A 135,000-nucleotide genomic window follows, 5' to 3' on the forward strand; every position below is an offset into this window, starting at 1 on the left:
TTTTATTTTAAAAGCTGTTTTTCTCAGAATAATATTTTTCAAAAATTTTTAAATTAGAATATTAATATCTTAGAAACTGTTTACTCTTCTTCTTTGAAAAAGAGTAAACATATATTAAGATATTAATCAATAAACAAACTTTCGCAGTTTGTTCATTGATGTTGTAGAAAGGGCTGGTAGTAAAACAATCAAAAAATATTTTTTATTTTGACCAGATTTTAAAATTTTACATACCCCATGGACCATTTTTTAAAATTTTTACAGGTTAATATCTGCCATTTTACTTTGGCTCAGTATTTTTAAAAAATTTTACTAAGGGCCCTCCACCAACCATTTAGCTATATGTTTGTAAAATTTAAAGCTTGTATCTTAAATATTACTGACGTTATTTATGTTCTGGTAACTGCATGTTTTTCGCTTTTTTTTTTGCTGACTCAGCATTTTATATGTGTTTTTTATATTCAGTTTTTTACCTACTATCGAAAAATGTTTATCATTTTAAGAAAAAGACCTTATTTTGGAAAATAAAATTTGCAGGGTAGTATCACCTTAATAAGAAAAAACAAAGAACGCGGACACTCGAGTCCGCGTTCTTTGTTTTAATAGGTCTTGTCACCAAGAACCGCTAAAAAAAAAATTACAATACTTACCCTACAAAAATAAATACAGTGCGTTAAAGTAAATGCAAATAAAATAAAGTCAACTTATAAATATGATCAAAAAACAGTAAAATTCATATACCAACATTTATGTAAATATGTATTTACATAAAGCTTATGTAACATATTACAATAAGCTTCTCGTAAAGAAATAAAAATATGCACATTAGGGTACATCATACTTTTAAAATTTTTGATTTTTAATTCGGCGGATAATTTTTATAATGCCATTATATGTAAATATTAACGTTCAAAATAAAAATTGAAAAAAATTTATTTTTACCAAGGCGGGATTGCAGTTTTCGAAAAGGTAATATTGTTCATTTATGCATAAATGCAAGGAAAATTTTTAAATTATTGAAATATTAAACTACTAAGATTTTTTTTATATATATGACCATATGTTGTGAAACGTGAATAATTTTTTTTTCTAAAAAAAATAAATTTTCCAGGGGAAAAGAGCCTTTTGAGATTGAAAAAAAAAAGTTAAAATATAACAAATGATAAATTTTTTAAATAATTAGGACTTTCATTGGAATTTTTTCATTAGAAATTTTCAGAATTTATTTTTGTCAGTGCCAACTTTAAGAGATATTTTGAGAAAAAGTCTGCTTATCCAAGAAGCTTTACTCCGAGAAGAAGATGTTAACAGGTAATAATCAAGAAACTCAAAATTTATGAAACAAATTATACATTTAGTGTTATATTTAATATTTTTATTTTTAGAAGGAATATTTCAGTGAGAGATCTTTCTCGACTACTAGCTGATATTGTTCTTGAGCAGAGGATGAAAACAAATGCTCTTTTTAAATCTCCAATGGTTATTGGAAAGAAAACTTTAATGGAGAAAATTGAATATTCCTGGAACAAGATCAAAGATATAGCACATAGGAAAGCTTCTAAGACACACGTGTCTTCTTGGGAATCAAAACTGGATCAATTGCTATATATAACATGTTGCAAGTGTGAAGTTATGTTTTTTAACGAGTTTTTGTTTAAGAAATTATTCTTGCGTTGATCAAATACATATTAAGTGTATTTGTGTAAAAGAGAAAAAAATTCCCAAGGTTTATCTGGTATTTCAAAATACCAGATGGGTTTCAATGACAATGACAAAGAGGCCGTCAGACAGATTTCGCGAGAGGAGAAAAAAATGAAGAGGAAGTCTGGAGTAGAGAAATAATTAGAAAATGACGACGTTGTTGAATGTTTAATTGAGGATAATTTAGATTTTAGAAAAGAAAAGATTTCAGAAGATCCGCTTCAAAACAAGATTTGGAATAAAAACTATATGTCAATGAGTCATACTGCATAAGTTTCAATAAGATATGATATTTCACCAGCAACAACATCACCTATTGTGACATCCTTTCTTCTAGACCTTTTTGAAGCGAAGTATTTGACGCCTGATATGTCTTATTTAGCTGTTGATCCAATGAAAGTAAGAAGAGCAAGGGAAGCAATAATGGAAAGAGTAAAAATGTCTGAAGAAATATTAACTGACGAAGAACCGAACGAAGAATGTTAGACGTTTGTTTATTGATGGAAGGAAGGACTCAACTTTAGTCTTGGAACAGAATCCTCTTACAAATAAATTTCACTTGAGGACTATAAAAGAAGAACATATAACTGTGACCTGTGAGCCTGATGGAAGATACCTTACTCATTACACACTACCTGAAGCTATACCACCAAGCAAACCAGCCAAAGAAGCCACATTTGCTCTTTATATTTGGATGGTTCCAAGGGCAATCCATGAGTTCTTAGAGGTTGTAGGTGGAGATTCCACAAACTTTATGACAGGTTCAGAAAAAAATGGAGATTTGCTGTCAAATCTTTAATTGAAATTCCTGAAAAATTTCTCAAAACAATGTCATCAGATGCAGCTCTCTGTTATAAGATGGTACAATGTTTGTCCACTGGCAAGATGGACACAAATCTTTCTAAAGAAAAGTTTGGAAATATTTGCCTCAGCAAATGACTTACCACAGCAGAAGCTTTCATTTTCCTCTATATGAGTAATGAGACTTTTACTGGTGACGTTTTTCGAAAGTTTCATTTAATCGTTAAATGGGTAGCACAAGTATATTTCCACATGTGGTATGAAATCAAAGTAAAAAACAGTATTGTAGATGGCCCAGGTCACTTAGTAACACTGTTGTGACTGCTGAAAAAAAAAGATAATGAAGTTCAAAATATTGCCACACAATACATTCAAAATGGAGCCAATTTTGCCCTCTCGTAATACCTTATTTTAACGCTTTTGTCAAGCTCAGATTAAGAATCGAGGAAGTTTGAAAACAATTAAAGATATAAGGAAAACCTCGCAGTTTGGAGACAGCTGTAAGATCACGAAAAAAGGTTTTTCTTAATACAGAAGCTTTGTCTATGAAAGAGCTAATAGATTGGGAGAAAGAAAAAATATCAGAATCAGTGTTTACATGCCAAATCTCTACTTACGATTTTGACGAATATCTGGTAACTCGTTTTGAAGCTCCGCACCTTCCTCTTTACACGCAATTTTGTGAAAGGGCAGTAAAAGAAGTTACAGAAGCAGCACTTTCCGTTTGTGGTTTTAAAAAAAGAGACGAGTTTGTGAGAGCACGAATGAATAACAGAAAAACTTTGCCCGAGCTAAATTCAAAAGAAAAATTTTGTAACATTTTTTTAATAAAATTGTAAACATAAATATTTTTATGATTATATTATAACATAACATTGTTTTGTTTTTAATGTTATTAGGCTAAACGATGTTGTTAAGCTGAACTATAAAGGTGTCATTCAAACAAATAAATTCTGAAAATTTCTAATGAAAAAATTCCAATGAAAGTCCTAATTATTTAAAAAATTTATCATTTGTTATATTTTAACTTTTTTTATTTCAATCTTACAAGGCCCTTTTCCCCAGGAAAATTCATTTTTTTTAGGAAAAAAATCTATTCACGTTTCACAACATATGGTAATATATATATAAAAAATCTAAATAGATTCATATTTCAATAATTTAAAAATTTTTTCCTGCATTTATGAGTATATGAGCAATTTTACCTTTTCGAAAATTGCAATCCCGCCTAGGTAAAAATAATTTTTTTTTTTTTTGGAGTTAATATTTACATATAATGGCACCATAAAAATTATCCGACGAATTGAAAATCAAAAATTTTAAAAGTATGATGTACCCTACACACACAAAAACACACATGCACATACACACAAAAATTAAGATTCGTCCAAGTTTTAAAAGTATATAAGTATAAATTCAGTGGAAAAAATGAGTATTTTAAGATTTTTTTTAAAAGAATCAAACTTAGGTTCTTGAAAAATGTCTTTTGTAATATTTAAAACTATATTATTCCATCAAAATAGTCCGCGATATGAAATTAAAAAACTTCCAAAATTAGTTTGAGAAAATGGTTGTCTAATGAAATTTTAATTCCTTAAAATATATTTATTTATATCTCTTTGCAAATATAAGTCGCGGAAAGAAACGGGCGATAAATTGTTTTTATATTTATATATAAAACAAAGAATATTAAGAACATTTAGCTCCTATATATTGAGAGCTTTCATTCCATATAAAAGAGACGTTGCCTGAGCAAAACGGTCCCTGAAAATTATAAGGCGTGCAACATGCTAATGTTGCCGATAGAGAGGTTCAAGTTTACCTTAGTTTGTACTACCCCGTGCAATGTTTGTATAAATAATATGACAATGAATTAAAGAGTCATATATTTGAATTAAGGTACATTTGTATTATCCGTATAAAGAAAAGGCAAGTTACTTGGCAGCAGGTGTTTTTTACGGCTTGGATGGAAAAGAATCCATTTAGTTTTATCAATGTTTAATGAAAATTTATTTAATTTAAATTATTCGGAAACTTTTGCTAGTTCAATGTTCATGTTGTTAAAAAGTGTTATAATGTTATTATGAGAAAGAAATAAGTTGAAATCATCAGCAAACATAATTGTTGTTAGGTTAGAAGCTTTAGATAGATCATTATTTAGATAGATCAATAATTATATCTTTTTTCGTTAAGCTATTTCAAGCATGAATCAAAAGTTTTATAATTTTCAAACAAGTTTTCAAGAAGTTCGACGCGAACTAGACGATATAAAGTCAGGATTGAATTTTGTTGGTGGCGAATGCGAAGATAAAGTTAAAGCAGTAGGAGAAAAAATAAATAAGATTTATGAAGATTTAACAAATGTCAGAAAAATGCAGAGCAAAATATATTCGGACAATACCGAACTAAAACTAAAGAGTGTAGGTAATGAAGATAGAAACAGGCGAAATAACTTACGAATCGATTGGGTAGTTGAAACAAACGAAGAAAAAGATTGGGATATAACAAAATAAAAAACAAATAAACTTTTTAAAGTACAACTTGGAATAGAGAATGATATTAAGATTGAACGAGCCCATCGAGTGGGACTAGCTAAAGTAGAACGAGCTCAAACAATTGTTCTAAAGCTTCGTGGTTATGAAGATAAAAAGGTAGTCTTAGAAAAAGCAATGAAATTAAAAGGGAGCAATATCTTTATAAATGAAGGTTATAGTTTTACGACTCGAAAAATACGAAAAGAACTTTTTGAGCAGGCCAAGCTTTATTGACGAAATGGTCTTTACGCTAAGGTCGTGTACAATAAACTTATTGTTCATGAATTTAAAGAAAACATCCACAAAGTAATAATTAATTCAACGTACAGAAATGATGAAATTGACCACAGCGCAGCTGGTTGTTTGACGCACAGAAACGACTAAGATTTTTTTAAAGTTTTGATTTAATTCATTGTTTTTAATCCATGGATATTTTATTTGATCTTTTTAATTATTCGTTAAAAATGGCTACGCATTTTGAAAATTTAAAATCTTTTGAGGGTAACTTTTGAAATAACCTGTCTGAAGAAAATATAAATATTTTTCAAGAAACTCAAATGAACTTAATTGACACACCATATATTGATCCTTTTAAGTTTAAAATAATAAACGATCGTTGTTCTCTTTCAGTTTTGCATATAAACATTAGAAGCATGCAGCAAAATTTTGAGAAACTTAATATAAAATATAATTGGTATGGTGTAACGAGTTCGCTCATGTATTAATAAATAAAGTCTCAAACTAATATATTTTGGACTAAATCAATGCTTCATCAGCTGTGCAAACATAACATGGGTGAGTACGCAACCATCAAACCTTGAAAAAATTTATAGTCTACAAAAACATGCTAGCAGAATCATTTACTCTAAAAATAAGCGTGAACACGCCAAACCTATAATGAAAGATATGAAAATGATGGATGTTTATTATATAAATATCTATCAGGATTTAATTTTTATGTATCGATTCAATAATAATCTCTCTCCTGAAAACGTTAATAACAAGTTTGAAATAAACATAAATGAAAACTATTATCCAAGAGCAAATATTAGAAACTCATATAAAATGCCTCAAAACTTTAATAAATATGCTGAATATAGCATTGCATATCGAGGACCAAATATATGGAATAGTTATCAAAAATAATTCAAATGTATAGCAAAGTCATTAAGTTCATTTAAGTTTCAAATAAAAAAGGAATTTTTTAAAATTTGAGAACCATTTGTGCAAAGGGATCTCCAAGTAATTTTAATTATTTTAGTATTTATTTTATTTGATCTTTTTTTGATTTACTGATTAGCGCAGCAGTTTTATGCAAATTAGGGTTTTTAATTCAATATCTATATTCTATTAAAGGGGCTATATGAAAAGATTGCGATGACGTATTGTCATTTTCATCTTCTTTGAGCCCCTGTCTGTTTAACTCTTTATTTTATAAAGATCATTGTAAAAAAGAAAAGTTTATACTTTTTATTGTATATACAAAAACGGTGCTTGTTGACAAGATTTTACTGTCTTCTCTGTTTCTACGGACATATTTTTATTTTTTTCTTGTATATATATATATATATTGATTATTTATTGTTAAACAGCAAAATAAATGTAAACAAAACAAAAAAAAAATAAAAATAAAAATAGGGGATGCCCTAAAATGGATCTTTGAGAAACTCCACACTCCACATTCAACAAATTAGATGATATATTCTCGTTCGCATAAACAAATTGCTTTCTATTATTTAGGTAGCTTTTAAGCCAAATTAAAATATTTCCAGTAATTCCGAACCATTGTAACTTTTTAAAAAGAATTTCGAGATCAATAGTATCAAAAGCTTTAGTCAAATCAATAAAAATACCCAATGTAAATTGATTTTTTTTAAATCAATCAGAAATATTTCTAGTAAATTAAAGAATTGTATGTTTAGTAGAGTTGTTTTTTCGGAATCCATATTGATTACTGTATAATAAATTTTGTTGTACAAAATTCTTTCTAAAACTTTAGAGAATACTGAAAGTATTGAAGTCGGACAATAGTTACTAATGTTTTCATTGTCAACACCTTTTATTACCATAACCACCATAATTTGCGTCCAAATTTTACAGGATTTAGTTAGGTATGTAACGCACTCTTGTGATGTCAAATTCATGTTAAGATTTTGATACAAGATGATATTAAACAATGTTTAATAATCCTATCTATGATAGTTTTTTGCATCACTTGCTCAGTATAGATGAGAGACACCGGCTTGTAGATATAAGTTATTATTATTATTTTTTTTTATTATTATTATTTTATTTTATTTAGCCGTTTAACAAATTTGACAGTTTCCATAAGTTTATAATTAAGTTAATGGCCGGAGGAAGAAGAAGGCATAATTTGCCTTATCGCCAAGCACCGTGTTACAATTTATAGTTTTTACAAAGTTGCTTCAAAAATATATAACATAAAAGAAAAATTAAATGAATGTTTACAAAAGATATATAATAAATAAAGTAAAATATCGTTTAATACATAAAATCATAAATAGATTGAGTAAAAGTAAGAGTTAATATATAAAACTTTATATATATATTTTAAGTAATATATATAAAAGATAAAGTAAAATATCATAACTAGATTAGGTAAAAGTAAAAGTGAAAAGTATAATAACTTTATATAAATAAATACGCACAAAAAATAAAATAAAAAGCGAGAAAATGTGATTTTTGATAATGATTATTTTTAAAAAATCTAAGTCTTGACTTTGTTTTCCTTTCCACTTCAATAAAAGAGTTATAATATAGTTTGAGTGAGAATGTAGCCGTCGCACAGTAGTTTGAGTTCTGGCTCAGAACCTGGAAGTCTGAGGTTCGACGTCGACTCTAGCGAATAAGTGACATTTGAAAGGAAGAAGGTGTGAACTTCCTTGTTAAATTATTTGTGGTGCTATGTGATAAGACCGTAAAGATTTCTGATAGCACCTTAATAACTGCAAAAAAAAAAAAAGAAAGGTAAATCGGAGTAAAAAATTTTTTCAAGGAAACGTTATAGCAGTAGCGTAATTTTTAATTAAATATTGCGTAACTATGATAATCTAAAGTTATCCAATTACATTCTACTTAAAAAAAAACAACTATCTAATTATACAGGGTTAGTCAAAAGTTTTGTCTCCCCTTAGTGGCACTTTTTTTGAAGTACATTTTATCTCTTGTCAGCGTTGTAATTTATAGATCATTATTTTCAGTATCTAACCTTGACCTTAATACTGTTGTTTACTGATGTTATTTTTAAAAATATGTTTTTGGCATAAAAATTATTTAATTTAATATACGAAGATTTTATTATAAAGCAGGAAGGTAAGAATATTTAATAAGGTGCTGTTATTAAATAAACGTAGTTATTTTATAATGAGCATGATTAATAGATAGTATTTTGTCTATATTATTATAAAATGAAAACACGGATTGTTCGGGTTTAGTTTAGTGTTCAAAGTTTTAAAGGTGAAATTTTCATCATGCATGTCAAAAGTTTTGTCTCCCCCCACCCTAAAATTAAATTTCAATTACAAGCGAAGTATTCTGGAAAACTTATGTTTTGTATTATTATTTTAGATGGGAAAAATAGCTGGTGTCACAAATACAGCTCCTGCTTTAAGAAAAAGAATGGCGGAACTGCAAATAGCCGGCATGACGAAGACAAAAATTGCCAAAGTGTTGGGGTGTCATCCACGAACGGTTCAGCGGTACTGGACAAAATCACCATCGTCAAAGTTTAACGACAAGTTTCGTTCTGGTCGTCCGAAGGCTTTGTCACCAGCGTCAAAAAAAATCATCACCGAAACTATAAAAAATAAGTGGGGTTCATCTCCAGGTGCTTGCGCAAGAAAGCTGAACATGTCGCATCGATATCGGGAAAAAAATAAAATCGTATCAAAGTCAACTGTACGAAGATTCGTTCGCGAACAACCGTGGGGTAAAATTGCTTATAAACAGCCAATAAAACCCCTACTAACTGCAAAAAATAAAGACGATCGCTTAAAGCTGTGCCAGTGGTTAGACGAAAACGGGTATCTGGACGATAACCATTTGGGGCGTATCAAGAGGAGTCACATTCTTTGGACGGATGAGTCGCCCATCGAACTTTTCCCGACTCCGAACCGACAAAATGTCCGCATTCGCACTGACGACAAAACTAAAATTATCCCGGCGCAGAAGCCAAAAAATGGACTTAAAATTATGGTTGCCGGTGGAATGTCAGGGTATGGTTTGACGAAATTAATAATTGTCCCAGAAAAAGTTACGATCAATGCTGATTATTACATAAATAATATTCTTCCAGTTTATAAAGAAGCTTGTGTAGGAAAACAAGCCGGTAATGATGCTGACTGTCGCCAACTTGTGTTTAACCCTCAACATGTGTTATTTCAGCAAGATGGTGCTCCAGCACATTCTGCGAAGAAGACCCAGGAATTTTGTTGTAAAAATTTTGCCGCCTTTATCCCAAAAGGTCGGTGGCCAGGTAACAGCTCTGACATGACCTGTATCGAACACTTGTGGGCAAAACTCCAAGACAGTGTAATGCTTGAACCACGGCCAAAAAATAGGGAAGAACTGGTACGCCGTGTTCAAAAAACTTGGAAATCGATGGATGGTGATTATCTGAAGGCTCTGGCGGAATCTCTGCCGAGTCGTGTTGCGGCTGTTCGAGCTGCAAATGGAGGACATACTAAGTACTAAGCATGAATTATATTTTTATTTTATTGGTTTATGTATTGTTGTGTTTAATAAATATGTATTTCTTGCAAATCATTACTTGTTTTTGTATTAAAGGTGAAATTGTTAGACCAGTGGGGGAGACAAAACTTTTAACTAACCCTGTATTCTTTTAAAAAATTACAGGGAATCAATGCGTTGCAAATAAAAGATGAAGGCTTAGAAAACTTGTAATGCGTTTAGAATTATTTTATTGTTATTTTATTATGTTTTGTTTTTAAAACGACTTTAGGGATTTGGTAATTTTTAGATAAGAATTGAATTAATAAATGTCTAGATATGAATTGGTTATATTTTTGCTGGATTTACAAAAATGTATATTATATCCTTTAAGCGGCTTAAAATAATTTTATTTTTTCGTTTGTTGTGCTCTCGTCAGTGAAGATTTCTTAAACATAAGTAATATTTATTAGAATAATAATAAAAAAAAAATTGCTGCACCATGCCAAACTCTCAGTCGATGTAGCAGCACACTCCCTTGCAGCAGTTGGCAATAAGATAGTCGATGTATAAACTAAAGCCAATAAATATTCGTTATGTTTAAATAGTTTCTACTGAGAAGAGCGCATCAAGTAAAAAAATAAAATTATTTTAGGCCGCAGGTTTGTTTTTAAATCCAGCAAAAATACTACAGCACAAAACAAAATCCTGGAAAGATATAATAAGTTCATTGCCTACAAGCTTAAAAATAGTGTTAAGCCGTAGGCTACATTATGTCGCATAGAATACAACATTGAGTGTCGACGCCGGCTACACCAACACTATGTGGCTCTAAAAGCCACACTCAGTGTTGCATTTGTAAGGCCACATAAAATGTAGACTTGAAAGCCACACTTTGTGTCCTTCAATGCGACACTTTAGTAGAAATTTTTGCGACATAATTGTTGCATTTAATCAATGGCTATATATTTACGCTCTTTTTGCGCGACAAAACTGATATAAAAAAACCTCAACATTAGTGTTGCGCTAAATGCAACACTATAGATTATACACTAATCTGTGTTTTTCTAGGCGTTATAAATAATTTGATTTTTTTTTTAAGTATATTTATGCGTGATTTATTCCGTCCATTCAAGTCTTCACGTAGTATGAATATAACCGGGCGCAATTAAATAATTCAAATAAATTAAGTTATTTATATTGAAAAATAAGTCATATACTAAATTACAAGTGTATATCAATTTGGCTTACAAGAAAAACGGAATAATATCACAATAAAATAATAAAAACTAAAATATAAATTTTATTTTAATTCCGAGTATTTCTTTAAAAAAAACTCAGTTCAAACTCAAACTCAATACAGTGAATATTAATGTAAGAAGAAGTTGCAAAACCTTTATATGCAAAAACGAAGTTTAAACTTTGAAAAAAAGATATCGCCGTCAGAGAAGAACCAAGAAGCCGTATTTCAACATTTTATGTTTTTTTTGTCTATTATCAATAAATATTCAGGAGTGTGTGTTCCATAAATAAATCACAAAAAATAAAATTTTAGGAAATATTTAAATAATTAGTCTAACTTTCTGGCAGAAAGTCTTTGCGAATTAAAATTTAAAAATTTATTTTCTTGGAAACACAAAAATTGGACATACGGCCCCTTGGTTCTCGGCTGACAATATAACAAAAATAAATGAGAAAGTGTTAAAAATACTTTAAAAAAACATTGTTTAATTTAATGTTAAACTTTTGGTAATACTTTCTTTAAAAAAGAATTGACAATAATTCCTTTGCTGCTTATTCCAAGCAAGCTTCCCAGAAATCCATATACACAAATAAGTTCATGAGGAAAATTGACATTAAATACATAATAAGAGGCTAGCAGCAACTCAAAAGCAAAACTTGTACTCGGTATGGCTTCCAACCGTATAGCTGTGTTATCGACTTTAATAAATAGACTGCCGCAACACTTGAATAAAATTGGTTGAAAAACTTTCTCTTTCTTCAATAACTCAAGGGAGCTTTCAAGACTGAAGTGCACCTAAATGTTTAAGAAAAATTTTAAAAATGCAGAAAATACAAAGCTCAAAAAATTAATACTTTTTGATTATAAACCAAATTTAATTAAAAACAAAATGTATAGAAAAAACCTACATCCATTTCTCTATAAAATAAAGCCAAAATTGCATCAGGATCCATTCTTGGATGCTTCTTGCCCTTCTGTGGAGGTGCTTTCAGAAGAAAAGGGAGCGCCTTAAAGGCAAGCAAAGTTGTATCTTCTAAATAAAAATATAAATAATTCAGGGAACAACTCGTATATACCTGTAAATTTTTATAGGTAGACAGATTTTAAAAAAAGCTTTTTTTGGATTAGATAGACATATTAAACTAGGAAATAATAAATGAAACAGGAAGAGAAAAGAAAACTCCACACTTTTGCAGATTGACACAGAGTCATGTTGCAGCAGCTTAGTACTTATGCAGATTGAAAATTATGCTGTAAAAATTCGCATTTAAACTATGAAGTTCTTATTGATTCATTCTCCCCACTTAGAGTAGTAGACATATATATACCTTCATTATATTCGTCTTCTGATAAAGTATATTTGAACATATTTGTCATCGTCAAGTCTCTTGCTAGTAACAAAATGTTTTGTTTGCACGTGTTAAAGCTATCATGCAATGTAATATTACTTGATGCCTCTTCAATGGAATGAAACTCTTGTATAATCTATGAAATGCAAAAAAAAAAAAAAAATTATTCTTATTAACTAATCTAGCTTAATTTATAAAGTAAACAAGATTTACAAATGAACTGCAAAAAGTTAAAAATAACACTCACAGCATCATTCATATCAATGAATCTTGGAAACCGTCTTATAATTGAGGTTATTGATAAGTTGCTTGTTTCCTGAATCCATGCTCTTCTTACCACTCTTGTATCAGCCATCATTTTTAGTAAACTCTCTTTGTTTGAAGTTGTTGGTTGAAGTTCTCGCAACGTTTGTTCAACTTTCTCTGACGAATTTAATAGAACATCATCTCTGACAAAAAGTACATTGATTATATAAAAAAAAAACTTTTGCTTTATGCATAAATAGAATAATTTAATTAATAAAAGTTATTTGGTAAATAATAACAATATTAAAAAATTTTAACAAATGAAATATATATAATTAATAAACAGTTTTTATTATTTATAATATACAAAAATGACGTATGATAGTAAACTATTTTATAGGTGACAGGAACAATATTGCAAAATTTTGATTGTCGCAAAGTTTTTCTGTCGTAAATTTGTTTGTCGAAAATATAAAAAAGGAATAGTGTCGCAAATTGTTGCATTATTGATTGTCGAATAACAGAATAAGGAATAATCTCGCAAACAAAATTTAATGAATAGTTTTGAAAATAAAAAAAGGAATGTTGCCAAGGAGTTTAATGAATAGTGTCGAAAACAAAAAAAGGTATAGTGTTGCAAATGAATTTAATGAATAGTGTTTTGAAAACAAAAAAAAGGAATAGTGTCGCAAACAAATTTAATGAATTGTGTTGAAAATAAAACAAAAATAAAAAAATTATAATAACTATAAATGTGTGTTTAGATAACATGTTTGATGTCATACTGAAATAGCCTGCTGCCGGGGACTTCAGTACATACACCAACTATCTTATAGCCTGCTGCCGCGAAGGAGTGCCGCTACAAGACTGAGGGTTTGTAGTTTGGTAGCAATCTTTTCTTTCAAAATTCTTTGTTTTTTCTTTTTTTTCCTGTAAAAGACGTATGCTATAAAGATAAGCAAAACGAGTAAGCACTTGCTGAAATTAACTATTCGCAACACTATTCCATTTTTATAATTTGCCACACTATTTCCTTTTGTTTTGTTTTCGACATTATTCATTAAATTCATTTGCAACACCATTCCTTTTTTTTTTCTCGACACTATTCATTAAATTCTTTTGCGACACTATTCCTTTTTTTTTTTGCAACATTAGGCTTTTTTAATATATTGGACACTATTCTGAAGTTCATTTTTCAACACTATTCCTGTCACCCTATTTTATTATTAATGAATTAATTTATTTTGTAACTACTGTTATATTAACTAACTCACTGAAATAAGTAAATACTTTTAGAATTAAATTGCAATATTGCTTTGAATTTTAAAAACTTTAATCAATTTAACATTTTTATCAACTGGCAAAATAAAAAAAAAAACTTTAATCAATTCAACATTTTTATCAACTGGCAAAATAAAAAAAAAATGTATAGGCGTACAAGTAGTAACTGAAATATATAAAAATTGCTTTTTCTTATATATAAAAAAATACCTTTTCCTTGAATGACTCCACAATGTTTCTATATTGTCGCTACGGGATCTTCTTTGTCTAATGAACATTTCCAAAAAACCTGTATGTGCTTTAGCATCATAAAAATGTTCCTATGGAATCAAATAAAAACATATTATTCTAATATGTTTGTTGATTTTGCAAAACATTTGGTTGAGTAAGTGATGATATAAAATAATATTTTATTTAAAAATGACAAAAAAATTTCAACTTACAAAACCAGATGATGTTGCATTGTCACGAAGTATAGGGAAAGCAGTGATAAGTGCTTGACACAGTTGCAGTTTTTCTTCTTTAGATGGTCTGTCAGTTCTAAAGTATATAGTATACAGTAATACTATAAAAAAATTCAGATCATAGTTTTTTAAAAATAGTCTTAGGAAATGCTTTTATTTTTTGTTTGGGTTATGTAATATATAACAAGAATATATACTTAAATTTGTATGTAAGGAATATTTTAGATATCCTAAAAAACACAGTTCAAAAAAGTATTTGGAATTCTAAAAATATCCAGAAAAAAAAACAAAACAAACAAACTGAAACTTACACTTTGCAATTGCTCATAAGATATCTGCCGAGAATCTTAATTAAAAAAATTCTTTCTTTATTGTTTATTTCCTCCATTCTTTTTAGCTTATCAACTAATTCTGATCTTTTTATTTTTGTCTTGGTCATTTTATTAAGTATTGCTTCAATAGGCCAGCCCTACATTATTTGATATATATATATATATATATATATATATATATATATATATATATATATATATATATATATATATATATATATATATATATATTATATAAAAACAAATTTTCAGCAATAATTTAACATTATCTACATAAAATTTTTAACAAAGTAAAATAGAGTTACAGAAATTAAAGTATTAGCTTGTTGTGGTTGTTCTGCTATGATCTTCGTTGTAGCATTTATTGGTATTTCAATATCTTTGTTTGTTAACATTACTTTAGATGTTACAATGTTTTCATAATTAGCAGATATTGATGATTGAGCACGGATCCATTGAATTAGTAACCTTCTTGAAGCCATATTGAAACCAATTTCTTTTAAATCATTATCATCAAGTAAATTTAATATTTCTAGTGTTATACCTTCATCTATATATGCATATATAAACATATATATATATATATATATATATATATACATATATATATATATATATATATATATATATATATATATATATATATATATATATATATATATATATATATATATATATATATATAATAGTTAAAATTTTAAAGTGTGCAAAACTTTCCATGAAGCTTTTGACGAACTTCAGATGTTATACTTATTTTGGTAACGCATGAAATAACTTTGCACAACTCTTCCATACTTGAATTACTGTAGAATAAACAAATGAATAAACTAATTTAGATAAATTTTTTAATGCTGCTAAGTTATGCTGCTAACTATTCTAAGGATTGGTTAGATAACAAAGATAAAAAACAATTGCAAAATAAATAGAGCCTAACAATGAAAGGATGAAAAATTTTAACTTAACAAAAAAATTCAATAACTATAGTGGCTAAAAACAAAAAAATAACTGTGAAAATAATCAACAACAAAATCAACTTGACATTGCAATAATTATTATTCAAATAATCAAATATGGATCAAAACAATCAACATGACAATGTAATAATATTTTTTTCATTAATGCTAATTATGGTATTAATAAAAATGTATACAAAAGTTTAAACACTTCTTTAAATTATTCCTTAAACACATGATATTGTTGCCTTATATAATATGCATTTCCTTTTTGATATGATAAAACAGGGTGATCATCAACAAGTTTGTCCAACTTTATAACAAGATATGTATCTGGTTTGACATTTTCAACCAAAAAGCAGTGGCAATGCTCCACAAATTTAAGTGTGTTAAGCTTAGACACTACAACAAACCATGAGGACTTATCCCTGATACTAACAAAGCTGATAACTTTTCCAAAAACTGGATAATCTTCATCTTCACTAATAGTAAGATGGTGGTTTGTTTTGTATTGAAGAGATCCCCTTTTAATTTTGAATGTAATGAAAATATCATCAGTAGGTTTACAATGAAGATTGTCCAAAAGTACGTGTGAATAATGAAGACTATGAATTGGTACCACATCATGGCTTTCAGAAATTAATAAATTACGCATATAAGCACTTGATAGTCTATAATGCAAGGCATTGTGTTGATGTCTTTTGGCAAGAGTGAGGCATATATTTTTAAAATTGCTTACAATATGTGCAGATCTTTTGAAAAATGAATTTTTTAGTTCATATTTTAGACAGTTCATTCCAATAAGAGGTCCAGAATTGTTGGTAAATGAACCAAAAAATGATGTTTAGGACGAAGACGAGTGTGGTTCCCAAAAAGAAATTTAAAATTTTCCAAATGGCTGGCTATGATATATTTAAGGTATGTTACCATACCTATTGTATATTTTGGAGCAAAAATAAAATCAGCTAAAGTAGACAATTCTAGTAAAAACTTCCAATGTTCATCCTCCTCTGGAACCAAGTCACATATAATAAGCGGCAAATACAAAAGTAAGGACCAGATCTGCATGGCTTTCATACTTGGTGATAACCCATGTCCTGGAACTTCCAATTTGTTGAGTTCTGGCGATTTATTTTTTTTGTCAACATTAACCATTGACCAAAAGTGAGATAGGCGATTGTTCAACTCACCAAGGGTAAAAAAACATTTTTCGACAGACAAACAATACAGGACAGCACCTAACTCTAAAACAACAACGCCTTCAAGTACAGTGTGCATGATATCTAAGCTAAAGTTTGTTGTGACATGAAACCCTTTTATTGAATTTAAAACACAAGCTTTCTTAACTCCTTTGCAGTGATTTTTATTCCCTACATCGCCACTTTGAACATTTCCAACATCTATTTCATATTTAAGAATTGTTCTCATTTCAAATTTATCTTCAGTAAAGTAGATTTGAATGTCATTACTAGTTGCATAGCATAAGGTACAAAAGTGGCTGCCAGAAAACGATTCAATAAAACCAAATATAGAGTTTAAAGCCAAATTGTCACAGGCAACCTGAGCAAGACTGGCGTAAACTACATTCCTACCAATTATTGGAAATTCACCTGAAATGCCAATTTCACTTAACTTGTTTATTTCAAATGAAAATTTCTCAAGAATAGCATCAAATCCATATACTTTAATATCATGAGAATAGCACAAAGCCACCAAATGAACATTTGTAAAACAGGAGTTATACTTTATAGGTAAATTTAAAACAGAAAAGTAAAAGACTCCAATACTACACAGTGAAGGCTGTCCACGAAGTGGATTAGATGTCCCCATTCCATCATAAAACAACTGTAATTTTAAAGAAATCTTGCTGTAATCACTAAAAAGCTCATGGTTTTTACATGCTTGGCCATCAGAAAAGTTTTTTATAACTCCTTTTTTTTGTTTATTAAAATTTAAAGCATCCATATATTGGGCGTTATGAAGAAGTGATTTTAGCGTTTGTTCTACTGATATATATTGAAAAGTGTCATAAACAATCTTTGAAATTCCTTCAATAGTATCATATCTAGGAGGGCCCATGTTGCATGTTTCAGGAGTTACAAAAAGAGAATTTTTTTCAAAGTGTTTATCTTGTTTATATAGTGTGTCAAGAAACTTGAGTGGCTCATTGCAATGTATAACACTACTTTTTAACTTACTCTTAAACAATGTTAAAGTGAAATCATCTGCTCCAATGTCATCTAAAACTGATAAAGCAGCATTACCTATATAGGAAACTAATGATTGTGAAATATCGTTAACAGAAGCAATTACTTCAGGTATAATATAATACGGAACACTGCTGTTTGCTCGCAATGAAGAAACTAATGAAGAACCAATACATTCTAATGTTTTTTCATAAGTGTCAACTTGATAGGTAGAATTCTCTGGGAAAATAGGCAATGAATATTCTGCAAAACTAGGCAATAAATTGTTATGATTATCATTTAATGGATTACATAAGGTAGATTTTAACTCAGGATTTACATCAATATAATCATTATCAATATTATGGTAACATTTTATATGTCTAACTAGCGACATGAAAGCTGTAAAGGTGCATTTACGGCTATTCTGTAAACATTTAATTGGATAAACAATTTCACCAATACTATTATGACGTTGCAGATGATTTTGAAAAAAACTCAACAGCTTCAAAGAAGCACCACATATATAGCAAATAAACATTTTTATAACTTTTTTCAGAAAGAAAAAACTATATATATATATCTATATATATATATCTATATATATATATATATATATATATATATATACATATATATATATATATATATATATATATATATATATATATATATATATATATATATATATATATATATATATATCTGTGTGTGTGTGTGTGTGTGTGTGCAATATATACATATGATAGCACTATAATTTATAGATTTATAGTATAAATCATAGTTGCCATTGTGCATTTATTACATATATTAATATAATTTTATTAGAGTGCTTTCATAGGTATGATGAAACTATTTAATACATTATTACAATATACAACATGACTAAAAATCATTATTGAATGATATATCATGCAATAGTGATTTTTATTAGTTATTTCAGCAATAAAAAAGATAAGTACATCATGTAAAATATACCTTTATGTTGTACATATATTTTTAGTTGTTAATATACCATAACTAAAATAGTTGTTGTTAATATAACTAAAATGCTGCTATTGTAACTAAAATGACACCAGTATCATATTTATTTAATAATATTTATGTAATATTTTCTGTTATGTTATAACATAACAAAATTAAGTTTAACATTAATTAACATTTAAAAGAAGTGAAAACAAGGAAGATATTAAAAATTAAAAATAGAAGAAAAACATTAAAAAAACAAAACAACTAAAAGTTAAAAAAAACAATGTTCATGAGAAATTTGGGGAGTGAAAAATTTTAAAAAGTTATTGAAAGAAAATCAAAAATTTTTAAGTTTTACTAATTTTATGTTGTTTGCATAGATTATACTGTTGTGTATTTTTGTGCATCGTTTATATTAGTGTGTACTTTTGTGTATTGTTTATATTGCAGTGTATTTTTTTAGTGTGATGTTACAAATTATATATATTTTTTAATATTTACTTCTATTATTCAAGTGGCTTTTTGTCTCATAATTTTTATATATATACTTTACTTTTCTCTTTTTATTTTATATCATCTTTTTGTTCGTTAAATGCTGTGTAATCTCATTCATTTATTATCTCATCAGTTCATTATCTCTTATGTCACTTCATTCACACTTTCCTTTTTTGTGTGTTATTTGTCTTTTTTTTTTATAAATAATATTGTTTTTCTTTTTATTAATTTTTTTTTTAGTTTACTATCTATATTGCTACTTTTTTGTTTGTTTGTTTAATTTAACGTTATGTTTATACAATTAACATTAATTGTATAAAATAATACCATTCGTCTAAATAAACAAAGTCACATAAGTTAAACTAACTTATATAGTACATTACCGAAGGTCTTACCTAACTTTTGACAACTGAAAATCGATATTTTCCTCGCTTAACATATTCAATACGACAGTGCTAAAGTATTACAAATTAAATATTTCTTTATGAAAAAGTTAACTATGTATGTGTTTAAAATTAACATGCAACAAAAAAAGTTACACTTAAATTTTCAGTAAAATTCTAAAAGGCTCATGAAAAAAAACATGTCGCTAAAAACATGATTCTAACCTCTTTTCCGAATAGTTCAATATGAGAATCCAAGAAAGTGCAACATACGCTTAAAAAGCGTGTACATCATCCTAAACATTATTTTTTGGTTCATTTACCAACAATTATTATAAATTCTGGACCTCTTATTGGAATGAACTGTCTAAAATATAAACTAAAAAATTCATTTTTCAAAAGATCTGCACATATTGTAAGCAATTTTAAAAATATATGCCTCACTCTTGCCAAAAGACATCAACACAATGCCTTGCATTATAGACTATCAAGTGCTTATATGCGTAATTTATTAATTTCTGAAAGCCATGATGTGGTACCAATTCATAGTCTTCATTATTCACACGTACTTTTGGACAGTCTTCATTGTAAACCTACTGATGATATTTTCATTACATTCAAAATTAAAAGGGGATCTCTTCAATACAAAACAAACCACCATCTTACTATTAGTGAAGATGAAGATTATCCAGTTTTTGGAAAAGTTATCAGCTTTGTTAGTATCAGGGATAAGTCCTCATGGTTTGTTGTAGTGTCTAAGCTTAACACACTTAAATTTGTGGAGCATTGCCACTGCTTTTTGGTTGAAAATGTCAAACCAGATACATATCTTGTTATAAAGTTGGACAAACTTGTTGATGATCACCCTGTTTTATCATATCAAAAAGGAAATGCATATTATATAAGGCAACAATATCATGTGTTTAAGGAATAATTTAAAGAAGTGTTTAAACTTTTGTATACATTTTTATTAATACCATAATTAGCATTAATGAAAAAAATATTATTACATTGTCATGTTGATTGTTTTGATCCATATTTGATTATTTGAATAATAATTATTGCAATGTCAAGTTGATTTTGTTGTTGATTATTTTCACAGTTATTTTTTTGTTTTTAGCCACTATAGTTATTGAATTTTTTTGTTAAGTTAAAATTTTTCATCCTTTCATTGTTAGGCTCTATTTATTTTGCAATTGTTTTTTATCTTTGTTATCTAACCAATCCTTAGAATAGTTAGCAGCATAACTTAGCAGCATTAAAAAATTTATCTAAATTAGTTTATTCATTTGTTTATTCTACAGTAATTCAAGTATGGAAGAGTTGTGCAAAGTTATTTCATGCGTTACCAAAATAAGTATAACATCTGAAGTTCGTCAAAAGCTTCATGGAAAGTTTTGCACACTTTAAAATTTTAACTATTATATATATATATATATATATATATATATATATATATATATATATATATATATATATATATATATATATATATATATATATATATGTATATATATATATATATATATATATATATGTTTATATATGCATATATAGATGAAGGTATAACACTAGAAATATTAAATTTACTTGATGATAATGATTTAAAAGAAATTGGTTTCAATATGGCTTCAAGAAGGTTACTAATTCAATGGATCCGTGCTCAATCATCAATATCTGCTAATTATGAAAACATTGTAACATCTAAAGTAATGTTAACAAACAAAGATATTGAAATACCAATAAATGCTACAACGAAGATCATAGCAGAACAACCACAACAAGCTAATACTTTAATTTCTGTAACTCTATTTTACTTTGTTAAAAATTTTATGTAGATAATGTTAAATTATTGCTGAAAATTTGTTTTTATATAATATATATATATATATATATATATATATATATATATATATATATATATATATATATATATATATTATATATATATATATATATCAAATAATGTAGGGCTGGCCTATTGAAGCAATACTTAATAAAATGACCAAGACAAAAATAAAAAGATCAGAATTAGTTGATAAGCTAAAAAGAATGGAGGAAATAAACAATAAAGAAAGAATTTTTTTAATTAAGATTCTCGGCAGATATCTTATGAGCAATTGCAAAGTGTAAGTTTCAGTTTGTTTGTTTTGTTTTTTTTTCTGGATATTTTTAGAATTCCAAATACTTTTTTGAACTGTGTTTTTTAGGATATCTAAAATATTCCTTACATACAAATTTAAGTATATATTCTTGTTATATATTACATAACCCAAACAAAAAATAAAAGCATTTCCTAAGACTATTTTTAAAAAACTATGATCTGAATTTTTTTATAGTATTACTGTATACTATATACTTTAGAACTGACAGACCATCTAAAGAAGAAAAACTGCAACTGTGTCAAGCACTTATCACTGCTTTCCCTATACTTCGTGACAATGCAACATCATCTGGTTTTGTAAGTTGAAATTTTTTTGTCATTTTTAAATAAAATATTATTTTATATCATCACTTACTCAACCAAATGTTTTGCAAAATCAACAAACATATTAGAATAATATGTTTTTATTTGATTCCATAGGAACATTTTTATGATGCTAAAGCACATACAGGTTTTTTGGAAATGTTCATTAGACAAAGAAGATCCCGTAGCGACAATATAGAAACATTGTGGAGTCATTCAAAGAAAAGGTATTTTTTTATATATAAGAAAAAGCAATTTTTATATATTTCAGTTACTACTTGTACGCCTATACATTTTTTTTTTATTTTGCCAGTTGATAAAAATGTTGAATTGATTAAAGTTTTTTTTTTTATTTTGCCAGTTGATAAAAATGTTAAATTGATTAAAGTTTTTAAAATTCAAAGCAATATTGCAATTTAATTCTAAAAGTATTTACTTATTTCAGTGAGTTAGTTAATATAACAGTAGTTACAAAATAAATTAATTCATTAATAATAAAATAGGGTGACAGGAATAGTGTTGAAAAATGAACTTCAGAATAGTGTCCAATATATTAAAAAAGCCTAATGTTGCAAAAAAAAAAAGGAATAGTGTCGCAAAAGAATTTAATGAATAGTGTCGAGAAAAAAAAAAGGAATGGTGTTGCAAATGAATTTAATGAATAATGTCGAAAACAAAACAAAAGGAAATAGTGTGGCAAATTATAAAAATGGAATAGTGTTGCGAATAGTTAATTTCAGCAAGTGCTTACTCGTTTTGCTTATCTTTATAGCATACGTCTTTTACAGGAAAAAAAAGAAAAAACAAAGAATTTTGAAAGAAAAGATTGCTACCAAACTACAAACCCTCAGTCTTGTAGCGGCACTCCTTCGCGGCAGCAGGCTATAAGATAGTTGGTGTATGTACTGAAGTCCCCGGCAGCAGGCTATTTCAGTATGACATCAAACATGTTATCTAAACACACATTTATAGTTATTATAATTTTTTTATTTTTGTTTTATTTTCAACACAATTCATTAAATTTGTTTGCGACACTATTCCTTTTTTTTGTTTTCAAAACACTATTCATTAAATTCATTTGCAACACTATACCTTTTTTTGTTTTCGACACTATTCATTAAACTCCTTGGCAACATTCCTTTTTTTATTTTCAAAACTATTCATTAAATTTTGTTTGCGAGATTATTCCTTATTCTGTTATTCGACAATCAATAATGCAACATTTTGCGACACTATTCCTTTTTTATATTTTCGACAAACAAATTTACGACAGAAAAACTTTGCGACAATCAAAATTTTGCAATATTGTTCCTGTCACCTATAAAATAGTTTACTATCATACGTCATTTTTGTATATTATAAATAATAAAAACTGTTTATTAATTATATATATTTCATTTGTTAAAATTTTTTAATATTGTTATTATTTACCAAACAACTTTTATTAATTAAATTATTCTATTTATGCATAAAGCAAAAGTTTTTTTTTTATATAATCAATGTACTTTTTGTCAGAGATGATGTTCTATTAAATTCGTCAGAGAAAGTTGAACAAACGTTGCGAGAACTTCAACCAACAACTTCAAACAAAGAGAGTTTACTAAAAATGATGGCTGATACAAGAGTGGTAAGAAGAGCATGGATTCAGGAAACAAGCAACTTATCAATAACCTCAATTATAAGACGGTTTCCAAGATTCATTGATATGAATGATGCTGTGAGTGTTATTTTTAACTTTTTGCAGTTCATTTGTAAATCTTGTTTACTTTATAAATTAAGCTAGATTAGTTAATAAGAATAATTTTTTTTTTTTTTTTGCATTTCATAGATTATACAAGAGTTTCATTCCATTGAAGAGGCATCAAGTAATATTACATTGCATGATAGCTTTAACACGTGCAAACAAAACATTTTGTTACTAGCAAGAGACTTGACGATGACAAATATGTTCAAATATACTTTATCAGAAGACGAATATAATGAAGGTATATATATGTCTACTACTCTAAGTGGGGAGAATGAATCAATAAGAACTTCATAGTTTAAATGCGAATTTTTACAGCATAATTTTCAATCTGCATAAGTACTAAGCTGCTGCAACATGACTCTGTGTCAATCTGCAAAAGTGTGGAGTTTCCTTTTCTCTTCCTGTTTCATTTATTATTTCCTAGTTTAATATGTCTATCTAATCCAAAAAAAGCTTTTTTTAAAATCTGTCTACCTATAAAAATTTACAGGTATATACGAGTTGTTCCCTGAATTATTTATATTTTTATTTAGAAGATACAACTTTGCTTGCCTTTAAGGCGCTCCCTTTTCTTCTGAAAGCACCTCCACAGAAGGGCAAGAAGCATCCAAGAATGGATCCTGATGCAATTTTGGCTTTATTTTATAGAGAAATGGATGTAGGTTTTTTCTATACATTTTGTTTTTAATTAAATTTGGTTTATAATCAAAAAGTATTAATTTTTTGAGCTTTGTATTTTCTGCATTTTTAAAATTTTTCTTAAACATTTAGGTGCACTTCAGTCTTGAAAGCTCCCTTGAGTTATTGAAGAAAGAGAAAGTTTTTCAACCAATTTTATTCAAGTGTTGCGGCAGTCTATTTATTAAAGTCGATAACACAGCTATACGGTTGGAAGCCATACCGAGTACAAGTTTTGCTTTTGAGTTGCTGCTAGCCTCTTATTATGTATTTAATGTCAATTTTCCTCATGAACTTATTTGTGTATATGGATTTCTGGGAAGCTTGCTTGGAATAAGCAGCAAAGGAATTATTGTCAATTCTTTTTTAAAGAAAGTATTACCAAAAGTTTAACATTAAATTAAACAATGTTTTTTTAAAGTATTTTTAACACTTTCTCATTTATTTTTGTTATATTGTCAGCCGAGAACCAAGGGGCCGTATGTCCAATTTTTGTGTTTCCAAGAAAATAAATTTTTAAATTTTAATTCGCAAAGACTTTCTGCCAGAAAGTTAGACTAATTATTTAAATATTTCCTAAAATTTTATTTTTTGTGATTTATTTATGGAACACACACTCCTGAATATTTATTGATAATAGACAAAAAAAACATAAAATGTTGAAATACGGCTTCTTGGTTCTTCTCTGACGGCGATATCTTTTTTTCAAAGTTTAAACTTCGTTTTTGCATATAAAGGTTTTGCAACTTCTTCTTACATTAATATTCACTGTATTGAGTTTGAGTTTGAACTGAGTTTTTTTTAAAGAAATACTCGGAATTAAAATAAAATTTATATTTTAGTTTTTATTATTTTATTGTGATATTATTCCGTTTTTCTTGTAAGCCAAATTGATATACACTTGTAATTTAGTATATGACTTATTTTTCAATATAAATAACTTAATTTATTTGAATTATTTAATTGCGCCCGGTTATATTCATACTACGTGAAGACTTGAATGGACGGAATAAATCACGCATAAATATACTTAAAAAAAAAATCAAATTATTTATAACGCCTAGAAAAACACAGATTAGTGTATAATCTATAGTGTTGCATTTAGCGCAACACTAATGTTGAGGTTTTTTTATATCAGTTTTGTCGCGCAAAAAGAGCGTAAATATATAGCCATTGATTAAATGCAACAATTATGTCGCAAAAATTTCTACTAAAGTGTCGCATTAAAGGACACAAAGTGTGGCTTTCAAGTCTACATTTTATGTGGCCTTACAAATGCAACACTGAGTGTGGCTTTTAGAGCCACATAGTGTTGGTGTAGCCGGCGTCGACACTCAATGTTGTATTCTATGCGACATAATGTAGCCTACGGCTCAACACTATTTTTAAGCTTCAACTCTATTGTCCCATATACAAAAAAAGCATTAATACTAAGTGCATCCCCCTTGCAAACCTAAGCAAGAAACAAGATTCTTGAAATAACCACAAACATCCCAATTGATTTCAGAATAATTAAATTTGTCAATAAGTTCTTTTGACATTATCATATTCTTCTTTTTCTGAACTGAATGTATCTGAGTCAAGATGGATATTTATTTTTATTTTTGGAGTAACACTGCTTTGAGACAATTTTTAAATAGTTACCATTGTGCATTATCATGCTCGAGTTGAAGAAAAGTATACAAACCAGTCACATTTTTACAATAACATAAATCGTTACACAAGTTATAGTAAATTTCATTTTTTTATAGTAAACTCTTTATGTTTTATTTCGTACCTATATGTCCTGCAGTCTGATGAAAGTAATCTGATTAAGTCTCTAATTAAATTTTCTACCTCACTCTGGTTGGTAAAAAAGCATGTCTATGCTACTGTTACTTGCTGACTCTTGAGATGATATGAATGAAAAAACAAACATATAGTATTTTTATCATAGACAAATAAATAACAAATATGCGTTCAAAACTTCATTAAAAAATAAATCCATAGTAAATACTTAATTTTTATTTTTTTTGGTTCATTTACCAACAATTCTGGACCTCTTATTGGAATGAACTGTCTAAAATATGAACTAAAAAATTCATTTTTCAAAAGATCTGCACATATTGTAAGCAATTTTAAAAATATATGCCTCACTCTTGCCAAAAGACATCAACACAATGCCTTGCATTATAGACTATCAAGTGCTTATATGCGTAATTTATTAATTTCTGAAAGCCATGATGTGGTACCAATTCATAGTCTTCATTATTCACACGTACTTTTGGACAATCTTCATTGTAAACCTACTGATGATATTTTCATTACATTCAAAATTAAAAGGGGATCTCTTCAATACAAAACAAACCACCATCTTACTATTAGTGAAGATGAAGATTATCCAGTTTTTGGAAAAGTTATCAGCTTTGTTAGTATCAGGGATAAGTCCTCATGGTTTGTTGTAGTGTCTAAGCTTAACACACTTAAATTTGTGGAGCATTGCCACTGCTTTTTGGTTGAAAATGTCAAACCAGATACATATCTTGTTATAAAGTTGGACAAACTTGTTGATGATCACCCTGTTTTATCATATCAAAAAGGAAATGCATATTATATAAGGCAACAATATCATGTGTTTAAGGAATAATTTAAAGAAGTGTTTAAACTTTTGTATACATTTTTATTAATACCATAATTAGCATTAATGAAAAAAATATTATTACATTGTCATGTTGATTGTTTTGATCCATATTTGATTATTTGAATAATAATTATTGCAATGTCAAGTTGATTTTGTTGTTGATTATTTTCACAGTTATTTTTTTGTTTTTAGCCACTATAGTTATTGAATTTTTTTGTTAAGTTAAAATTTTTCATCCTTTCATTGTTAGGCTCTATTTATTTTGCAATTGTTTTTTATCTTTGTTATCTAACCAATCCTTAGAATAGTTAGCAGCATAACTTAGCAGCATTAAAAAATTTATCTAAATTAGTTTATTCATTTGTTTATTCTACAGTAATTCAAGTATGGAAGAGTTGTGCAAAGTTATTTCATGCGTTACCAAAATAAGTATAACATCTGAAGTTCGTCAAAAGCTTCATGGAAAGTTTTGCACACTTTAAAATTTTAACTATTATATATATATATATATATATATATATATATATATATATATATATATATATATATATATATATATATATATATATATATATATATGTATATATATATATATATATATATATATATGTTTATATATGAATATATATCTGAAGGTATAACACTATAAATATGAAATTTACTTGATGATAATGATTTAAAAGAAATTGGTTTCAATATGGCTTCAAGAAGGTTACTAATTCAATGGATCCGTGCTCAATCATCAATATCTGCTAATTATGAAAACATTGTAACATCTAAAGTAATGTTAACAAACAAAGATATTGAAATACCAATAAATGCTACAACGAAGATCATAGCAGAACAACCCCAACAAGCTAATACATTAATTTCTGTAACTCTATTTTACTTTGTTAAAAATTTTATGTAGATAATGTTAAATTATTGCTGAAAATTTGTTTTTATATAATATATATATATATATATATATATATATATATATATATATATATATATATATATATATATATATATATATATATATATATATCAAATAATGTAGGGCTGGCCTATTGAAGCAATACTTAATAAAATGACCAAGACAAAAATAAAAAGATCAGAATTAGTTGATAAGCTAAAAAGAATGGAGGAAATAAACAATAAAGAAAGAATTTTTTTAATTAAGATTCTCGGCAGATATCTTATGAGCAATTGCAAAGTGTAAGTTTCAGTTTGTTTGTTTTGTTTTTTTTTCTGGATATTTTTAGAATTCCAAATACTTTTTTGAACTGTGTTTTTTAGGATATCTAAAATATTCCTTACATACAAATTTAAGTATATATTCTTGTTATATATTACATAACCCAAACAAAAAATAAAAGCATTTCCTAAGACTATTTTTAAAAAACTATGATCTGAATTTTTTTATAGTATTACTGTATACTATATACTTTAGAACTGACAGACCATCTAAAGAAGAAAAACTGCAACTGTGTCAAGCACTTATCACTGCTTTCCCTATACTTCGTGACAATGCAACATCATCTGGTTTTGTAAGTTGAAATTTTTTTGTCATTTTTAAATAAAATATTATTTTATATCATCACTTACTCAACCAAATGTTTTGCAAAATCAACAAACATATTAGAATAATATGTTTTTATTTGATTCCATAGGAACATTTTTATGATGCTAAAGCACATACAGGTTTTTTGGAAATGTTCATTAGACAAAGAAGATCCCGTAGCGACAATATAGAAACATTGTGGAGTCATTCAAGGAAAAGGTATTTTTTTATATATAAGAAAAAGCAATTTTTATATATTTCAGTTACTACTTGTACGCCTATACATTTTTTTTTTATTTTGCCAGTTGATAAAAATGTTGAATTGATTAAAGTTTTTTTTTTTATTTTGCCAGTTGATAAAAATGTTAAATTGATTAAAGTTTTTAAAATTCAAAGCAATATTGCAATTTAATTCTAAAAGTATTTACTTATTTCAGTGAGTTAGTTAATATAACAGTAGTTACAAAATAAATTAATTCATTAATAATAAAATAGGGTGACAGGAATAGTGTTGAAAAATGAACTTCAGAATAGTGTCCAATATATTAAAAAAGCCTAATGTTGCAAAAAAAAAAAGGAATAGTGTCGCAAAAGAATTTAATGAATAGTGTCGAGAAAAAAAAAAGGAATGGTGTTGCAAATGAATTTAATGAATAATGTCGAAAACAAAACAAAAGGAAATAGTGTGGCAAATTATAAAAATGGAATAGTGTTGCGAATAGTTAATTTCAGCAAGTGCTTACTCGTTTTGCTTATCTTTATAGCATACGTCTTTTACAGGAAAAAAAAGAAAAAACAAAGAATTTTGAAAGAAAAGATTGCTACCAAACTACAAACCCTCAGTCTTGTAGCGGCACTCCTTCGCGGCAGCAGGCTATAAGATAGTTGGTGTATGTACTGAAGTCCCCGGCAGCAGGCTATTTCAGTATGACATCAAACATGTTATCTAAACACACATTTATAGTTATTATAATTTTTTTATTTTTGTTTTATTTTCAACACAATTCATTAAATTTGTTTGCGACACTATTCCTTTTTTTTGTTTTCAAAACACTATTCATTAAATTCATTTGCAACACTATACCTTTTTTTGTTTTCGACACTATTCATTAAACTCCTTGGCAACATTCCTTTTTTTATTTTCAAAACTATTCATTAAATTTTGTTTGCGAGATTATTCCTTATTCTGTTATTCGACAATCAATAATGCAACAATTTGCGACACTATTCCTTTTTTATATTTTCGACAAACAAATTTACGACAGAAAAACTTTGCGACAATCAAAATTTTGCAATATTGTTCCTGTCACCTATAAAATAGTTTACTATCATACGTCATTTTTGTATATTATAAATAATAAAAACTGTTTATTAATTATATATATTTCATTTGTTAAAATTTTTTAATATTGTTATTATTTACCAAATAACTTTTATTAATTAAATTATTCTATTTATGCATAAAGCAAAAGTTTTTTTTTTATATAATCAATGTACTTTTTGTCAGAGATGATGTTCTATTAAATTCGTCAGAGAAAGTTGAACAAACGTTGCGAGAACTTCAACCAACAACTTCAAACAAAGAGAGTTTACTAAAAATGATGGCTGATACAAGAGTGGTAAGAAGAGCATGGATTCAGGAAACAAGCAACTTATCAATAACCTCAATTATAAGACGGTTTCCAAGATTCATTGATATGAATGATGCTGTGAGTGTTATTTTTAACTTTTTGCAGTTCATTTGTAAATCTTGTTTACTTTATAAATTAAGCTAGATTAGTTAATAAGAATAATTTTTTTTTTTTTTTTGCATTTCATAGATTATACAAGAGTTTCATTCCATTGAAGAGGCATCAAGTAATATTACATTGCATGATAGCTTTAACACGTGCAAACAAAACATTTTGTTACTAGCAAGAGACTTGACGATGACAAATATGTTCAAATATACTTTATCAGAAGACGAATATAATGAAGGTATATATATGTCTACTACTCTAAGTGGGGAGAATGAATCAATAAGAACTTCATAGTTTAAATGCGAATTTTTACAGCATAATTTTCAATCTGCATAAGTACTAAGCTGCTGCAACATGACTCTGTGTCAATCTGCAAAAGTGTGGAGTTTTCTTTTCTCTTCCTGTTTCATTTATTATTTCCTAGTTTAATATGTCTATCTAATCCAAAAAAAGCTTTTTTTAAAATCTGTCTACCTATAAAAATTTACAGGTATATACGAGTTGTTCCCTGAATTATTTATATTTTTATTTAGAAGATACAACTTTGCTTGCCTTTAAGGCGCTCCCTTTTCTTCTGAAAGCACCTCCACAGAAGGGCAAGAAGCATCCAAGAATGGATCCTGATGCAATTTTGGCTTTATTTTATAGAGAAATGGATGTAGGTTTTTTCTATACATTTTGTTTTTAATTAAATTTGGTTTATAATCAAAAAGTATTAATTTTTTGAGCTTTGTATTTTCTGCATTTTTAAAATTTTTCTTAAACATTTAGGTGCACTTCAGTCTTGAAAGCTCCCTTGAGTTATTGAAGAAAGAGAAAGTTTTTCAACCAATTTTATTCAAGTGTTGCGGCAGTCTATTTATTAAAGTCGATAACACAGCTATACGGTTGGAAGCCATACCGAGTACAAGTTTTGCTTTTGAGTTGCTGCTAGCCTCTTATTATGTATTTAATGTCAATTTTCCTCATGAACTTATTTGTGTATATGGATTTCTGGGAAGCTTGCTTGGAATAAGCAGCAAAGGAATTATTGTCAATTCTTTTTTAAAGAAAGTATTACCAAAAGTTTAACATTAAATTAAACAATGTTTTTTTAAAGTATTTTTAACACTTTCTCATTTATTTTTGTTATATTGTCAGCCGAGAACCAAGGGGCCGTATGTCCAATTTTTGTGTTTCCAAGAAAATAAATTTTTAAATTTTAATTCGCAAAGACTTTCTGCCAGAAAGTTAGACTAATTATTTAAATATTTCCTAAAATTTTATTTTTTGTGATTTATTTATGGAACACACACTCCTGAATATTTATTGATAATAGACAAAAAAAACATAAAATGTTGAAATACGGCTTCTTGGTTCTTCTCTGACGGCGATATCTTTTTTTCAAAGTTTAAACTTCGTTTTTGCATATAAAGGTTTTGCAACTTCTTCTTACATTAATATTCACTGTATTGAGTTTGAGTTTGAACTGAGTTTTTTTTAAAGAAATACTCGGAATTAAAATAAAATTTATATTTTAGTTTTTATTATTTTATTGTGATATTATTCCGTTTTTCTTGTAAGCCAAATTGATATACACTTGTAATTTAGTATATGACTTATTTTTCAATATAAATAACTTAATTTATTTGAATTATTTAATTGCGCCCGGTTATATTCATACTACGTGAAGACTTGAATGGACGGAATAAATCACGCATAAATATACTTAAAAAAAAAATCAAATTATTTATAACGCCTAGAAAAACACAGATTAGTGTATAATCTATAGTGTTGCATTTAGCGCAACACTAATGTTGAGGTTTTTTTATATCAGTTTTGTCGCGCAAAAAGAGCGTAAATATATAGCCATTGATTAAATGCAACAATTATGTCGCAAAAATTTCTACTAAAGTGTCGCATTGAAGGACACAAAGTGTGGCTTTCAAGTCTACATTTTATGTGGCCTTACAAATGCAACACTGAGTGTGGCTTTTAGAGCCACATAGTGTTGGTGTAGCCGGCGTCGACACTCAATGTTGTATTCTATGCGACATAATGTAGCCTACGGCTTAACACTATTTTTAAGCTTGTAGGCAATGAACTTATTATATCTTTCCAGGATTTTGTTTTGTGCTGTAGTATTTTTGCTGGATTTAAAAACAAACCTGCGGCCTAAAATAATTTTATTTTTTTACTTGATGCGCTCTTCTCAGTAGAAACTATTTAAACATAACGAATATTTATTGGCTTTAGTTTATACATCGACTATCTTATTGCCAACTGCTGCAAGGGAGTGTGCTGCTACATCGACTGAGAGTTTGGCATGGTGCAGCAATTTTTTTTTTATTATTATTCTAATAAATATTACTTATGTTTAAGAAATCTTCACTGACGAGAGCACAACAAACGAAAAAATAAAATTATTTTAAGCCGCTTAAAGGATATAATATACATTTTTGTAAATCCAGCAAAAATATAACCAATTCATATCTAGACATTTATTAATTCAATTCTTATCTAAAAATTACCAAATCCCTAAAGTCGTTTTAAAAACAAAACATAATAAAATAACAATAAAATAATTCTAAACGCATTACAAGTTTTCTAAGCCTTCATCTTTTATTTGCAACGCATTGATTCCCTGTAATTTTTTAAAAGAATACAGGGTTAGTTAAAAGTTTTGTCTCCCCCACTGGTCTAACAATTTCACCTTTAATACAAAAACAAGTAATGATTTGCAAGAAATACATATTTATTAAACACAACAATACATAAACCAATAAAATAAAAATATAATTCATGCTTAGTACTTAGTATGTCCTCCATTTGCAGCTCGAACAGCCGCAACACGACTCGGCAGAGATTCCGCCAGAGCCTTCAGATAATCACCATCCATCGATTTCCAAGTTTTTTGAACACGGCGTACCAGTTCTTCCCTATTTTTTGGCCGTGGTTCAAGCATTACACTGTCTTGGAGTTTTGCCCACAAGTGTTCGATACAGGTCATGTCAGAGCTGTTACCTGGCCACCGACCTTTTGGGATAAAGGCGGCAAAATTTTTACAACAAAATTCCTGGGTCTTCTTCGCAGAATGTGCTGGAGCACCATCTTGCTGAAATAACACATGTTGAGGGTTAAACACAAGTTGGCGACAGTCAGCATCATTACCGGCTTGTTTTCCTACACAAGCTTCTTTATAAACTGGAAGAATATTATTTATGTAATAATCAGCATTGATCGTAACTTTTTCTGGGACAATTATTAATTTCGTCAAACCATACCCTGACATTCCACCGGCAACCATAATTTTAAGTCCATTTTTTGGCTTCTGCGCCGGGATAATTTTAGTTTTGTCGTCAGTGCGAATGCGGACATTTTGTCGGTTCGGAGTCGGGAAAAGTTCGATGGGCGACTCATCCGTCCAAAGAATGTGACTCCTCTTGATACGCCCCAAATGGTTATCGTCCAGATACCCGTTTTCGTCTAACCACTGGCACAGCTTTAAGCGATCGTCTTTATTTTTTGCAGTTAGTAGGGGTTTTATTGGCTGTTTATAAGCAATTTTACCCCACGGTTGTTCGCGAACGAATCTTCGTACAGTTGACTTTGATACGATTTTATTTTTTTCCCGATATCGATGCGACATGTTCAGCTTTCTTGCGCAAGCACCTGGAGATGAACCCCACTTATTTTTTATAGTTTCGGTGATGATTTTTTTTGACGCTGGTGACAAAGCCTTCGGACGACCAGAACGAAACTTGTCGTTAAACTTTGACGATGGTGATTTTGTCCAGTACCGCTGAACCGTTCGTGGATGACACCCCAACACTTTGGCAATTTTTGTCTTCGTCATGCCGGCTATTTGCAGTTCCGCCATTCTTTTTCTTAAAGCAGGAGCTGTATTTGTGACACCAGCTATTTTTCCCATCTAAAATAATAATACAAAACATAAGTTTTCCAGAATACTTCGCTTGTAATTGAAATTTAATTTTAGGGTGGGGGGAGACAAAACTTTTGACATGCATGATGAAAATTTCACCTTTAAAACTTTGAACACTAAACTAAACCCGAACAATCCGTGTTTTCATTTTATAATAATATAGACAAAATACTATCTATTAATCATGCTCATTATAAAATAACTACGTTTATTTAATAACAGCACCTTATTAAATATTCTTACCTTCCTGCTTTATAATAAAATCTTCGTATATTAAATTAAATAATTTTTATGCCAAAAACATATTTTTAAAAATAACATCAGTAAACAACAGTATTAAGGTCAAGGTTAGATACTGAAAATAATGATCTATAAATTACAACGCTGACAAGAGATAAAATGTACTTCAAAAAAAGTGCCACTAAGGGGAGACAAAACTTTTGACTAACCCTGTATAATTAGATAGTTGTTTTTTTTTAAGTAGAATGTAATTGGATAACTTTAGATTATCATAGTTACGCAATATTTAATTAAAAATTACGCTACTGCTATAACGTTTCCTTGAAAAAATTTTTTACTCCGATTTACCTTTCTTTTTTTTTTTTTGCAGTTATTAAGGTGCTATCAGAAATCTTTACGGTCTTATCACATAGCACCACAAATAATTTAACAAGGAAGTTCACACCTTCTTCCTTTCAAATGTCACTTATTCGCTAGAGTCGACGTCGAACCTCAGACTTCCAGGTTCTGAGCCAGAACTCAAACTACTGTGCGACGGCTACATTCTCACTCAAACTATATTATAACTCTTTTATTGAAGTGGAAAGGAAAACAAAGTCAAGACTTAGATTTTTTAAAAATAATCATTATCAAAAATCACATTTTCTCGCTTTTTATTTTATTTTTTGTGCGTATTTATTTATATAAAGTTATTATACTTTTCACTTTTACTTTTACCTAATCTAGTTATGATATTTTACTTTATCTTTTATATATATTACTTAAAATATATATATAAAGTTTTATATATTAACTCTTACTTTTACTCAATCTATTTATGATTTTATGTATTAAACGATATTTTACTTTATTTATTATATATCTTTTGTAAACATTCATTTAATTTTTCTTTTATGTTATATATTTTTGAAGCAACTTTGTAAAAACTATAAATTGTAACACGGTGCTTGGCGATAAGGCAAATTATGCCTTCTTCTTCCTCCGGCCATTAACTTAATTATAAACTTATGGAAACTGTCAAATTTGTTAAACGGCTAAATAAAATAAAATAATAATAATAAAAAAAAATAATAATAATAACTTATATCTACAAGCCGGTGTCTCTCATCTATACTGAGCAAGTGATGCAAAAAACTATCATAGATAGGATTATTAAACATTGTTTAATATCATCTTGTATCAAAATCTTAACATGAATTTGACATCACAAGAGTGCGTTACATACCTAACTAAATCCTGTAAAATTTGGACGCAAATTATGGTGGTTATGGTAATAAAAGGTGTTGACAATGAAAACATTAGTAACTATTGTCCGACTTCAATACTTTCAGTATTCTCTAAAGTTTTAGAAAGAATTTTGTACAACAAAATTTATTATACAGTAATCAATATGGATTCCGAAAAAACAACTCTACTAAACATACAATTCTTTAATTTACTAGAAATATTTCTGATTGATTTAAAAAAAATCAATTTACATTGGGTATTTTTATTGATTTGACTAAAGCTTTTGATACTATTGATCTCGAAATTCTTTTTAAAAAGTTACAATGGTTCGGAATTACTGGAAATATTTTAATTTGGCTTAAAAGCTACCTAAATAATAGAAAGCAATTTGTTTATGCGAACGAGAATATATCATCTAATTTGTTGAATGTGGAGTGTGGAGTTTCTCAAAGATCCATTTTAGGGCATCCCCTATTTTTATTTTTATTTTTTTTTTGTTTTGTTTACATTTATTTTGCTGTTTAACAATAAATAATCAATATATATATATATATACAAGAAAAAAATAAAAATATGTCCGTAGAAACAGAGAAGACAGTAAAATCTTGTCAACAAGCACCGTTTTTGTATATACAATAAAAAGTATAAACTTTTCTTTTTTACAATGATCTTTATAAAATAAAGAGTTAAACAGACAGGGGCTCAAAGAAGATGAAAATGACAATACGTCATCGCAATCTTTTCATATAGCCCCTTTAATAGAATATAGATATTGAATTAAAAACCCTAATTTGCATAAAACTGCTGCGCTAATCAGTAAATCAAAAAAAGATCAAATAAAATAAATACTAAAATAATTAAAATTACTTGGAGATCCCTTTGCACAAATGGTTCTCAAATTTTAAAAAATTCCTTTTTTATTTGAAACTTAAATGAACTTAATGACTTTGCTATACATTTGAATTATTTTTGATAACTATTCCATATATTTGGTCCTCGATATGCAATGCTATATTCAGCATATTTATTAAAGTTTTGAGGCATTTTATATGAGTTTCTAATATTTGCTCTTGGATAATAGTTTTCATTTATGTTTATTTCAAACTTGTTATTAACGTTTTCAGGAGAGAGATTATTATTGAATCGATACATAAAAATTAAATCCTGATAGATATTTATATAATAAACATCCATCATTTTCATATCTTTCATTATAGGTTTGGCGTGTTCACGCTTATTTTTAGAGTAAATGATTCTGCTAGCATGTTTTTGTAGACTATAAATTTTTTCAAGGTTTGATGGTTGCGTACTCACCCATGTTATGTTTGCACAGCTGATGAAGCATTGATTTAGTCCAAAATATATTAGTTTGAGACTTTATTTATTAATACATGAGCGAACTCGTTACACCATACCAATTATATTTTATATTAAGTTTCTCAAAATTTTGCTGCATGCTTCTAATGTTTATATGCAAAACTGAAAGAGAACAACGATCGTTTATTATTTTAAACTTAAAAGGATCAATATATGGTGTGTCAATTAAGTTCATTTGAGTTTCTTGAAAAATATTTATATTTTCTTCAGACAGGTTATTTCAAAAGTTACCCTCAAAAGATTTTAAATTTTCAAAATGCGTAGCCATTTTTAACGAATAATTAAAAAGATCAAATAAAATATCCATGGATTAAAAACAATGAATTAAATCAAAACTTTAAAAAAATCTTAGTCGTTTCTGTGCGTCAAACAACCAGCTGCGCTGTGGTCAATTTCATCATTTCTGTACGTTGAATTAATTATTACTTTGTGGATGTTTTCTTTAAATTCATGAACAATAAGTTTATTGTACACGACCTTAGCGTAAAGACCATTTCGTCAATAAAGCTTGGCCTGCTCAAAAAGTTCTTTTCGTATTTTTCGAGTCGTAAAACTATAACCTTCATTTATAAAGATATTGCTCCCTTTTAATTTCATTGCTTTTTCTAAGACTACCTTTTTATCTTCATAACCACGAAGCTTTAGAACAATTGTTTGAGCTCGTTCTACTTTAGCTAGTCCCACTCGATGGGCTCGTTCAATCTTAATATCATTCTCTATTCCAAGTTGTACTTTAAAAAGTTTATTTGTTTTTTATTTTGTTATATCCCAATCTTTTTCTTCGTTTGTTTCAACTACCCAATCGATTCGTAAGTTATTTCGCCTGTTTCTATCTTCATTACCTACACTCTTTAGTTTTAGTTCGGTATTGTCCGAATATATTTTGCTCTGCATTTTTCTGACATTTGTTAAATCTTCATAAATCTTATTTATTTTTTCTCCTACTGCTTTAACTTTATCTTCGCATTCGCCACCAACAAAATTCAATCCTGACTTTATATCGTCTAGTTCGCGTCGAACTTCTTGAAAACTTGTTTGAAAATTATAAAACTTTTGATTCATGCTTGAAATAGCTTAACGAAAAAAGATATAATTATTGATCTATCTAAATAATGATCTATCTAAAGCTTCTAACCTAACAACAATTATGTTTGCTGATGATTTCAACTTATTTCTTTCTCATAATAACATTATAACACTTTTTAACAACATGAACATTGAACTAGCAAAAGTTTCCGAATAATTTAAATTAAATAAATTTTCATTAAACATTGATAAAACTAAATGGATTCTTTTCCATCCAAGCCGTAAAAAACACCTGCTGCCAAGTAACTTGCCTTTTCTTTATACGGATAATACAAATGTACCTTAATTCAAATATATGACTCTTTAATTCATTGTCATATTATTTATACAAACATTGCACGGGGTAGTACAAACTAAGGTAAACTTGAACCTCTCTATCGGCAACATTAGCATGTTGCACGCCTTATAATTTTCAGGGACCGTTTTGCTCAGGCAACGTCTCTTTTATATGGAATGAAAGCTCTCAATATATAGGAGCTAAATGTTCTTAATATTCTTTGTTTTATATATAAATATAAAAACAATTTATCGCCCGTTTCTTTCCGCGACTTATATTTGCAAAGAGATATAAATAAATATATTTTAAGGAATTAAAATTTCATTAGACAACCATTTTCTCAAACTAATTTTGGAAGTTTTTTAATTTCATATCGCGGACTATTTTGATGGAATAATATAGTTTTAAATATTACAAAAGACATTTTTCAAGAACCTAAGTTTGATTCTTTTAAAAAAAATCTTAAAATACTCATTTTTTCCACTGAATTTATACTTATATACTTTTAAAACTTGGACGAATCTTAATTTTTGTGTGTATGTGCATGTGTGTTTTTGTGTGTGTAGGGTACATCATACTTTTAAAATTTTTGATTTTCAATTCGTCGGATAATTTTTATGGTGCCATTATATGTAAATATTAACTCCAAAAAAAAAAAAAATTATTTTTACCTAGGCGGGATTGCAATTTTCGAAAAGGTAAAATTGCTCATATACTCATAAATGCAGGAAAAAATTTTTAAATTATTGAAATATGAATCTATTTAGATTTTTTATATATATATTACCATATGTTGTGAAACGTGAATAGATTTTTTTCCTAAAAAAAATGAATTTTCCTGGGGAAAAGGGCCTTGTAAGATTGAAATAAAAAAAGTTAAAATATAACAAATGATAAATTTTTTAAATAATTAGGACTTTCATTGGAATTTTTTCATTAGAAATTTTCAGAATTTATTTGTTTGAATGACACCTTTATAGTTCAGCTTAACAACATCGTTTAGCCTAATAACATTAAAAACAAAACAATGTTATGTTATAATATAATCATAAAAATATTTATGTTTACAATTTTATTAAAAAAATGTTACAAAATTTTTCTTTTGAATTTAGCTCGGGCAAAGTTTTTCTGTTATTCATTCGTGCTCTCACAAACTCGTCTCTTTTTTTAAAACCACAAACGGAAAGTGCTGCTTCTGTAACTTCTTTTACTGCCCTTTCACAAAATTGCGTGTAAAGAGGAAGGTGCGGAGCTTCAAAACGAGTTACCAGATATTCGTCAAAATCGTAAGTAGAGATTTGGCATGTAAACACTGATTCTGATATTTTTTCTTTCTCCCAATCTATTAGCTCTTTCATAGACAAAGCTTCTGTATTAAGAAAAACCTTTTTTCGTGATCTTACAGCTGTCTCCAAACTGCGAGGTTTTCCTTATATCTTTAATTGTTTTCAAACTTCCTCGATTCTTAATCTGAGCTTGACAAAAGCGTTAAAATAAGGTATTACGAGAGGGCAAAATTGGCTCCATTTTGAATGTATTGTGTGGCAATATTTTGAACTTCATTATCTTTTTTTTTCAGCAGTCACAACAGTGTTACTAAGTGACCTGGGCCATCTACAATACTGTTTTTTACTTTGATTTCATACCACATGTGGAAATATACTTGTGCTACCCATTTAACGATTAAATGAAACTTTCGAAAAACGTCACCAGTAAAAGTCTCATTACTCATATAGAGGAAAATGAAAGCTTCTGCTGTGGTAAGTCATTTGCTGAGGCAAATATTTCCAAACTTTTCTTTAGAAAGATTTGTGTCCATCTTGCCAGTGGACAAACATTGTACCATCTTATAACAGAGAGCTGCATCTGATGACATTGTTTTGAGAAATTTTTCAGGAATTTCAATTAAAGATTTGACAGCAAATCTCCATTTTTTTCTGAACCTGTCATAAAGTTTGTGGAATCTCCACCTACAACCTCTAAGAACTCATGGATTGCCCTTGGAACCATCCAAATATAAAGAGCAAATGTGGCTTCTTTGGCTGGTTTGCTTGGTGGTATAGCTTCAGGTAGTGTGTAATGAGTAAGGTATCTTCCATCAGGCTCACAGGTCACAGTTATATGTTCTTCTTTTATAGTCCTCAAGTGAAATTTATTTGTAAGAGGATTCTGTTCCAAGACTAAAGTTGAGTCCTTCCTTCCATCAATAAACAAACGTCTAACATTCTTCGTTCGGTTCTTCGTCAGTTAATATTTCTTCAGACATTTTTACTCTTTCCATTATTGCTTCCCTTGCTCTTCTTACTTTCATTGGATCAACAGCTAAATAAGACATATCAGGCGTCAAATACTTCGCTTCAAAAAGGTCTAGAAGAAAGGATGTCACAATAGGTGATGTTGTTGCTGGTGAAATATCATATCTTATTGAAACTTATGCAGTATGACTCATTGACATATAGTTTTTATTCCAAATCTTGTTTTGAAGCGGATCTTCTGAAATCTTTTCTTTTCTAAAATCTAAATTATCCTCAATTAAACATTCAACAACGTCGTCATTTTCTAATTATTTCTCTACTCCAGACTTCCTCTTCATTTTTTTCTCCTCTCGCGAAATCTGTCTGACGGCCTCTTTGTCATTGTCATTGAAACCCATCTGGTATTTTGAAATACCAGATAAACCTTGGGAATTTTTTTCTCTTTTACACAAATACACTTAATATGTATTTGATCAACGCAAGAATAATTTCTTAAACAAAAACTCGTTAAAAAACATAACTTCACACTTGCAACATGTTATATATAGCAATTGATCCAGTTTTGATTCCCAAGAAGACACGTGTGTCTTAGAAGCTTTCCTATGTGCTATATCTTTGATCTTGTTCCAGGAATATTCAATTTTCTCCATTAAAGTTTTCTTTCCAATAACCATTGGAGATTTAAAAAGAGCATTTGTTTTCATCCTCTGCTCAAGAACAATATCAGCTAGTAGTCGAGAAAGATCTCTCACTGAAATATTCCTTCTAAAAATAAAAATATTAAATATAACACTAAATGTATAATTTGTTTCATAAATTTTGAGTTTCTTGATTATTACCTGTTAACATCTTCTTCTCGGAGTAAAGCTTCTTGGATAAGCAGACTTTTTCTCAAAATATCTCTTAAAGTTGGCACTGACAAAAATAAATTCTGAAAATTTCTAATGAAAAAATTCCAATGAAAGTCCTAATTATTTAAAAAATTTATAATTTGTTATATTTTAAATTTTTTTTTTCAATCACAAAAGGCTCTTTTCCCCTGGAAAATTTATTTTTTTTAGAAAAAAAAATTATTCACGTTTCACAACATATGGTCATATATATAAAAAAAATCTTAGTAGTTTAATATTTCAATAATTTAAAAATTTTCCTTGCATTTATGCATAAATGAACAATATTACCTTTTCGAAAACTGCAATCCCGCCTTGGTAAAAATAAATTTTTTTCAATTTTTATTTTGAACGTTAATATTTACATATAATGGCATTATAAAAATTATCCGCCGAATTAAAAATCAAAAATTTTAAAAGTATGATGTACCCTAATGTGCATATTTTTATTTCTTTACGAGAAGCTTATTGTAATATGTTACATAAGCTTTATGTAAATACATATTTACATAAATGTTGGTATATGAATTTTACTGTTTTTTGATCATATTTATAAGTTGACTTTATTTTATTTGCATTTACTTTAACGCACTGTATTTATTTTTGTAGGGTAAGTATTGTAATTTTTTTTTTAGCGGTTCTTGGTGACAAGACCTATTAAAACAAAGAACGCGGACTCGAGTGTCCGCGTTCTTTGTTTTTTCTTATTAAGGTGATACTACCCTGCAAATTTTATTTTCCAAAATAAGGTCTTTTTCTTAAAATGATAAACATTTTTCGATAGTAGGTAAAAAACTGAATATAAAAAACACATATAAAATGCTGAGTCAGCAAAAAAAAAAGCGAAAAACATGCAGTTACCAGAACATAAATAACGTCAGTAATATTTAAGATACAAGCTTTAAATTTTACAAACATATAGCTAAATGGTTGGTGGAGGGCCCTTAGTAAAATTTTTTAAAAATACTGAGCCAAAGTAAAATGGCAGATATTAACCTGTAAAAATTTTAAAAAATGGTCCATGGGGTATGTAAAATTTTAAAATCTGGTCAAAATAAAAAATATTTTTTGATTGTTTTACTACCAGCCCTTTCTACAACATCAATGAACAAACTGCGAAAGTTTGTTTATTGATTAATATCTTAATATATGTTTACTCTTTTTCAAAGAAGAAGAGTAAACAGTTTCTAAGATATTAATATTCTAATTTAAAAATATTTGAAAAATATTATTCTGAGAAAAACAGCTTTTAAAATAAAAAATGTCATACACTAAAAAAATCTCTAACTAAAAAACATCGAAACTGGCCAGAAAAACATGATTAACCGCTTTTAATATTTTGTTCTGTGTCAAAATAAGCTAATATAATACCAATGAAAAAATTGTGAAAATAGGGCAAACACATAAACAAACATGGTTGCAAAGGCTTGATTTCGAACCCCTAGCCGTTGCAAGGGGTTCGAAAATAACCTTGTTGCCTTTGAATACAAATTTTAGGACTTTCTGTTATATTTTGAAGGAAAGTAAAGTGGTACTTGTGATTTAGGATGTTCAAACTGTTAGAATTTAAAGTAAGAAAAAATTTTTTTTGCTGATTTTAACAGGGTAGTACCACCTTAAATATTGTTAAAGTTTTACTTATTTTAACGAACATTTACCTGTAGTTTCATTTTTTGTATATGTTTGAATAAATATTGTAATAAGAACAAAAAAAAATAATTGCAAAATGACCATAAGGAATTACTGCTGCCCTAAAGCCTTTACTTTAGCTTAAACTAAAATATCGACCAATGTTGAGCGGATAACTCATCTTGGGTACAAAACAAAACAAAATTTGTAAATGCGAATCGGTAAAGCGAATGATAGTAGCGAAATCTCGATGAACCTGGAAATACAGCTTTTTTGCCAAAAGTTCCCCGAACATTGCTTAAAATAAACATTTTTTTATCGTTACTAAGGGATTGCGGTAGTGAGAAAAATCGATATTATATTCTGGTTAATATTAATAACCAGTATCTAGTAATGAACGATATCTTTTGAAAGTATTTGATAGTGTAAACTTAAATTATTGTCACTATCAAAAGAACCAAACACCTCTATTGGTTAGCCCGTCTATAAGACAAAATATACTATCTTAAATGATTATTCATACTTTTTACAACACTCCACCATTTTGAAATTTTTCAACAAAAAAATTATTATTTTTAAATTGGTTTTTATTTCCCTAAAGAAAAAATATGTATCAAGGCTTGAATCAAAATTACATTGTTTTTTTTTAATAAAAATAAATATAGTCTCCAACACTTGTGAGAAATACAAATTTAATTTTAATAAAATGTCAAATGTTTAGGTAAAATTATTATGCTCTGAAGTTTTTTAATTTAGGGCAAATAGCTTTAATTAAATTTATTTCAAATAATTCGTATTATTATAACCAATTTTTTTTTTGTTGATATTGAGTTCGGTAGTAGCAAAAGTGACTTCGGTAGTGATGTGAACAATTTTTATTATTGGAAAAAATGTTTTCACTTTTTGTACACTCGATATTGAAATTGAGTTTTTTGATATCGCATTTTCAGTATCAATACTACAGATAGTGTTTTTTGAAACTTCATTAGTTCGGAAGTGATATCGGAATACCCTTATCATTACGCTTTATCATTTGATTTAACAAGTTTAATTTAAAATTGGAATTATGAAAACTGTTTCTTTAACGCTCTTATTTACCTGGTTAAAAAATCAAGATAAAAGTTAAATCTTGTGAAATAGAAGACAACTTTATAATAGATATGTTGCATCCTAATAGTTTGAAGGAGTCTTCATTTTTCAATTCTGGAAACACTTTAGGTTTTCTCAACCAAATATACTCAAAGAGTCTAAACCAATTTTCCCATCTATATGCATTGTAAATTGAAGTTTTTAACCTAAAACGACCCCTGTTGCTGAAGTCAACCAATCTTTAAGTAAACTAAATTTGGTTTAAAAAAATGATAAAGGACCACTATAGAACAAGAGCATCTATTGGACATACATGTAAAAAATGAACTGGATACAACTCTGTCGTAAAAACATACTAGTAAGGTCTAGACTAGAGAAAACATAATTCACCTTAAATTTTAATGTAAATGAATTTTAATTATGAAATACTACAAGACATAATTTTTTTTGAAATGTACCTATGGTGGAAAATGTTTGTGTTGCTATTTTGACGGATTAATGTAAGAGAAAGAGGTTTCAGATCAGTATTAGATAAATTTGAAAGAGTCTGATGAAAATTAAAATCAAGAACGATATTTATATATAAAAATATTTGTATATTTTTTTTTTTTTTTTTTTTTAATAAACCTTCACTATTCTATATAAATATTTCAGCATTTGCTCCAAAACTATATATAATGCAACAGACTAACTTTCAGCACTTAAAAACTTTATTTGAAACTGTATTTATATTGTAAAATATTAAAAATTGCATACTTTTTAAAAGCTATTGCTATTGAAACAGTCAAGTGCTTTTAGATTTGTTATAAAATCTATACAAAAATATAAAACAAAAATAAAGCCTGAAATAGTTAAACAAAAGGATTATAAATAATTTTCTAGAATATTTCGTTCAAATTATTTACAAAAGCGTTTTGCAGCTCTATGTATGCGTCCGCGACTACTAGCGGCTACAGGAGATTTTTATGAGCTTTCTTCAGAGTCTTCGTTACTTTCAGTAAATGATTTATCATCATTTAAATCAGTTCTTGTTTCTTTATCTGATATTTGATCAAATACATCAAACTCTTCTTCACAGTAATTAACAGCAGATTTAGATCTGCACGAAGAACGTTTTTGTAATATAATATTTTGTTTTAACTTGAGTTTTTTGTTTGGCTTTTTATCTACTTTGGCTACATTACGACGTTTTAATGAAGGTTTAAGAGAAGTTTTTTTAGTAAGGTATTCCAAATTTTCGTCTGAGTCATAGCCATAACATTTTCTAACGCGAGACCTACGTTTAGAATTACGTGTTCGTTTTAATATATTAGGTATAACGTTTTCTTCTGAGCTTAAATTACGGTCATTTGAGTCTTTATTTATATAACTATTCATAGATCTTGTAACATGCAACACTCCATTTTGTGTTGTTGCTGCACTTTTTAATAACGATTTACCAGTACACTCGACAGGTGAAATGTGAATATTCCTTTTCGGAGATATATTCTTTTTATAGTTTTTTATAGGTCTTGTAGAGGAATGTAATTCATCTTCTGATGAATCAGATATTTTTATACAATTAGCTTTTTTTTTTGATTTTTCACGCGTCGAGTGAATATTTTCATGAGAACGTGTGCAAGCGTCAATAACAGCATGACATCGAGCGTCAAACAAAGCCGATAGCCTTAGTGTCATTTTAAAAATCTAGCAATAAAAAACATTTTTCAAAAACATGCTTTACATCAAAATTTTTACCTGTAGTATGACAAAGTGCTTGAAAAATAAACTAACGTTTAAAATAACTTGCAGCGGAACATCAAGCTGTACTATAATGAAATGTTAAAAATGTACCAAAATTGAAAACAACTTACAGCAGAACGTCGATTAACGGTGTACGTTTTCGCGTTTTTAAAGATAAGTTGAAAATCACGAATAAAAGATTCGGCATCATCATACTGATTGGAATCTAATCTTTGTCGTATAGTAGATAGATCAATCGGATCATGTATGACACTTAGATAATCCTAAAATCCATTTATAAATGAAACAACCATAGATATTAATTTGTTCAAATGCAAACTGATTATAAAAATATTTACAAATTAACAGAAAAAATGATATAAATGACCCATTGACATTAATTAACAAACTTAAAAAATTAAAAGCATATTACAATGTACCCATGGATAATATTACAATGTATCCATGGATATCTATGGATAATATTGAAAAAACTTTGAGTTCATTAAACTATGTAAAATGTGCAGTTACCATTTTTCTACGCATTTATGATTAAATGATTTAATCTGACAATGCATCATTGTAAATCAATTGGTTAATTAGATAAGTAAGTATTGCAACATAAAGTACCGCAAGGAATATATATTTCTAGATTTCAGCTAATTCTCCAAATTTTAAAATTATTTTCAAAAAAACTGTGAGCAACTTTCATAGCTCGCTAGCTTTCAGCCGTTTGACATTCACCTCTGTTTTGAAAATAAATACTTCAAGAAAGTATCTTGTCACTGATAAAAAAAGTTTTTAAACTGTTGTGTACAATCCAATTTTTTCTCTTTTATGTTTTTTCTGAATAAATCAGAATTATAAACATAATTTACATTTTGAGATAATCTTTTTGGGTCTACAAAGCCAATAACGATAAACCACCTAAATGTTTGAAAACTTTTATTTTAGCTTTGTTTTTTAAATGTAGTCTGCTTACTTTAATTTAATGTATTCTTACTTCATAAACTGGTGTCTATTTAAACCAAAATATTGGTTTCTATTTAAACTAAAATAGTTTTTGTAAGCTTTAGTGAAACTGCACACCATTTTGAAGATAACCAAATAACATTTGTTAAGCAAAAAATAACTCAAAATTTATTAACATTTCGCTTGTAAAAAAATTCCTTTATTTTTTATAAATACATGCACTTATCTAAACTGCGTTAAACTGCATGTTAAAAAACTTTATTAAATCAACAGTTTTGCTTTTTCTAAAATTAAAACTACGGAAATTTGATTATAATTAACAATTTTTATTATTTGAAAGTATTTTTAAGTAAAAACTATCAACTTAATAAAATACATAATAATCCTTATAGCAAAAATGTTTCACATTTATTTTTGGAACAAAAATATTTAAATATTTTTTTTAGAAGACTTTGAAGTAAAAAAAAAATTTATATATATATATATATATATATATATATATTTATGGTTTTGTTTGGTCAATAAATTTGTAACCAGTTTTCTGATGTTTCAGCATAAATTAAATGAACTATATATATATATATATATATATATATATATATATATATATATATATATATATATATATATATATATATATATATATATATATATATATATATATATATATATGTATATATATATATATTATATATATAATTCATTTAATTTATGCTGAAACATCAGAAAACTGGATACAAATTTATTGACCAAACAAAACCATAAATTAAGAAAAATCCGTTTCACATCCTGGTCTCTAACAACCAAAAATGTTTAAATAATGACATTTCAGAGAAACATTTATTACCTTAGAAAAGATGCATTTTGCTGCTGCAAAATAATTAAGTTTTTATGAAAGCAGATTAAAAAATATATATATATAATAACAAGTATTTGCATTTATACTTATTTAATTATATTTCTTTGAATATTACCTATTGTATTTTGAAACTTGCTTCACTGCACAATGAACATGTTTCACTGCACAGAGGCATTTGAAGCTCTTGTTACAGACTTGAAAAGTTGAGAGAGTTTTTATAGCAATTTTTAGTCCAATAAAGTAAAGGTGAAACCGAAAAACATTATTACAGTCTTTATTTCGGAATAGCAAAACATTGTAAAACTAACAAGATAGTCATTATCTAATAGCACATTATGTGACTTCTTTTAAATTACAAATTCCACATTCAAGTAAACCAATTTTAAAAGGTGACTAATTAACTTCAGAGTTTATTTTTCAATTGAATGATGACTTATGTTTACATTCTATTTTGTAAAAAATTTACATCTAAAAAATTATTTACAAAAATTATTAAATGTTTCATAAAACTGATTTTATTATTATTATTAAATAAAATAATATTATTAAATAAAAAAATGTTAAAAGATAGAAAAAGTATAAAAATAAAAATAGCTAACCGGAAATTGCTCTGTATCAACAGGTTCTCTAAATGGAGCTGCGTCATCCTTTAAAGCAATAAATTCCAGTAATGACTTTGCCTCACGTTTCCAGTCCTAGGACCAAAAAATGTTATACTTTATTTTAAACAAGATCAAACAAGGTTTTATTTTAAAAATGTGTTCATTAAAACATTAGATTTTATATTCCTTTTTCAAAACAATTCACTCCCATCAAAGGTGCAAGCAACCACTATTAAGTTGAGAGTTACTAGAAAACAAAGAATAGTGTTAAAGTGCATAGAAATGGTTGACAGAAAATTTGAAAAGTTATAAGTTAAATAAGTCAGGAAAAAATGTTTGGTTAAATAAGTCAGGAAAAAATTGAGATGTTAGAGAGTTCCAAAACTTTTTGAGCATGAAGGGACAGATACAGTAAAATAGTATTAGTAGAAAAAAGAGATGCAACCTTACAACAATGGAAGAGCTTTGCAGATTGAGCAGATCCAACTAAGACAGGAATATAAAATTGATTTGTCAGCAAATTTAGACACTTTAGATGAAAGATCGTCAGAACGATCATTAATGTAGATAAAAAACAATACAGGACCAAGGATAGAACCTTGTGGAACCCCAGAGTTTACTAGAAGTGAAAAAGAGTGTTGGCCTTTGAGAATGACTTTAATATTGTTGTTGGAAAGCAATTGCCCTATTAGAATTTTTCAGTTACAACAGTCAAACATAAAACGAGAAAATTGAAAACCAACTGCTATTGATTGTCAGAGAGTATGTTAATTAGGCTCAAGATGAGATGTTAGAAATTTAATGCCATTTTCCAGCAAGCAGGAAATCAAGATTCAGTCAAGCACTTATTAAATAGTTTAGGGAGAATTAAAGTTCAGGAGAATACTTTTGTAAGACTATGACAGGAATGTTGTCTGGATCACAAACCATTGAAGATTTTAATTGAGAAATGACTTTAGCATTGGAAGCCAGAGTGGTGTGGATGTCTAACAATATGTCAGCCTGTTTAACTGGAATGGCAGGATCTGTATAGAGATTAGATTCAAGAGTTAAATTAGATGGAATTAGTTTGCAAATAATTCTGCCTTACCCTTAATAAAGATAATAAAATCAGACTCATAAATTAAAGATGGAATGTTCAACTACTTATTATATAACAATGATCTAAAAAAATATAACTAAAAAATCTGAAATAAAGCACCTCATCTGCATGTGTAGAAACTCCTGATGAGCATTGTTCAGATGACGCACACTAAAAAAAATTTATTGTTTCAATCATTCATTTATAAAAATGTAAGGGCTGAATAACTAAATTTTTACGATTAGAGAACTCCCGCCATAACAGAAAATATCAGCAAACTAGAAAATTGTGATTAAACAATGACCTACAGTTTTCTAGTTAGTTTCTGAGTATGCAACTTAAAATCTTATCTAAGTCAACTAAATTTCTGTCAATCTTGATTGCAAGCAATAAGATCTGATTACAGTAGGCATAATTCTGCTACAACAGGTAACCTAAATTACAAAATATTTATTTTTGTAACTATATTTTTTAATGATGACACTTTTTGCAACTTCAGTTAAACTATTTTTAATGTAAACATTTTGTGCTTGAAATTAAATATAGCTTAAATAAAACCATTGAAACCAGTCGTTTTTTTATTCTTTTTTTGTTTTTTTATTTATTTAATTTTTTTGTTATTCTGTTGTTTAATTTTTTTTTACTTATTTTGCTCTTTTTTTTGTGGTCAAATTTAACTTCTATTATTGTCTTTCTAAATTTTCTTTTTGATTATATTTTGTCTTAATTCTATTATTATTATTTTTATTTAGCATGACATTAGCGAGACACAAAATTTTTTATTAAATATATGAAAGGAATCAACTTACTTCAATGTTTTTTCATTAATTTTTTATTAACATTTTTTCCCTAATTTTTTTATTTTTTCATTTCAAAGTTTTTTTCATTAATTTTTAAATAAAACTTTAAAATTATTATTAATATTTTAACTTTCCGCTATTTCTAAACTTTTTTTTAAAATTTTCTCAAAATTAACTTTTATCTCAAATTATAAACCATCTCTTAAAAATTACTAACATTAATTTGCAGAACCACCCTAAGAATTATAAAAACTATTTTTTACAAATCACTAACAGGAACATCACTTTCATATGCATCATCTTCATCATTTTCATCTTCTGATTCTTCAAAATTTTGTTCCTAAATAAAAAATTATGCAATAATTATACTTATCAGCTTTATTAAAACAATAAATATTTGAATAAAAATATACCTTAGTCTCATAAACATGTGGAATACTTTTACATAAAGAGCGTATATTAGTTATGATTGGGTCTCTGAAACAAATGTTAAACAGTATTTTTCTTTTATATTAACATTTCAACAATGCAAAATTTAAATTTATTACTAAAATATAGTTTAGATTATTAATATAAAATATTAAAAAATTTTATGACATTGAATTTATAAAAATTTATTAAAAAGTTATTGATAGTGTTGATATTTGTTAGAAAAACGAAATAACTTATATATTAACAACACAAAAGTTAGATAAAAAAAAAGTTGTGTACAAAGGATGATTATGTATGCGTGTGTGCATGTAATATTGTAAGGATTAACCTATACTATATTAAATATTTAGAACATAAGATATTTTAAACATTTAATATAAAATACTTGGTAATTTAAAGTTGTTACTTGATTTAAAAAATGTGAAATAAAGTATACTTGCAAAACTTGCAAAGCAGTTTAACCAAGTAAGCAGCATCAATAATAATAGCACTGTCTTGTTCATTAAATTTAACAGCATTAGTTTTTATTTGGCGTATCTCCCACAAGAGTGCATCTATTCGCCTAATTTGACAAAACACTTTAATAATAAAATTAAATTGACATGTTTTAAATTTACTGCTATTTAAGCAAACAGGTAAAAAGTTTAAAAAAATATCTTTTACTGCTAATAAGAAGCAGAGGCTTCAGTTCACACATCAATTAAGAAATAGGGTTAAAAAATAATTCTTTTTTGTTACAGATAACAATCATACAATTAGGATCTATATCAGAAAAATAAGAATGTACAGAGCCCTCAGAGCACAATTTTTAAGTGTTGAAGGTTCTTAATCTAAATTTAATGTAAAGAATTGTTTTTTAATAACACTTATGAGTTTCTTTTGCAAATGTTATTTTAATTAGTTTTAACTAAATTTAAACAAGAAAAAGTTAGATACTTCAATGCATTTTCAAAATACAAATCTGTGCGTCTAAATATTACTATATTGCATAAAATAAATTATCTATATAATAATATGACCCCTTATTTATATATAGGGACCCTTATATGATAATATGATTCCTCATTTATATATAAAGGGGTCATATTATCTATATGATAATATGACCCCTTAATTATATATATATATATATATATATATATATATATATATATATATATATATATATATATATATATATATATATATATATATATATATATACTTAGATATATTATTTAGGATAAGCATCGAAACAGTTGCCAAAAAAGCTGTTAAATCTCATTTTATCTTTAATAAAATAAAAATTCAATAACAATGCAATTAAAAGACAGATTAGTTTCTCTAAAAAATATAGAAGAATTTAATTTTCTGACTGACAGAGTGTTTTAACTTTATTGAATAGAGGAATTATAATTTAAACTAGTCTTTTATCAGTGAAATGTCATGAAATAAATAAAGAGCAAATTATAGTTAAAATATAATGCTCTAAAACACGAAATGATTGAACTATTGTAAAACAAACAACCTAATGACATATTATGTTAAGACCTTTTAAATGTTCTCACAATGTTCATAGGAATTGCAACAAATTCAAACAATCTCAACTCTAGTAACCAACACTGGAAGGTTTTTCAGTGTTGGTTATCAAAGTTGGCTGACTTAGACTAATAGTGTATAGGTGTAGTGCAACTAAAATGGTTGTTCTTAAAAAACGAAAAAAAGAATTAATATATCAAACTATTAAAAAAGTCACAAAGATAAAGTTTTTTAATTTGTCAAGAGCATAAGGCAATGCCAACCTAGAAGTGCTTGAGGTTGGCAAAATATTGCCTTGTTTCTATGTTTTATCGAACCTTTGTTTCGCATTTTTTCTGCCGACCTGAAGCCGACTTCACATAGATTAGGACAGCAAGTTATTGCCGACCTCATTTATTTTAATACCGAGGATATGTTATATATATATATATATATATAATTCTAAATTCTGATATATATATATATATATATATATATATATATATATATATATATATAAATTAGTAATTTATTATTGCTCTGTTCTTTAAGAACATTGAGCACTCTGTCTGTAGAATACATTAACATTGTATATATACATATACACATACATATATTATATATATTTATTATATATATTGTATATTTATATGTATAATATATATTTTATATATATATATATATATATATATATATATATATATATATATATATATATATATATATATATATATATATATGTATATATATATATATATATATATATATATATATATATATATATATATTTGATCAAGTATGCGAATAATAAAAAATGAATTGCATTTATATAACATATATTAATCTAATAATTTATGTTGAGTTATGCTGATAAGTAGAACTTATGTTATGTTAATAAATAACTTATTTTTACCTATAAAACCTATTTTCTAATCTTGATTTTATTGTTTGAAGATCAGTGGGAAATGCTACAATACTCCAGTAAGTCGGATACTGAAGTGTATTAATAGTACAAAAAAATGGCAAAGCAAAATCCATCATCATTAAATCATTAATACCTGAAATATAAATATAACAAGTTTGTATAAGATAAGTGACAATTTTCTTATAAGTTTTCACAACTTTTCATGCAACCCTATGTTGGTTTTTACACCATTAATAAATTTGATTTAAATCTAAAATTTGACATTTAAATTCATGTATATTATAGTGTATACATATATCAAACTTTGTTATGTTTTGCACTTTTAACCTGTTGTATATAAAATATGGATTAAACCTATAAATTTCTTTAACACAAAGGAGCATTGAAACTTATTATGATTTCTGTACACACATAATGGCAATTACTACTACAATTAATCCATTTCATTTCTTATAATATTGTCATGAAATAACATTAAACTAGCATTAAAAAAATAAAACCTTTTCTAACCCTAGATAACAGATCTTCAAAGCTTTCATAAGGCCAGTCTGTTTTGTTAGGTTTATACATGTACAAAACTTTATCTTTTTCTGTTAATGGATCATCATTTACGATATCACAGTCTGCATTAAAATCATTAAAAAAATAAAACAAAATTAAAACCTTTGCTTCTCTTTTAATTGGAGTCCGAAGTCCAATAAACATGTTCTTTTATTTTAAAGAACATAAATATAATTTAGATTATAACTGTAGTGAAAATTTGTATTCAACAATAAACTTCAATTACCTAAATGTGTCTCACTTGAAGTTCATTTACTCAACCATCTCATAATATAGATAATATTTGTTTATATATACAAGTAGATAAATTATAATTATTGCAAACTTCATTGAAATGTCATAAAAAGATATATGGTACCTTCATAGCTAAACTTTAATTTATATTTGTACTATACTTTAAATGTTATGCTTGTGGTGATGTTTTAAAGACATTTTTTTTACATTTAAAAAAGCGCTTTTATTAATAACAACATTAAAAGTGGCTCTGTATTATAAGCTATCTTAAAACAACACTTCTAAAAATGTCAATCAAATTGACAATTATGAAATTTTTTTAGTTCTAATTAAATTATTCAACATTGAAAACTGAATTACTTTACTTTTTAACAAGCCGGCTAACCGAATTTTTGGAACAGTTTTAATTTTATTTAATTAAAGTTAAAACTGCTAGATTAAATTTTACTTATTAATCACAAAATCTTAGTATGTAAAATTATGAGGAAAAATTATTGTAAACATTAATAATGTGACGTTTCTTTCACTTTTAAATTTGTAACCAAATATTGAGTTTCTGTGCTATGCTTTCTCCAAAATAAAGAAAATAGTTTGTGAAGACTAGTGAAGGATGAAGACTTCGTGAAGAATAAAGACTTTGTAAAGAATGAAGGCTTGTGAAGCATAAAGACTTGTGAAGGATGAAGACTTGTGAAGGATGATAAATTGTGAAGAATGAAGACTTGTGAAGGATAAAAACTTTGTAAAGAATGAAGACGTTTATTACAATGTGGCAGGAATAATATACACTAAAAAAAAATTTAATGTGCTTTTTAAAAGATTAACATGTTTATAATACTTAGGAATCTCTTTAATCACAGACAATTATTTAATAGAATAATCTTACCTAAAAAATTTTAAGAATACTATTCCTACCAACAAATATATATAGAAAATAGATTTTTTAAATGTTTTTAGTACCTTCAGGAATTTTTTCTAGATCCCAGGGGCTTACCCTCTCGCTTTCACCTGAATCCCATCTAATTCAACAAAAATAAAAATCAATAATAAGAAATAAATTAGTTAAAAAAGAAATAAAAAAAAAATGAAAAGTTTTATAAAATAAAAATGTTAAAACGCATACTCGACTGTTAAACTTAGAAAACTGCTGTTAGGAAAATCTTCTTCAAAAGGACTATTATTTGTGATGCTTCCAAAGTACCATTTATCATCAATAATACATCGGAACCTGACTCCTTAAAAAAAAATCACTGTAATATGTAAAATAAAAACTTTTTTCTTCATATTTTTACAAGAACAAACAAAAAACCTTCTTTCCAGTAATGCATCAAAGACTCTTCATATATATGTTTTAACACCAAAAAGTCTACAACGTTTGGCATATCATGAAACCTTTAAAAATATATATGCCAATTGAAATTTAACACTTTTAAAAAAAATTATTTTTCAATACTTGCTTATTTGGTGAATTACCTCACATGTATGGTTTGTTTTCTGCCTGATAATTTTTTCTTTCCAATAAGTTCTAGAGAAAACAATAACAACAATTAAGTTAAATTTAACTTCAAAAAAAAATATATATATGTATATGCTTTTTCTGAAAAAGCTGTATATAGAGATAAGCATAACTAGTAAGCATATGCTCATTTAACATACATCCTTTTTTTAATGGGAAATTTTTTTGTTTTCGGGAAAAAATGCCTACATTTAGCAATATTTCCTCCAATGTTTTCGGACACGAGGGGTACTGCCGTCCAAATTATTTTCCTAGATAAGCTCCTGCTATATATGTATATATATATATATATATATATATATATATATATATATATATATATATATATCAAGGAATAAGGGTCGGCATTCGACCTAACTGCCGACCTGAAAGTGTTTGAGGTCAGCAAAAAATTGCCAACCTCGTTTCTATGTTTTATGGCAAGACCGTTGTATCAAATAATTTTAGCCGACCTGATGCCGACCTCTAAAAGATTGAGGTGGGCAAATTATTGCCGACCTCATTTTTCCTAATTCTGAGGTTTGATATATATACAGCAGGGGCTAGTCTAGGAAAATAATTTGGACAGCAGTACCCCTCATGTCAGTGAACATTAGAGGAAATATTGCTAAATGTAGGCATTTTTTCCTGATATATAATATATATAAATATATATATTTATATATATATATATATATATATATATATATATATATATATATATATATATATATATATGTATATATATATATATATATGTATATATATATATATATATATATATATATATATATATATATATATATATATATATATATATATATATATATATATATATATATATACACCCACAAACAATGATGATGTACTGATTAAACATTTTTAGCCAATACCAATAGATAAAAAAAGCCCTTTACCGATGGCAATACTGATTAATTAACCAATTATAAGAATAATCAATAACATAATTCTTAGTAATATAAAACTTAAACTGGGTGATCATTATGATCTTAAGGATTAAGATCATAATGATCACCCAGCTACTGTTAAAATATAATAGAGTATAACCTGATAGATGTCTTTCTGCCTTAATTCTGACTTAAAATACACCCTGTCTTAAGGTTCTTGGTTGTTATACTCAACCAAGAACCTTAAAGATGATGTCTTTATAAAAATATTCGGCTTAAGCAAATGTTAAAATGGACTGCTCTCTTGAAGAAAATTTCTTGGGCAAAAACTTTAGGGGTAGGCAAAAATATTTTTGAAATTTTTTTAGATTAAACCTTTGTTACATTGTTTCCTGCCTTGGATGTTGCATGATCATCTTCACTCCTGTGCTGTTTCTCATTTATACTAATGTTCTCTCCAATTATGTACCATTAAAGTGGCTCTATTTGCTAGATAGGATAACCATATACTTTAGTAAAAAAAAAAGCTGAGACTTCAATTGCTTAGAAAAGGCCGACAATCTTGAGTGTGATCTATCTGAAGGCAGCATTATGCTAGCGCTTTCTTTCTCCTCATTTCATTTTAAAGCTCTATAAATATTTTTTTCAATGATTTTTAAAGGAAAAAAAATTCTATAATATTTTTAAAACAAAAAGTTAAAAAGCTTATAAGTTTTCTGCAAGGCCTCTAGTTTCCCTGTTGTTGACCCTGCTAGTGATAAGGGAAAATGCTTAATTTTATTTTTTATTGGTTGGACTATAAAAAAACATTTCAGTAGATATAGTTCTAATAAAAATTAACAGTGTTTTGTGGTCTATGACCACAGAACAACCTATTTTTTAATTCTGTACTAATACTTTTTTAAATAAAAAAAATTATTAAAAGTACCAATTAAAAAAAATATATAGTATGAAAGCATAAGTTCAAAATATCTAAATTTTGGTAAATGTTGTTCTCAATTAACTTCTTAAAATAAATGTATATTTTTCTGGCATTTAACCCTCTCAAGGAACATAAAAAAAACATAACAATCAGAAATAAAAATTTATTTACAGTATTTTTCTAAGAATGCATCATAAGATCATATACCAAAACACAAAATGTGACTATCTCTCAGATCTCTAAAATTCTTTTTTCACTGACTGAAATTGTTACAAAATATTGAAATTTAGAAATAACATTTCATTCAGGCTCTTATAGTGTTATCATGTCCTTTACCATTGATATAATCATTGCATAAACATAATAGCATTATAAAAACTACAATGACAAACAAAAGTTATATTCATTTATAACTAAGCAAACTAACTTTAATTTTACCTAGTTTTAAAGAACACAACTTTGTTGGATGAACATCATATGAAATACCAACTAACTTGCACAGTTCTGCTGGCTAGAATTTAAAGTATATTTCTTAGTATATAACTAATATATCAACAAAGTTAAAAAAAAAATTAGAAAACACTAACAGCTAAACTATATTTACAATAAGCTTGACGCGAATCTTGTATTTCATACTCATTTAGTTCGATAACTTGCTTAACATATAATTTATGACCTTGCCAAAGATAATATACCTAAATATTACAAACAATAAAATATCATAAAATACCTATTTTAAAGTCTATATGTGTTACATCTTTTAATTTCAAATATATAGAATTAAAAGATGTATTCTGTTGTGAAAAAAGGGATTATCATCAAGGTCATATTTATAAATCTGAAAAATATTTTGCAACAAATATCTGGAAAAATCTGGAAAATATTTTAAAGAAATATTTTAAATCTGGAAAAAATCCGGAAATATAATTGCATTTTGTGTAACTAAGAATATCTCATGTGTTTGAAAAGAAATTCATTATTTGTATTTATTATATTTATGATAATTATATTTACATTATATTTACATTATTTGTACGTGTGTACAAACACACGTACAAATATTGTAAATATAATATAAACATCATTTGCATGCTAAAAAATGTTTTAATACTTTAATTTTTCAAACAGGTAAGGTTTTTTTTTTAAAGTTTCATTTGAAGTAGTTTTAAGTTTTTAAATATTGTTGTTTACTTTTTATTTTTTTTAAAGTTTTATGTGTATATGTGCATTATGTGCATATGTGCATATTTTATATGCGCACTATTGCGTATATAAATCGACTGTTATAGCCATAGTCACAAAGGAGTGTACATACATCGACTGACTTAAATAGGGATAAGCGCAGTGGAGTGTACATACATCGACTGAAGGTTTAGGACTGAAGGCATTCTTTTTTATAAAAGAAGTATTTAAATATTTAGTTAAATATGGTTTATGAATTGATTCAATTTATAATAAAAATATTGTTAAATTAAATTACGCTAGATTTTTAGATGAAATTGTAAGAATAATAATTAATAAATATGCAAATAAGGAAAAAAAAATAGTTCGACACACGTACAAATAATGTCTAAACTAAATATAGCGTAGAGTAATTGATGAATAATACCTTTACTGTTTTAATCATTTGATTACTAAGTTAAAAAATATATTTTACTTAATATTTGAGGAACAACTTTATTTAAAATTTTATTGCAAATGCAAAGTTTTGAAGCAATCAAAATAAATTTCTAGGTTATCTTAAACCAAGTATGAATGGGTTGGTAGCTAATAGCATAGCATGACTAATTTAGTTACAGTGTTTTTTTACTTTTCTATTTAATTTTTTTTAATTTTTTAAAGCTACCACATAAATAAATTTAATTTATATTAAAAAAAAAATTAAATTAAAATATACTAGGTTTTTAGCTGAAATTGTCAAATTAATAAAAAACTTAAAATTAATAAGTATTAACAAATATATCCATACAAATAAGAAAAAAATGGATGAACGATACCTTGACTTTTTTAATTATTTGATGACAAAGTTGAAAAAAAATATTATTGACTTGTATTTTAAAAAAACTATTGGAATATTCAGAAAAAATGATTTTTTAAAGAAACATACCAAATTCCAGAAATATCCGGAAAAGGATAATCCCTGGATAAAGGTTATAAAAATTTTTTTATTATTATATATGTTTATAAATGAAAAATAGGATTCAATCCATATGTGGATCAAGTGTGGATCCATAGACAAACACTTGGAAAAAATCTTAAAATCTTTAGAAACATTATCTTTTATTTTAAAGAGCATAAAAATAAATCAAATTGATATTCATAGCAAATCTTTTTTTATCTTTTTAGTTATGAAATTATATTCAATTAATAACTTGTTTTGATTTAATATACTGTTTATCATGCCATGTAATTTTTATTGCTGCATTTTGTTAGCATATTTACATATTTATTTCACAGCATATTTTTACCATAAAAAGGTAAGAGTAAAACCCAAAATATTTTTCAGTTAATTAATCATTCATTTTCAGGACCATAAATTTTAGGACTGGAACCATAAGTTACAAAATAATAAAACTTTAACCATTTGCAAAGAATTATTAAATATTAAAAAAAAAAAAATGAATAAGGAAAGGTCATACATGTTTTCAAATATTTAAATATTTTAAATATATATTTTTTAATGAAGGAACTAGTGTTCCACTATTTGCATTATGTGAATTTTTTAGTATCTATCTTTTCGGTACAGGTACCATTTATAATAACATTTAAACATGTAAAAACTTTAACAAGAAAAAATTCAACAAAATAAAAGCATAAACCGGTAATTATGGTAAATAGAAAAAGCGTTAGTGCTAAATTAAAGAGAAAAACCATTTCGACCCCTGCTAACTATAATTATTAATGACTGTGAGTAGTATCAACAAGTAGTATCGAAAAGGCCACATGCAACAAAAAAAATTGCACTTTAAAAATAAATTAAGTACCTCATCACCTATTTGAGGAAAGTATGGAAACTTTTTACTATGGGTACTCAAAATCCACTCAGTTGGCTGATGAAACTGCAAATATTCTTCAATATTTTCTTGCAGAGGATTGGCTTTGTGGGTGCATATCTTTTAAAAAGTTAAAATAATTTAATGTAATAAGTAAAAAAATAATAGTAAAATATAGTTTTTTAGTTACAATATTTAAAAAAAAAATAACTGACTTCTTTTTTAGACTTTTTATGAAAAACTTTTTCAGGAAGACAGGTCCGTGATGCTTTCTGTTTTCCCCTATTCACACGTTTGCTTATTTTAACAACAACAGTTTCAGTTTTATCGTTAACATTCTCTTCACTTTCAGAAGACTCAGAAGTGTGTGTATCCGAAGAACTTTCTATACTTATAACATCAAGCTCTAGTTTATCATTATCTTCAACATCTGAAGAAAATATCTCCTTTTTACGCCTATAATTATATAAGATTTTTGACTTAATTTTTTACAATCAAGAGACTCAATGCTCAAATCTACTCTACATCTCTAGAAGTACTGTTTATAATCTGTGCAGCGGCCTCGTTTAACGAAGTTCGTGTTTAGAGTTAAAAAAGAGTTGCAAATTATATATAAAAATACATAAAATTTAGAAGCATCCTTGACTGTAGTAATTCTCTGGAGCCCTGGGAAGGTGAAAATAATAAAATATTAATAATAAAAAGAGCAACAACAAATAAGCAACAATGCTAACTATGACTTGTTTAGAAATATGTAACCATGCTAATACTTTTTAGCACTGGTCTTTAAGGTCTAGCAATACTTAAAATCAAAATCAATTTTCAACAAATTCTGATTATTTTGGATGTTTATGATAAATTAATGACTAACTTAAATTAAATATTTTAAATTTCAAATTTATTTTTAATTGTTTTCAAATTAATTTGAAAAAGTAAAACTTTTTGTGTGCACGTTTTATAAGGTACACTTTTATTAAGAAGCTGTTACATTTGAAACATCTTCTAATAAAATCAATCAAGATCATCATGATCAACCTTTTATTAGCAACATGTAACCCAGTACAAGTTGTCACACTACTAAAGAGTTAAAGAAATTATCTTTAGCAAGACAAACCAGTTAAATTTCTACACTAAAAATTTGCTTAATTCTGCCAATGATACTGTTGTAAGAATAAATAAAAATTGCAAATAATGAAAATAAAAAATACTATAAACGTTAATTAATTAACATTTATAGTATAATCATAAATTATTTTTTTATACTATAATCTTTAACTATTTATTCAATTTATTAAGTAAAAAAAGCAAGTGTAATCCAAAAAAAAAAAATTTACTAAGCCCTAAATTTTTGATCAAATTGACCAACCCTTTTCTCTTTATCTATTTCCAAATATTGATATTATTAGTGACTTTAATGCTCATATCTGATCCGGCAGCCTCTAAAGCTCAAAACTAGTCTTTCCTTATCTCTTACTCAGATAGTAACTTATTTACCTGATAATCTTAATATAAACTCTTATCTTTACTCCTTGATTTGTATTTTGTCTCTGCCCCTAGTTTGTGCTCAGTTTCTTCTTGTTCTTTCTTTTTGGTTCAGATCATGCTATGATCTCACTACTTTTATCTTTAGTACTTAATTGTCATTAGACTCACCCTAACATTTGCTTCTTACTACTGCCTTATAGCTGGCTGAGATTCTTTTCATGATTTTCTTAAAGATAGTTCTTAGGCACTCAACTGAAAATTGCCTTCTACATAATCTCCTGGACTCAGACATGCATGGAACCATTTCTTCTTGTTGGTTTCAAGTTGAGTCACAATCTCAATCATCCATCTTAAGAACAAATGCTATTTTTAATCGTAATCATTTTGTTCATTCACAAAAATAATCTTAAGATTTTGTACTTGACATTTTTTTAATTGCTAGTATGTCCTGACAATAAGGTCCATTATCCTCATATAAACAGACTAAATTTTAGAAGCTAGGTTCTATATACTATTGGAATTTTTTACCAGTGTAATTAACAAAGACATGTCTATCATTCCATCTCTCATACACAAAAATGATTGTATTATCTCTCCTAAAGATAAGGCAGAACTATTTGCAAAAAACTCTCTCATTTATCTCTTGAATCTAACTACCACAGTTTTCTTGTCTTCCTAGAGAAACAGGTTAATAAATTAAAAAAAATACATTTAAATTATATTGCATTCAGTTGTCCAAGGTTTGTTTCATCTTTGGTCCTGTGTTGTTTCTCATCAATATTAATAATCTTTTTAGTAATCTAACTTCTTTATTTGCTGATGAGACAATTCTAAGCTCCAAACACTTTTACTGAGTCCTGTACTTAATTTTTTTCTTTGACTAACTTTCACTAATGACCTTTCTTGGTCAAAAAGGTTGAAACTATATACCTGATTCATTGCTAAGTTAGTGTTTGCTAAGCTTGCCTCTCTTTATCATGCTTGTAATTTTTTTACTCCTAATTTTATTCTCTGCCTCTACTAATCTATTATTCATACTTGTATTGAACGCTATTGTCATAGCTACCTAATTCCAAGGGTTGGGTAGAGTATGGCATTCATAAACTAATTAATTCATTAGTCATTCATATTAAAGAAATCCTACACAGTGTCGAAGCATTAAAAAAAAAGGTTATGGTAGTGTTGCATTTTTAAATAATTTGGAAATGATTGAATACGCATAAATAACTGATATTCACTAAAACTAAAGGTTTTAAATAAGTATTTACTAAAAGTATTTAAATAAGTATTTATTAAAAATATTTAAATAAGTGTTTACTAAAACTAAAGGTTTTAAATAAGTAATTTAAATAAGTATTTAACAAATTCAAAAATTTCTGGAAAAAAAACAACTATTATTTAAAATCATATTTAAAAAGTTATAAATATAGATTGTAATTATTTAATAAACATTTATTATTCCTAAACTGTTTCTATGCAATAAATTTATTTATATCAAAGATTTATGTTGCAGTTGGAAAATATGCATGTAAAAAACTGAATAACATTAAATGTACCTTTTGTGAGGTGCAAGCTCATTCTGTTCTTTGCTTATTAACCTTTCATCTATCCAATCTGAATCAACAGTTAAATCACTGTAAAAGGGAAAAAAAAAATTGATTACGACTATTTTATATAAAAGTCATATAAAAAAAATAACTGATTTTATGATTATTGTTATGCATATTTTAATTATCAAAATTATTCATCAGAAAAGAAGATTTAACCTGCTCTCTCCCTGCCAATCTTCTGGCTCGCTTTCACTAACAACAGATACATCCTCATTAATATTCATCACTTTTCTGCCACTGGATGATATAACATGGTCAAAAGTACCCATTGCAGATGCCCTAACATAAGAAACAGGAACTCTTACTTTTGATAAACGAGTACGACCACAACCACGTCCACTAACTGATCTTAAATTACGGTTATCATCGGGTATCTCTTCTGAAAACTTCATTTTTAAAATATTATATTTATAAAAAATTATTTTGTATTCCTAATAAATAAAAATTTTTTAATATAACTTTGTTTAATATAATCCATAATACTACAGTTATTTAATGTTTTAGTCTGAATAAACTAGAAAGGTTGTTTATAAGAATTGATACACATTACACAGGTTAGTCTCTAAAGAGTGTCTTATATTAACATTAAACAAGTTTACTTGCAAAACACAGATGATAAACAATTTTTTTTTGAACTATTTAAATTTACTAATAAAGAAATTTTAACTGCTCTTACCCAAGAGCAACTGCAGTGTGAAAAAGCGAAAAAAGCTAATTATCATAAAGATACCCTAGGAACAGTAGCTTTATGCATAAAATTAGTTAAAAAACATAAAAAAACATTATTTCCTATCTTATTAACTTATTTACCCTAGTAAAAAAAAAATATCACTGCAAAACTTAATGTATGAGTAATTTTATATGGGTAATACAGAACCTCATGTCACTATATATAATGTATGGCTTTTTTAACTTATGTGATACTTAACAGTTGGAAAAAAAATTCACATGTTCAACATTATTTTCCATTCAATATACCCTCAGCTGCTGCAATTTCTGCCATTAGAGGTGGAAGATTTCCATCAACTTGAGGAGTACGCATATGTGGATGATTAGCAGCTGTTCTTCCAGGTATTAGCAGCTGATAAGTTTCAATACGAGGATTACCATCGACATCAACAAGAGCAGGTGGATACATTAAATGTGGTGCTGCTTGAGTTCGCTCATCTATGACAGTTATTTGCATCTTTTATGATAGGTCTATAGTCAGTACGAAAAAATTGTTCATAAAGAATATTAAGAAATTGTTTATCAGATCCAAATCCAACCAAAAGTTAGTGACCATGGCTGTCTGTTGCACTAATTGAAAATCCATCCGGAGAAAATTTGCAGTCAAATATTGCACCATGTCCTTGACCCTGAAGCATGTTGAAAAATAATTTTAACTTTTTAAACTTGTAAATATCCCATAGAATAATATTCCCATAATTGCCTGAAAATATAAAAAAAACAACTGTTTATTATCATAAGTTATACAAGAACAAAATATAAAAGTGTAGATGTAAAGAACATTATAAGCAATAATTAATCACCTACACTTTTTTTATTTTGATTCTACAAATAGTAAAAATTATTTTACAATTTTTAGTTTTTTTTTTTTTTTAAGAATAAAAACAATTTTATAAAAAATGAAAAAAAATTGTATGTACTTTTTGCTCTTGGAACAAATGCAAACACGTAGAAAACATCTCTAATAACAAAAATAGATTGAAAAAATGAATAGGAAAATAACAATAGTATACTACCTGTCTGCAGTAAAGTATTGTTACATTTAAAGAAAGAAATGATTTTTATGTTGATTCTAATATAACTTTGTTGAGTTGTTTGAAAAGAAAAATCAATTTGTTACTTTATATATGCTGTTTTTTGTTAAATATATATATATATATATATATATATTGGTTAAATATTGCAACAACAACAAAAAATTAAGCAACATCGCTAACAAATTTTTTTATAGAATGCTATTGGTATTTGCTTAAGGATAGGATCTTTCATTGGTTCAGAATTGATTTAATATAACGTGTGGTTTCTTGTAAAGTACGCATAGACGGCTATTGGCATTGCAGTCTGTCAAATCATGACGGAGTTGAACTTTTAAACAGTCATATTGGTAGAATCATGACTTTGTTCTTGTATTATATATCATTCTGATCAGCAATGCTATAAATTTAGTCTTGTGTACAATCACTTTCATTATAAACTAAAACAGTAAAATAGAGGTTTCTCTGGAAGTAATAATACTGTTTTATTAATTTTATTTAGAATAGGTATGCTCTTTATTTCATTGCTATTTTTGGTTTACTGTATAACTATTTATTGCATACATCTTAACAAGGGGATGCAAAGTTTGCAACCAATTTGAAACATTCATATTAATACAAGTAGTATAAGATTTCATTAGTAGTATTTTTGTCTGAAAAAGTATAAAATAGTATTATTGTAAAAATATGTTGAGACAATTAACGTTTAGCTCCACCTGCTTCAAAAAAAATGTATTAACATTTTGCTAATGTTTTGTTTTCTATTTTATATACAAAGCTATTTTGTTTAGCATGTTTAGTAAGATTTAGATTCTAGGTAATCTTTCACTATTGAAGCTGTGTTTAAACTATGCGGTAGTGGTGTAATGGTTAGGCACTTGCTTTATAAGCGAGAGGTTCCGAGTTTGATCTCTACCACGTCCCTGGTAGTACTGCGCTCAACTTGTCTCTCCGCGCAGTGGCCTTATTCGTCAAGGTTCATGTGTCGGAGTTATAGAGTTGAGAGAGGGTTATAACCACTATTAAGTAGCCTCCTCATCTGCAGTGACCTTCTCGGCCTTGAGGAGGTGGATAACAAAAAAACAAAAAACAAATTCTTTTTTTTGCAAAAATCACCATAATGTAGTGCTACAACAATGATCAGTTAAAAAGGAAAATGAACATAGAGCCCTCACTGCTGGTTCTAAAAATAAAAATTTGAATAAAATCATTTTATAGATAGTGGTTTCTTTTAAAATTATGCACAAACTTGTGATAAATTAAAACTATTGAGAGCATACAAATAATTTTTATTGTCTTAATAATAAACTTTTAAAATATTTTTCGATCCAAGTCCATTATAAATTTTTTTCTCACTTATGAGATTCTGATAAACCTTTAATAAACGGCAACAAAAAAAATCTTGCGAAAATTTTAAAAGAAAAGTTTTTAAATTCAATATAAATGATAAAAATTAAAACTTAAAGGGTAAAAAGCTAGCTCATTAATTAAACTAAATCATTTTATTGAAACTAAGTTTTAAGAACAAAATTAGTTTTTGTCTTGTGACAAAAAATAATTGTAAAAAAAAAATACAGCTGACTTGGGTTATCTTGAATACTTAATCTCGAATATTTTTTATAGTCCCATAGACAATAGGTACTCGTTTGGGTTTGAAATATCAAATTTTTTGATATTTCAAACAGTATTCTTGGTCCACGTGACATTTTCTTTTGTTATATCAAACCTTTCAACAATTTTTTTTCAAAAAATGATTTAAATGCAAAGCATTAAAAGACCTGGAGAAAGGGATGCCTAACAAAGTGGTTGCCCAAAAGGTGTCCCAAAGAATACAATATCAACCTGGATTAAAAATAAAAATAAATTATAAACTTTGTTGGAAAAAAATGGCACAAAATCTAAACTAAAGAAACTTCGTAGTGGTAATTTTGAAAATGTAGACAAGGCCAATATTCATGAGGTTTGTCGCAAAGATAATATTCATGAGGTTTGTCACAAAAAGAATTCAACAAGTACTAAACAATAGCACAATACTAAAAGAAAAGGCACTAAAATTCACAGAAGTATTGGGAGATTTGAATTTTAAAGCACCTGATTGTTGGTTTCATAATTAGAAAGAAAGGTCAGTTAAGTTTTGTCAAATCTTTTTCAATTTAAATATAAACAGATACACATGTACCAACATTAAATCTTTGAAATGTGTAATTAAAAATCAATTATTCTGTTTTTATCTGTTGGAACGGCATCAGTTTTAAAATAATCTCAGCCAAAAGTGCTTCCATAATAAATGATACAACCACTTCGCTGTAAATTTTCAGTTGTTTTTTGAAAATATTTTTGACTGTAACTTCACAGTCACTCCATGTTTCGCTAGATCTTTCTTCAACTCCATCTATTCGTAGATTATTGCGACGAGATCTATTCTCTAAATCGATTGTTTTTTTGTTTAAACTATTTAATTCCTTCCAAGAAAATATATGTCAGCGTTGAATCAACATTGAAAACCAGTCGCAGCGTATAAAAAGCGTTACTGCCACGAAAACAACGTGCTTTCAACATTGAATCAATATTTGTTTTTGTATACTAAATTGCGGTAAATTAAAACGTTGAATAAGCGTTGAAATTGTAACGTAATTTAGCTTCTCAAAAAAAAAAAACGCTTATTTAACGTGGAATCATCTTACGCAAAAAGCCACTTTAAAGACGTTTCAAAATTTATGCCTTATCAACGTTAAAATAAACCGCTCTTTAAGCGTAACATTTTTAACGTTGAATTAGCATATAAATTTCAACGAAAATTATCTTCTCAAAAAATCGCCTTTATTCAACGCTGAAAAAAAGTACGCACATAATCATTGTAAAAACGTCGCAAAGTTTAAAGTTGGACATAAGCTGCTTTTTCAACATATTTAAGCTATTAATGAAACAACGCTTATTCAACGTTATATATACCAACGTTGAAAATGTGTTAATTGAAAAACGTTGAAAAAGTGTTACTTTGCCAACGTTAATAAAACGTTGTTTTGACAACGTTGAGAAAGTGGCACATTGACAATAATTGTTTCACTATTTAGCCATTACAAAACTAATTTGCCGTAATGGAAAGGCAAGGAAAACTTATTAGAATGCATGCAGATAATATAAAGAAATTTTTAATAGAGTTATATTTTATAACCTATTTTTATTGCGACTAATTTTAAATTTTTGGATTTTGTATCAAATAGTATATAATATACATAAATCTCAGGATATATATGATTTACTCAAGTTATTTTTGTTGATGTTTTATGTATTTTAAGTTGACCATTTTAATAAAATGCTAAGTTGTTTTAATTATGTTATTTCTTACTTAGAAATAGTACTCAATTTTAATAAGATGCAGATGGAAAAGTAATATCAAAATAAGTAAAACATAATTAGTCAGACTAAAATTAGTCTGTTAACAGACTAAATTTTTTAATTTATTTGAAAAACTTTGACCACCTTACCTTAAGATTTTATACTCAAGTAATAACTACAATATAAAATCTTCCCCCAAAAATGAAAGTATGCATTATTAAGTTTTTTTTTCGTATAAAAACACGTTTGAATAAAGAAATTTATTTCCATTTTTTAAAAGAACTTCTCACTTTATCAAGAAAAGTATCAAGTCCTAATTATAGAGTTGTATATTTAATTCTAACATTTATTCTTTATCATATATTTTTATTGATGTATGTTTTTATTTTTTTTAATATATATTTATGCATAAAAATATATAAGGAGAAACTTATCAATATATTTAAAAGAAATAGATACCTTTTATATGTATACATAATATATATATATATATATATATATATATATATATATATATATATATATATATATATATATATATAAATATATATATATATATATATATATATATATATATATATATATATTATATATATATATATATATATATATATATATATATATATATATATATATATATATATATATATATATATATATATATATATATATATATATATATATATATATATATATATATATATATATATATATATATATATATATATATTTAAATATATATTATAAATATGAGGACAAAGTTCTGAAAACTATAAGGTATCGACTTTGTGTTCAAAGATATAATTGTTTTTATAACAATAAGTTAAAAATAACTTATGTTACTTTTGAATTATTGTTATAAAAATAAAAGAAATCAAATTAAAGTTTACTACTGATTTAAAAACGAAACGAGTTTGAAACCGAAAGTAATTTGTTTACAAAGTTTAATGCCTCTGTTTTTTAATTGTTTACGCATTCTTAATGGAATAAATTTTTTCAAGATGGCCAAATTTTTTGTTTGTTTTTTGTTTGTTTTTTTGTTTTTTTATTACAATATTTATGATACAGATACAAAAATATAAAGAAATAAATATAAAGAACGCGGATATTCAGAGAAGACCACCAGGTCTTGTCACAGAGAAACCGCTATTGAAAATATTAGAACTTTTTTTTTTTCTATTTTTTTAAATTTTTTAATGGTTATTTTCTTTTGTTATGGTGTTTACGGCTTGCATCTATCAAATTACTATGTCTTCCGACTATGAGCTGACTCATGCGAACAATGATGCCCATAGTTTACGAGATAAATCTAATTTGTCGAAAATAATTACTGAATCTTAATTTTCTCCATATTTATTATTCACTACATATCACTGAATATAATCAATATAATCCCATTTCCAGACTGAATATAATGTATTTCCAGATTGTTCAAAAAGTTGTGCAAAAGGAACCTAGATAGCCATACGATGGTTATCGCTGTGTGTTAAGCCAAATTACCAAATTTCCGTTTACGCTTCTGACAACAAAAAAAACACCAAGCCACACCAATATATATATATATATATATATATATATATATATATATATATATATATATATATATATATATATATATATATATATATATATATATATATATATATATATATATATTTTAATATTTTTGTATTACTTTTTTTTGTATTGTTTTTTTTTTTATTATTATTATTTTTTTCAATATTTTATTCTTGATTTTTATTACAAAATTAAATTTAATAATAACGGTATATAAAGTTCGTAATATAATATTAAAATTTAAAATTAAAATAAACATTATAATATTACAATATAAGATTTCTAAAACTTAAAAACTAAAACATGTTAAATAATTCACTAAAACTAAACATGTTAATTGCTTGTGGATATAAAAACAAACAAAAACATAAATAAAAAAGAATATACATTAAATATATACATATACTAATATAGATAAGGGATTTTCAAAAATTCAAAAGTAGATTAGTATATTTTCAGTTGAAAATATGAGTTTTTTAAGATTTTGTTTAAAAGAATCAAAATTACATTCTTGAGGAAAAATCTTTAGAGGTATTTAGAACTATACTATTCCATAAAAATGGTCCGCGAAATGAAATAAAAAATTTTCCAAAATTAGTGTGAGAAAGTGGTTGTCGAATTAAATTATCGTTCCGTTAAAATATATTTATTTCTACCTTTTTGTAAATATAAGTTACGAAAAGAAACGGGTGATAGGTGGGTCTTGCATTTATACATAAAAAAAAAAAAGAATATTAAAAACGTTAAACTCATATATATTGAGTGCTTTCATATCATATAAAAGAGGCTTGGCATGAGCAAAACAGTCCTTGAAATTTATAAGGCATGCAACATGCTTCTGTTGCCGATAGAGAGGTTTAAGTTTACTTTTATAAGTGCTACCCAAAGCAATGTTTGCATAGTTAATATGGCAATCAATTCGCAAATAATATAGTTGAATTAAGGTATGTTTATCAAGAATGTTTCTTATTTTGTATAAAATACAAAATAAGAAACACACTAAATTAATAACAACAGCAAACAAAAATAAAAACAATTAGCAAAACAGCACAAATAAAAACAAACTTTACGCATACGAAAAGACAAAACACAAAAAACGAAAAATGAAAATGCAAACACAAAAACTTCTAAAAAATAAAAAAAAAAATAATAATAATTTTTTGTTATTTTCGGCGAAAAAAAAGGTGTTAGAAAAGTTGGTACCGTAAACCGGGGTAACTTTGGCCAGCGGGGTAACTTTGGCCATTTTTAAAAATTTTAATTAAACATCTGTAACTTTTTAACATTTAAGTAACGTTTTACTATTTTTGTTTTATTTGTAAATACAATCTTTCTTGCTTAAATTTTGATATGAAGTTTGTTGCAAATGCTCTTTACTATAAGTAAAAAAGAATGAAATCTTGGTAAAACACAATCAAAAACTGTAAAACAGAATGTTGTCTGGGCAAAGATAAAAATGATAGCAAACAACTCAGTTTTACTTCTGTTTTAAAGACAAAGGTTTAGATAAAATTAAGTGAAAAGTTTTTGGCTCAAGTAACAACATTCTGATTTTTTTACAGGGTGGTCAAAGTTACCCCGGTTACCCGTTAGGTTTATACTCTTTTGGGGTAACTTTGGCCATGTAAATAATATTCATTTTAAAGTAGTTTGATCGTTATTTATTCTAACTATAATATTTTTTTGAAGCATGTTATCCGAATTGTTTATTTTGAAAAACAGTTTTTAGCATGAATGTATTTAAGAATTATTAAAAAAGTATATTTTCTTGTTAAACTATTTGTTGTTGTTGTTGCTAAATCATAATTTTGTTAACTTTATAACAAAATTAAAATTTAGAGACTCTTATTTTTATATTTATTTGCAATTTAATAAAATTATATTATAGTTTAATAAATTATTACATTGCAGTTTGCTTGTGTTGTTTATATTCACTTTTGTTTAAAGCATAATGCCTCGTAAATATAACAATCATAGTGTTGGAAAACGTGCATACAACACCTGTTCTAATACCATTCTTTTGAAAGAGTGTATAGGTGCAATTAATGAAGGTATGTCTATTCGTCAAGCCTCAAAAAGGTTTAGTATACCAAGAAGCACTATACATAATAAAATGAAGTCAAAGCATAAAAAATGCATTGGTGCACCAACCATATTTACTTATGATGAGGAGCAGCTGGTTATTTAAAATCGCAAAATTGTACTGTAAAAATATTTAAAAACAATATTCTTGGTGATGATTGGGTCTCAAGTTTTATGAAACGTTCACAGTTAACCCATAGAATAGCGTCAAATATTAAAAGAAAACGTGCAGCTATAAACAAAGAGCAATTAAAAATTCATTTTGACAATATTAGACTTGAGCTTGAAGGAGTTCCACCTTGTAACATTTGGAATTATGATGAAACAAATTTGCGTGATGACCCTGGAAATAAAAAAGTTGTTATGAAACGTGGAACTAAGTACCCTGAGAGAATAATGATTAGCAGTAAAGCTTTTTTCTCTGTAATGTTTTGTGGAAATGGTGTTGGAGAAATTCTTCCACCATACACAGTTTTTAAAAGCACACATTTATACGATTTATGGATAAAACATGGTCCAAAAAATTCTCGCTTTAATAAAACCCAATCTGGCTGGTTTGATGAAGTTACTTTTGAGGATTGGTTTTTTCGAACATTATTGCCATGCATCAAGAAACAAACTGGGAAAAAAGCATTAATAGGTAACAATCTCTCCTCCCATTTAAGTCATAAAGTTATTCATTCTTGTGAAAAACATAACATTAGATTCATATGCCTTCTGCCCAATTTAACCCATTTACTTCAACCTCTTGATGTTGCATTCTTTGCACCATTAAAAAAAACCTGGAGAAGTATACTTCTGGGTTGGAAACTTACTTCTCGTGGTAAAAAATATGCAACGTTACCAAAAGATTTCTCTAAGCTGCTGAATGATTTAATGACATCCATTAATGAATGTTCGAGAAAAAATTTAATGAGTGGATTTAGTGCTTGTGGTTTGGTGCCATTTAATCCTAATGTTGTGTATATCAAATTACCAAGTGAAAACGTCTTAAGTCCTCGTAAAGCTTTAGACCAGAGCCTTTTAGACATATTAAATGAAAAAAAAATGAAGGTGGTGATAAGAAAGATGTTACACAAAGTAAAAATAGAAATAAAAAAAATATATCCAAAAAAAGACTTAAAATTGAACCAGGAAAATCTATTTCTGTAGAATACAATAGTGAAACAGAAACAGCATCTGAAGGTGAACCAGTCTCTATTGAATTTATGATAGATTACTGAAGAGATGCCTAAATTTTTTTAAAAAAAACATAATTTATGTTACAAATTGTTTGTTTATGTTACAAATTGTTTGTGTTACAAATTGACGCAATTTGTGTTACAAGTTGTGTTATACAAGTTTTGTTACAAATTGAAATAAGTTGTGTTACAAAGAGTTTATGTTACAAATTGTTTGTACTCTCTTATTTTTTGCTTTTTCTGACATTTAATAAAAAAATAATTATTAATAATTATTAAAAAAATAATCAATAATTATTTATAAATAATTAATAAAGATTATTTTAGCTACTATTTTTTTGATTTATTTTTTTTTTTTGATTTTTTTTTTTTTATTAGGTTATATAAAGATTTGTGTTGCATGCTACGAAGAATACGTGATATTTACCAAATTACCGATGCCCCTTAGTATTGTTTCAACAGCCATCATAAGATGACATTTAATTTTAACTTTAGAGAAACATGTTTAATTTTTTTTAGTTGATTAAGGCGTCAACATTTGCTAACATTGGTCAATTTGAGGCGATTATTTTAGCAAAGATATTATTTTTTAAAAAACTAAAAAAAAACTTTTGCAAAAAAAAAATGTTTTTCTAATTCTTTCTTTTTATAAGTTAAATGTTAATATATGAGGCTATTGATTAATTGCATTGAGACGTTCTTGCTTCTCCACAACTTATTGTATTATATATTGTATTAGGAGTTTTGGAAATATATAAACTTAGAGACAAACTTCGAGAAAATCTACAACTTAAATATACTAAATTTTTAAAATACCTGCTGAATTAAAAATTGAAATGTGATTGACTGCCATGTTACTATTTAAGGGTTAGATTGTGATACTAGTCTTTTTTAGTAATATGGCTTATCATATTTATCCATATATATTATATATCATCATTATGCGTTTTAAATGTGTTGAAAAAATCAGGAGAAATGCCTCAGCGTCAAACAAGTCGTCATTCTTATATAATACATGGAATATGATAACTTTTTCAGCAGATTTATGTCTTCATTTTTTAGCAGAATTATGTTTAATGTCCTTATTTCGATTTTTTGAAAGCGTAACGTATTAATGTTATATATTTTGCAAAATTTTATTCCAAATGAATCCAAGTCTATTTATTGAAAGTAGTAGGAGCGCATGTAATTAAATAAAGAATTTTGAGAACCACCTTATTGTATGTTTTGATCCTTAATTTAACCATTAAAGAGAGGATTCTAACCTCTTTTTTTTACATCGTTTTAGTATTACCAAAATTATGAATAAGAGATCGTCCATAAAGTACGTACGCTCGGAGGGGAAGATGGGTTTGCAAATGGCGTATATGTGATGGGGGGATGGGGGCAGTGAGTAAATTGTAGAAATAAGGAGACACTAAATTAAAAACTGTCATAAAATGTTGAGTTGGTGGGTTAAAAGCGGAGGTACTTCTAGGAAGGCAGAGGGAACTCAAAAAAGCGTATGGCAAAATGCGGGGAAGGTGAGGCTGGAATAAAAGCCTTTGCACTTTATGAACAACCCCTAAGTGTAAGTGAATAAGTAATACCAAAAATATGAATAAAACAATGATTTTTAGATTTGTTCTTAAGTGCCAATTTAAAAATTATCAAAGCTAAAAAATTTTCAAAAAGTGCAGTTAAGTAGTTTGGCATTAGATACGTCCATTAATTTATCATGTAGATAAATTTAAAAATTTTTTTAAATGTATTTTAAACGCATATATTTATTTAAAAAAAGCTATTAAAAAATAAAATGTTCTTTAAACTGTGACTAATTAATGTAAATTATATTTGTAATGTAATTAATGTAAATTAATTTTTTTATTGTCAAATAAATGAAATTTAAATGAATGCAAATTTACTTTTTTCCTTCCTGTTTTCTTTTCTTTTTTCTTTTACTTGAATCTAGCTAACAAAATTACAACACCTTTACCAAAGGTACCTATACAAAACCCATTTAAAGAATTTTATTGCCTTGATATAAGAAGGCATTACTCGAAAGCAAAGTATACACTTTGATTTTTTTAATTATTATTATTGAAGTTTCTACTGAGAAGATACAAAAAAATTTTGATCCTTTTTAACTATAACGATAATTCGGTATAATATAATGAAAACTTTTTAAAGAATTTAATTTTATATATAAATAATCAAATAAATTAAATTGAAGAAACTTAAATTGGCGGGAAATATTTAGAAGTTTTGAAAATTTACAATCAAAATATTGCTAAATTATTATGTAAATATAGCTAAATCAAATTATTTTTAAGGTGCTTCACCATTAAATAAGTAAATCAGTTGATTTTTTTAAATTAAGTGAAAAATTGACAGAAGTCTTACAAAAAAAAAAAAAATACATATGTAAGCTCAAAAACATAAACTTTCTTTATTATTTTGGGTAACTATTGTTGTTTATTTAAAAATTAAATTCTATAGAAACGTTGCTAAGGGGCAATTTTCTTGAAGTAATTTTTGAAATTTGTACTTATTTACTGAAACAAATATTTTTAGCCTGGTGGCTAGTACAACCAATTATAAATTAATATTTATCTTTATTTTCATTTTTATTAAATATATTTATTTTATAAATCAATTTTTATTTTCATTTTATGAAAAAATGAAAAAATCGCTTTTTGTTCTCACAGTTTCTCAAATATTTTAAGATGTTGAAAATTTGAAATTTTTCCAAAAAATTTTAAAATGAGTATGACTACAATACGAACCTCAATCAAACATCGCACTAGATCACATCACATCTACTTGAATTTAATTTATTTTTAATTTAAAGTACTATTAATCTTAATTAATAATTTTTTCTTGACAGTAGTTTTTATAATCTTATTATCTTGAAGTAGAGAGGCAAGTTGGGCCAATAAAAAAACTCAATAACTATGTATTGCATGACAAAACATCTAATGAATGAAATGATTTTCAATCTAATCAATAAAATGATCATTTGAACTACTTAATTAATTAAGTAGTTAGAATGGTAACAATGCACAGCAAAGAGTGATTAGATAGCAATCGAGTATGATGCATGGGCATTTTTCTATTTTTAACCAAAAAAGTTAAAAATATTATTACTTTGCTTTGAAATTTTTATCTGCATCTCTAAAGAGCTAATATTTAACCAAATTATAGAACTTTTAATTATAATTAGTCTTTTTATCCGATATTCTGTTCTTTTTAAAACCTAACTAGTGTGTCATTTAGTCTAATAGGGGTAAGTTAAGCAGATTTGACAACAATTTAAATTTCTTGCTATTTAATTTTCTCTCATACGTCATTAAAGTATATAAATTCGTAACGGTTAGTTTTGGCTCCAAATCATGAAATCAAAGTTCTATACCAACTCTGGCCAGACAAGCAATATTGGTAAAGAAAAAGACATAAATTTTCTGGTTAAATGCTCTTACGTTATATGCTTTTTCACAGAGTGGTAGGGGAGACCGGGGCTAATTGGCCGCAGGGGTCAGTTGGCGAACTGCGTTTATCTTCAGAGCCTTTCATCAGAAAGTGACAAAAATTACACAGAACCTTCCTAAATGATTATTTCATCATTCACTATAGTATTGTCAGGATTCGCGCATGCGCATAGGAGATATTAGAATTTTTTGCGTTTTTTGGACAAAAACGTAACTTTTGGAACATCGCTTCCTTTTTACTTTACAAAAAAATAGTTGTATACTTGTAAAAGTTCCAATCACAATTGGTTTTCTATATCCAGTCAGACTTTTTTTCAAAGTTGCCTTTTTTCAGGATCTATAGACTGTTTATTGAAAAAAAGGCTTTCGGGGTAAGTTGACAAAATTTTCACGGAGTAAGTTGGCTCATAGCATTTGCGAAAAAGTTGGCTCATAGCATCTGGCGAAAAATAAATCTTGTTCAAGAATCATTTTTCCTCGGCTGCTTATATTGTCCACGCGACGAAAATGATCAAGTTCTTACTCAGTGTATCACATCGATCACTACCGCTCAACAGATACTGACTAATATAAACTGCTCTGCAATACTACTATATGGGGACTTCAATTTTAGCCATACATCTTATGAGTCTATCGAAAATAACGGCGGCATTGCAACTGTTGCTCACGTGAGAGGTGAGCGTCAAGGCGATATCAGGTTCTAGAAGTGCCTTAATGAATGTCACTTAACTCAGCTTATCACATTCCCAACCTACCGTTGTAGTCGACACGTCGAGCCAACTAGCGCACTCGATCTTAATATAACAAATGAGCCAGACCGTGTATTCTTCATTAAACAAGGCGATTCTCTTGGTAACACTCCAATGGGCCAAGCACACTGCTTCATCGAAGGTCAATTTGCTATTGCATGCCTCAAAAACTCGTCTACTTTGCGCTAAAACCTCAACTCATTTGGAGTCGAGCAAACTACGCAGCAATATCAGCACATAATGAAGCTGTTGAATGGGAAACAGTATTCACTGGACTAAATGTAAGCGATGAGTACCAGCTTCTAGCAAACGTTTATAATGAAGCCACTAGCCTACATATTCTGTCAACTACCACTCCCTTTACAGAAAGACAGGAGCAATGGGTAACACCAGAACTTATTGAGGCAGTCAAAGCTAAACGGACCTCTTGGGCCAAGTACATTAATGCAGGTCGAGATACGCACAAATTTTTCAAAATATCGCATCGCACTGCCTGCAAAAAAGTTAAAAAAATGGTCAAAGCTGGTAGGCAGAAGTACGAAGAGCTACTCGTCAGGGATTCCGAAAGCAACCCTAAACGCTTACATGCATATGTAAGAAGCAAGCAGACTGTCAGTAACAACATTACTTCGCTCCAAACAGTCAATAGCAACATCACAACCGATACCGGCGATATAAGCGCATCGTTAAATAACTATTTTCAATCAGTTTTTGTTTTAGAGCCCGAAGGTTCGATGCCAAGCATTGAAAGTTGTACTGAAGCAGTTTGTGTCATCGATCCAGCAAGTTTCTCTATCGACATAGTACAAAAATGTCTAAACAACCTTGATGAAAGAAAATCAACCGGCTACGATGGATTACATCCAATGGTTCTTAGTAAATGTTTAGCTACCTTTGCCAAGCCTCTTTCGCTTATCTATAAGTGCTCGATTGCAACTGGTGTAATTCGTAATCTTTGTAAACGACCTGCCGGACAGAATTACTCATCATATGAAACTGTTTGCCGACGACAGCAAAATAGTAGGGATATTTAAAAAGGAGTCGGACAACATCACTCTCTAAGATGACGTTGACAGAGCAGTGGAATAGTCACATATTTGGCTTTTACATTTCAACGTTGAGAAATGCAAAGTAATGCATGTTGGGAGCGGATGTAACAAGTCAACGTACAAATACTCAATGTCTAACGTCGACGGCACCCGTCGTCCTCTCAAAGAAACTGCAGTCGAAAGAGACCTCTGTGTGATGGTCTCGAATGACCTTAACGTCAGACCGCAAATAGAGTCAGCCGCATCAGCAGTAAATAGAATGCTAGGGCGACTCAAAAAAACACTTTGCAGTCGCAGTTTTTATTCATGGCGCACTCTGTATCTTACTTACATTTGCCCCCATCTTGAGTTTGCTGTACAAGCCTGGTTTAACCAGGCTTGTACAGCAAACTCAAGATGGGGGCATTTAAAATCACCGCATTTAAAATCAGTCATTGCCATTCTCGAGCAAGTCCAACATCGAGCAACAAAAACAATATTGACTATTAAATATCTCACCTATGAAGATCGACTCCAACGGCTCGGTTTAACAACTCTTGAAGAACGCGGCAAAAGAGCAGATCTTGTACAGAGTATTTTAAATCACTCGTAAACTCGAGCTTGTTATTTTGGTCGTCCGGCAAAAAATTTCAAAAAGTAAAGATAAGTATATAATAAGAGGCCATAAACATAAACTATAACGTCAGATAGAAAAAAACTGTGAGGAGCGATATAACTTTTTTTCAAATAGAACTGTCGCCCCATGGAATGCGCATTCGCAAGAAGCAGTGAACGCTCAATCCATCAACGCTTTCAAAAACAACATAAGAAAGTAACTTTGTAGATACAACTGCTGCTTTGTCTTTAGCGTCTGTATCTATATGTTCGTCAGCATAGAGGGGCCTGGTGTAGCACCTCTTCATCAAATTATAAATAGATTATTGTATTTGTATTTGATCACTGAATAATAATAATAAATAATAAATTTACTATGGAAAAAATACATTTTTATAAAATTAATTTTTTTTTTTTTAATTTTCAACAGTATTGAAAAAATTTATTCTTAAAAAAAAATAAAAAAATAAAATATTTTTAAGTTTCTTTTTCACAGATATAAAGTGGGATGTCTGACCACGTGGTATGTACTGTTTTGACTGTTATACGGACTTATATTTGGTACCAGTTAGAAGTAATATTAATTTTTGGGATAAAATTGTTGCCCAAAGTAGTAAAAAAATTTCTATTTATTTTGCACTGAATAGTACATTAATAATCATTTTTATAGTTTGCGCCAACTTACCCCGTGGTGAGTTGGCGCAATTTTTTTTTTTTTTTTGAGGGCCTGGAAAGGCTCCATGAATTTTTTTTGGTGAATGAATGCAAGTTTTATAAGTTACCCAAATTTATATTCTTAAAGACTTCACTTTAATATTTTCAAAAAAATGTGCTGTTAGGGCTACGGAGCTCATAGTGTAAAAACCGAGCCAACTAGCCACGGTCTTCCCTATTTTGTCACAAGACGTGAGGACTTCTTGAAACACTTTAAGTACCACACAAATATAAAAGATTTATAAACTATAGACACGCTTACTTACGCTTAGGTTTTATATCATGCATAATCGTTTATCCATTGATACCCTGTTGAGGCTGGTTGATCAGCCCGGTAAACTTTAGGCAATGTCTTTTCAATCAAATGAGATAAAAGTACTTTTAAAAAAATAATATTTCTCAGAATAAACTATATTTCTAAAAGGAAAAATTTATTTAAACCCAAAGCACGGATCATCATCTTTCTTAGATTTAGTAAAAAAAACTTGACATTAACGTGCCATAAAGATTGTTTAAACTCTTAAGCAACCGAGAGTCAAAAAAAATGATTAAACTTACTCGAGTTATTGATTTTTATGAAAAACCGTATTCAAAGGAAATTTAAAAATACTGCGAGTTACATAAAGTTCAAGGGTTACATTTATAGGGATTTTACAGTAATCAGTGGAGTACACTGGATTTTAATATGTTTGAGTTTTGACACTTACAAGCATTGTGCAAACTCCAAACTTTTGTATGTTTATGCTTATATCTAAAAATAATGGAAATATTTGGAGTGATTGGACCTTGGGAACAAAAAAACCCTAATTTTTGGGCCCACCCAGCCCTTAACGTGGGAGCAACAAGTTTATAAAATATTTTCTTTACTATTTTTTTCTAAATTTATATTCATCAACAAATTTCAAATTTCATGCAATAATCTCTTATTTTTCAAAAACTATGACCATATAAAGTTTTAACCCCCCCAATTTGAGGGGGCTGTAAAAATTGCAGGGTCATAAAAGCTGAACAGTAAGATATTAATGCATGACGCTTGAAATTTATAGATGAATATGAATTTAGATAAAAATAGTAAAGAAAATATTTTATAAACTCGTAGTTCCCACGTTAAGGGCTGGGTGAGCCCAAAAGTTAGGGTTTTTTTTGTTCCCAAGCTCCAATCACCCCAATTCTTTGCAAAACATTCTTTTTTGATATAAGCATAAACATACAAAAGTTTGGAGTTTGCACAATGCTTGTAAGTGTCAAAACTTACAAGCATTGTGCAGATAAGTGTCAAAACTCAAACATTTAAAAATCCAGTGCACACCGCTGGTAATACTATATTAAAATGGTTTTTAAATAAGACATTAAGGACTTTTTAAAAAAGAGTAAACTTGATCTATCACAGAGTACCGTGAAAAAGCATTTAACCAGGAAGTGCACGCCTTCTTTCATGTCGGTGTCGCAAGATTGTTTAGCCAGAGCTAACATCAAACCTCTTGAGTGTGCGCCATAACTCTACCCACTGCGCCACGGCCACTGTTGTATGAGCTTTTTTTTCTTATCTAGACTAAAAAGTTCTTAAATTGATTAAGTATAGAAAGTAAGTAATTTTAAAAAATGTTTTACAACTAATATTATTGGAAGTCCATCATTCATTCAATATTGTACAATACTCGGATAATGAATAAATATTTTTCTTAATTTTTTTTTTGTACCTCATAATCTTCAACGACGGTAGTAGTGTAGTAATAGAGCGCTTGCATCATTAGCTTGAAGTTCCAAGTTTAATCCATACCACGTCTTTGAAAACACCGCGCTCAATTTTTTTATTTTTTTATTATTATTATTATTATTTGCCATATATTAAAATTTACAATGAAATAAATCGTGTTAATAAATAAGAGAGCTGGAGCAGGCAGAAGACATAAACTGTCTTATCATCGAGCCTCATTTACATTGAAAAAATTGTCAGTTTATATACAAAAATGAAAAGTAGCTAAGTAAGAACTTAGTTTTAAATTAGCTTTTGGTACAATAAAGTTGTTAATTAAGAATTTAGTAGGATACCTGTGCGAGATTTCACTAAAGAAAGACTGAAATACAATAGGAGAAAGCCCATGTTTTATTTTAAACATGAATTGTAGAACTTGGTGTATATTGAGTTTATAGATTCTTAGGGCACCAAGCTTCCTTAAAAGAGATTCGCAATGAAAAGTTCTGTGTGCGTCAAATACAGTCGTGCATGCGTGTTTTTGCTTATTATAAATTTTTTTAAATTTACTATAACTAGCACTACCCCATATAATATTACAGTAAGAGATAAAACTATGAATAAATGAAAAGTAGATTTTTTTCAAGGAAGCAGTGTTTAGATATGGTGTAGTTTTGTATAATATGGAAATATTTATTGAGATTTTATTTTCTATGTATTCTATATGTGGTTTCCATGACAAATTTTCATCTAGTATTACTCCTAAAAAAATTAGCGATTGGTTCCCTTTTATTAAATATTTTATTGATTAAAAGATTACGTAATTTTAAAGGAGCCTTTACTAAGTTTGAAGACTAAAATAAATTTAGTTTTTTCTACATTTAAAGATGGCCTATGACTTGTAAACCACTCGTTTATTTTAAATAGTTCTTCATTCAATATATTAAAAAGAACTTTTATGTTTTTGTTGGAATAAAAAAGGTTGGAGTCGTCTGCAAACAATATAACATTTAAAATATTTGATGCTAAGTACAAATCATTTATATACAATAAAAATAATAACGGTCCTAAGATTGAACTTTGGGGCACACCATATGTAATGTGTTTTTCTTTTTAAATTTTTTTATAAGTAATACATTGTGACCTGTTCGCCAGGTAATCTTCAAACCAAAGTAAGTTTTTATTTTAAACTCCATTGAGTTCCAGTTTTTTCAATAAGTATCTTATGGTTAACAGTGTCAAAGGCTTTTTACAGATCAATAAAAACTAAAGGTAAAATAGTCACTATTGAACGGATCTGATACGTGATTAATTAGTTCGATTACCGCATGGTTAGTTGAATTATATTTTTAAACCCATAAAACTATAAAAATTTATTAAGCAAAGTTGTTGGTTTTTTCCAACAACTTTGCTTAATAAATTTTTATAGTTTTAGTAGTTTTTTCATTTTTATATGTTTTATGCCTTAAATTTTTAACATTAAGTTATTGTTTTTTCTTAGACAATTTTGTTAGTCCTTTGGTCATCCAGTGGTTTAAAAGAGACATGGATTTTATAATTATTTTTCTAACAGAAAATGCTATGTCATACTGTTTACAGAATTGTACTAAAAATATTTCATATGCATTATTGACTTTATGGGACTGTAAAATAAGATTCAAATCGATATTTTCTGAAAAGTTCGAAAATACAATAATGAGTTTTCAGTGATCTGTAGCTTTAAAATTGTTGAGTTCAAGAGGAAATTATTTTAGGTAATGTTATCAGTAATTAAGAATATTGGAAAGTGATCTGTTAAATCAGTTTTGATTATGCTCGTTCCTAAACGACAGTTTTGAAAATTGTTAGTAACTATATTATTAAGTAATGACGATGTGGTCTTAGTTATTCTCGTTGACTTATTTATTGTTGGTATTAAGCTGTATTTTGTTCGTCAAGGTTTGTGTTTTGGAGTTAAAAGAGTTGAGAGTTTGTAATAATATCAACATTAACATCAGAAGTCTACATAAAAATTTTGAAAACTTAAAACTTCTCTTGGATGAAATAAAACACAAGTTTAGCATTATTTGCATAACAGAAACGTGGTGCAAATACTACTAACAAAATTTACATTTTAAATTAATTAATTACACGTCAATTCATCAACTGCGGAAAAAATATTGTGGCGGAGGCGTAAGTATTTTTGTTTGCAATTCAATTAACTATGTCCCACGTTATGACCTATGCATTAATGAAACAGATTGTGAGTCATTATGCATTGAAATTGTTAATACTACTTATAGGAAACCAGCTGGCAATTTAAAAGTGTTTAAAACTCTTTTAAATACATTTTTAACTAAAGTCAACAAAGAACGAAAGCATATATGCATAGTCGGAGACATTAATTTGGACTTGATGAGACATGCTTCAAATAACATTAAATATTTTATAGATACCCTTCTTCAAAATAATGTTATTCCAACAATAAATAAGCCAACCAGAATAACTAATAATAAGAAGCGTTCTTTAAGAACGTTCCAAACCTATAACTAAACGGGTAAGCATAAGATAATGTTCAAACAAGCAGAAGAAGTTGTCTAAAACTATGATATTTGTACCTAGTTTAAGGTATTCAAAAAACGATTACTTTATATAGATCATGAGTTTTGTTGTGGTTACTTCTTGGTAGTTCGAACATTTTGTTAAAAGCTTATTTAGTCAGCTTTAAGAGAGTAATTTATTTTGATTATAGCTTTTAAAAGTTAAATTACATTTCACAATTTTCTCTTTCTAACGCAAAGACGCCATTTTGACTTGCCGTTGAAATAATTTTACTCCTAAGACTGTACCACGATTTTAAACTTTGTTCTCCAGCTAGTCTATTATAAATCCTTGCTTCAATGTCGTCAGTATAATAAAACAAGTTCAATTTTTTTTTTCTTTTCTGTTTGGTCTCCACCAAGTTATTAAAACTATAATTCTTTGGTAGTTTTTTTAAATTTATTTATTGCTGTTTAACAATAAATAATCGACATACATATATACAAGAAAGAAAAAATATGTCCGTTTATACAATAACTTTATAAAATAAAGAATTAAACAGACGGGTGTATTGTCACCTTCATCTTTTTTGATGAAGGTGGCGTATTGTCACCTTTATCAAAAAAGATGAAGGTGACAATACGTCATCACAATTTTTTTATAGAACAATCTTTTCATATTTTTTCAATAGAACGTAAATATTAATTTAAATACCCTAATGGGCATAAAACTGTTGCGCAGATCAGTAAATCAAATAAAAATAAAAAAAAAATGAAAAATTAAAATCAGATAACTTCAGAGTTATTCAAGAACAATTAAATCTCAAATTTTAAAAATTTCTTTTTTGATTAGAATCTTAAATGAGTTTAGTGACTTTGCCAATATTTTTTGATAAATACTCCATATATTTGGTCATTGGTATGCTATGCTATATTCAGTATATTTATTAAAGCTTTGAGGAAGCTTATATGTGTTACTTATATTTGCTCCTAATGGTAGTTTTCATTTCTATTTATTTAAAACGTGTTAATAAAGTTTTCTGGAAAGAGGTTATTGTTGAATCAATATTCAAAAGTTAAATAAAGTTAAAAAAAAAAAAAAAGAAATTTAGTTCAAAAATATTCATCATTTTCATATCTTTCATTAAAGGTTTAGTATGTTCACGCATATTTTTAGAGTAAATGATTCTTTTTAATATAAACAAAGCAAAGCCAGTTGCTATGCGTATCACCAAGTAAATTTATTTTACAGCTCATTAATAAAAACAATTTTTTTACTTTTTTTAAAATCTTATTACCTTTATTTTTTTACTACTTCTTCTGACACCGCTGTTATCTTGGCTCCCGGGGCACCTATGTCCCTTTTGCACCTCACTATCGGCGGCCCTACTTATAGTCAACCCAGGGATGATGTTAAAGAGCTTGATATCAGAATCTAAATTTTAGTTAACTGAGGTAAAAGAGTTAAAAAACTCTAATGGTTCTTTTCTAAATCTATTTAGTTAAACATTAAACATTTTCTACATACTAAGTATGTCTCATACTACATTTTCTTGTCGATTTCAGTATACTTCCGGTTTTTTAGTTAAAAAATCTAGTGATGGGTTGCTCAATATCGTGATTTTTAAAGATCTTTTTTCTTTATAATACCAGACGTATAGAACAACTTGAAAGTTACAATTTCCTGAAAAAGTACACTTCATTAACTAGCGTATTACGATGTCAGAAACTTTATTTTATATTGTAAATGAAAACATTCTTTTCATAATATATATGAAGAGTTAATTGATAAAATGCAGTCCACTAATAGTACTTCTATTTAACTCAAACTATTTACTATATTAATACATAATGTTTTTGATTTCAATAGTATTCTCAAATATTAAACATTTAAATATTATATTGTAAGTTTGTATATATGTATATATATGTTTGTATATATACCTACGTATCTGGAAAAATACATTTTATTCTTAGCAACCGACAAGAATTGAAATGAATTACAACATTTCAAGGCTTTTGTTTGCTTGCTCATCTTTTACATTTTCACAAATTTTTCATCAAACTTAAATCTAGCGATAACGCTGGTAATCTATTTGTCTACTACCCTTATATTCCGATTTTTTTATCGAACTCAAATCTAGCGATTGCGCATGCAATCTATTTGCCTACTGCCAATAGTTGGAAATATTCTTTTTGCGATAGAATGTTTTAAATTGTTGTCACGCTGAAACATCTTAGAAATAGCATGTTATCCTCAGCAAATGAAAACATTCTTTATCAAAGCATTTTAACATAACTTTCAGCTTTCAAGTGAAAAGGAGAAATACGAGAAGATGACGAGCAACTTCCCCATAACATGTTTCCGACTCCAAATTTTACTTTTTTTTTTTTTGTCAAATGTGAGTCAAACTCTTAAAGCTAGTATATCTCAATATACTATTTGCCACTGTTTCAGCGGTTAAATTCCTAAGAGCTCCGCCGAAGTAAAATGTGACTTAATAATACCCTAAGTTGAAATAGTAGTATGATATTTTTTCCTTTTATAAAAACAAGTTATGTTACTGTTTTTATGCCTCATAAAAGACTTCTAAAACTTGAACGTTATGGGATTTCGGTACATTGCACAGTGAGCCAGAATAGCAAATTTTGAAAGAGAGTTAATAACTAATTATACATCAGGTCTTAATTTACTAAACTTGGAATGAGTAATAATATGAGCTCTGCGCTTCTTATAAAAGTCATGCTTTTATTTTGGTTACATATTAATTTATTACAGCTCAAAATGACCTTAACATTCATTAGTGTGGTTAAGTACCTTTTAGATGTTGAAGTGTAGTAAAATAGCAAGTAATACTGTTGTTATACGAAAATTATTTAAAAATTAGTTCTCCATAGCAATCAATAAATATTTCATAAGAAGTATGGATCTCATTTTAATACACACGTCTAATATAGTGAACATAGTGCGAATAATAAACTGTTAAAATAACACTAATGTAAAAATAAATTGTTGATATGCAAAATTAGATAACATAGCAACCAAGTTATTGTTAATGTGTAGCCTGAATAGATCTAATTAGGACCATAAAATATAGTGTCTTGATTTACATGTTAAAGTACACTATATGGCTATTCATTTGCTGCCCTAACCGACACCAAAAATGATGCATTTAGTTTGGCATATTTAAAAAACATATTTAACTATTATGTAACGTCTATTCTTATATTTATTTATGACAGCTTAAATTATAACAGTGGCTAAATACTATCTTATAAATGTTAAAACTTGTAATAAAATAGCACTCAATCCTGTTGTTATACAAAAATAAAAAAACTGTGTAACAATGTGATTAGGAATTATTTAACAATAAATATAATAAAATAACTCCAGAAATTTAATTAGATATATATTTAGAACATTGTATATTATCCTTAGACAAAATTTTGACTTTTGTCCATAGCTGGCCTACTGTATAAAATAAATTAAAGCATTTTTGTGTTATATAAAATAAATTAAAACATTTCTAAAAACTTAGAAGACAAAGAGCTATCGTGGGAGAATATGTCTTATCTTGGATGAATATTTAGTAGTGTGTCGCTGAGCTCTGTTATTGGCTTTTTACTATTTTTTATTTACAATTATGCCTTTTAACTTTGTAAATATTTCAAAAATGTATGCCGGTGATCTGTAACAAGTTTTAACCTTTTTTAAAAAAATCTAGAGAAAGCTATCAACTGGTCTGATGAATGTTACTAATCAGTAAGAGGTCATCAATTAAAATATATTCGTAAAATAACTAACTTTTTGACTAAGTATTTTTAAATTTTTGACTATCTACTGATTTGGGTGTATCAAAAAAAAATTTTCACATTTTATAAAGTCAGTTGAGGCCAAAAATAAACGAAAAAATAAGTTTGCTGTCAAAAAGTTATATCTGTAAAATTTGAAAAAACTCAGTTTTTTAAAAATATATGTCCTCCACGTCAATATTTGATTAATTTATAAGGAATGTTTTCCACAAGATTTAGAATTTGTTTTAATAAACCTATTTATGATCTTTATGATGAACCATCATTAGGTTGATACAGGCTAATATAAGATAACTTTTTTAAAAGCATATTTAATCTATGAAACAGACCCGATTATGCTTATGCAAAAAATATCTAGAGGCTCAGAAATATGCTTAAGTTTACATATCGAGAAGCTGAATAAGTGCAACTTTCATTAGTGCGAACTGGCATAAGTGCAAAGCAGTTGCAAAAACTAGCCTTAGTGGGAACTGGCATAAATGCAAAATATTTAAATACAGTGGTGGCTCAAAAAATTAGAGCCACCATAAAATTTCCACATTTTTAAGGTCTTGGTGCCAAAATCACTGATTTTGGCATACATCGAATTTCTAAATCAATTGGTTCATGAACATTTAGGTATTTTAGAAAAAAAAAGGTGATAACTTTTATATTTTTTATTTCAAAAAAAAAAAAACTTATATACTTTAACATCTACATTGACATCAAAATTTTGTATGACCACTTTTTCTATTGGATTTAGGTCTGGTGAATTTCCTGGCCAGGGTAAAACAGTAATTTTTTTGTTGTCTAAATACTTAGATACGCTTTTTGCTTTATGGCATGGAGCCGAATAATGTTGGAAAATCAATTTTCCATCTTGAAATCACTCCTTTGCCTGAGGTATGAGGCGTTTCTCGAGAACTTTAATGTACTCATATAGGCGCATCGTATTTTGTACAATATACAGTCTTCCTGTTCCCTGGCCACTTATAACAGACCACACCATTATTTTGATTGGGTATTTTACTCTTTGTACCAAACAGTCGTCATTAAACTTCTCGCTTTCTCTTCTTCTTACGAAACTGGTTTTATCCATCATGATCTCTATAGTGGATTCGTCTGAGAAGCAAACCTTAAAAGTCAAAGTTATAAAAATTAAAAAAAACACCTTTTTTTTAATAAATAGCAATAATATGTAAAAGATTTCAGTTTATTAGAATGATTTTTTTCAAATATATCTTTTTCCAATCATCAACAGTAATGTGTAAATGATTTTTTGCCCATTGTAGGCGCTTTTCTTTCATAGCTTCAGTGAGCTTGGGTCTAATTGCAGGTCTACAAGCTTTGAAGCCCTGTTCTGCCAATCTTCTCCAAAGAGTCCCCAAAGAAATTGATATTCCTTGTTCATTAAGGATTCCTTTAAGGAATTTTCTCCAATTTTCCAACACTATATCTCTTATATTTCTCTCTGTACGTGGGGTTGTCACTCAATGTCTGCCACAGTTTTTCCTTAAACAATTACAATTTAACTACAAACAATTTGGTATTTCAAATACGTATTTTATAAAGAATTTAGGGCGGCTCTAATTTTTTGAGCCACAACTGTATGTACAAATTGCCATAATGAGAATCCAATCCAGTGTTTTTAAATTCTTTTGGCACACTTATGCCAGTTTTTTTAAACTTATTTGACACACATATGCCAGTTCACACATATGTAAATTTATACTATTTAGATCTATACCAATGTTTGCAAGTTCTTTCAGCGCACTTTTGGCAATTTGCACGTATGCCAGTTTGCACTTATGCCAGTTTTTGCAACTGCCTAATAACTATGCGAAAAATTAGCCTATATCAGCTTTTATCACCTTAATGATGATTCAACTTAAAGATAAATTTCTTTTGGCACACCTTTGCCAATGCGCACTAATGCTATTTTTTGTTACTGCTTTGAACTTATGCCAGTTCGTACTTATGCAAGTTCGCACTAATGCCATTTGCACTTATGCTTATTTGCACTTATGAAATTCTCATCTATTCAGTCGAAACCTTGTGAGTCTTGAGGGCAAGAAAAATAACACTATTTTTTATACTTATACAGATTACCCTAATTAAATAGTTCCCATAAAACAAATACGAACCTGAACTCAAGAATTAATAAATTTGTACTCAAAAACATGCGTTATTTAGTGTAAGGATCAACAATATGCTTACCATTTGTTTATTTTTTAACAAAACCTGAGCTTATTTATGTTTATAAATATAGCAAAATGTAAAATGCCAATCGTTTTCAGTCAATTTAAAAAAAAAATTTGTCTTCGTCAAATAAAAGTGTTAATTTAGTTACAAGGTGTTTGATCATACTTTTGAAACATATGCTCCATACATATTTGTTGTCATGCTACATGCGTTTTATATATAGCTAAAAGTTAAAACTAAATTTAGCATATGATATAATTATTTAAAAAACAATTAAATGAATAAATGAATTTAAGTATATTGTATAATCCAATAATTCAAAGTATTTTTTACCTTGAATAATTATTTACTTTTCGAGATGAAAAAAATCTCATGCTGATCACCATGAAGAATCTTAAAAGGATTAGACAAAGAAGCAGTGTCACAATATTTTTTTTGACTCGATAATTCCTAAAATCCGTCATTTTTTTCTAAAAAAAGCATTTTTTTTAATGAAGTTTTAAAGATGGAAATTTTTTTTTTTTACACGCAAATAAAAATATTTTTGGTACTTTTAGTCATGTTTTTAGACGTGTAAAAAATACATTAATATGTTTTATTACGTGTTACGTATTATATTTTAAACGTCCTAAACACATCTTGCGCTCACTGGGTATATCTAAAAGGGATTAAAGAATATCTTGAAAGAATTAATGTTACTTGAGGATTTGTCGTAAACAACAGAAATAGTCAATAAAAGAAGAAAAAAGGCATTGAATGAGACCTTAAAGGATTATTTTAAGGTCGCCGCTAAGTTCAGAACTCACAAAAAGTTTGGACGCCATCTTATTGAAAGTTAACTAGAAATACTATTAAGTATTCAAATTTATATTCGCAAAGCTGCTGCAGATGACAAACGAAGATGCGAGACTTTATGAACAGTTAATTCTGTTGATGAGTTGACAGAAGCTTGAAAAAAAAGCAGGCTTTATAGTTTGCAGTTTAACAATCAAATATCATTTTAATCCAAAAATTTACAGACTCTAGATGACAAGAAATATTTCACTATTTCGAAGATGGCAAGAAATATTTCATTACTGTTTCTATAAAACTCATTAGGGCAAACAAAGATTTTTTTAAAAAAATTCCTGATACAAAACTGAAGGAACTGGATTCATTCTTAGGATCAGCAGTAGATGTTTTAGTAAGGAAAAATGATAAAAAATGTGCCAGTTGGTCTCCCAGCAGTAACTTTACAAGCTCCTATCATGCAAATAGAATATAAACTAATATCTGATCACAATTTTGTCATCAACGCCATATACTTACCCTATCAATGTATGCTGGGCTAAAACGGATAAAGATGGATTGGGCGCAACACACATTTCAATAAGATCAGTAAACATTTAAAATTTATTGCCTAATCTCATCAAAGAGATGTAAAGTTAAATAAACTACCACTATTTTGAGACATTACTTTAGATTAATAACACAAAACAAATTCTTATGATGCTTACTGATGTAAGACTTGATTAAAACTCCAGGTATCAAAACAATTGAAACGACTGTTTAGATCTTTCTCAATTTTATTAGGTTCTTTAACGATTGCTACAAACGCATCACAAAGAGCTGCATTCAATCCAATTAAACAAAGAATGAACCAGCTTTTATGCTAGCTTTTTTTTTAAAACTTTTTTTGCCTCGAGAGAAAATTTTTTTAATTTTCAAAGAAGGATATCTTCTACCTTGAATTCTTTTAAGTTATTGCTCTCATATTGACATAGAATTATTAGTAGACAAAACCTTTCCATTTTCTACATCTTGTTTCAAAAAACGTTCCGTTCAGCCAACACTATCCCAGTATCAAACCAAATATATTCTGAATAAAGTTGTTACATCAAGGTTATTTAAAAATAGTAATAAGTGCTAATATGAAGTAAACACCTGTCAAATTCAATAATAATAAAATGATAATAGTAATGACTATAAATAGCAATTAAAGATAACAGTAATTAAAAGTAATCGCAAAGGTTATGAAAAGTTTATCCTATACCAAAATAATAATAATAATAACAAAAATAATAATAATAATAATAATAATAATAATAATAATAGTAATAAAAATAATAATAATAGTAATAATAATACGGAAAAACATCTTTTTTAATTTCCAGTGGCATATTGGAAAGAAGGAATCTGTTTCAATGTCTCCACTTAGAAACAATCTCACTCCTTTTATTCAATAAATTAGTATTTTTATAATATAGAATTTCATATTTGTCAGTGAGAGATAATTTGCAAGATTTGGATGTTGGATTATATGCTTTACATCGCCTAAGAATTTTCCACTTAACTATAGGAACTAAATTAGCTTCTTTTAACTTCCATACATGTTTGGAGAGCTCAGTAAGACACTGGCGATTAAATTATTATTATTATATTTTTTTAATTGTACTTTTGAACGGATTTTTCTTGATTTAAATATATGGCTGATGAGTGCCGAAAACAGCATGAAACTTTAAGTACCTTAAAAAAATTTTTTTTTTTATCTTACTTTTTTGTTTATTTATCAATCTATTTTGTGATTTTTTCACTTTATATTAATCATTCTCAAATCGAAAAAAAATTGATTATTATTACATAATCAAAACAACAATATATATATACAAAAATATATATATATATATATATATATATATATATATATATATATATATATATGTATATATATATATATATATATAACAGTAATAATTTGTTTTATCTTTTAACATATCAAATAACAATAAAATATCAAAGTTTCTTTGATTTTTGAATAATCGCGCAAAAATTACGAACTTAGCTGGTTTTGAAAAGTTTAATGCTACTTTTTAGCAAAAATAATCAAAAAATACATACTTCTGTTTTGTAATGTATAATATAAATATTGTTAGACTATTTTTAGAGGAAAAAATTATACTTAAACCTAATGTGAATTGATATAGGGATTATATAGAAATAAAGTCAGACAACAAATTTGCCAAATAATACATAAAATGTTTTTTTCTTTTAAAAAAAAAAAAAAAAAAAAAAGACTTTGACTGGAAATTAAATATATTTATCAATAATTAAGATATTAAAGACTTAATTAAAAAATATTTAAGTTTGTGAAGAGAAGTTCACAAAGTTGATAAGTGTGGTTTTGTAAGGCATTTAAGGGTATGTGATTTAACTTATGTAATTGCTTTAAAATACATAAACATGTATAAACAGAATTTTATGCAAAAAACAAATTTAGTGCTAAACATGCCAAGTTTAAAAACATATTCTACAACATATTCTATAAATAAAATAATTGTTATATTTTCATCTGCATAAAAAGTCGAAATTTCAATAACTTACATCATCAAAATAATATATTTTACATTTAAAAGAGATAAATTTAAAAATATAAGTGCATTAAAAATTGAGTTATTGTAAAAAAATCACCAGGATGACATGGGATTTTGATAGAATAGACATTTATAGATAAGTGTTCAAAATTTCAACTATCAAGTATGTAGCTATGTTATAGAATCTTAGTTGAACTTAGACAGGTTTTCTGTAAAAATCGCAAATAAAAACAGGAAAGTGATCCCAAATGATTATCACTTTTTGAACAATATATATTTTTGTTCTGTATAACGTAAATGATTATTTAAAAAGGAAAAATAAATTTTTTATATATTTTTTTATTTGTAAATATAATATAATATAATATTTCTTTTGCTTTAAGCAAAAGAAATATTATATTTGCTTTAAGCCAGGCATGTCAAAGTGGCGGCCCGCGGGCCACATGCGGCCCGCAAGACCTTTTATGGCGGCCCCCAACATTTTTATCATTTTATTACATATGGCGGCCCGCAGACATGCATTTCAAAAATGTTTTATTAAAAACAACAATAAAAAAATCACTAATAGTTTTCTGAACTCCTTTATTAAAAAAAGACATGAATACTAAATTAATTTTCTAACTTTTTATTAAAATTGAAACTCTGAAATTAAAACCATAAAAAACTATGACGATATATTTTAATTTTAACAATCGATATGAGAAAATAAGGCGGGTGAATATAAAAAACCAATTGCTTTTACTCAGCGTTTTTGGAGTAGTTGTTCAGCTTTACGCGAATAAAGATTTAATATAAATTTTTCAAACTTTTGTTTACGTAAAGCTGAACAATTACTCGAAAAATGCTGAGGAAAAGCGATTGCTTTTTTTTATTCACCCGGCCTAATAGATTAGTTGTTATCTTGTTTTGTTGTTGCTCACCATTGAGCTATTTTTGTTTTTTGGTTATTGTCACTAAAATTAAAATGTCTCATTCAAAACCAAGTGCAAGCAGAAAACGTAAAGTTGAAGATGAAAAAAAAATTTTTCAATCAAAATGGGAAGTGCTATACTTTTTTACAAGCATTAATGAAACTATTATTTGTCTGATTTGTCAACAAAAAGTTAGTGTGCCGAAAGAATTCAATGTCAAAAGGCACTATAAAACCCATCAGGAAAAGTTTGAAATTTATCAAAAAGATAAAAGGATAGACAAATTAAATGAACTAAAAGCCAAACTAAAAAAGCAACAAAATATTTTTCATTTTGTGAACAAACCAAATGAACTCGTAGTCAAAGCAAGTTATAATCTGGCGCATTTAATTGCATTTCATTCCAGACCTTTCACTGACGGTGAATTTATCAAAAACTGCCTAATTAAAACTGCAAAGATTCTTTGCCCTAAAAAAATAAAAGATTTTAACAACATAAGCCTTTCAAGAAATACAGTTGCTGAGCGTGTTAATGACATAGTAGCAGATTTGAGAAGTCAGTTAACAAAAATCTGCAAGGATATTGAGGCCTTTTCAGTTGCTGTTGATGAAAGTACAGATGTCAAAGATGTTGCTCAGTTGTCTGTTTTTATCAGAGGTTACAATTTCAAATATGAAATTACAGAAGAACTTCTAGAGTTGATTCCAATGCATGGTACAACAACAGGTGCAGACATTTTTTTGGAGATTGAAAAAACACTGGACAAGTATGAACTTCCAATTACTAAACTTGTGTCTATAGTTACTGATGGAGCACCCACTATGATTGGTTTAAAGAAAGATCTTGTTCGTAAATTAAATGAGAAAATTGGCAAAAAGATAAACAATTTTCATTGTATCATTCACCAAGAAGTATTATGCGGAAAAACAATTGATCTGGATTATGTGATTAAAAGAATAGCGTCTGTTGTCAACTTTATAAGAGCAAGAGGACTAAATCATCGTCAGTTTGCTTCATTGTTGAATGAAATTGACAGTGAATATGAGGATTTACCATATTACACTGAAGTTTGATGGTTATCATGTCACAAAGTACTCAAAGCATTCAATCATCTGAAAACTGAAATATTTCAATTTTTGGAAACAAAAGGGCAAGATATTTCAGATATAAAAAATACCAAGTTTCTTCAAGATTTAGCTTTTCTAGTTGATATCACAAAACACCTGAATGAACTGAACATTATTTTGCAAGGAAAGAACAAATTGGTAACCACAATATTTGATTATGTCAGAGCTTTTCAAACTAAGCTTTTACTCTGGGAACGCCAAATTGAACAAGAAAATTTGGTACATTTTGAGACGTGCAAGTCTATGAAGCTGCAAGACCCAAATTTTATGTTCAGCAGCTATTCAAAAAATATAAACAATATAAAACAAGATTTTGAAGTAAGGTTTCAAGATTTCAAAAAATGTGAACCAAAGTTTGCTTTGTTCACCTCACCATTCAACTTTGATATTGAAAAAGTGGAAGAAGATCTGCAAATGGAATTAATTGAACTTCAGTGTGATTCTGTTCTCAAACAACAATTTACTGATGTTGGTGTACCCAAATTTTATTCATTTTTACCGCCACATCAATTTCCAAAGATGATTTAATTTGCTTGTCAAATATGTGCAATGTTTGGCAGTACTTATCTTTGTGAACAACTTTTTTCGCACATGAAACGAAATAAAACCCCTGAGAGGTCCAGGCTTACTGATGAACATTTGTCTTCCATAATGAAAGTGGTAGCTAGCCAAAACATAAAACCAGACCTTATTAAGCTTTCAGCGAATAAAAGATGTCAAATTTCTGGAAAATCCAAAATTTTATGTTTGTTATTATTATTACAAAATACTCCTTGTTTATTTTTATTGTGTTCTTATTGTGTGAAATAAATAATGCAAAATTAAACTTCTGTACTTTTTTTAATAATATTGCAGTGATTTGGTAGATTTTAAATATAATTATAATCTTGTTTACTTCAAACCTTAGCAAAAGGACAGTTTGGGTTGAAGAGTTACACTTCATTCATAAGAAAAATAAGTATTAGCTTGAGCGGCCCTTATAATATTTCCTTAGGCTAAAGAGGCCCCCATACCAAATTGAGTTTGACATGCCTGCTTTAAGCAAAAGAAATATTATATTTACAAATAAAAAAATATATAAAAAATTTATTTTTCCTTTTTAAATAATCATTTACATTATACAGAACAAAAATATATTTTAATAAAATTTATTAAATTTATTAAATTTTCTTATTGTTGTTAAACGATATTTAATATTGTTTAACAACAATAAGAAAATTAAAAAAAAAACGGCACGCTTTTAAATAAAGCATTTTAGCATGATTTCTTTTAAAATTACGGCAAATCATTCCCTTTAAGTAAAATTTTGCAGTCTTTTGTAAGTGCATGTAAAAACCATGCTAAAACATAATTACTTAGTTTTTTAATTTAAAAGTAAAAAATGATACTAACCCTGTTTTAGCTTGGTTTCTTTTAAAGTCGTCGAAAATGTTTTTTTAAATGTTTTTAACTAATTGTTCTTTTCTAATAAATTTGTATTTTTTTTTATAAATAAAATACTGTTAATTGCATAATTATTTCAAAAAAAAATCCTGAAGTAAAGCGTTCATTTAAAATTTTTTGGAGCGAATCCCAATATTAGCTTAAGTAAAAGAAAAGAAACGTGTCTTTTTTAACAAACGTTCATACGCTTGTCATGCCCTTTTTAAAAAAAGATTTCCTTATTTTAAAATCTTACACTTATTTAAACTTTTTTTTTTTTCTTCAAAACATTTGTTTTATGGTAATTTTTTTTTAAATGAGGGGACACTTGTTTATGGTTAATTTTCTTAAAGGGATTTAAATGTAATTGCAACTACACAATTAGATAGGGTTTTCCTCTTTATAAAAATATGTTTGCGCTACCTAAAGCATTTTAGTAACTGGCTTTTAACAAAATAAAAATTGTAATTAAACAAAAGATTTCCGCTTTTTGTTATTTTTTAATTTCCATTAAAATATTTTATTTTTATGTACTGTGAAACCTAATGTATTTTCACTATTTCTTACTAAATCCAAAAAAAGTAATAGTATTTTCAATTTTAAGATGTTATTAGCAAAACTTGTATTCAACAAATATCAGTATAATTTTGAAATTTACATATCTTATATTTATAGCACTTGTATTAGTTTTGTTTTTAAAATAAAATATATAGAAGTTTGGGTTTATTTTAAAATAAAATAATATAAGTTTAAAGCGTTCATTCATTGATCGTGTTATTTTTAATCGGTTATAAAAGTTTGGTTCATTTTATAAAAAAAATAATAAAATTTTTCTACAAAAGATTTAATGGCGAAGGTAAAACCCAAACATTACATTTATAACTCAAGTTGGAAAGAACTATTTTGTATTGACATTATTTATTAACTACAAGAGCGCATAATTCAGATAAGGATTTTTTTTTTAAATCGTAAAGCCGTATCTTACCTTCGAGAAAAACAAAAAGGCGTAAAAAATTATTAAACTTTTCGCTAATATCTCAATAAATAATTTGTTCTGGAATATCTCAATAAATAATTTGTTTTTTATGACATGAACACAACTTTTCTTGGTACTTAGGGATCACATAACGGTCTAAAAACGAATAAAAACTTATCAACCTTTTTTTTAACATTTTGGTTTTAACAAAATCTTCGCATACTAGTTATATATTATAGTTAATACTAAACTAGTTAATTATTTTTAATCGATGTTCAGTCTATAATCAATTTAAAAAATTAATGATAAAGAAAAAACTTTTGTTAAAAAAAACTGAAATTAAAATAAAGTTATATCGTCAGTGAAAGTGCAAAACCTCGAAATTGACTTTTTGAAAAATGCTTAGGAGAGAGTTAAAACTAAAGAGATTAAAAAGTTTATTCTTACATAAAATAATCTTTTGCTATTAATTGTTATATCGTGTCTCTAACTGATATCAAATACTTTGAAAAAAATATAATCACTTGGGGTTGGGGGAAAGCAGTTACGTGTTTTAGTAATTCATGCTTTGACAGCTTTTGGTAGATACAAAGTTTTTCCACTAAAAGGTAACTAAGTTGTATAGACTATATTTTGCACGTTTCATTAATTTAATTTCCTCAGCCTGCTAAATAATTTAGTGTTGGGGCTCTAATTTTATTTAAATGATACTTGTTTTGATACTACTTGTAAGAAACCTAAATATTCAATTAAAAATTTAATATTCCATGTGACATTTTACGATAACAAAAACATTTATGACTGTTGACACAATAATTATCAATCTCATCAAAAAACATCTCGCTCAAATTTCTCATCAAAAAATATCTCGACAATAATTATCAGTCTTATCAAAAAATATTCTAATACAGTTGATCAATCTTCATTAATAAAAGTAATCTCAACTAATATTATAAGTCGTAATACTCAATTATTCATGCGGAAGATTGTCATAAAACTCCCAACAATATGAGGGCAGAACTTGTTTGAGTTCCTGGAGATGATTAAATTTCATCTTTGAAAGTTTACGTGGCTGCGAGTAAAGTCTAGTTGGAAGGAAAGGACCACGTGCTGGTCTCTTAGGCAGTGGTTGCCATTCATCTGGATACAATAACTTGTATTTCATAATTCCTTCTGGTGTGTACATAATACACCTAATGTCTGTTACTATTGGATCACCAGTTTTAAACCCAGGTCTAACTGATTTATAGTACGAAACCGGTGCGTAGGATTTAAAAAAGTCGTGGGTTAGATATTTCACCGAGTATGGATTTTTAACGCACGCTTCGCAACATACGCCAACATAGTCACTCGGCAAATAAATTTCTTTATTACTCAAACGGTGTTCGATTGTACTATGAACTGAATCTACTTCCATTTGGGTGTGACCTTTTTCCAAGTAGTGCTGTTCTATCGTGACCTTATGTTCAATTGCTAGGGCTAACAAGGCATTCGAGACAACTGCGTTTCGGTTTTGATAACAGCAACCATCGCTGTTCAGAATCAACCTCGTACATGTAGGGTTTGAGTTGATAAAGGCTGTCACATGGTCCGATGTCATACTCGCGAACATGTCTCCGTCTAAACCTCCTTCGCTTTCATTCCATAAGTAGCATGTGACGTTACCATTAGCCTCATTGTAAATTGTAAAATTATGAACGCATAATTTTGTTTTATAGTAGAATGCATTGGCTTTAAGAAATAAAGCCATTTTGACAGCTTGGACGTCCATAGTGAACACTGCGATCTTATCTGGATGTGCAATAGAATCAGCTTTATCAGCGGCTTTTTGACTTCGAGCTTCTTCTTTACGTTGCTGATGAACATTGTATACTTCATCTGAAATATGAGTTAATTTATGTGATGTGCATGTGTCACATTGATCTTTTTTGGGACGGTAAATATCTAAGTTAAGAGCTTCAAATTCAGCTGCTACAATTATTCTCGAGAGTAGTTTCAGTCGGGAAGAATTTGCTTTGAATGACTCTTCGTATAAACAATACAAGACCATCGCGGACATTTTTGGTGGTTCAAGATAGAGTTTATTAGTCGTAGCTCTACAGTAGTGAGATAGAAGAGTGGGAAGATTTTTCAAAAGTCAGTAGAAATGCTTTCCTCTCATTATCAGCTGGAGAATTACAACGATTACTCTTTGGTAAAGCTTTTGTATTGAGGGTTTCGTGCATACCACTACCATCTAGACTGGACTGCGCCCAGTCACGAACCTGCCACTCGTGCATTCCTAATGTGGCAAGAAACATCTTCTTGCAAACTTGAAATCTTCTATCGTCATTTTTAAAAAAATACTTTAGAGTTGAATTACGGCGCGTTGTCTCGGCTGTCTTTCGCTTTGGCTCCATCAATTCTAAAAGAGTCGCAATATACGTTTGCCTTATTCCCCAGTCCATTTTATCCCCAAAAACGTGAGAAAATTTTTCCTCGACCTCCCTCATCGAAGCTTTGACAAAAACGGTTCTTTACTTTTTTACAGCGCCTAGATTGACACGCAGAACCTATACTGCGTGGTGCTTTTACTTCTGATTGTACAAAATTACCATCACGGTTTTTTTCAGACCTCTGTACTCTTCTCCTTTCATTTGCTTTAGAGCATTACGTTTTCTTTCCCAGTTATTTGGTTCAGCTCGCCCTCGTTTGCATCTTGGTTTCTTTGTTTTGACGGTTGTATTTCAAAGTTTGGGGGATGTTCTTGATCATTTTAAACTCACATAAACTGATGAACTGGTCAGGCGATTATTCGAAGAAGTGCCGGGTTGAGGAGACCTGTGACTGGTCGCCAACATTTGTGAATCAACTGATACGCGGGCAGCACCAGAAGAGAGCGGTGAATTTTCCACATCTGATTCATCATTGTCGAAGGATTCTGAGGACTCGTGTTCATCGGAATAGTTTGAACCAGAATCTTGAAGATCGCTGGAATCACTAGATTCATTTTCTACACCGGTATCATTTACCGTAACAATTTCAGAATTGGACAAGTGTTGTGTCGAGAGCTCACTATAATCCTGGTTTTCGGTTGAGCCAAAAACTCCATCAATTGACTCAAAGTTGATTAAATCACACATGTTAGCTGTGTCTATATTCCCAAATGTCACATTCATTAACGACGAATTTATACTAATGTTGTCGTTGACAGCATCCACATCATAATCTACACTAGCACTTGTTTTACGATCCACACAAGAGTTTAATGTTGGATCCTTTTTATTTCCAGAGTCGGTTTCACTGACGGCTGGAGTCGGTTGATTGACTTTATTCGAATTCGCCAACAACATCATTTTGTAACCACGTGAATGTTCCTACAATAACAATACATAAAAGACTTCAAGAAAATAAATTTACAGTATAAAAAATATTTAACATCAAGTAATAATCAGATTTTTTTCCATATTAAATTAGAGATAATATGATTTTACTTTTAAGCATGTCTTTTTACAAAATAATAGTAAACAAATAACAACAAAAAATAGAGCTTACAATTAATTATATTTATTAGAAAATTATATTTTACTGGCAATCTAACTAACTCCATTAACCTTATTAATTTCATCGGACCATGTGGCGATTCTAAATTTGTGGTTTAACTGCAAAATCAAGTATCAGCAATACATAGAAGCGCAAAATCACGTATCAGCGCTGCACATAATCACTCTAATTATTCAGAAATATCTAATTATTAAATAATTTAAATTATATTTCATTTGTTAGTACGTTTATTGTAGTCGTTTAAAAATAAAAATTTGTCACGATTTACGTTGATAAAGGAAATTATCTTTAAACGATTTTTCGCACACTACTATAACCACCAAAAGTACTGTCAGAAATACTTTGTTATTGATGATACGTGGTTTTGCTTTCACATTTTGGGCTAATGTAATTACGTCGTTATATCACGTGATAAATTCTGTGTAACTCTTTGGTCGGACTAATAAGAGCTTTTGCAGTTACATGGATACCACTTTATAGAAACGTTTTAAATAATAAAATATAAAAACCCCAAAAGTTGCTGCTACGAGGTTTTGCAGTTTCACTGACGATGTACAACTTAAGTTGTACATGCTTTATTGTTAAACATAAAGAGAAATTTCTTAACATAAGTAAATTTGTCAACATAATGAGAAATTTCTCCTTATGTTGAGTTTAAGCTATACACATTTTTTTGTGAACTTTAAGCACATCTGAAATAATATGAAAAAATTATTATGAAGGAAAAAATAGTTAAATGTTACTTATGTATTTCTAAGATCTTAGAAATACATAAGTAACATTATTTAAATATGTTTTTTACTTAAAATTTACAAAGCTAAAGTTTAGTAAACTTTTTTAATTAGAAATGGTAATGGTAGTATCTGGGTAGAAAAATAAAGAAGCCTTTTAACATTCCCAGCTAAATATACGACTCTAACATACCTCGTTAGTATTTCCTAGTTGCATATTTATTTATTTTTGTATTATTTGATTTAATAAATAGTAAAAGTTTATTCAATTGAAGCGTTAAAACTTTAATATTAGTATTAAAAATCAACATTTTTTCATTAGAAGGTTTTAAATAATAACATAATAAATTTCAGTTGCCATAAAATATGAATTATATTTATTTAATTAAATTTATTACCTTATAGAAATGTGTCCAATCAATTTAAATAATGAACAATTTGAACTTTATAATAAAACTTTACTTAGAACTTTACAAATTTCAAACTAAAAAATAAACAGCGTGAACTTTACTCTTCCCGCCAATTTATTTTCTAGTTAAGGCACTACAGACATCAGACCGCCATGCTGAGCTGCCGCATTCGGCATTCTGCATAGAAACGACAAAGGGCCAACATGCACTAGCCTCTGCCGGCATTTTGTAGGCAAATCGAGCTATGGACCGCATTATAAATGCCGGCGGCGGTATTTTGTTGGTTAATCCACCTATGGACCGCTTTCAAAATGCCAGCAGCGACATTTCAGATTATGGTCCGCAACCGGCATGTTTGCTGGGATGTTTATCATATTGTAAACAATGTATGTTTATGTCTCCAATACAGAATATTTTTTTTTTGCTCATTGTTGTTTTTTATAAAAATTTATTTTAAATGATTGGAAAATTGAAATAAATCACCTTCAGGTGGCCGGTAACATGTAGAGACCAGTAGGTTTTTTGATTTGTTGCTAGTTATTTCAATTGTAAAAACCTCACTATCGGCATCTGAGATCGAAAGGTCATCTCTTATTTTGGTAACTTGATCATTCCTAATACAAGTTATAATTCCACATCCCCTTTTGTTAGTTTATCTTTCAGATAATAATAATTTGTAGTTAGGAATTTCTAAACTTGAATTTATTCTGCATGATTCGTCAGAACACCGCGTTTCTGTTAGGCATATCATACTGAATAAATAATTGCATTCGATAAGAAAATGTTTTAGTTTATCCATGTTGCTATTTATACTTCTTTTGTTAATGTGTATAACAGTAAAATTACTCTTTAAGGTTTTTAGTTCACTTTTAAAAGTTTTTATTTCAAAAAAGGATAGACTAAAACTGTTTTCGTTAAAAAAATGCAAATCAGCGTCAGAAATATCATTAAATATCATTAAACATTTGCTGAATTGGAAACATTTAAGTGTGATTTTTCAAAATCTATTGTTAAGTCATTGTTTAAAATCGTTAAAATAGCTCTTCGCTTAATACAACTTCGCGTGTTTACTTTCTAAAATCTCTACATTAAATTTTATCAAATTTAATAACTGCAAATTTACCTTCGTTTCGTAACCGTTTAACTTCTTCCCAAAGCCTCTTTCTAACATCGTTTCTTTTGCATAATCTTTATTAATATAAATGCCGGTAATATAAATGCCGGACTCGGTGCGCTCGTTCCACAACCACTTCACTTAATATATTTAGTTTTGTTTTAAAGATGTCTTTTACAGCCTTCTCACAATCACTCCAGTTTTCTTCAGGGTTTTCTTTTATGCCATCGATACGTAAGTTATTACGTCTCGAGCGATTCTTTAAGTCAATAGATTTTTTTTTCAACATCAAAATTTCATTGTCATATTTTGTTTTGATATGAATAAATTCATCCCTAGCTTTTTCTTATTGAAAATTTAAGCTGACTTTTATTTCGTCAACTTCATTTTCAACTCTTCTGATATTTAACTTGTTATTGGTTATTTCAGCGTCCATTTTGTCTAACCTTGCTGTTATTATTTTGAAGTTCGAACTTATTATAGTTGTGAAGTTTTTTTAATGATCTTTGAGTTATCTCTCCGTTTCTGCTAGTATCCGTTTTTTTTGTTCTTCTAGTTTGCTTGTTATAATTTTTTTTATATTTTTAGTATTTATTTCCATTTTTATTGTAAATAAAGTTATTCTCAAAAAAAGAATACATCTTACTCGTCTTGTGCCGCAAACGCAAAAAAAAAAATAAAAAATGATAATAAAAAAATAGAAAAATAATTAGTTTTCAGTGTGGAATTGGATTAGGTCTAAAGTTTAAATAAGGAGGATTGGCACATTCACGTTTTGCGACTCGGCACTGTACATAAATTATAATAAAAATATTATGATAATTATTTAACATTATCGAGAAGTAGGTTTGTTGACGGGCACGTTGGTTACTACTATTATCCCAAGTTACCTATATTTCATAACTTTCAGATTAATTATATATATATATAAATATATATATATATATATATATATATATATATATATATATATATATATATATATATATATATATATATATATATATATATATATATATATATATATATATATTAAGTTTGTAATTATTAATCGTAATATAACAATTTAAAAATATAAAATTGTTTCGTTAAAGTAGATCTTGAAGATCTTATCAAAATTTTCAATAGTTACGATTTCTTTATCATAGTAAGAATTTCGGAAAACATCGAGGAATACTCTCCTCCATCAAAGTTTTAATGTTTCTCTTTGTTCTTTTAAATTCCATAATTGAAACGATTTTTTTACTATTGACATAATACCGACTTGCAGTTCATATATAAGTTGAGCGAAAAGTTGAGGGTAAATTAATTGTTGACGTAATTTTATAGGGGATCTCTGAAAGTTGTTGACAAGTTGTTGACAAGGGGAGGGGGTGGCCGGGAGGTAAAAATTACCAAAACTTGGCGTTGACGTAATTAATGGACAGCCCCTTAATGATATATCAAATTTATTAGAAAGCAAGAAAATTCAAAAAACGTTTTTGCATAAAGATTTTTTCTTGTTCGCAAAGATTAATAGATTGAACAATGTTACTTCAGAGGTAGTCAATTTTTTATTCCTTCTTTAAAAGATCATAATCTAAATCCATTTTTTCCTAATTAGCTAGGGCAACGAGAATTAATAAACAGGAAAGGCCGTAGAATATACTTTATATAAAACGCGCTGAAGCCAGTTATGAAAGTCAGCCGTCATTTTGGTTAACCTAAAAAATTGTCATGTTTTGCGCGGAACTTTATATTTTTAGCAGAAAACTTTGCTGAATTCGAGTCAAAACATTGATATAAATGATTGAATAATTTGTCAGTTTTTTTCGTGGTTGTATTATACTACAAAGAATTGTTTGTTAAATGATTATCGAGTACAGTTCATTCCAAAATATTGGAATAATGAAGTAGATATTCAGATAGTAAACACGCTATTAGCAGATGCCATATTTTACACATTGTAAATATCTTATGGAATAAAAAATGTGTGTGAGTTTTTTATTAAATTTTCAACAAAATTAAATGTAAAAATGAATTATTTGTGGATGAAATAATTTACTATAACAGTAGATTATTCTGTCCCAATGTGTAAAAAATCAAACTAAAGCTGGTTTTACAACTTTTTTTGATTTGTTTCCATTTTTATGTTGTAAAGTTAATGGCCATTTAAAATTCATTTACAAATTTTTTATTCACATGAATCAAATAAATGTGATTAATACGCAGTGGGATGGAATAAATCAGGCGGATGTAATAATCAGCTATAGTAGTGGATTATTCCACCCGCTTCAATTACTACATGGCATTGCTACTACTATTACTACAGTAGATTATTAGATCTACTGTTTTTAATATCTTTTATATAATAATATTTAATATATTTATAAATATATAATCAATAGTAGGTGTTTTAAAATTATTTGTGTATATCACGGAAAAAAACACATTAACACCCAGCGGGCACGGGTATGTTCATTGTAGATAGATTGTCTTATAAGATTGTTTATTGCACGTTTTCGTATATACGAAGAAAAAACAGATTTTGAGCCTATTTGAAACAAAAATACCTATGTCAAATTTAACCATTCTTGTACTATAATTTATTCATTATAATTGTAATGTATTACATATTGGGTGAAGAACCTTACTTGACTTTTTACTTTTTCTTTTTTTTGACTTACGTAAAATGACTGACACAAATAAAAATAAATAAAACAACTTATGTGGGATCATAAAGAGTGATTATGAAAAAAAACTTTCTCTTCAAAAGCTTTTACCGCCACCACGACCTTATATATATATATATACATATATATATATATATATATATATATATATATATATATATATATATATATATATATATATATATATATATATATATGTATATATATATACACACACACACACATACATACGTAAATACATACATACATACATATATACATACGTTATCACATACTAGAAGCTCATATTTTACTACATCAGAAAGTTTATTATTAAACTTTTCAAATTCTTCTAAATCATCAAATTTTTTCACATAATATAAAGGATGTTCCGGTTTATAGTGTTCCCCATCTTACACTGCTCTTCAAGAATTTTTGTGAGCAAATGATTTACTTTGTATTGGAACTCTAAAATAAACATCAAATTGTCCTATAGATGTTTTTTATGTTAATATTAGTAACATAAACATCATAAAAATTATCATTTCTGATAAATATTATCAAATTAAATCTAGAAATACAAAGGAAATATTAAAATGTTTGGCTATAACTGTATAACGGAAGAGTCTCTTTTGCCATTAAAAAAATTATTTTGGTATTTTAACTATTCATGAGTGCTTGTCATAACAATATGTAATTTGTTTAAATATTTTATGTTCCTCACATTTTTATCTTTCCATATAAAATAGTAATTAAATAAAGTACAATACAAACAATTTAACAATAAAACAACTTCATGGCTTATTTTTATAGAATAATTTACAATAACTCTTTTGTTTATTAGATTTTTTTCAAAAATGAAAAAAAAAAAGTTAAAAAATGAATACCTACTAGCTTCAGGAAGCGAAAATCTAGACACGGAGATCTTTGGGAAGACCTGTACACTTTGGTGGAGACACTTTCTTTAGGATTGGAATTTTAGATACCGTAGGTCATGTAAAGTTAGGACAAGAGCTTGAAGATGAAGGCAATAAAACTGGTTTTGTAGAGATATTTAAAGCAAAAGATTTTATAGCTGGTTGAGTAGAACCTAAAGCAAGTTTCGAAATAGCAAGAGATTGTGAAGCTTCAGGATTTTGTAAAGGAAATAATATTGGAGCTTTTTCTTTTTTACTAAATGCAGCTTAATGAACTCTTTTAGTTCCAGAACTTGCACCTTTAAATGTATGGGTAGATATATTAAAAGGAGATCATGACCTAATTCTGTTCAAAGTAGGCTTTTTAGGACATGTAGCTAAATAAAGAAAAATGTATATAAATCTTAAATATACGTATCTAAATAAATGTGTATGCTTGTTACATATATAAACAAAGAAATTACAACTATGCATGGTATTTAATTTGAAAATGCAAACTATATAAATCAATTAAACAGTAGAGCATATATATTAAATTTTTCTTTCGGGTTTTAGCCATTTTTAGTCATTTAGTCTTCTGATTTTCAGCTTCTTTCTTATTTAAGAATGCTTCAGATTCATCACTTGTGAAATCAAAAACTTCACATACTGATTTGTCATCTAAATTTTATATATATGTATATATATATATATATTATATATATATTATATATATATATATATATATATATATATATATATATATATATATATATATATATATATATATATATATATATATATATATATATATATATATATATATATATATATATAAAGTTTATATAATTTTTAATTTATAAAAATAAACTTATATTGTCAATTTTATAGACCATGGACATACAAATGAGATCAAGAAAATATCAATATCACAATACTTATTATGACGACACTTTTCCTTAAGGAGTGGAAAGCAAAACCAATCATTCTGTGGTATTAACTGTTGTTTACATGCTTTTAAAACATTAATACCTTTAGGCCATTGCACAAACTGCCTTTCATTTAGAGCTCCTTCAACCCACACTGAAGGGATTGTCAGCTCTTCTTCAACTGACCGTACCAGCTATACTACTCAACACCAAGACATATTTATTTTACTATAATAAAAGCTCTAATATCATAATTATATCATAATAAAAACAAATATAAATGAGTTCTAGACATAAAAAGTTTTACATCATAATAAAAACAATTATTTATATAAATAAGCTAGTTAATAAATCCCAATTATTTATATAAATAAGCTAGTTTATTGATCTGCATTTCAAGTTCAGAAAAAATGTAAAATTAAATTTTTTCATCATTGTGCAGTAATGAAAATATTGATAAACCTCTTTTTTCATTCAAGCAAACACATTTCCTTTGAAAATCTGCACAACTTAATGGTCTTTGGACAACTTTATTAAAATGTTTGGTGCGAAACAACGTTATATTAAACTGCATTGATGGAGCTGGAGTATTAAAGACATTGTCTAAATATTTAGTAACAATAACTTTACATTGAAAGTTACCACCATTGTTCTTAGCCTTTATAAAAGCAATAGAATCTTTTCTGTTAGCTGAAATTTTAGTTTCTAATGTTTTTTAAGGCAATTTTCCAAAACAAAGTTGATACTCATATTGTCGTTCTGAGACTTGAGACACTGGATTGAAAGAATTCTGTATGTTTCTTTTTATTCTTTGAAGAAAGTTCTCATAAGGAAAACATGATATTCTGTTAAGAGAACATGAATGATTACGAGAATCGTCAACTAAGTGCAAAAGGTTATGCAAATTTTAGACTGTAAATGTATTGCCATATATATATTTAGCTTCATTCACAAAATACTTTAGTAAATCATTTGCATAATCTAAATATGGAACACATAGATGGTCATCATTTTCTAACAATATGGTCATTACAATACCTAAGACCAAAAACTTTTTATACAACTTCTTTGATACTATACCTCTTAATGCAACTGGACCATTATATAATAAAAACTGTCAAAATTTTGTTGCTTTCCATCTATCCAAGGCATTTAAACTTCTAGGTTGCCGAGCAAACTCACTTGGTATATATCCATTATTACTCACCAATACTTGAGATACCTCTGAAATTTGAGCAGCAGAAATTTCCCCACCTGGTCCTTTTTTCAGATAATTTAAGATGTGACACATTACACCGAAACATACAAGATGCATGTAATCTAGTGTGAAAGAATTAATGAAATCAATTCCAATTCCAGTTAAAGGAGACATTGATTGTTGATGATTATCGTGATATCCAAACTGTTCAAAAGTAATTTCATCTCTCAATTGAAAATGTTCATTTTCATTGAATATTACTCTTCCTTCATGTGTTTCATGAATAATACCCCTTTCGCAGGAATAATAACCAGAATGAGGGACTATACATTTTAAAAAGGCTCTGGAAGGTGCATCACAAACGAGAGATTTAATCTCTATGCTTATCTGGTCTCCATTGAATATAATTATAGTGTGCCTTAATTCATTCCATTCATTAACAAAATCTAACAAATATTCATTAATATTCTCAAAGCATGCAAGAATTGGCCGCATCTGCATACTTGACGATTTAAAAAGAGGAATTCCATCACTTTTTAATGACAACTTGATAATACTACGAACAACATTTTTTTTACTTAAAACACTCTTAATTCCATTAAATATTCCATAATATGCATAATCCCCACCACATTGTCTTTCTACTAGTATTTTTCTTGGTGTTTTTAAAAGAGTTTCTGCATCTTTGGGAACAGGACAAATATTTTCACGAAGGATAGATAAAAGTTCATTAACAGATGAACTAGTCCAACAATTTCTAGTTACACATTGAGCAAGCTTTTTATCTAATGATGACATTTCACCCTCATTAGAATCATCACTATTGTAACAATCTGTATTGTTACTATCAGATTCACTACAGTTCGGATAATAATCATCAGTTAAGTAAGCATTATCGCATAAAAAAATAGTCTGACATACTTATACTCTCCAATAAATAATTGTTACTATTCACTAAATATAAGTCATCAAATGAAGATGAAGTTTTGCTGTATGTAAAGCAGTTTTTCAACTTGCTCAGGTTGAAGCTTGGTCCTCTTGTAGAAGGAAATGTTACCTTTAGAACTGAAAACTTGCTCAGAAGGAGCAGAAGAGGCAGGAACACACAGCCATTTGCTGGCAGCCTCTGAACGCAATGGAAAACTTTTTTGATTGTCCTTCTAAAATTTCAGCACATTAGTTCCAATCTCTGCAGGCATTTTTGTGTACATGTCCCATTCACTGACAATTGATGACTGCGTAAGAGGTCTTTCAGGCCCAACAATTGACATCTATTCATCTTTGATCAAGTCAAAACATGGGTCATCCTTGGGTGCCATGACATCCTTGAGCTCCTGCACATTTGTGGTCATTTCCTGGATTGAAGCAAGCCACTATTGATGAGCATTAGAGTTGACAATCAAAGCATTATAGGCAGTTTCAAATAACCCGCCACCAAGTTTTTTCAATGGTTTACCCTTGTGCAGGGGGTTGAGAAGGTTAGCCACGGCATAGAATGTGTTGTTGGCGCCACCATTTGGAAAATACTTTTCCAGATTTTTCTTCAACTTTCAACAAATAAAATATTTCAGCAGTTGGAGACAGAGTTTTAGTGTCAATCTGTTCTTGTGCCCGAACATTGATGCCATAGATGTGAGCAATGACCTTGTGGATACAGACTTTTTTGTCAACCGAAAGACTTTCTGAGTTGACACAGATTCTTCTTAAAATTTGCAGAATCTCATCATAAAGGTTAAACTCCGCTTCAGTAGGCTCTGACTCAGCAAGTTTCCGGCCAATGTCATTTCCAGGATTGTCTCTAATAGAGCTCAAAATCTTGCGCATTCGCATAATGCTGTCAAGCATCATGTAAACAAAATTCCAAGCGGAATGACTGGGGCAATGACCTTCACAACTTTTAAAGATGACCTTTCTTGACTGCTCAGGTCACTGTTGTCTATTAAAGATTTCTACCGAAAAACCCAAAAAAAAGTTATTAGTACATGGTAACCAATTATAAAAAGCTGAAATAAGATTTACAAGTTAATTGTAACTTAAATAAAGTTAAATTAGCAAGTAAAAACTGAATAAGGTCAAAAACATTTAGACATTTTTAAGTTTTACCTCCTTCTCAATTCTTTGCTAGGCTAAATTTGATCGGTGACACTTGGAACTCAATGCAGTGGCTTTGATGATGGCAGCTTCGAGATTCATTGCTTGAACTGACTTTGTCTTCTTAATCGTGTTTTCCATAACCAGATTGAGAAGGTGGTCAGCACACAAGAGAGAATCATCAACATACGTGCACTTTGGAATAGCTGCCTTCATGTTGGCAGCTGAATCATGAACACATACCACTGAACTGAAGCCGGCATTTCCAGGAATGTCAGAAACATACCAGCAAAAATCAAAAACATAATGTACATAATGTTACAAATTTTACAATTTTGTGAACATTTTTGTTATAACTCGTTATGTCCCGTTATGTAAGAAGTATAGCTTTGACAATTAATTGAGCTAGAAATGTTAATTTCAATAAATAACTATATTTCCCGGTAAGAAACAATATTCCATATTATAATACTATCATAGTTGTATTACTTCTAAAACTTACTTGTCAAGTTTGTCTGCAATTGCATGGGCAGTGTGTCTTTCAGCAAAAAGTCCATTGCCAATGACAAACATCCTGAGCTGGAAATCTTCTCTGATGTAGTGAAGGGTGATGGCATGATTTGAGACATTGATTCAACTGCTCCAAAGGTCTGAAGAAAGGGCAAATCCAGGTGATTTGGGAAAATCGGCCAGCAAAACGTTGTCAAGGGCATTCTTGACATTGGTGTGCAGCAATGGTAGTCTAAAAACAAAAAGAAAAACATGGTTCAAGGTTAGGTTTGAAATTTTTGTTTCAAGTTCAAATAGGGGTTGTAATGGGAATATAAGTATACCATACTTATTCAATAAAGGCTTGTTTCCAACATTATACCTCAAAGGGTATTTTTGGGAAAAGTAAAACACACCACCCCAAAATATTTTTTTGAAAAATTTCATAATCCTAATAAAAAAAAAACACCCAAATTGATTTATTTCAAAAAGAAAAATTCATACATTTAACTTACTTAAACTTTGAATACGTCTTGGCCTTCTTCACATTCATTGGTGCAATCTTCTTGCCTTCTTCACATTCATAGGTGAAAAATATGCCAGAAAATCCTTGAAGCCATCTGCCTCGACCAAATTGAATGGGAAGTTCTATCTTGCAAAAAACTTGGCGATTTTAATATCTGCAGTTGTTCCTTATCCTGCGATTTGTTCTTCATGTACGCATCAATGTTCTTTGCCTTTTCTGGAGTGGTCAGCGCTGTCAACCTTCTTTTCTTTACAGTTCGGTTTAGGACCTTTAGAGTTTTGCCACCTTTCTCATGCTCATATTGCTCGTCTTCATCATACAACTAAAACAGTAACAAAAAAGCAATACAAGTACATTTAAAAAAAATTAAAACAATGTACATTAAAGGTACATTAAGGAATTATTTATAATTTAAAACTTTCAAAGTAATAAATAACAATAACTTATGACTTGTAAGTAACTTTACGAAGTTTAACCAATGTTTTAATTAAGTTATTTTCGACAAAATTTAAAAACTATTCAAATTAGGCAAATAGTATACATAAACAGAACTAAAATTAAAATGTAATGTAAAATTTTAATTATCGCACCTGTTCAAGCTCTTCATAGGCTTGGTCTCCTTGGCGCTTCTTTTCAGCTTTTTCCTGTTCCAATGCATTCCATTCAACAGGTTGTTAACTGACCACGTGCCTTCTCATTCCACTGGTACTGCCATCATTGATCTTTGACACAGGCCCCAATGTTGCACTTAGCGTAGGTCTTGTCCACATCACCTTCAGTGACTTTCTCCTCTATGAAATGCTTCCAGATCTCTGTTCTAGGCCTGACCATGTTGACTTGACTTGAGTGTTGAGTTTAAGTATCAAAAATTTTGTCACAAATTAATTTTTTTCCGGACTTCAATCAAACACGTCTGATTTTCAAAAAGTTCCAGGAACTACAAAACTAACCAAACACTTTCCCGGAAAAAAGAACCAAAATTTGTACTGCATTTTATGAATATGGACATTTTGTTAACATAATAATTCTACTGTTAAATATTTTATATTTTGGTCTAAAATGTTTTAATAATAATTACTTTTAAACTAATGACTTTTATTTTAAATTATTTAACTAAAAAAATTGAATCATTAATACATTTCCCAGTCGGCCTATCTAGTATTGTAAATACTCGGAGTATTGATCACGTATAACATACCGCCGTTGATACCAGAAAAATACGCATTTAGTTTTAAGTTTCGAATTCGAGTTCAATACCACTTATTTATCAAAAATACATATTATTTAATATTTGATCAAAATCGGATACAATATCGTACCCGATTTTGATCAAATATCAACATATAACGGAAAAACGAAAATCTTTGCTTTAAAGCGCATGCTTAAACTGAAATTGTAAAAGCAAAATTTAAATTGAAAAGTTTTCTCTTAAGGATATTTAGTAAAAAGTTTGTCTGGAATTAAAAGGATTAGTCAGGAATGCATGAAAAGTTGTATGAAGAGATATCATTCTGCTAAAGCAGTATCGCATATCTCCAATACAGTTACAGTACTTTTTTGTACTAAAAAAGTTACTAATACTTTATCATAAAAATATTTGTTACTACTTTAAAAGTAGTAATAATAAAATAATAATCATCATAATAAAATAAGCATGGTATGAAATGATAGGATTTATAATATATTTGAATTATATTAATTTAGGACTTCATAAAACTACATAAATTTAAAAGTAACTTTTAAGTTTATTTAGTTTTAATTTAAGTCCTTAATTAATATAATTCAAATATATTATAAATCCTATCATTTCGTACCTTAATTATTTTATTATGATGATTATTATTTTATTAACATTTCTGTTATGCTATTACCTTTTTTTTGTACTGTTTTAAAAAATTGAGAAAAATAAATTAAAATTTCGAACCAACACTGACATTTTATTGTTGCTAAATGTTAAATTTTGTTATAAGGATTGCAGTTCTTCTATCTGTTTTTTGCTCTTTATTCAATAAGTATCTGATATAAATTAAATATCATTATAATTTGATATTTTATTACGAGATACATGTTTTTATATATGAATATATATATGAATCTTTTTAGATTTTTACATGTTATTTTTAAATTTTTTGTTCGCGCAATTTAAGTTATATATGTTTATAGTTTGCATATATGTTTATATTATGTTCAAAGTTAAAAAGTTTTTGATTAATATATGTATGTGATAATATGTGTTATGTAATTGTTTTATAAATGTGTCATTAAAATAGTAGAAAATGTATCTATTGTGTATATAAATATTATACGACGTGTTTACATATGTTATATAAAGTTAAATAAATGTATTGTGTTTTATAGTTATTATGTATGTTTATATTATGTTGTTTCCATGGCAAACGTGTTGAACAAGACTTTGCATAAAGTTTTTATTTACGTTACTAATGTTGTTACATTTGGCTTACCTTTATGTTGGTGTCTATTGTTGAAAATTATAAGTGGTTTTATTATTGAAACTCGCTGCTTTTAATCATTCACTAAAAGCCACTAAAGAAATATTATTTTGCCGTATATACATTTTGTTTATATCTCAATTTGAATTTTTAGAACCATGAAGTACCAACATGGTTTGTTTTCTAAAAGCTAACATGAAATAACAATATTTAACAACTACTACTCTCTTATCATGACATCTTATCTCTATCAGATTATTGATTTTCGATTCATATTTGATATTTTTCTTTGTATTTACTTATCCATTACATTTTTTCATTTCAGATTTATCATAAAATGGATTTATGCGATATAAAAGAACAAATGTATGTAAATTTTTATGAATTTTTTCTAGGCTTTTCTAAATGTGTTTCTTATTCACATTTTATTTTACAAGCAAGGTCTGCAAGCAAATTTGAGCTGAGAATTTTTTTTAGCTTTTAAGGAGAATTGGCGTTATTCTTTGTTTGATTTAATTTGTTTAAATATAGCAGTTCTAACAAATAAATGTTTGTCTGTTCTTGGTTTTTTACTTATCTGTTTTCAGATTCTTATAAACTAGGCAACTCAGCTAAGCAAGTTTTGTTTTATTTTTTAGTGCTATTGGAAAGAGTGATTGAAAAGAACTGAAGTGTTATTTAGTTACTTTACACGGTGTAACTGATACTGGTTTGAGTAAGTTTACTGTTTTGTTTTATTTTATATTGGATTTACTTTATATTTGATATATATTATATTAGATATATATTTTGTGTATTTAAAACTGACTGTAATTTGTTGACACGAAAGTTTATAAACTTAAATCTGCCTATATTTTAGTATATTTATATATATATATAAATATAAATATATATATATATATATATATATATATATATATATATATATATATATATATATATATATATATATATATATATATATATATATATATATATATATATATATATATATATATAATTACTTTAGAGAAAAATATACTGACTGACATTGCTTCAATTTTTTATACAAGATTGTGCATTTATTATTTTTGTTCAAAAAGGTAAAAATAATTTTTTGCATTGTAGATTCTTTGTTAAATTAAAAATTGTTGATGTAAATAAATATTGTTTAATAATTTTAATAAACAACTTATGTATATAAACATATAAAAAGATATGGATTTCAATAAATCTTAAGTTTAAATAAAGTCTTTGATTAGAAAAGATCACAATTTGTAAGATTCTTTTCCGTTCATTTATTCAATTGTAACAATAGTAAGATTACTGGTAATATGTTTAATGATAACAGTGAAATTGAAATAGATAGTTTTAGGCTCAACGAAGTTATTAATGTAAAATACTAATAGGTAACTTCAAAATAGTTGTCAAATGAAAAAAATAGATCGAGGCAGGATGAAATTAATCGTTGTTGAAATGTAAGAAATGCAACTCGGCGTGCAGAAAACTTACTTGTCTGAATTCCGTGTCAAGCAGTATTAATGTCTGTTAATTTGATTTTACTTTAGACACTTCAGAACAAAGCAAAGTATGAGTTTAGCTATTTATAGTAACAATTAATACTTTTAAATCGAAATAATTTTTTTTTTTTTATAATTTCTATCATAATTATTTTCTTTTTTTCATTTTTTTTTTTAGTTTGTCTTCCCTTTGTCATCTTTTGATTAGTTAGCTAACTGTTAAAACATGGTTTTAATTTTGTAAATTTAGTATGATGTGAAATTTACTCTATTAATCATTAGTCAACAGATATAGAGAAGATGGAGCTTAATTAAGAAATGCTGGAAATTATCTTTTAATCAAGGTAAAAATAATTTTGTTTACTGGTAACATAATAAAACCAGTTACTAGTATTTATTCCGTGCTTTTTTACATTTGTTAACATGCTGCTTTGGAAACACTTTCTTTCTCTCTCTTTCTCTCTTAGATGAGAGGGAGATTTAATAAAACTTATGTAATTACTGAGTTCTTTTGTATTTCTTAATACCACAAATAATAATGACCATTTATAAGAATTATTTTACGAGTTGCTTGCTATTTTATGATATAGTTGCTCAAATTGTTTAACTATAATTGTCCCTTGATTGTTCAAATATTTTAATTATTCTGTAGCCAGAATATATGAACCTGTCATTTCGAAAAGGACATAAGTCCAAAACTTTTAGCAGTAAGTTTATAAGTTTGAATTAAAAATGTCTGTATGATTTATGTTTTTTTTATAAAAAATAAAAATACATAAGTTATATACGTTCTTTATTTATCTACTTCTATGTTTAATTTCTTTAGCAACCTAGACATTATTTTAATAAAAATCATATTTTTGTTGATTTTGAAAAGTTTTAGTAAATGGACTTGTGCCCTTTTCGAAATGACAGGTTCATAAATTTTCTGTTATTATTATCCTAATTCTACTAACAATAAAATGCAAATAGTACTTTTGTAATTAAAAATTGTAATTTTTTGATTACAAAAGTACTATTTGCATTTTTTGTTGATTTTGAAAAGTTTTAGTAAATTTAATGTCTTTTTTTAGTTATTTGCAGGCTTTACTTGACTTTCCTTTTCTGGTACTTGTGTTGTGCCAGATTTTAAAAAGAACTCAACTGATGTTAATGCGGCCTTTATGTCGTTACCTATAATCAATGACGTTGCTGATACGGAGTCAAAGTTAAAATATTTATAAATAAATTTGTATTTAAAATTTTAGATAATATATCAAGTTATTAATGTGTTTTTATTGTTATTAATGATTTAATAACTCATAACCCGTATTACAAGTTGCTTACTGCTAGTCATTATCATTATGTTATGAATTCATATTAGTTAATAAAATTGTATTGAAAATTCTCTGGTTATCGTGTTTTGTACGTGTTTAAATCCGAGTTTGATACTCAGTAGGCGTCGTATTGTATACCAGTCTTTATACGCATCTGATGTCTATTTTTAATGCGCGTTTAATACGATGAAATGGCTAACATATATTCGTAAATAATGCGTATTCTGGAAAGTTTTAAATGCGCATGTAATACCAGGAAAATATCGTATTGAATATTCTCTGGTTATCGTGTTTTATACGTGTTTACAAGAGTTTCAAATGCGAGTCTGATACTCAGTAGGCGTCGTATTGTATACCTGTCTTTATACGTATCTAATGCGTGTTTCTAATGCTGTTCGACACGATAAAAAGGCTAACATACATACCACATCGATACGTTTTTAAACGAGTTTCTAATGTGCATTTACATTTAAATTTGCCGACTGGGTTATTTCTAGCAATTTTAACAACAATCTTGTCTAATAATGTTCCTTTAAAAGCAACAAAAATAACAAAGAAACAATTAAAAAGTGTTTTTTCTTACCGTAAAAGATAAAAAACCCACAAAAATTAGTTGAACTTTATTCATTTTTCTTGATAAATAATATAATAAAAAACTTTAAATTGGTATTTTCAACCTTTAATTGTGCATTTTTAAAAAAAGAAAACAAAATTTAGCTATCGCGCGCGTCAATTGTCCTGAAAATGCGTACTTCAACGGATTAACCAGTTAATCAAATTTTTTGCAAATCATTTCGGGAACTCGAAATAACTCAAAATATGCCAAAATATCCCAAAACACAAATAATTTTTGAAATGAGACAATGAAAATTTTATAAAAATGAGTTTCGGGATACTCGAAACATTTCTCATAATGATTCTCGTAACTACCGGGAATTTCCCGAAACGTAACCGAAATGTTACAAGAATTCAGGGGATTTTTCAAAGTCGCTCTCGTAACTGATCGAAACCTCTTGATTGATTTTTCCCGAAACGTTTTGAGAACCCCTTGCTTACTAATTTTACCATATGTTTTATAGACTTCAAGTAAAAACATAAATTATAATCAATTTAAACGAAATACAATCTAATTTAAATAAAATATATCAAATTCCATTATATTTAATTTAAATTAAACTATTGATGAGCAAGCGTTTTTTAAAATATCATAACTGTAGTGCTCATTAAAATATAATGTCTTGGTTCGCAAAATAGTTCGCATTTTACCGGTTTGCAGTCCGCTACAGACTACCGTTTTATTAAGTAAAAATATAGTAAAAATAAAAACTTTCGTCTTAAAAACTTCGTTTAGTGATCTCTATGCAGCTTTTGTAGCGACTGATGGTATCACTGAAGTAGTCAATTACTCAAAAACAATAAAAGGAGGAACCTAAGTATTGGAAAGATAACAATCGTACCCAACGCGATCATTAACTCTAACAAACATGTTAGAGTTATTTATTTTTTTTTGTTCTTTATTACAACTTTTTAATAATTCATTTTACAGTTTTTATAAATAAAAAATAAATAAAAATCTAAATAGAAGAAAGAAAATGCAATAAAAAGATTTTGTAATAAAAATAATAATAGTTATTGATTGCGTTGGGTACAATTAATATATGGTTTCTATGGGTGGGTATGGTTGGGTACTATTGATAATACTATTTGTTAAAGATACTGTTAAAAGTATCTATAACTAATTGTGTTATCAATAGTTAAATACAAATAAGGTCTTATAATGTCTTGATATAAACCAAGTTAAACTTACCCAGTAGGCACAGCGACGTGACAAAAACGTGAATTTCACGTTATTTTGGCACGTGACAATTAGGTGACTTTTTGGTCCCCATGAAATGACCAATTCACGTGATTTATGGACGTGTTTTTCACGTTACTTTTGGCACGTGATATTTAGGTGACTTTTTGGTCCCCATAAACTGTCCAAAAGACGTGCTTTTTACGTTAATTTTGGCACGTAATATTTAAGCAATAATTATGCTTTATAATTACAATTATAAGTGTTTGGATTCGTGTAAAGAAAAGAAACTCATCGTCGAGGAAATATTTAATACGTATTAAAATACATGGTTTTATTAGTCAGTATATTAGTTCTTGACATAAAAATTTTTAATTTGTAATAAAAGCTGCACTTTTGTTAAAATATCCTCCTTATATCCAATAAGTAATAAGTACGAAGTCGTAGATCTGCAACTTACGAAGAGCACGCTTCAAACTTATGTATCTATTCTCCCATAAAAGCACGCTTCAAACATAATCTAACGAATCAGTCGATATTTTCTTCTATAAGAGCACGCATCAAACTTTATCTAATGAATCAGATTTAGCTAAAAAGAAACGAATAAAATCTTAAATAACAATATGATTATTTAATAATTATATTAAATCACAAACTTTTAAAACAAATCTTACTTTGAGAGTTGCTAACTACTTTTGGCAACAAAATTTTCTAGTGTGTTATTTGTTTTCTAACTCTATCTAAATCATTAAATAATTTTAAGAAAACAATACTACATACAGTGTAAAAAAATAAAAGTCATTTGCCTTCTAATTTTATACTCTGATTGCTAAAAAAGTAAATAAGTATTTAATAAAAAAGATGTAACAAAAAAGTCGAAAAGATGTAATAAAAAATACAAGTTTAAAAAAATATTTTTTATCTATATATCTATATCTAATATCTATCTATAGATTTATCTATATCTATATCTATATAAAGTTAATAACTGATGGGCGTGATTAGAAAAAGACCTGTACTCACCTTATGTGATAACATCTGTGTACTATGTAATAACATGATAATTTGTTTACTTTGTTTTCCATCTTCTTATATTTGCATCTGTTTCTGCATTAACTTGTTCATACATTAACTCACTAGATGCAAAGGTGACAGCCCACGAAGTTGCTTTAAATGAGTAATCTACAAAGTTTTGAACAGCATTAAATGTCATTTTAGAATGCACACAAAAATTAAAACAATTTATAAAAATGTAATAGTTATCACATAACCACAAAGCATTATAGTGGGGATTTTATATCATGATTTTCCTTATCCATGGTCAGATTTTCACCTTGAGGCTCCTTTTGTTGTGGAAACATTCACCATGGCTAAGGAGCCTCATCTATCCCAAATTATATATAATATATTAAGTATAAAACTAAAAATATGTATAATAAAGTATTATCAAATTAGGTCACCAATAAATACAGAGTGCTGAAAATTCAACTCAGAATCAAGTTGCATTCTCTTACAAGATATGAATTAAATCAAATTCTTACTACAGAGTGCGATCAAAAAAGAAGACAAAGAAAGGGAAAAGTGAAATTTAAAGTCAAACTTTAAAAGTTAAAAGGTTATTGGGTCTTACTACAGAATGATATTCCTAGGCAATAACATAACAATACCATTGGGTCTTCCTTGTCAATAATATTTTATGCAGAACTTATCATTTGTCATGTAGCTTAACAAATTTAATATTAAATAAGTTATAATAACTTATTTATTATCAAATTAATTACATTGACAAATTTGACAGTCTAAAATAATATACAATATGGTAGAAAAAAAAGTATACCTTGTAGTAGGGTTTGATCTTTTGCGTGTTGCAATATGATAATTATCTGCCATAACGTTACACAATTTTGAACTAAGCTTTATAATATATTTATTAAACCTAAATTGATAAAACTTAGTTATAAGATAATATGTTTGGATAAAATATTATATATGTGACATTTTATTTTTGTCAAAAATGCATTGCGGAGTTATAAGATATCTTACGCCCTACTTTTTAAATTATTATAAAATTACAATGCAAAATAATTACATTATTATAAAAGTAAAATAAAAAGTAATTACAATAATGATTATATAAACTACATATTTCATGTAATCATTATATTTAAAATATCCTGAAAAAATTTACGGAAAATATCCTGAAAAAATTCAGAACATTTCCCCCCTCATTTTTCCCATAATTTTGCATTCAGCCAAGTTGTTTCTCAATTTTTTAAAAACTTTTCTTAGTTTTTGTATGAATGATGACTAAAACAATATAAAAACAAATAGATGAATAATATATACTTGTTATATGTTGTAATATAAGTTGTATGTATGGAACTTGTAATATAAGTTGTATGTATGGAAAATTTTTCGGATATTTGAAAAAAGATAAATTTCAGAAAAATATCTGGTATTCCGGGAATATCCCGAATGAGATAATCCCGGAAACTAAATTATAAAAAAATAGTAAATAAAGAATATCTTTCCAAGTTTCTAATCACAGGTTTTTATTATGAATAAAAAAAGTTCCAAAATACACAATATTTTGGCAACGTAACATTCACGTTTTAATCAAGTAAAATTGTCACCTGGACAAGGTCACCTTAAATATACATGATTGAAACATGAAGAAGGAAACGGGGTAAGAGCAGGCATTAAACTTTATCTAATGAATAAGTCGATATTTTCTCCAATAATAGCTCACAACACCAAATTTAGCTCAAAAGAAACAAATAAAAACTTAAATAATAATATGAATATTAAATAATCATCTTAAATCACAAATTTTTAACACAAATCTTACATGGTGAGTCACCAACTGTTTTGGCAACAAGATTTTCTGGTGTTGCTATTTCTTTGATCTAAATCATTAAACAATTTTTAAAAAAGCAATGCTATACTTGAGAGAAACTTGCTTTACATATTGGAAGGTTGTTAACATTGAAAGATAGGTAAAATGCAGTTTCAAATACAATAGCATCATAATTATCTTTTTGTGGGGAAAACATCGAACAAATCCGTGTTAATAACCTGTTTTATATTGTACATAATAACAATAGTAATAAAAGTCATATAACATATATATAATAATAATTTCATATAACTCGAATATATATATAATATTCATATAATATTCAAATAATATAAAAAAAGGAAATAAATAAGTATTAACCCTTTTTAACAAGTAAAGCACGAGATCAAGATGTCATATATTATAAAAAGATAAAGTATTTAATAATAATATATACATATATCAATAATAAATAACATAACACATTTATTTATTGATATTATCTTGGATAAATTCTTTAACCTTGTTGATAAAAACCAAATAAAGAAAGAAAATCTATTTTGGGTTTTTATCTAAACGACTCTTGAGTAATAATGTATACAGAAGTTCTAGAGACATTATTATTGCTCAAGAATCAAGATTCTTGAGCAATAATAATTCGTTATAACATAACTTATTTCGTATTAAATTAAGTAAGCAAAATGGACAAATTCGCCAGTCTAAAATATTATATCATAAAGTAGAAAAAAAGCATACCTTGTATTTGAGCTTAATCTTATTTGTGTGGCAAATAGGGACGGCAAACAGGATACTAATTTATTTGACTTAATTTGATATAATTTAGATATTAGATATTACAACTTAGAATATATTTTTCTTTTTAGTTCTGTTTTAAATGCATTGCGTTAAAAGATATTATATAGACCAATTTTTTTTTTTTAGTTATGATAATACTACAATAAAAAATAATTATATTATCATAGAAGTGAATAATTATAACTAATATAATGAATACAAAAACTATACTATAAAAAAATAATTAATATAATAAAAAATATTATTTCACATTTCTTATGCCAGTTTTTTTTGAGAATAAAAAAAGTTCCGAAAGACGAGATATTTTGGCACGTAACTTTCACGTGACTTTCACGTAAAATAGTAACCTGGACGAAGTCACCTAAAATACACGTGATTGAAACGTGAATAAAACGTTGCGTGCCTACTGGGTATTTAAAGACTTTATGGTAACCCATAATATAATAATGTTTACTTGCGTATATTTTGAGGTGTAATATTAATATAATTATGAAAAATCAATGATTTTGGTTAATAAAAATACTTTTGGTAAACAAAACATACTTAAGTGCCAAACTTAAGTATGTTCTTATTTAAATCACATTAGAATGTTTAGAAAAATGTTGAAGTAACCACCTTATTCAGTTTGGATGTAAACTTTATATAATCGTAATCTTTGAATTTTGAATTTTAAAACCTGTCAACTTAAATTTAGTGTATGAAAATAAAATATTAAAGTTACTAATTTGTTGCCCTCACATTTGGGGTAGCGATGGTAAATGTTTTAGGGTATTTTTTTTTCCAGGCTCCCATCACCACAAATTTTAGTTCCTAATTTACTTATAAATCATTGTTTAGCTACTGCTAGGGTTATACATATATTACACAGTGGCGTTGCAATATATATTTTTAGTCAGTAGGCGTACTGGTCCAGGTGCCCATATTCTGTTTCTCTGGAACAATAACTTTTACGAAAAAACAGCAACAACAACAAAAAAACTCTTTAAATACATCTTAAATATATCCTAAACCTCGCGGCCCTGGGCCTAGTTGCTTGAGGGACAGTAAATATTTCTTACACTGGCCTTGCTGTGGTAAGGCCACTGATACAACACGCAGATAAAGATATTTACATAAATAGTTCTAAACTTTTCACGCCCATAAAATACCTTTGTTCGTAAAAAACATGTAAAAAAAAACTAACAATTATACTAATTATGTTTTTCAAATAGTCTACCCTTACTGAGTCTCCCATGGGTAGATGCCTTCTCACTGCCATGTTTCAGCTTTGCCTGAATTCTAGACTTTACGTTTTTGCATTGCTATTATACAAGATCCTGTTTACTTTACAAATTATATAAAATGCAAGCCTATGAAACTTAAATTTATTTAAATCTTTATTAAACAAATTTATATTAAAAGTTTTTATAAACTTTTAATAAAGATTTGTTTTTACATTTAAAATAAAGAATTCCTACTTAAAAAAATATTATTTTATTTGTAAATTTAATTTACATTTGGTAGCATGTTACTTTAATCTAATTTATTTTCATCTGCAAGTTTTTTTTTAATATAATTTTTTTTAGTTAGTTACTTTTAAAGGTAAACGTAAATTACAGTTTGAGGAACTTTTATATTATGTAATGTAATTTTTAAAAGTAATTAACTTAAATTAAAGTAAACAGCTTTTCACGTGACTTACTTTTACATGTAAAAGTAAATTACTTTTTGATTTAATCTTCATTTACATAACTTACTTTTGAAAGTAAAAAAACTTACAATATAAAGTAATAGCCGTTTTAAAAAAATTAACTAATACGGAAATGTAAATTTGCATTAAACGTATAACATTCTGTAATTTACGTATTGATAAAAATTAACTTCTGTAATTGATAAAAATTACGTATTGATAAAAACGTATAACTTCTGTAATTTACCTTTTGATAAAAATTAACTTACTCGTGTAAGTAAAAAAAAAAAAGTAAAAGAACCATCCCTAGTTACAAATATAAAAAAAAATATTTTGTCAATTTGTTGTTTTCACGGTGCAGATGTGGGCCAAAATTATAGGGTTTTTTGTTCCCAGGCTCCAATCATTTTCTTTTGGAACTTCTGAATACCAGTACAAAGAAGAATTATTCTTTATAAACAAATTTTTATTTAAAAACCGTTTAGAATCTCACTAGACTGATAATCTTATTTAAATTAATTTAATTTAGTAAATAAATCCTTTTATGTATATATAATTTTTTTTTTTAAACTTTTATTTAATAAGATTTCGAATTTAAAAATAAATAAAGATGCGATAAAACATGAACATCAAAAAAGGTAAAGGTTCAGATTAATCTGAATCTTTACCTTTTTTTGCCTTTGTTTCGCAGTGCAAGCTATTAAAGTTTCACCACTTATATGAAACCATCAGGCCGTAGTAGTCTTAAGAGAAGAAAGAAATATTTTATATAAGTGCAAGTAAGTGCTAGATAAATTATAATATTTGGACAGGTGACCAGTATTGAGAGGTGGTGTTTGAAAGGGGAGTACTATTTAGTAATTATATTTGAGTTAAGGGAGTGTTGATTATGTTAGATTTAATTAAGTGTTGTTTCAGTTTCGGTAAGTTATTGTGTTTTGTGTTTGTACTGTTCTAAATGTTAATGTTTTATGTGTCATTTAATTCTTTATTTGAATGAATCTGTGTGTTCGTAAATAATTTGATTCTCCGTCTCGTTCATTTCCGATGTTATTATTTTCTCTTTATATATAAGGTTCGCAACTAGAACAAATAAGTATAGTCACTAGTGGAAATATTTAGGGGCAAATGCCTTAGAGAAAAGAGCTAATTGATTATATTAGAAGTTGTTTTTACTTAATGATAGTTTTGTTTAACTTAGTACAATTATAATTCATACTGTTTAGTGGAGTTGATCGTTTTAGTGAATTTGTTTTATAAAAACATCCACCCTTATAGTAGAATTATTAGTTTTATATTTAGTTTAATTCTCAAAGAGCGACAAACACAATAAGTCTAATTATTTTCATGTAACCCGAATAGCTTTAGCCTCAGGTAAAAAATAGGAAATATCTAATTAAACCTATAAGATATTATAAGATAAATATACAAAAACATATAACAAAAACCAAAACAGTTATAAACAATTGCCATTGTTGTGATAAGCATGTGACACAATTAACATAATATAACAAAATTACTCAATTCATTAGACATAAAGTACAACTATAAAGCAGAAGTATTACAACAAACAACAAAAACAAATATATAATATAAAAGGGAAGTGGGCGCATAATTGTCTAAAAGATAATAAAAATATATCAGCGTTAAAATTATATTAAAAATTATGTAGTATAGTACCAGATTCTCGTCAGGAAATGGATATAGTATTGACCCTTATAAAGATTCAATTCTCTGGTATATGACGCTTCGAATGTTTTAATGCTCATTTCAAGGAACCCCCAGCAAAAAAGTAATGTTAACGTTTTATATATTACTAAATGTCTTTATTTGTACGAATCTGTGTGTAAATAATTTTATTCGTCTTATTCAGTTTCGATGTTATTATAATCTCTATTTTAATTTTAATCAAAATCAAAAATAAATATGAGCAAAAATTTAAGTTAATAAGAGTAAAAAACAAGTGATCCCAGTAAACAAAAAATTAACTAATACGGAAATGTAAATTTGCATTAAACGTATAACATTCTGTAATTTACGTATTGATAAAAATTAACTTCTGTAATTGATAAAAATTACGTATTGATAAAAACGTATAACTTCTGTAATTTACCTTTTGATAAAAATTAACTTACTCGTGTAAGTAAAAAAAAAAAAGTAAAAGAACCATCCCTAGTTACAAATATAAAAAAAAATATTTTGTCAATTTGTTGTTTTCACGGTGCAGATGTGGGCCAAAATTATAGGGTTTTTTGTTCCCAGGCTCCAATCATTTTCTTTTGGAACTTCTGAATACCAGTACAAAGAAGAATTATTCTTTATAAACAAATTTTTATTTAAAAACCGTTTAGAATCTCACTAGACTGATAATCTTATTTAAATTAATTTAATTTAGTAAATAAATCCTTTTATGTATATATAATTTTTTTTTTTAAACTTTTATTTAATAAGATTTCGAATTTAAAAATAAATAAAGATGCGATAAAACATGAACATCAAAAAAGGTAAAGGTTCAGATTAATCTGAATCTTTACCTTTTTTTGCCTTTGTTTCGCAGTGCAAGCTATTAAAGTTTCACCACTTATATGAAACCATCAGGCCGTAGTAGTCTTAAGAGAAGAAAGAAATATTTTATATAAGTGCAAGTAAGTGCTAGATAAATTATAATATTTGGACAGGTGACCAGTATTGAGAGGTGGTGTTTGAAAGGGGAGTACTATTTAGTAATTATATTTGAGTTAAGGGAGTGTTGATTATGTTAGATTTAATTAAGTGTTGTTTCAGTTTCGGTAAGTTATTGTGTTTTGTGTTTGTACTGTTCTAAATGTTAATGTTTTATGTGTCATTTAATTCTTTATTTGAATGAATCTGTGTGTTCGTAAATAATTTGATTCTCCGTCTCGTTCATTTCCGATGTTATTATTTTCTCTTTATATATAAGGTTCGCAACTAGAACAAATAAGTATAGTCACTAGTGGAAATATTTAGGGGCAAATGTCTTAGAGAAAAGAGCTAATTGATTATATTAGAAGTTGTTTTTACTTAATGATAGTTTTGTTTAACTTAGTACAATTATAATTCATACTGTTTAGTGGAGTTGATCGTTTTAGTGAATTTGTTTTATAAAAACATCCACCCTTATAGTAAAATTATTAGTTTTATATTTAGTTTAATTCTCAAAGAGCGACAAACACAATAAGTCTAATTATTTTCATGTAACCCGAATAGCTTTAGCCTCAGGTAAAAAATAGGAAATATCTAATTAAACCTATAAGATATTATAAGATAAATATACAAAAACATATAACAAAAACCAAAACAGTTATAAACAATTGCCATTGTTGTGATAAGCATGTGACACAATTAACATAATATAACAAAATTACTCAATTCATTAGACATAAAGTACAACTATAAAGCAGAAGTATTACAACAAACAACAAAAACAAATATATAATATAAAAGGGAAGTGGGCGCATAATTGTCTAAAAGATAATAAAAATATATCAGCGTTAAAATTATATTAAAAATTATGTAGTATAGTACCAGATTCTCGTCAGGAAATGGATATAGTATTGACCCTTATAAAGATTCAATTCTCTGGTATATGACGCTTCGAATGTTTTAATGCTCATTTCAAGGAACCCCCAGCAAAAAAGTAATGTTAACGTTTTATATATTACTAAATGTCTTTATTTGTACGAATCTGTGTGTAAATAATTTTATTCGTCTTATTCAGTTTCGATGTTATTATAATCTCTATTTTAATTTTAATCAAAATCAAAAATAAATATGAGCAAAAATTTAAGTTAATAAGAGTAAAAAACAAGTGATCCCAGTAAACATTGAACAGCTGGTAAATAGTTGGCCCGATCCTAATAACCAACTATTAGCTACAGTTGGCTATTTAGTTGGTACAGTGAAAAAAACGTAACTTTTTACCAACACTTAGCCAACTGTTTTATAAACTGTTGGCTAAGTGTTGGGCCGGTAATGGTACATTAACGGCCCAACAGTAATGAAACAGTTGACTAACAGTTGGTACCATTACTATACTATATGGCCCAACTATATGATTTTTTTCGCGATTTTTTAAATTGGCTTTTGCACTTTAATTGAAAGTGTTATAAATGTTTACAACTATTTTTACAACTAGAGGTGATGGTGTAAAATGAGTTGCATATTTGAAATCAAAATGAGAAATGCTATACAAAAAACAAATTGCTTACTCGGCACTAGAAAAAATTTTTTTTTTTGTTGACCTGTATAATAATACAGTAATAATCATTGTGATAAAAACAGTAGTAATAACAATAACAACTAAAAACTATAATAATAACAGTAGAAATTTACAACAGTAGCAATAATAAAAAAAACTAGCAGTAAGCAACCCTAAATAGGGGTTATGAGTAATTAAATCATTAATAACCAAAAGCACATTAATAACTTGATATATTATTTAAAAAATTAAATACAAAATTATCTATAAATAATATTTTAACTTTGACTGCCTATCAGCAATATCATTGCTTATAGCAGTGGTCGGCACCATATTTCCAAAGGAGCCCACTTGCAAAATTCTTGTTTTAGTTGCGGCCCACAGCATATATTATATATAAAATAGGTTATATTACCTATATAATAGAATATAGTATAGAACTAGATTATAGAACTAATAATTGTATCGATACAAAATACATACTTAAGAAAAAAAGCACATAAAACACAATTAAAAATTTGGTGAGTATTTTGTTGTTGCAGCTAGCACAAGGTCATTCAAATGAGTGTCAGTCAGTCTTGTTCTGTAAACATTTTTTATTATTTTCATGGCTGAGAATTATTGTTCGCATTGGTAACTAGTGCCATACATACAGATAAGTCTATTTGCATGTTTTTTAAGAACTGGAAAACGTTCCTTCATGACAGCATGCCAGAAAATTGAAGACAGCATGCCAGAAAAATGAAGATGGCACTTTAGGTGAAAATTAAATTTTCACCTAAAGTGCCATCTTCATCTTTTTTTGGTGCCTTTCTTCTCAACTCGTCGTCACATTGAAAGTTAATTAGTTCATCCTCTGCTTTTAAAATATCAGCTTCTTCAAAATCCTTTAGAATACTAATATCATTCATATCAAAGTTTAATGGATAACACAAAAAAACCATATGCTTTTTTAAGTCTTCAAGTTAATTAAATCTGTTTTCAAATTGATCATACAGAGCAGTCACTATTAATGAAAATGACGATAATATTTTCCTTGATGGTTGACATTCATTTAAAGTAGGAAAATGAGTACAACTACCAGATGCAAATTGAGTTTTGTACAAATTAAGTTTTGTCTTCATCACAGTGATGTAGTTGATCAAATCACAAACCAGCACACGGCGGCCTTGTAATCTCTTATTCAGAACATTGAATTGTGCTGCGATGTCGCAAAGGAAAGCCAGTTTACACTTAAACTCTTCAATAGACATTGTTATGAATGAAAATTTTTGAGTTACCATAAACTGCAGTACACTTGGCAAACACTCCCAAAATCTGTTAAGAATATTTCCTCTTGATAGCCACATAACCTGCAAAAAATAGACAAACATTTATCTTTGATTGTAATGGTAAATTATTTATTTTTTGTCTATATACCTCTGAATGAAGAAGAAGATCACAATGTTCATCTTCATTTTGTTCCATTAGCGCACGAAATTGACGTTGTTTGAGTGCATTGGAACGTTTATGATTGATTATTTTTACTACAGCTGTCATTACATCATCAATTGTCGCAACTTTAGCGCACAGTGCTTCCTGCTGTATCACACAGTGATATGACATAAATTTGTTAGGAAACTCACCACTATTTCTCAGCAAAGTAACAACTCCTAAAATTCTTCCAATCATAGCAAGAGCGTCATCTGTGACAACTGAAGATATTTTTTGAAGAGGCACTTTCCTATTTTTTAATATTTTGAACAATTTGTCATAAATGTCTTATCCAGTTTTAGTTGTTTCCAGTAGTTCAATTCCAAGCAGTTCTTCAAATAAACAACAATTCGTAATGATAAAACGTGCATAAACACAGAGTTGTGCTTTACCGACAAGGTCAGTAGATTCATCGAGAGCGATACTCACAAATTCAGCTTCTGACAGATTGTTTGACAATTGTTCATAAACATTAACAACCAATTTCTCAATTTTTCGAGTAACTGTACGCACGGACAAGTGCATACTTTGAAATTTGTCATAAATTTTTTTATCATTTGGGAAAAGAAATTTTGATGCTTCAATCATGCATTCTTTGATTATTTCACCATCAGTAAATGATTTTAGGTTTTTTGCTAATATCCATGACACCATATTAGAGGCACGAGTTTCACAATCAACACTGCTAGACATTTTTTGAAACAATTTTTTCTGTTTTTTTAAACAGCTTTTCAATGAGTCGTATTTTATTTTTCTGGTTGTTGAATCAAGAGGATATTTAGTATTGTACAATTCATGTTTTGAAACGAAATGACGTTCAAGCTTGGTTTCTTTCAGTTCACTAACAGTCTCCTTATATATTAAACATAGAGCATTGTTATTTGGTCCCTCAGTGAAGAAATAAATCAGCTCCCATTTTGCATTCCACTGACGTGCATATTTACGCTTCGCTTCATGTTTACCTGGCATATCTTTGCAAGTTAATGTGTGTATTTATCAGAGTTGCAACTTCTGAGTAAAGCATCCAAACTTGATAACCGGTTACTCGATAACTGGTTATACTCGAGTAATTTCCAAATATTGCGTCTTAACAATTTCCAAATATTGCGTCTTAAAAAACCGGTTATTTAAAACATTAAAGATTTGCCGACTATTTCTTTTATAATACTTATTTCGTAAAAAATCTAAACAATGTAGTATTTTTATTCAAGAAAAGTACGAAAAACATTCTAAAGACGATAACTTTTACCACTGGTATATTTGATATGAAATAGTTTTTACAGTGTTAAATTAATTAAATTGTTGTTTGAGTTACTTCATCTGAACAAATTCGAATGTTCTAATTATTTTTGACGTGCTTTTCAAATTTTTTTATTTTTGTAATCTTTTACAAAAGTAATTTTTTAGCATGATTTAACTTTTAAGTTTAAGGATCTTATTTGAAGTCTTAAAGTGCTGCAGTGTTAGAGTGCATTAAAACTATTTTTTTACTATGTCTAAAATGACATGATCTGGTGTTAGGAAGTATTTTATAAGGAGGCATTTTTTAATTTTTACAGTCTGGAAAACAACTAAAAGGCCCACAACTACACTACTTTGTATATTATGCAGTTAGGTGACTTGGGACCCACAAATTATGTAGCAAAGGCCCACAATTGGGACGCGGCCCACAATTTGCCGACTTCCGGCTTATAGTTAACGACATAAAGACAGCATTAACATCAGTTAAGTTCTTTTTAAAATCTGTTACAACACAGGTACCAGAAAATGGAAGTCAAGTAAAGCCTTCAAAAACCTAAAAAAAGAAATAAAAAAAAAGTTACAATTTTTAATTCAAAAAGTATTATTTGCATTTTATTGTTAGTAGAATTAGGATAATAATAAAACAGAAAATATAAAGAATAAAAAATAGCTATAACAGCCTAGGTCTATCAACGCAAAACACAGCAACAATAGCGGATAGCATAAAATATTTGTAAGCACACAATACTGTCTACCGAGTAATTAAAATAGTTTTATTAATTCTCCCTCTCATCTAAGAGAGAGAGAGAGAGAGAGAGAGAGAGAGAGAGAGAGAGAGAGAGAGAGAGAGAGAGAGAGAGAGAGAGAGAGGGAGAGAAAGTGTTTGCAAAGCAGCATGTTAAAAAAAGTAAAAAAACACGCAATAAATAGTTGTAACTGCTTTTATTATGTTACCAGTAAACAAAAGTATTTTAACCTTTGTTTTAATTGCGAGCATTTCTTAATTAAGCTCCAGCTTCTTTCTAACTGTTGACTAATGATTAATAGAGTAAATTTTACATTATAATAAATTTACAAAATTAAAACCATGTTTCAACAGTAAGCAAACTAATCAAGTGATGACATAAGCAACTAAAAAAAAAAGAACATAATTATGTTTGAAATTGTTAAAAAATTTAAAATCATTTAAATTCAAAACTGTTATTAATTGTTAATATAAATAGTAAAATTCATACTTTGCTTTGTTCTAAATTGTCTAAAGTAAAATCAAATTAACAGACATTAACACTGCTTGACACTTAATTCTGGAAAGTAAGCTTTCTGCTCGCTAAGTAGAAAACTTACTACAGAATTTTTATTTCTAACATTTCCACAACGATTAATTTCATCTTGCCTAGACCTATCTCTTTTACTTTACGTTTTTTTTATTAAAAGTTCAACCAAGAACCTTCTAAAATATTTTCTAGAATTACTTGGTTCAACTTATCAAACCAAGAAAATAACTATAATTAGGGCTGTTTTTCTAATTAATTAAGGTTTACAATAGTAGTAAACATTACTACTATTGTAAACCTTAATTAATTAAATATATTATTTGCAAAAAAGCCTGAATAATTTTCCAGATTGATATTAAAAACGGTAAATAATAAGTTTTTTTTTTTTTGTGTGCATAATGTTTTAAAATATTCTATTTAAAATAAAATGAATGCGTTTATTTTAAGAAAAGTTTTGCACGCTTTTAAGTAAAATATCTTAGTAATTAAAGAAAGTAATTATTTAAATTTTAAATTGCATTAAACTTAAGCGATATTTTGGACGCTTTTAAGTAAAGTAAATAAGTGCGCTGGGAAAAAAGTAATCATAAATTTTTAACGTTTATTTTCCTGTTTATTTTTAACAAACTCACTAATTTACGAAGGCTATTTTACTTAATTTTAATAATAAAAAATAGTGGAGTGTTATCTATTAGTAAAATCAGTGCTCGTAAACAATAGCAATTAAATTAATTAGATGTGTTCATTTTCAGAACCTTTTAACAGATATTGGAAGAAGCTATGAAAGTGGAGCTGCAGAAAAAAAAATTAAAAAAAAAAAAAAAAGAAAAAAACATAAAGAAACATCGAAAACTTGATAGTTTTTTATTAAAAGCAGAATGTCATAGTAATTCACCAACTTTAGCTAGTCTTGCAAACTGTGGCATAAGTAAAGAGGTAAAATATTGGATTTTGTAGAGGACTCAATTAATGAAACTCGAACTTTAAACAAGCAATCGGAACTCAATAAGGAGATAGTATGTTTCCCTATCGATTTGCCATTGAATAGGAAAAGATCCAGGACTTTGGGAAATTCTTTCAGCTGAGGATATACAATTTTGGATAGAGAACGGTCCGTTAAAATGTCAAAATGCAGATTATGACTTTAAATCCTCAAAAATAATGCATCAAGATCGCGATTGATATTGCTCAAAAAACTTTTTGATGGGGAAAAAATTAAATGGTGAAACATAATAGAGAATGGCTCATATATTCCCCAGCATTAGGTTGTGTGTTCTGTTTTGTCTGCAAGCTTTTGAACCCTTAAAATGTGCTTTCACTTCAATAGAATTTAAAGATAAGAAAAATTCAGGGCCATCAATTCAGGGGCATGAACACTCATCAGACCACAGAAAAGTTTCATTAGCATACTTTCACAGAAAAAATAACAAGGTTTTTTTAAATGATCAACTTCTTGACGAAATTCGCAAAGAAAAAAAACTACTGGAGAGAGGTTGTAAGAAGAGTTATAGCTGTAATTCGCACATTGATTGAAAGAAACTTAGCTTTTAGAGGTTCAAATGAAAAATTTGGGTCTGAGAGCAACGGGAATTTTATTGGTCTGTTTGAGTTGATTGCTCAGTTTGATCCTTTATTGGCCAAACACATAAAAAATTATGGTGACAGTGGTTCTGGAAAAACAAACTACCTCTCAAAGAATACACGTAATGAATTAACTGTATTGATGGCAAGAAAAGTTTTGCAATCAATCAGCGACGATGTTTTAAAATCTAAGTATCATGGATTACCAGTAGATTCAACACCTGATGCGAGTCAGAAAGATCAACTATG

At 27.8% G+C, this 135,000-nt stretch overlaps 9 protein-coding genes and 3 long non-coding RNA genes across 14 annotated transcripts; 5 read left to right on the plus strand and 7 right to left on the minus strand.

Annotated features, from left to right (window-relative positions):
• Window positions 1–11,340: 11,340 nt before the first annotated feature.
• On the minus strand, window positions 11,341–15,195 carry LOC136078784 (uncharacterized). Its single transcript, XM_065794592.1, has 9 exons — window positions 14,946–15,195; window positions 14,620–14,777; window positions 14,288–14,384; window positions 14,055–14,164; window positions 13,818–13,836; window positions 12,565–12,807; window positions 12,297–12,453; window positions 11,877–12,001; window positions 11,341–11,763 (listed from the first exon to the last, which is right to left on the minus strand). The coding sequence occupies exons 1-9, from the start codon at window positions 15,120–15,122 to the stop codon at window positions 11,464–11,466; spliced, it is 1,386 nt and encodes a 461-aa protein (XP_065650664.1). The 5' UTR covers window positions 15,123–15,195; the 3' UTR covers window positions 11,341–11,463.
• Window positions 15,196–21,178: 5,983 nt separating this feature from the next.
• Window positions 21,179–25,039, plus strand: LOC136078292 (uncharacterized). The gene is made up of 8 exons (XM_065793772.1): window positions 21,179–21,428; window positions 21,598–21,755; window positions 21,991–22,087; window positions 22,211–22,320; window positions 23,609–23,810; window positions 23,922–24,078; window positions 24,374–24,498; window positions 24,612–25,039. Exons 1-8 carry the CDS (start codon window positions 21,252–21,254, stop codon window positions 24,909–24,911), a joined length of 1,326 nt encoding a protein of 441 aa, XP_065649844.1. The 5' UTR covers window positions 21,179–21,251; the 3' UTR covers window positions 24,912–25,039.
• Window positions 25,040–28,168: 3,129 nt separating this feature from the next.
• Window positions 28,169–31,617, plus strand: LOC136078293 (uncharacterized). Its single transcript, XM_065793773.1, has 7 exons — window positions 28,169–28,338; window positions 28,574–28,670; window positions 28,794–28,903; window positions 30,192–30,393; window positions 30,505–30,661; window positions 30,957–31,081; window positions 31,195–31,617. The coding sequence occupies exons 1-7, from the start codon at window positions 28,211–28,213 to the stop codon at window positions 31,492–31,494; spliced, it is 1,119 nt and encodes a 372-aa protein (XP_065649845.1). The 5' UTR covers window positions 28,169–28,210; the 3' UTR covers window positions 31,495–31,617.
• Window positions 31,618–45,289: 13,672 nt separating this feature from the next.
• On the minus strand, window positions 45,290–63,977 carry LOC136078294 (PH-interacting protein-like). Of its 3 annotated transcripts, XM_065793774.1 has the most exons (19): window positions 63,670–63,973; window positions 63,460–63,537; window positions 60,634–60,874; window positions 60,410–60,538; window positions 58,013–58,120; window positions 57,864–57,936; window positions 55,574–55,625; window positions 55,410–55,492; window positions 55,224–55,335; window positions 55,061–55,119; window positions 53,806–53,928; window positions 53,294–53,438; window positions 51,320–51,445; window positions 50,865–50,928; window positions 50,726–50,791; window positions 49,772–49,822; window positions 48,568–48,663; window positions 46,269–46,421; window positions 45,290–46,101 (listed from the first exon to the last, which is right to left on the minus strand). In XM_065793774.1, the coding sequence occupies exons 1-19, from the start codon at window positions 63,903–63,905 to the stop codon at window positions 45,379–45,381; spliced, it is 2,718 nt and encodes a 905-aa protein (XP_065649846.1). In that variant the 5' UTR covers window positions 63,906–63,973; the 3' UTR covers window positions 45,290–45,378. The 3 variants fall into 3 exon arrangements, with proteins under 3 accessions (XP_065649846.1, XP_065649847.1, XP_065649848.1); XM_065793775.1 differs by lacking the exon at window positions 49,772–49,822 and having other exon boundaries at window positions 63,670–63,975; XM_065793776.1 differs by lacking the exons at window positions 48,568–48,663; window positions 49,772–49,822 and having other exon boundaries at window positions 63,670–63,977.
• Window positions 63,978–72,428: 8,451 nt separating this feature from the next.
• LOC136078785 (uncharacterized) lies at window positions 72,429–73,406 on the plus strand. Its single transcript, XM_065794593.1, has one exon. It carries the CDS (start codon window positions 72,429–72,431, stop codon window positions 73,404–73,406), a length of 978 nt encoding a protein of 325 aa, XP_065650665.1.
• A 21,125-nt stretch (window positions 73,407–94,531) lies between these two features.
• LOC136078786 (general transcription factor II-I repeat domain-containing protein 2-like) lies at window positions 94,532–96,133 on the plus strand. The gene is made up of 2 exons (XM_065794594.1): window positions 94,532–95,545; window positions 95,660–96,133. The coding sequence occupies exons 1-2, from the start codon at window positions 94,532–94,534 to the stop codon at window positions 96,131–96,133; spliced, it is 1,488 nt and encodes a 495-aa protein (XP_065650666.1).
• A 4,620-nt stretch (window positions 96,134–100,753) lies between these two features.
• Window positions 100,754–101,338, minus strand: LOC136078787 (putative mediator of RNA polymerase II transcription subunit 26). Its single transcript, XM_065794595.1, has one exon. It carries the CDS (start codon window positions 101,336–101,338, stop codon window positions 100,754–100,756), a length of 585 nt encoding a protein of 194 aa, XP_065650667.1.
• Window positions 101,339–115,011: 13,673 nt separating this feature from the next.
• Window positions 115,012–116,113, plus strand: LOC136077789 (uncharacterized). Its single transcript, XR_010637283.1, has 3 exons — window positions 115,012–115,397; window positions 115,670–115,746; window positions 116,041–116,113. It is a non-coding gene; the product is annotated as an uncharacterized LOC136077789 (long non-coding RNA).
• Window positions 116,114–119,938: 3,825 nt separating this feature from the next.
• LOC136078296 (uncharacterized) lies at window positions 119,939–120,576 on the minus strand. The gene is made up of 2 exons (XR_010637702.1): window positions 120,316–120,576; window positions 119,939–120,230 (listed from the first exon to the last, which is right to left on the minus strand). It is a non-coding gene; the product is annotated as an uncharacterized LOC136078296 (long non-coding RNA).
• On the minus strand, window positions 120,577–123,103 carry LOC136078295 (uncharacterized). The gene is made up of 3 exons (XR_010637701.1): window positions 122,275–123,103; window positions 121,479–121,577; window positions 120,577–120,823 (listed from the first exon to the last, which is right to left on the minus strand). It is a non-coding gene; the product is annotated as an uncharacterized LOC136078295 (long non-coding RNA).
• Window positions 123,104–129,936: 6,833 nt separating this feature from the next.
• Window positions 129,937–130,852, minus strand: LOC136078788 (SCAN domain-containing protein 3-like). The gene is made up of 3 exons (XM_065794596.1): window positions 130,601–130,852; window positions 130,178–130,533; window positions 129,937–130,078 (listed from the first exon to the last, which is right to left on the minus strand). Exons 1-3 carry the CDS (start codon window positions 130,850–130,852, stop codon window positions 129,937–129,939), a joined length of 750 nt encoding a protein of 249 aa, XP_065650668.1.
• Window positions 130,853–130,942: 90 nt separating this feature from the next.
• Window positions 130,943–131,623, minus strand: LOC136078789 (EPM2A-interacting protein 1-like). Its single transcript, XM_065794598.1, has one exon. It carries the CDS (start codon window positions 131,621–131,623, stop codon window positions 130,943–130,945), a length of 681 nt encoding a protein of 226 aa, XP_065650670.1.
• Window positions 131,624–135,000: the final 3,377 nt, after the last annotated feature.

Source organism: Hydra vulgaris, chromosome 03, assembly GCF_038396675.1.
Source record: "Hydra vulgaris chromosome 03, alternate assembly HydraT2T_AEP".
Lineage (NCBI taxonomy): Eukaryota > Metazoa > Cnidaria > Hydrozoa > Anthoathecata > Hydridae > Hydra > Hydra vulgaris.

Coding starts and splice junctions, on each gene's coding strand:
- LOC136078784 (XM_065794592.1), bottom strand. CDS start 15,122: ATGGCTTCAAGAAGGTTACTAATTCAATGGATCCGTGCTCAATCATCA. Junction 14,385..14,619: donor CTTATGAGCAATTGCAAAGT/GTAAGTTTCAGT, acceptor TATATACTTTAG/AACTGACAGACCATCTAAAG. Junction 11,764..11,876: donor TATTTTATAGAGAAATGGAT/GTAGGTTTTTTC, acceptor TTAAACATTTAG/GTGCACTTCAGTCTTGAAAG.
- LOC136078292 (XM_065793772.1), top strand. CDS start 21,252: ATGGCTTCAAGAAGGTTACTAATTCAATGGATCCGTGCTCAATCATCA. Junction 21,429..21,597: donor AAGCTAATACTTTAATTTCT/GTAACTCTATTT, acceptor CAAATAATGTAG/GGCTGGCCTATTGAAGCAAT. Junction 22,088..22,210: donor ATGCAACATCATCTGGTTTT/GTAAGTTGAAAT, acceptor TTGATTCCATAG/GAACATTTTTATGATGCTAA.
- LOC136078293 (XM_065793773.1), top strand. CDS start 28,211: ATGACCAAGACAAAAATAAAAAGATCAGAATTAGTTGATAAGCTAAAA. Junction 28,339..28,573: donor CTTATGAGCAATTGCAAAGT/GTAAGTTTCAGT, acceptor TATATACTTTAG/AACTGACAGACCATCTAAAG. Junction 28,904..30,191: donor TGGAGTCATTCAAGGAAAAG/GTATTTTTTTAT, acceptor ACTTTTTGTCAG/AGATGATGTTCTATTAAATT.
- LOC136078294 (XM_065793774.1), bottom strand. CDS start 63,905: ATGAAGTTTTCAGAAGAGATACCCGATGATAACCGTAATTTAAGATCA. Junction 55,336..55,409: donor GATGCATTACTGGAAAGAAG/GTTTTTTGTTTG, acceptor TTTTTTTTTAAG/GAGTCAGGTTCCGATGTATT. Junction 53,439..53,805: donor GTTATCTAGGGTTAGAAAAG/GTTTTATTTTTT, acceptor TTTATATTTCAG/GTATTAATGATTTAATGATG.
- LOC136078785 (XM_065794593.1), top strand. CDS start 72,429: ATGAAACGTTCACAGTTAACCCATAGAATAGCGTCAAATATTAAAAGA.
- LOC136078786 (XM_065794594.1), top strand. CDS start 94,532: ATGTCTCATTCAAAACCAAGTGCAAGCAGAAAACGTAAAGTTGAAGAT. Junction 95,546..95,659: donor ATTTACCATATTACACTGAA/GTTTGATGGTTA, acceptor AAAAATACCAAG/TTTCTTCAAGATTTAGCTTT.
- LOC136078787 (XM_065794595.1), bottom strand. CDS start 101,338: ATGATGTTGTTGGCGAATTCGAATAAAGTCAATCAACCGACTCCAGCC.
- LOC136078788 (XM_065794596.1), bottom strand. CDS start 130,852: ATGATTGGAAGAATTTTAGGAGTTGTTACTTTGCTGAGAAATAGTGGT. Junction 130,534..130,600: donor ATCTTCTTCTTCATTCAGAG/GTATATAGACAA, acceptor TATTTTTTGCAG/GTTATGTGGCTATCAAGAGG. Junction 130,079..130,177: donor TCATTAATAGTGACTGCTCT/GTATGATCAATT, acceptor GAATGATATTAG/TATTCTAAAGGATTTTGAAG.
- LOC136078789 (XM_065794598.1), bottom strand. CDS start 131,623: ATGCCAGGTAAACATGAAGCGAAGCGTAAATATGCACGTCAGTGGAAT.